Raw genomic sequence first — 144179 nt, forward strand, 5'->3', positions numbered from 1 at the left:
AGAAATGGTGGAGGAGAAAATAAACTCCTGATGAAGAAAAATTAGGGCTGATTGATTGAAAAATTTGTCAGAATTCTTTTTCTGGACAGAAGTCAGATGCTTGAGTAACTGCAATTTTTAGAGTACATGAAAATGTGCTTTCTGTAGAAAATAGAGTGTCTGTCATAACCTTTTGACTGAAAAGAAAGCGATTCTGCTAGATGATCCTGGCTAACTCTTTTTGGTTTATAGGTGAAAAGTTGCCTTGTTTCACAGAGAGATGCAAGAGGAAGAGGAAGGGTCAGGTAGGGAGGGGTCCAGTTACAGTTCTACAAGAAAAGATTTTAAAATAAACTAGAGAATGCCCCACTACAAATGAGAAAGAAAGAAAGATCCTGAAAAGGGGATGAGGCAAAAAAATGTAAAATTAAAGCATAGGTTCAGATTTAATTAGGTGCATAAGAATGACAAGGTCCATGCTCTTTTAATGTAGGAGTCAGAATAAGGTCTTTGGCCAAGACTAGGGCCTTTTCCACACATTCACTGCCTTAATGACAAGATCACAACCCATTTTTCCTACAGTGCTGTTCACTGCACATACCTTGTTATTATGCTCCAGCATATCAAACTACAATATGCGCATTTTTTATGATACGTAAAAGGTGCAAGCCTAGCTAACACAGATGGCTACATGACAGTCATGATGGGAAAAGGACAATATTTTCCATTAAACAAAGAGGCTTCAGTACATAAATATTGAAGTGTGACACAAGATCAAGCTGCAGCTCATCAGATTGGGTGCAGCTTTCCTTTAGAATCACTGAAATACAAAATTCTGCTGCTGACCCCATGTCAGCCTAGGTTTGTTTCTTCAAATGAAGGATGTGAATGCCATGGCTCCAAAGAAGGCATTATCTCTTCACTTGCTCTTTCCCCACATGATAAGATGGGGAGGTGGCTGTATTTCTGACATTTCCCATTTAAAGTTAAAATACTTCTACTGATGCTACCAGGACCTATACAGAGCAAACCACGTTAGCTCTACTGATGTCAACACAGTGGGGCAAATTTACACCAATGGAACTTGTGACCCAAACTGACTCAGACCTCAGCATTTTTTTCTATGAGATAGACCCCAGAAATGCCAGTTTTATCTCCCAAGCTTGACAAAAGCAGCTTAAAGGCTTTCCCATCACACTCAAAGTGAGAGCTGATAAGGCTCAAAATCCAGAAATTGCTTACTTTACAACTCTAAGTCCCTTTCAAGGTGACCTTCTGCCCTGAAAGCCTAAAACCCCTCACCAACAACTATATTTAGGCAACTAAAGAACTGGAACATCTGGGAATAATAACAGCAATCTCACTTGGAAATGGCATTTATATACCATTGTCTAGAAAGCATCACCATGCTGCAAAAGCTTTGCAAAATCCACTTTGTAGATTTCAGACTGGAAAATTACTTGCTAGACAATTTGTGCATCACCAGACGTGATGAGCGACAATCACATGTAGGAATAATCCAATTATTAAAAAAAAAAAAAAAAATCTTAAAACAAGGCTCAGCAATGTGATCTGGCAAAAAAAAAAAAAGACCCTTTAAAAAGCGTCCAAAACTTTCTTCAACCAGAATGTTTTTCATGATCTTTTGAAGGTGTATTTCAAGATTGCCCTTCCAGCACTGAAAATGCAAACCCATCAACAACTGACCAATGCTTGAGAAAGAGGAAAGCAAATTGATGGGTATTTTCACCTCCCAAGCTGAGCAGCATGTGAAAAAACAAACAAGCAGCCTTCAGGATCTCATAGCACTTTTTTTTGATTGCTTCCTTTTAAAGGGGGCTGCAAAGCTAAATGGAGCTCTGGGTCAATATTAGCAGCATTACTTGTTTGTCCAGCCTGCTCTTTATCACAGCTTGCCTAGGGCTATGCATGTTCAACACGGAAGTAAGCAAAATACCTAATCATCTCAGCTGAAAGTTCTTTGTAGATAGCCAGAATTCTGTTGGTCCACCCTCTGATTCCTTGAGAATCCCTAAATGCTTCAGTAGTGTTGAAGAATAACAACTAATAAGCCTACTTCATACAGCCAGGGGAGCAGAAGCAAATGTGCTAGCTTGACCTAACACTAGACTCTCAGGACTGCAAGCTGGGTGCAGACATTAGCTGTTGGACCTCTAGAGGTCCCCAGTAAAGACCTCTTTCCTAGACTGTGCTGTACCAGCAGTAGGTGATAATTTGCTGAAGCCAGTGGCTAAGCTTGCAGTGAAGTGCAAAAATAGCAGGTTACAGTTACACAGGACATCATATTCATTGGCTCTCTAATGTGAGGACATAATTCCTCAGATGGGGGCTAACAGCTGTACCTGGATAGGTTGCCAGGACAACCCAGGCAATTTCAGTATGATGGACCAACCCTAGCAAACATCTTCATGCTGTGGCCAAGAGTTGAGGTACAGACAGTCAAGAATTCATTTGCATCTGGACACATCAGTACACTGAGTATTTAAAAGCATTTGATGTATCATGCTGATACATGCAGAGATATCCAGGAGCAGAATCTGACCTCCGTTTGAGGCCAATAACCCACTGCCTGTGGCTGAGATACTCATTCAGATTTACATCTCTGGCTCTGCCTGCTTGCAGTCATAGCAGGTCCGTGTGATAATTAAATGCCTGTTACACTAGTACACTAGTACTAATTCCTGGACTAGTAGGAACATCGTAAATTTAGCAGCACAGCATCAACGCAGACAGCAAACAGTGTAAGACTGTGGGACTTGTTAGCATTTGCAAAAGTCAACACACAGGCACTTATATACCAACCTTTACCACAGCTGAAAGTAAAGGCTGGGCTCCGAAGTCCAACAGCATGTCCACACCAATTACTGGGATCAACATCAATGTCACTGTTAAGCTATGATCCAGTGACCACCTGAGCTGCAAACCTCCTTACTCTTTTTCACCATCATCCAATGCAGTCAAGGGAGTTTTGTTGAACCCCCACATGTGAAGTCAGCACCATCCCCAGTCTCTGTCCTCTCTAGTGAGTATTCCAAATTTAGTCAGGAATGCAGGACATCAGCCCAAGAAGATCCCCTGCAACTCCACCTCACTCCTGCTCCCCCTGCACCCCACTTCCTCTTCCACCTCCCCATAAGTAGCAGCAAGTCTGCGAGGGTAGGTAAAAGACTTTTTTAGATAAGATTGCTTCCTTGAGGGGAACTCTGAAAGGAATCTGAAATATGTATTTTGCATGGAGCTTAAAAAACTACGAAAAAGCAGCATCATCTGGACCGTGCTGGTGTGCACTGCAAGGTGCAAAGCCTGCAGAGGAAGGGCAGCTCACAAGATCCAGGTCCACTCAGCAACCCGTGCTCCATCTGCGAGTCACACTTCCTCCTCAGCTCACCTTGGTGACTGTGCAGCGTCTACGTGCTTGTTACATGCTTGGCAATTGCTGAGGTCAAACTGAATTCCCACTGCCTCTCTGATTTCAGCTCTAGGCTCACTTAAAAACCCAAAGCTGTATCATGTAGCATACATTCTTTAATTTTAAAATTAACTTCTGTGGGGACAAAAGGTGAAATAAAGTAGAGAAGTAGGACAGGGAAAGGCAAAGGAAATTGCTTTACTGGAACACATTTTATTAGTTTTGGTACTGTCTCTTTTTCAGCTGGCCAAATAATTGTCAGGGCTGTTTCAAATCCTGCAGAGGAGTTTGTGGAGACTCAAATGATATGTACTTGTCACGACTCAGCCAGTCAACTTAAGGTTCCCAAGCATCAGCCTCTGAGCCAACAGGACACTTCATGACTCCACTAACAAAACCAATAATTAGAATTACAGAGTGACAGCTATGAAAAATAAACAGCAACAAAGATTAAAGACTCCAAAGTCACCCAACCAATGGGAGCTGAAGTTTATGTACTCAATTTAAAAAAGACTTCTTAGAGTTCCCCTGTGGTCTTTTGGCAATTTGATTTAATTTAGTCTGTCCCTCCAAGAAATAATTTTTAAATTAAAAGAAAAGAAAAGGAAAAAAACCAACCCAAACACTGCAGTGCATTTGTCCAGTGCTCAGGCTTGGTTGATTACAGCTCTCTAGCTTCCAGGAAATCTTGGAAAGCTTTAAAAGCCAGATGACTGTTACTGGATCCATGAATTTTTCCCTTTGGCAGATGTTTCTCCCTTTACTTACACCCCAACAGGGCTCACCACTTCCAGTCACAGTCAGCTAGGAAGAAGGGAGTCCCCTGTCTCTGTAGCAACTGACCATAACCAGATACGGAGCCAACGTGTAGGTATACAGGGCTCCATACAGGTAGGGCAGGAGGAGCTATTCCTGGTCCTGCCCCCAGCACCACTAAAGAAGTAAGAGAAGGGCTTAAACACACACTTTGAACCCAAACAGTGGAGCCGTTATTGCTTTTAGCAGCTGTCACACACAGGTCAACTAATACCACTGTTTTCTTCTGGACCTCTACTTTGGGCACTTGGGCTTGCCTTCCTCTGTTCTATACACCCTCTGATCAGGCAAATCATCTGACAGTTCAAAGGACTTATTTTTCATTTTTGCCTGCCTTTTTCAGCCTGAAACTTTCACCTCCCTCCTCTGCAGAGCTCCCCCTGAGTCCCTCTTCAGTTCTGATCATGCTAAGGGGAATTTTCAAAGCCAGCCATGCAAACTTCAGCTTTCCTCTGCTGCCCTTCAGGATTACAGCCCTAACTTGCCTTTCTCCAGCCCCAGTCTGCACCAATTTTAGCATAGCACTGAAATCTGAAAGGCGATGAAAGTCAGAGATGATAGAAAGAGCCAGGAAAACAGATCCCATCTTGACAAGCATATGACTCTCTGCAGCTAAACATCACATGTCGCAGTATGAAATTAAGCTCTCCAGACATGTTCTCAAGCTGGAGGCTTACATTAGCCTCAACTCATACAGGCTGGGCTGCATGTGAGTGCTTGGTGCCTGCCAGAGCACTGAGGTTGTTCAGCACCATGGGGTGTGCTGGGCTGCACTTAATCACAGATGAGATCCATGAATGACATCTTTCAATCAACATTTCGTAAAGCTTTTGAGTTACTGAATTTTCTTCTCAGGTGCTTCCTTACAGACAGGTGTTTGCCAAAGACTCATCCCACACTCTCTGAAGTCAGCAGAAAGGTTAGCAGGCACAGGGCCAGACTCCAGTACCGCAGCACTAGCTTTAAATTTTCATGGAGCAAATTGCAGACTCACTTTCATCCTCCTCCCAGCTGTATTTTACAGACAAACACCCATCACTCAGAGCTGGATCAAAAAGTTTCATTTATCTGCACTCCCCCAGATACTCCTCCTTTAGCTTTTGAAACATCGACTGGTACACCATTGTCCACCAAATATCGAAAATTCCTGATCTATTTTGAGACCAATGTCAAAGGCTACTTTTACTATTAGCTTGACAGAAGGGACATTCAGTGCAATGAATCTGAGGAAGGAAATTTAAGATATGAAAACCCTGAATGATTTTTTATGTCCTGAATAGGAAAAAAACAGTATCTGTGTGACTTTCTAGAAAAATGGTGGTATTTAAATGATTCTTCATTTTATGCTGGAATATAGTTTTTATACTTTTCCTGACCCCTTCCTGCCAAGCAGGTTCTTCCCACTCCCTTTGTCTCTATTCCTTGTACCAATGGTGATTTCAGCAACTTGCTTGTGAGGATCTTAATTTTAGAGTCACCTTTTTTTCATATGAGACTTTTCTCTTCTTTGTATTCTTGTCACTTCCTTTCACTTAACACTGGGTTTTTACATGATGAAAGAACAACAAAACCAATTCAAAAAACATAAATGCTTTTGGCTATCTCTCTTGTAGAACACACACTCCTACTTTCTACATAACTTGGCAGTACTCAGAAGACCTATTGCTTACATGCCAGCACACACACATGACTACAAAAAACTACACTTTATATAATGGACCCAGCCTTTTTGTGTGGCCAGTTTGTGGCCAGCACAGACTCAGTGGTGGCTCTACGGATTCTCACCATCCCTTGATTCTTACCAATTTACCTTTCTGATCCATTTGGTCAATTTTTCATATAACCACATTTCAGCCTCTGATCTGTTTGTCTTCTGAATCACAGAGCATTATCACAGCTACGGAGTAGAGAAATCAAGAAGAAAGCTCATGAGAAAAGTTAGCAAAGCTTATTTGGCAAGGATGTCCAAGCAAACAAGGCTATGCTTTTAAAAAATATAGTTTCCTTTTACCAGAAAAACAGGACTGTGGTGTTTACATCACCACCAAAGCAACTTCAGGAGCACAGTGACTGTAGAACTTTGCTGGGACACTGATTTAATAAATAAAATATCTTAATAAACCAACACGATTTCCTGAAACACCTGTTCTTGTCTGCTTCCTATCCAAGTTTTGGCATGATTGACTCTTGCTTAGCATTAAGATCTGATGAGATCATAGCCCAAAGCAGTATGTTGTGAATTAAAGGGAGGAGTCAACCAACATCATCAGAAGCCCTAAATTCTCGTTCAAGTCAACGCTGGTGGGCTGCATGCCCTTTGGAAGTAATTACTGTATAGTTGTTGGCAAGGCACTTAAGAAATCACCTTTTGTCCTTCAGTTCATTTTTATCAGGAAAATAACCAGATGAGGAATGAGTTTCAGTTGTTCCAAGTCACTTATCTTTTTCTAGATTAAAATGGAATAAAAAGTGAAAGAGTCATTTTTGCAGTACTTCAAAGGCTGCTCCATGCAGCGAAAAACAATGCCAACATTTTGAGTCAATATTACAATGAAGTCCTTCGCTATACTAATGACCTGCAAGTAAGTATCACTTTACATCCTTCTTCATATATTATCTCCCTCACAGCTAATAAATCCCATTGTGATCTCAATGTAATTTGTAGAATCCCTTATTTGTCAGTGGGCAGGAAGGGCCATAGTCTTTGGGGACTGCTCCATAAGCCATGAGAATATGCATCAATTGGTAACATTTAGGGACTATTGCAATCATTCTTTAAAAATTCCTCTTTAATTGCTAGGCTGCCATTGACCATGCTGCATGCCAACAGTTCCCAGTAATAGGCTTCTTCACATGAGGAGTGAAAGAGATCTGGCAGTAAGTGGTAGGTAGTGTCAGTGGCTTTCCTGAGTAATTTCCTGAGTTCCTACAGAAAATGAACCTGTAAGACAGCTGCCTTAAAGTTCAAGAGGCATAATCAGACACAGATGTGAAACAAGGGCAGCTCTTTGGGCTCAGTGAGAGGAATACATCATTTTGAACACACTCATCCATTGGCAGCTAATTAGTTCCAATAAAATTGGGTGTGTGCTGTTTGTCAAGGCTCTGAAAAGTCACTCACTCCCAGAACACAGATAACAAAACACTCTGCCTGACCCACCTGTGCCGTCATCGAGGCGAAACTGCTCATGTTAAGATTATTTTTTTTAAAGGTGTCTTATCAAAACAACTATTTCATATTTATTAGAAGTATTTCCACCAGCCTTTCTAACTACATCAGTCCCCCTCTGTCCACTAGGTACAGCCCTGTCCTACTGCCGAGACCTGTTCGGATTTGCAAAGGCCAGTCATAGATGAGATATGCAAGCCTAGGTCCAGGTTTTCTGAAAAGCCATCTCCACCTCTTCCAGTGATGGAGCATTGCAAAGTCAAAAAGCCTTGGAAGATGGAGCACCCACTAGTGGGCACCACTGAAGGCCAGGCAGTATTAACCTTTATGCAGGTTGCCTGTTCTCCAGTGAAAGCCACCTGGAAGAGCAGTAGAGGAGAGGCTCAGACAGACAGAATATGCAGCATCACAACTGGAAGACTGCTGCTCTCAGAAAACACTGCTGATGACCTCAGATGGAGTCTCCGCAAGCAATTCAAGTGGCTGAGATGAGTACACCATAGTGCTGCAGTTTTGCACCAAGTGGTTTGTTTTCATTGGGGTGTTTCTTATTTTGCCTTTTTTTTTTGGTGCCTTTTTTTTTCCTTTTTTTTTTTTCCCTATCCTTAATTAAAAGGAGCTAAGATTTTGTCTAAGACTTGTTAAATCAAGAGGAAGAATGCCATTGACCACAAAGAATGGTGCATTAGTCTGTTTGCAAGGACACATTGTTGGTTTGACTCTAGTAGCATGAGCAGATTGAAGATGCTTACATAATATTTACAGACTGTTTACTCCTTGGAAAAATTCCTGAATTAATCCTGTAATGCTTTCCCTTTTTGTGAGTCTTAAAGATAATTGCTTTGACATAATGCAATAAAAATGGTTCTTCCTTACTAGAATAAACATATCCTTGAATGAGTATAGCAAATTTGTATTTGGAGAAGAGACGGATCTTACATGTTTTACTCTTGTTCAGTGAGCACATTTTTCTGCAGCATTCCTCCTCCCCTTCACAAGGAAGCCTGTAAGTGCAGGGTGGGATTTTTTTGCCAGGCTCTCTATTCACCAAGCCAAGGCACTGTTCAGGCCCAGTACCCTGACAGTCTGATCCTTTCACTGTAGAGATAAATAAGAACAGAAGCTGCTGGCTGCTCATGGCTTGGATAAGTGCACTATGCACTGGGTTAAAAACTGGCTAGACAGCCGATCCCAGAGAGTGGTGGTTAACAGAGTCAAATCCAGTTGGCGGCTGCTCACGAGTGGTGTTCCTCAGGGCTCAGTGTTGGGGCCGGTCCTGTTCAATATCTTCACTGATGATCTGGGTGAGGGGATTGAGTGCACTCTCAGTAAGTTTGCAGATGACACCAAGTTGGGTGGAAGTGTCGATCTGCTGAAGGGTAAGAAGGCCCTACAGAGGGACCTGGACAGGCTGGATCATTGGGCCGGGGCCAACTGTATGAGATTCAACAAGGCTAAGTGCTGGGTCCTGCACTTCGGTCACAACAACCCCACGCAATGTTACAGGCTTGGGGAGGAGTGGCTGGAGAGCTGTCTGCCGGAAAAGGACCTGTAGGCCTCAAGCTGCGCCAGGGGAAGTTTAGGTTGGATATTAGAAAAAACTTCTTCACCAGAAGGGTAGTCAGGCATTGGAACAGGCTGCCCAGGGAAGTGGTTGAGTCTCCATCCCTGGAGGTATTTAAAAGAAGGGTAGACGTGGTGCTCAAGGACATGGTTTAGTGGTGGACTTGGCAGTGCTAGGTTAACGGTTGGACTCGATGATCTTAAGGGTCTTTTCCAACCTTAATGATTCTGTGATTCTATGGCCTTCTCTTTCATCAGTACTGCACTTCCTGAGGAGGCTAGAAGCCAGCCAGGATCAGAAGAGAGAAGCCGTGGTCATTGCAGGTCATGGCTGTATTTGCTTTCTGGCTTCCTTCCAAAGTAATACCTTTTCTTGGACCAGAGTTTATTTTGCATTCTGAAAATATTCTGAACAACACCATTTCCTTTTTCAAGTTATTTTTTGCACAGCCCTTTGGGAAACACTGTAGCATGCCGGCCAGCATGTGTGCGTGAGCGTGTGCATGCCTGGATCTCACACCACCGCCCAGGACAGCCTCAGAGCTTTCTCAATGGCTTCTGACCTCTGCAACCTCTATTAAGTCTTGAGTGGCTGCTCAGTGCCTAGGCAGCTGCAAACTAGTGGCAACAGAAACAAGTACTAGTTCAGTAGACCTAGGCCTAAATTCTGTCTTGCCCTCTCACTCAAAACCGTATATTTTTTTTCAAACATCATATACAACTCAGCCATGGCAACATCACTTTATGAAGTTAAATCATGCAGGATACCTGTCCCAGTGATTGAAAGAGAAGCAAGCATGCTACCAACATTTAGGCCGGGCCTGCTTGGCCTTTCTGATATTGTCCTATGTTCACAGAAACTGCGTACACCTTAGCCAAGGTCCTCTCCCAGAGGCCAAACTGTAGATATCATGAAGGCAGCTGCAGAAAACAGGTACATTCCCATCTGGCATCCTCTGATCTAGGATCTCCAGTTCAGTTGTCGTAACTCTGCTCATGCTTAAGCCCAAAAAGATTCAGTTTGCATTGCATCCCTTTCACTTCCAGTTCAGACACCAGACTTAGTAAACAGTCTCAAATCTTCCAGATGACAATAACGCTGGGTCACAGCTGACCACCTCTCCATTTAGGAAATGGAAGACTAAACAGCACTCTGGTTCCCCCAGCAACAAAAACACAGGGCATTTCCTTCAGCCCCATGCTTTAGTTTCTCAGAGGATGTTTACCCACACGCTGCCAGAGCTAATGATGTACTGCAGGTTCAGGGACTTGTTGTGAACCAACCGTAGGATGAACTCGAGGAGCAGATTGCAACTGCATGGTGTTTCTGGAGGCGAAGAATGGTTCAGTGAGTAGGAGCAAAGGGCGTTGATTAATCTTACTTAAAAATTACATGGCTTACTTGTCCCTGCAGTGTATTTCTGTTGTACCAGAAAAATAGCAGTTTGAAACATATGAGACATCACATTCTGTATTTAAAAATGCCTCTCTATATTATTTCTCTCTCAGTCACCATGGGGCTAGATCAGGCAATGCTTTCCATGGGTGCTGGACTGAATGTAAGAAGTCAGGGCTGGTGACTTAGCCACTGCCTCCTGAACAATGACCTGTTTCCCTTTTAGAAAAGAAAGAGAAAAGCTGAGCTTGAGCCAAAAATGTCATAGTGATCCAACTCTGACTCTGGCTTTTGGGTCAAGCAGCAGGGTCAGGAGGGCCACCGTGGTACTGTATGGTACTGTTGGAAAATGTAGTTTTCTTGAACTTTAGGTTTTCTGTTGGAAAATATGTCAGTAGAACTGACCCTGGGGAGAGGAGGGAAGCATGGAGGGAGTCAAGAAGAAATATTTTACTTCAAAAAATTCCCTGTATCCACTCAGTTTCTCGTATCCCCATTTTCTCTAATGGAACACACTAACCTCCTAGCTGTCTCTTAATTTACTTGTAATCAGAGGCAGTGTGAGCTGCACCTTCCCTATTCTTCCCTATTGAAATGACCTCTTTAATGCAAAGCTAGGAAGTATGACTGAATATTTCTTTATACTTCTCTGGTGGTTATGTGTATAGCATTAGTCTGAGTCACTGTACTGAAGAAGAAGAAGTAGCTGTGCTAGCTTCCCCCATCAGTTCAGGACACTGCATGGTCTCTACGTCTGTGTCACAGATGTCAGCATTGGGGACCTTTCTTTGGACACAGCTCTTGTCCCAGTCCGCTCTCAACTGCAGCTCGCTTGTGTTTTTCTTCCGCTCTGAACTCTACCTTAAACGTGAACTCACATGCAGAATGATTTCCAAACAACTGTGAAGTGTAACTGCAGCAAACGCTACTGAGTGAATGAGCTTGGTTGGTTAGCTGCTCAGGGTGCCCCAGCTGGGCCAGACCAAAGGAAAAGAGAATAACAACTTCATCAAATGAGCCACACAGAATTACCACACCTCTTTGAGCGAGGCCATCCTTATCAGAATAGGCAAGTCCCACTAACAGATTTAATTTCCTATGTCCGTGGGAAGCTTCTCAACAGTATTAGAAACCTTTTGGTTTTCTTCCCAAAGAGTGTGTGGACAGAGTGGGGAAAATATAATTACAGGAAACAAATCTTCAGGACCAACACAGAATCTGTGATCCATTAAACTTTCTGAAATGAACCACTTCCACAGCACGTATCATTCACTAGCCATTACACACACTCTGCAGAAAAAGTCTCCTCCACCATGCAGAACCCCCATAGATAAATGCCATGCCTCCTTCACTTCCCACCCTTCCTGTCTCTGCATCCGCACTGTGCTGCACAGGGAGCAGGGGAAAGGGCCACTACACGAGTGAAAGGGTCACACTTCTACTCATGGCCTCGCCTGGAGCAGCTGGGGTTTCTCAGGATCTGAGGAACAGTCAATTCCTTCTGCTTGAAACCTATTTCTTGAGCCACTGCTTTACCCAAGTGTACAGTAGGTGGCCTTACTGTAAAAGTTGCTTTCCCACAGCACTCCTAAAGCTCCTCTGCCTAGATTTATGCTCCTTCTGTTAAATAAATATAATAGCCTGTACCTCTAATGGTGACTAAGCTATGGTTGGTTTGTGTTTCATTAAAGGTTTAGCTCTTAACAAACGGAGATGGTCAGATTATTATATATCTGATGTGAATGGGAGAGTAATGCAATGTTAAATGGCTTAATGAGCTGGAAGAAAGCAAGCTCTGCTTAACCACTGTTTTTGCAGGCCTGCTAATATCTATAATTCATCCAAATAATTGGCAGATAGATGATCTATAGCAGCCAAGTAATTCTGGACATTCCCACCTGGATAGTAAAAATCTTGATGATTAAACAAACAAAATGCCTGAAACTGTAGGTGGCAATAAATCCTTGTGTGTTGACACAGGATCTGAACTAGCAGAGTCCAAAGAGACCAGGGACACTCTATGCTGGCTAGATCCCACCAGGGCAAACTGTGGTTGGGCTGGCAAGACAAGTAGCTACAACATTACCCTTGATGAAGAAGAGGTGGCAGAAAATAAAATGCCAGTCTTAAAGCATCTGCTGATATTCCTTATACACAGCTTTTTGGAAAGTGGAGTTGTGTAGCTTCCTTGGCCTGACTGTGTCAGCCATCATGTGAAGTTCTGTCAAGACTGAGGTTTATGGAAAGATGGATGTGCTCCCATGCCTCACAACTACCTTCCAGTGAAAGGAGCTTTTAGACTCTGTTGAATAAGACATGAGAAAGAAGTATGTCAGAGAAAAAAAAAAACACCCTGATTTTAGTGAAGCCTCTTTCTTATGGCTACCACCCACTCAGCTTCAGAGAAATAAACACTGCCAAGTGGACACACAGCCTCCAGTACCCAGACACTAATGGGGCACTCTGGGATGTATTAAACTTTCTGACAAAGAACAGCAGCACCAGTGAACTTGTAAGGTAACAGCAAAAATACACAGAGTTTAGCGCTGGTTGTATGTGCTGCTAAGGGAGCCGGGGTTCCCTTTCTGGCACCAATCCAATACTTAGAAAAACGCTGCTGTTAGATGCAACTCCAAGTCAGCTGTCAACACCATCTAGCTTCTGGGCTACACACTGTTGCTAACATCTGCCTCTGAACGGATGATCTGAGCCTCCATAAACTCTGTCAAATCTAGATAGTGACCAACCTTGTGTCTCAGACCAATCCGCAGTTACAGTTAACAGAACCACCAACGTGCCAGTTGCGCTAAGAGCAGGGTTTGCCATTAGCAAGGCTCCATGCTTTAGATTCTTTCAGGACATGTGACTGATGCTCCCTCACATGGAAATCATAACACAAGCAAGACTTGACAGTGCAGAGAATTTCCCCTCTTCACCTCAATAAACTTGTATTCTTGGTCCCTGAATCATTCCAATTACTTCCAGGACATCACCAGGGAAACAGGTGGATATGAACCTTCTGGGCATGAAAACAAGTAGACAACATCTTGGAGAAAAAACAAGAGAAACAATTTGATTTCATTGTGATCTATCACTTCTGCAGAGAGATGGAAACTAAGGTATGAATCTACATGGCTCCTCTGAGTTTATCAGTTGACATAGGCTATAAGAACCAGAAACAAAGTCTTGCAAAACCCAAGATAGTCTTGATAAGAACTTTCATTATTGGCCATTGAGTTAAAAAAAAAAGCAACAGTCTGTGCTCATCTGGCAACCTCAAAACAGCCACTAGAGGAGCCGGTTCTAGAGTTACAATGGTGCAATACAACCATCTTCATTTGCTCCCACACATGCTGTTCAAAGCAAGGCTTTTCCCTGTTCTCAGCAGCACATAACTGTGTTTTCACAGTGGAAAGACAAAGCACCATGGATTTGACTTGCACTCTCAATATGTTATTATTTGTTTTGAAGAAAAATGTGCACAGAAACCTCAAGCACTTCTTCAATAGATGATTGCAATTCTGTTCTCTCTGCATCTGGTTTACACTAGCTTTCATTCCAACTTATTTCAAGTTAAGCCTCCTGGTTATTAACCAGAACAAATTGCTCTCATGTTCCCTTCAGCTCGGTAATCAGGGGAAGATTTCATACCCATAAAAAAGCATTAGATTGTTGTGATAACACTTTTGGGGGAAGGGGAGTTAATAAGAAACTCCTGCCAGCTTGAACACATTGGATACTTTCTCTTGAGCTAACGCAGGAGGATGTGTTCCACACCTCCAATAGAGTGACTCAAGCTAGTGCTGTCCACATAACCCACCAACAAAGCATAAAGAAACGTCCTGTTGTATTTCCTAGCTTTGCATTAAACAGGTCCTTTTGACAAGGAAGAGTAAAGGAAGGAAGTTGCAGCTCACATGCCCTTGATTATAAGTAAATCAAGAGACAGCTGGGAAGTTAATCTCAGATGTAGCATTTGCAGAGCATTGTCTTTGATGCAACACATCTCTCCCTTGTGATATACTGCCTTCCTGTAAGCGGCTGTGAGTCCTTTAAAATATTGCTTTCCTAAGGGTGACGTACACAGACAACAGGTAGCTATTTGAAGCACATATTGGTATGCTTAACTCCAAGGAGGCACAAAGCCTATGCCTGGGCGGTTCCATATAACCATGTGCAAGACTGGAGCCCAGAAACTGCTCCTGTGGCATCCACGTCAAGTGGAATTTTGCTGTCAACCTCAGTGAGAGGAAGATCAGGTTTCTGAAGGCTCTGGTTGTAGTTCCCTCAGCAAACTAAACTGATCTCCGGGCTCACTGTTGCTGAAAGAGTGAAAGGGTCTTGCTGACCCTCTCCAGTGATAATTTGCACCTACATTAGTGAACTTAATCAGGTCACAGATGGACCCAACAAACAACTGAGTTGGCAGAAGAAAGGGCAGAAGCCAGGAGCAAGAGCAGGGGACACACACACTACTTCTCAACAAAAGTGTGTTAACCAAAATACTGTCAGAGAAGACCTCATAAAATGTGGTAAAAATGAGGAGCAGTTGCATAATAGCAGTGTAAGCTCAGGCTGCTGATGGAGAAAACAGGAAAGTACAGTAGCAAAATACTCCTTTATTCCTTAGGCCAGGAAGCTGGGTGGCTGTGGGACAGACTGGACCAGGTTGCTGATCTACCAAGTCTGCATTCAACTGAGCCACACCATCCAATGGCCACAGCACCAGCACTGCTCACACAGGGAGTGTGCAAACCCCCAGTCAGCAGCAGCTTAAATCAGCTGTGAACCTGTATTTCCAATACAAGAGTCCCAGGTGCCAGGAAGGAACCATTCTGCACTGATTTCCCTACTACCTGGTGTTATTAGTTTGTCACAATCTGATTATTTAAGGCTTCAGGGATTTTAAGAACATGCTCTGTTCCTATTTGGTACTAGGTCATCATTGTGTAATTTAAGAGTTATAAGTTGTCGGGCTGCCAGCAGCACATTGTACATAGGGGACGATGTTTTTTGTTATTTAACCATTGTTTAAGTTTAAATAAAATCTTAATTGCAAATGGAAAAAAATCTGCCTAGTCAATCAGGCCATGTCTGCTCTGAAGAGAGTTTCCAAAGCCTGTTCTGAGTTTCACAATTGAGTAGTTCAACTTAGTCCAGAAAAGATTCACTGGAGTTAACAATATGAAAGGGCTTGCTTCAAACTGTTACCAAACTCCCACTCAAGACAGAAAATCAGCTGGAGAGCACCATCTATTGACCAGAAAAAATTGCTGTATTGCTCTCTTTTCGCTTTCTATAACTCAAAGCCAAACGCACCTCCACCACGGCTGAAAGCCGGATCTCCCACTGGCAGTTCCCCTAGCTATGTGCAGTAGGGTATGCCCAGCTGCAGTACAGCCCTGCAGGGAGCGGGAAGACATTCGAACCCATGGCACACCTATAGACCCCATGCAGGGGCAGGTCTTTTACACTTAGGGCAGAAATTTTGGCTTGAACATATGTGACCCAAGGGCCAGCTGCTGAGGGGAGGACAGTCCAGGCAGTCCCAGTGCTTTATTTCAATGTAATTTTCCTCCCTGCCAATGACCTCTAGGTTTGGTGACTTCATGGCACAACCAAGCTACTGGTGTTTTCTGACTCTGTCTTAAGAGAACCACAGACCCCTCATCCGACAGTCCATCCCACAGAACAGAAGCATCCCAGACCCGTGAAACTGATCTCAGACTGGCACCTGGCCATTGTCTCTGCATGGCGCTGAGCAAATTCATCAGCCCCTCGGCCTCTTTCTCCCCATGCACACAACAGCATTTTCCTGTGTGTCTCAATACAGAAGGGGCAGGAGAGGGCTAGCCTATATCAGCGCCTGCACTTTTGTGCCACTCCGTCAACAGCCCCATAGATGGCTGGCTTGTCCAGAAAGTGTATTTTCGACCGCAGAATTCTGTTTCTGAGGATTCCTGCTACAAGCTGGTCTTATCTTTAGACTATCTCTATTTAGACGCCTAAGTTTAGATTTCAAGGGTTGGCCTATGAATCCTACCTTAACTGCGAAACACAGCTCCCTGGGGAACATTTTTATTAGAGCTGGCTAACAGTTTTGGCCAGAGAAGGAGGAAAGAAATCTTAATTAGCTTTTCACTACTTTTTGCCTAATTGCCATTTGCATTTATTAGAAACACCATGAAGGCATAAAAATGAAGTTAATGCTGTCACTTGTGCCCAGGGAGGCTGGCCCAGGCTGGGTCCAACAATGCAGGTCACCACCATACTCTGTGGCACTGATGCTCTCCTGGAAGAGCTCCTTAGAAGTCAAATAGGTTGAAAGGTCTCACTCAGTGTCCACCTCCAGCAAGGTCAGAGGGACCTGACTGTGGCACAAATATAAGAGAGGAGCAGAGCCCCACAGCAAAGGCACTGCTGCAGGTAACCCGAGTTTGGTTTCCCAAAGCAACACCAGTGGTTCAGATCCTGACTGGCCGTGAGGACAGCTCTGAACTGCCCGAGCAGTGAGCCACAGAGGGACTATCTCCATCACATGCAGGTCTCTGGAGGACTTCCAGCTCCAGCGGTTTTCCAGAGACTTTTTGCGGAAGCTGTACAGCATGAAGTTGGATAAATAAAACTTATCAGCAATAACTGTGAACTAAACTATCACTGATATCAGTGAATTAAATAGCCAGTACAGGCTGTGTTTTCATTTGAACTGAAACGGAAGTTTTCTGAGAAATAGACTGTTCTGGTCAAACCTGAGTATTATTTAATACATATTTTTTCTAGAAAGAAATCTGTTAGTGGGTCTTTTGGGGGGGAAGGGGCAGTTCGTATAGCTAAATTCTGAGTGGATAAAAACATCAAACTTCAGAGCAACCAAAATCCAGATCCCAATCAGAACATCTCAGCTCAAATCAAACACTGGCTGAGAAAGTAAACTTAAAAGTGGCAACAACTGCAGCCCCACCATCGTCTACCCACGATAGCAAATTTCCTGACCTAAAAACGTGGGATGAAACAATACAAAACTAACTGGATTTCATGGTAGGGAGGGAGGTTTTCTTTTTTCAGAGCTCTTCCCCATGATGTCCATTCACACTGGCCCAGGATACAGTAAGGGATGTGGCAGCGCAGAAACAGAAAGGCAAGCCACGGTGAACTGCAGCAAGTGCTCAAATAAATCAGCGCTAATAAGCTAAGCTCTACGGCAAATTTCTGCTGTGGAGTAGAGAGGAGACAATTAAATCAGAAGCAAAAATTATGGCTGACAAAAAGCTTGATACAATTAGGAGAAAGATAAATCAGCCTGTTAGTTACTCCAAAGGAGGCAGGCAAGAGAATCTCCAGCAGACAGCACCCTGTCTGAGCTGCTTAAGTGGAATTCCCCTGGGAGTAGGCCGGCAGGTCTGAGGTCTCACAGCCCAGAGCACAAATTGGAAAATAATGAAGCTGGTCTGCTGCAATTGCTAGAGAGGTGACAGCGCTGCAAAACAAAGGGATTCTGGAGCCTGAATTAGGGCAGTGGGAGAGATCAGCTTGCACATACACCAAGGGGTTGGGTTACATGTAATTGCTCCTGTGAAGAGTGGGTGGTTTGGAAGTGTTATGACAGCTGCAGAGCAGAGGATGTCTCTGCTATGAGACAATACAAAGCTGGACCAGAAAACAGGGAGGCACAAGTCACCGAACTCTCTAACGCAGGGCAAGTACTTTGTCCCAAGGCACTTGCAGTATGCTGGCACTCCAGAAGCAGATAAGTTTATCAACACTTAGGCTCATCCATTCATTCCCTCCCTGCATCCAAGGAGCACACAGTGGCTCTACAGAGACAAAGAAATAAACTGCAGGGTAGCTAACAGGTCCATTCACTGCACAAATCCATGCATATGAGCAGGACTGTATCTTCTCACAACTCGCAGGGCAGGGCTGGGGGACAGTGATTTTTCAATCTAGGACTGTCATCTTTATTGGGTTTTCACCCTCATCACTTGAAGGCAAAAAAGCTTTAATTGCATGTTCTTAACATGACAGGTGGTCCTCCCAATATAATCTGTATTCAGAAGTTCCTGGAACTGCACAGTTAATTTCAACATGATTTTAATCTTTAAATGACTGATATGCAACCTCACCTTTAACTCCATCTTTACAACTTCTATCTAGCAATGCATCTGGCAACCAGTCCCTCTTGTCTGCACTTTCTCTTTAAGATATGTAATGTGAATGGGCCTGCAGCAGGACAGCTAGCACATTCCTGCACTAAAAGCTGCCATGCAGCTAGAGCTAGCCTTAAGTCTTGCTGCTTTTAAAAATCTCTATATCTGCGTGCCGGTTTGGGCACAGTACTCACAAAGCTTCCCCTTGCATCCCAACAAACTGGGCACTGGTGCCTTGCCAATGCACACGCGGGGAGCCCAGCACGCTGCCCACAGCCAAAACATGAGCATGCCCCAGGGCTCTGGCAGGCCAGCTGGCCGGGGAGGCTCAGCCTGCTGGCACTGCCACTACTGCTCATCAGGCAGCCCCGCGGCACCTCCGCCCCATTCCCCATCTAGCAGGACCCTATGCATGCTGGCTTCTTCCCTGCTGGCATCAGCATCCAAAATCCTTTGGAAATGCTTCACAATGGATGAGTTTGTGGTGCAAGCAGGGCACATTTTCCCCTTCTGATTTTATTCCACTGAGTCCTATTTTGCCTGTGCAGTGGTTGATCTCCTAAACTGTATTAAGGTACCACTTGGTTCTCCTGTTTTGAGGAGACTGGCAAGTGAAAACTGGACTTGAACAAAAGGGGAAAAAATTGCTCTGAAGAGCAGGACAGCTGTTAGCCTTCCCTCTACCAGAGGGGTGCAGGACAGCATTTTTAACACAGAGCAAGACGAAATTCCAGCTCAATGGCTTGGTTTTGACACTGCAGCAAATGTTCTTCCACAATGCTTTCCATACCAAGGGCTGGTAAGAGTCCTGCAATGGAAATGAAATGGAGACCCCTATCTACACACCTTCCTGCCCTGGTGCCCAGGATTCCCCACACTTGACACTTGTGTGGCTGTTCCCTACAGACCACTGTTTGGCCAGTCTTTGTTCAACCCCTCCCGAGCCCTGTGGTCATTTCCCCAAGGGTATAAGCCCATTACAAACCTTAATTACGGAGCCCTCTTTAGCTCAGTCTGGACAGACCCAGGTGTTTTCAGCACAGGAGGTCTCTCGTTTCAATCCTGAGGGAACCTGCCTAGACAACCACTGCCACAGCAGAGCCAGATTGTGCCTTGAAGGCTTGGGCCCATGTGGGAGCATCACTGAGCTGCATGTCCTGGGCAGAAGCTCAAAATGTGATTCTCCAAGAGGAGGTGCAGTCCTTCCATCGACTGAGAGTCATCTGCTATACTGAAAGCACTGCCCCCTTTCCTTGCTCACAGTGAGGGTGGCTTGTGCCTGACAGGTCCACTGAACTCTGAAGGTAAGACCCAGAAAACTGCTGGGTAAGGGACCAGCAAGAGCAGTAAAAAGATAAGAGTCTTTGTATGTGCCCCCTCAACACTTTTCATTAAAAAAGCAAGACCAAGTATCTCTGCCCCATGTCCTGAAAGAACACTGGTTCTGCTGATGTGCTTTCCCCTGGACCCTGCTGAAAGCTGTCTTTGAGGCAGAGCAAAACCATACCCAGAGCATCACAAACTTCAGCTGTGCCAGGAAATCTAGGAGTGAAACAGAGAATGATGCTGCAGAAACCCAGCATCTCTCCTTCCACACCTCTCTGTCCTTGCAGAAAGGGCAAACAGCTAGCACAGCAGTTTGCTGCAAAGGGAGACAAAGCAGCACACACCAAGCCATCACTGTTCAGAATGGAAGAGAAGAGGCACTTCTGCATCAAGCCACTTGGGCACACACTGCGTGGAAGGGGAGGTGAGCCGGGGACCTGCAGCCTGGGGGCCACAGCTGTACACTGGCAGCCACTTCTTTCCCCCTGCCCTCCCATTATTCAATCACGCTATAGCAGCTCACCAAAGGTGTAGGAAAAGCCTATTTGACCCTCACTGAAGAATAATTCCCTTGCCTCTGATGTAACAGAGCTAGCATTTTCAGCACAGAGAATCAGGCTCTTTGGCCAGTTTTCACTCCCACTTAGTCCTCTGAGAGTTTACCTGAGTAAAGGTTGAGAAACTCAGCCCTTCCACTGTAACCCAGTATATACAAACCACGGGCAGGACCTGGCCCTGCTAAGAGCCACAGGAGCATTGGCGCTGATTTTGCTTAGGCTGCAATTCCACACTTAGTTTTCTATTGAGAGACGAAAGAGAAAGCCCCCCTCCTTCTTCCCCTGCCCCCATTCTCACTAGTGCTTGCATGTTCTCCAAATCTACAGCACAATTTGCACAGGAGATTCTTTGTTATTTTTCCTTTCCTGTAGTAGCACAAATTTAACATGCAACAACCTTGGCCTTTTTGATGTCAGATATGACTCATGAGATAGACACTGGCTTTACTGATTAATCTTACTTATGCACATGTCTTATTTCTCCCCTATGACTTGCCAAGAGCATTTATTTCTGCTACACTAGGAACAAAATCTCAGCTATGTCTCCGGAGCATTACATATTGCAGACTCTGTCTCTTTGGCCCTCTGCATTAATTTTCTTCAAATGACACCAAGGGGCCAATATGTTAAGTTTGCACTATTGGTCTGACAAAATTTTGGCTTCTATTTATAATCATTTGTGTAAAAAGCATCAGTTTGGGTTAGCTTAGACCTATTGTGGAGGGAATTGCTCCAGCACAGATCATTCCAAAATTGCTTTCACTTTCTGTACTTGCTGAGGTTTGTGTTTTTGATGCAGTGTAAATTGTACCAGGGATACTGACAACTCTCTGACGTGCAATTGGAGGTGTACACTGGAAGGCTCTATTAATCCTAGCTTTGGTCTCCTGTCCTTTTTAAGAGGATTTCTTTATAGAATTAGGTATTGATCTTACCCTAGTTATTGGAGTTGATTCACAGCTGCATAACTCGATGGCCTGCTGGCATAAACAGTCTAAAATCAGATGAATACTATGAGCAGCAATACACAAGATGCAACAGAGGCAATTCCAATTACATACTAGGGATGGATTTCTGAGCCCCTCTGGACCCCTGCCCCAGTGTTTTACTTTCCTTACTGTTCTTTTTCTTCATCATCCAGGTACAAGAATCTAAGATTATTCCTTACACGGTATTCTCCCCAGTTTGGGTATATCATAGTTGTATGTGGCCCACGCTACAGGGCTTCTGACATTTCTTTAGGCTGACTTAACTGTAATAAATTTAGCTGTCATGAAGTTCTTTGATATTTAGTCTAAATTTTGTTTTTTAATGTTGTCATAATACTTCTGGTTATAAATGAATGCTGTCCCCAGCTGCTCTACAGGGAGAAGGACTGTAAAACAGTGTATTTTCATCCAAAATGTTCAGAGAACACAAAGGTTTCCCCAGTGAGAGGTCTAGGGTGGATCCCACTCAATCAAAGGAAAAATCCCTTCTTCCCTACATGTTTGTTCATGGGTATGTTGAAAAAATTCTTGCAACCTTCCTTTTGATGCAGGAGCTATGAGCTCCTAGATCTGCTAGATCAGCCTGCTCATCTTGTGGACTCTTCCAGGACAATTCACTAGGACCACTCCTGGGAGCAACTTGAAAGCACGCTGAATGCTGGCAAAGTCATACTGGTGTCAGCAGCCTACCCCCAGACATCTTTTCCCCAGCCCTTCCTTACAGTGCATGCATGGTGCTGCTGTCTACTCTCATCCAGCAGTTCTGGGAGCACTCTGTTCCCTATACGTGTCGAACAGCAGTGATACTGATCCGCAGTAAAAGACAGACGCTTCCAGAATTATCAACCAGCCTACCTGACGGTAAGGGAAAAGCTGCACCATGCCACTATTCCCTTACACAGAAAGGATGCAAATAACCCATCAGATACAAATCTTGGGCTCTGTAAACCAATCCTGGATCTACTTTATATTATTCTTGCAGCAAGACATAGGAATGGGGAAGAGGTGTGCCAATATCCTGAATGGACTGAGCAAAGACATATATTTTAATAAAGAGCTTACTGGCTCACAGTTCCTACTATGTGCCCTGAAGGAAAGCATAGCAATACCTTTTGTATATACCTAAACAAAGGTATTGCTCTGCTTTGCCATACCTAACCACATGGCAAAATACAAACGGTGTATAGAAGTATATACCGTATACCCTACCGTGTAGCAAGCATTAAACTCAATAAGTCTAAGTTAAAAACATGGGACTATTCACTGAGGAATCTTGATCTGAAGTTTTGGCTTTTGATCACTTCACAAATAACTAAGAAAATAAACTAATGAGGTAACTGATCCATGTTTGGAAAAAAATATTGTGTTGATATACACAGCAAAAGAATATAGCTAACCAGAACTGTCCCTTGCAAAAACAGACCAGCATGGACAGAGTCCCAAACACCTCATCTCTTCCTCTTTCTAGCTACATTGTAATCACATTTGGCAGCTTCTGGAATTTAGGAAATACAAGTTTTTATATGCGTGCTTATGAAAAGCCCAACAAATTTTTGCAACCTTAACTGCATCTTGCCGTAATGAAAAGTCTCTTAGCAGAGGCTCTGTAGAGCCTGGATCTGCTCCAGTGAAGTCTATGGAAGGTTGCTTATGGATTTCAACCTTTGAGGCTCAAATCTAAAAAGATTCATTCACACAAAGAGCCTCAGAGAAGCCGAATAACTAGGCTTAGCCTAGGCTGCCCTGAGATATTTTATTACAGATGAAACCAATTCCCTTTGAAGATAAGAGAATGCTTTAGTCGATGGACTCTATTTTGCTTTTGGCTAGATCTATGTAAATCTGGAGTAATGCCACTGACTTCATATGAACCTCACCCCAGATTTACAGTGATGTCACTAGGAGCAGCATACAAGCCCTGGTTGATTGAAAATGAGTACCAAACCCTTTAATTGAAACTGAATCATAAAGTAACTAGTGGGAAGATATTTTCTCAATTGCAGTTGTGATTATTTTTAATTTGTAGTTAATTATTAATGTAGCCATTAAAGTCTAAGAATTCACATAAATCATCATAATCTATGTGAGGAATTGACCATACCTAATTAACTCCAATTGTTGGTTATTAATTATTATTTTTTCTGGGTAACCAAGGCCCCTAATGCTATAGGGTGAGCCAGAAAGTCTAGTTTGCTTTGAGAATGTATAGATATTTGGGATTTGTAGCATATTGAAAGGCCCACATTTTCTTCAGTATAACTTCCCCCAACTCAAACACATTCCAAGTGAGGTGCAGGGAGAATTATATTTTTTCTTAGGTAGACTCTCAATGTTTTGCTTTCAAAATATTTGAATTTTGGACCAAAATAAGCCAAAAACATACATGGAAAGAGAAAACTTTAGGCATAAAACCTCCATATTCTTCAAAAGTCTTTTCTCCTGAGACAAATGCATTTTTGAGGTATCTTTTTTCCACACTATTCATAATGCCAAAGCATTAAGCCAATGGCGAATATGTTAGGGTTATGCCATACTTTTAAATGTTATTTAATGTAACATTAAGAAATCACTTGAGTTCCTGGCAAAGTCTACTCATTCCTTTATAAATGTTTAAGGCTCAGAGGGACCATTACCATAATCTAGTCTGATCTTCCGCTAGACAGCCAAGCATTGAGAGGGAATATATTGTGGATATCATTAGTAGTGAGGCTTTCTATACCCAGTCTGGACATGGAAGACTCCATGGTGCCACTTGGAAGTTGCACTGTTCTTCTAGTCTTAACCTACCAGGCTAAATTGGTGGAAATTCTCAAGGTAAATTTATTTACTCAGCCATCTTAAGAAATTACATGATACAGAGCTAGGATTATACAACAGCATAGCCACTTACCTCATAGATGATCTTCACCTTTTCACCCCACTCTAACTTGTATCCAATACTGCCTACCATTAGATCATGGCCTCTAGAGGCACTTGATGGAGGTATGGTACCTTTTAAACCTCCCAACACATGTAGTTAAATCCCTGCACTGAGTAAGGTCCCTCACTGACGCTCACCTTGGGTCATTATGACACAGTACGCAGGCTGCAGGGGCATTACTATTTCATCAGTGATGTCAGTAGCCAGCACACTTATCCAGATCCTATTTCATCCTCCAAAAGGCTCCTGGCCTCAGAAGATGTCATAGGGTCAGGAGATCTGGGGAAAAGTCCAGAGCTGAGGAGAAGGGGAACGCCAACCGCAGAACAGGTCACAGAGGGGTGGCATCAAACACATCGTACCACAGACAATAGCAAGCCACTGTGGAGCAGCAAGATGGAAGACGTTTTATTATTATTCCTAGAACTGATATTCTGGGTCTCATCTGTAATCCCAAGCTTTACAACAGTCTGATCAGCCTCTTGGCCTCATCTTTCTAACTCCCACCTCATGCCCCCTGGATCTATTTAAAACAGTCCAGCTAAAACGATTTTCTTGGCCTGTTATTTGACCATGTCACATAGAGTAAACCTGAGCCAAAGGCAGATCCAGTTCAGGCTGTGGTTCAGGTTTGGGTTTAAATCAAAAGAATGCTTGTGCTTTGCGTAGATAGAACATTAACAAGTAACAACAACGTAATAGCCTGTAATAACAAGTTCACTTTGCAAGAATACAGTCACAGATGAGTCAAAAGAAGAAACTAATCCCCTGGGTGACATGGTTTTAGGATTAATAGAGTAAGAAAACAGTTAGATCTTCAGAGACATGCAAACTGATCCAAAATGCAGTAGGGTTTGTTTGGCACCACGCTTCCAACTTTGACTCCATCCTAATAAAAATCAGAGTTGTATATATTTTTGTGTCTTTCCCCTAACTTAAGTAAACTGATTTCAACCAATTTAAAGAGCAAAATCTTCCCAAACTACCAAAGTTCAGGGGCCTCTATTTTTGCAGCTCCAACATTTTTACTAAGACATCTCCTACTTTGTGACATTTTAATTATTCACAGCACCAGCGCTCTGCAAGTGGAACATGCTGTGTATTCTCCATTCACTCATTCATTAGTTTTAATTAAACCCTTTAATTTTATTTATGCTGTCATGGACTGATTAACAATTTGCAGCACAAACCAGGAAGTCTTAAATAGCACCTTGAGAAATCTCCCTTGCTCTAAACAGAGATCTGTTATAATAACTACAGATCTGCAGGATTATGTTCTGAAAGGCAAAAGGAACCACATCAGCAGCTTTCCCAAAGCAATTTTCTTTTAGCTGTTTAACAAAACATATCTCAAGGCCTTTGGTGAGAATCACTGATGATGAGGTGTCCAAGGGATTCAACAGAATGAAACTGCGGACAGACACTGTGAAAGTTCCTTTATTAGAAGCAGTATATGGCTGAGCTGGAGCAGCATGATGCAATAGAAGAGTGGACCAAGTCCCACTTCAGCAGAGACTCGGGACGAAAAGGCACTGCCTGGAACTTGTTAAAGGATAAATTCATGGAACAGCTTAAGTGACTCTAAGCACAGTCTTGATAGCTGTAACTTACACATTTTATTATTCTTTTAAATTCCTGCCTTCCATTTAAAGTGTCTGTAACTTGCACCTTCTGACAACAGACCTTCTGTCGCTCAAGACCTTCATCACAGTGATCTTAGAGCACCTGGGCACATCAGCATATATGCTATACCTCACTTAAATTCAAAGATTTAAGTCCACTCATAACAGCCACCCATATAGCTCTGCACTGCCCTGCTCAGCAATTAATTCTGGTCCCCAGATTTCATAACAGCCCTTCCCTCACTCTTCACATCTGTTCTTTCCAGTCCCTCTCTACATAATTCCTTCTCACATCTGTTTCTGTCCCCATCTGCACATCCCAGCTCTGCCTCTCTTGCTCCCTCAGCAGTGTTTCATCCCTCCTACCTGACTGGAAAAGACTGCCTCAGAGCACTTTTTTCCCCCTTTCCCTACTAGGTGTAGCTGTGCTCACCAGCTGAGGCAAGGCAGATATAAGTCTAGGAGAAGAAGAAATAAGCATCTCCACTGAACAGAGCATATTGAAAGATTTGGGCAGGATACCCAGAGCTCCTGGGCCCTTTCTCCTACCCCACTTCCCTTCTCCGTGAACCACCTTTACTCCTGACAATAAGGAGTGGGGGGAAGAACAGGTAATCGTACTCCCTCTCCACCTTTGCTGGAATTAACTTGCAGGATCTTCAGCTACTTAGTCCCTACTTTAGAAATGTAACTTCCAACTCTCTGCTCAGTACAACATATGCTTTATAAAACTCCAGGTTACTGCCAACTGCTGTGGAGCCCTCAAATAACTATTCACATTTTTCTATAGTCTATTTGTGCAACCTAGCAAAATGCAATTCACAGACATGGAAGCAGTCTTACCATGAATGAGGGAGCTGTGCATTAGCTACCCCTTATATGGTACAGGATCCACGCTGCAACAGGAGGAGCTAATGGGGTAAAGGGGGAGAGGGAAAGCCTCCTCAGGGACCACAACCATCCCTACACAGCCTCCATCATTAAGTCAATCCCTATTATTTTGCTTATAGGCTTGCAATTACGGAGAAATAAATACAGAGTGAGGCACTGACATTTCATCTTCCTGGCCTCTGCTCTGAGTACAAACTGAGGCCAGACAGGGAAATCTGTTTGAGTGTGTCAGTCTAAAGTGAACTAAAACAACACAACTCTTTATCCTTTGGCACAGCCTTCAAAATCTGCTCACACAAGAATTCAGCAATGAGCTATTTATAGAGGCTGAACTACCTCCAGGCCCTGTGCATAAGGTTGTCCCAGGAGAGCCCAGCTAAGACAAAGCAGAGCAACGCAAGCTGAATCTGCCTGCCTCATCAGGAAGGTTGAATTTCACTCTGGCCAAGAGCATTATGGGCAACAAATGAGGCCTCCCATAATGTATTCCAATAAAAACAGAGGCTTTAAAAAGAAATCAGTGTTTTGTTCCCTTCCAAGACACATAAATCGTTTTAAATTGCGCTATTTTAGAAGCCTTTGTGATTTCTTTTAGGTGATGCCTCCCTCTAGTGTTAAAGCAGGCAGGTGGCCGCTACCCGGTCTGTCTCTGTCAGCCCACTTTTTGAGGAGGTGAAAGACTTTTCAGTACTTGAATATTCATATGTTTCTCTTCATGGCACCACCTGACAGTTCAAACACGGTCTTACCACGACTCTGCCAGCGAGCTTTAGGAATCATCATACCTGCCAGTCACTGCAAGGAGACCTAGCACAGGTCGTCAGCAGGTGAGAAAGCAGCAGCCTACGGCTGTGTGGATAAGATGGCAGCAGAAGATTCTTATTCTGGGATACAAGGGCCAGAGCCTCATTATAAGCTTCCTGCTGAACAGCTAGGAAGTACACAAAATGTGAAAGGCTGGTTTGCAAAGACTCAATAAACTTCCAGGTTCAACTTCCCTCTTTGCCTGCAGGAGATTGATGCAATTGCTCTGGCAACATCCTATTACATGCTTATTCAGTACTCAAAACTGATATATATTTGTTTGCTTTTTATACAGGGCCTTAAAAAGTGCTGTGTACACACAGCTATAAAAGATAGATAGCAGAGACACATGTGAAGTAATGATCTGGCTGAAAGCTCAGGAACAGTCCTCTATGAGCTGCAGCAGATTCAGCTAGAAAGTCACTTTTTTCTTCTTCTGGAGAAACATGCAGCCCAAATAAGCACAAACACGGAGCTTTCCTAAAAATTTGGTATTGTCAAGAACTTTCTTACATGTGAGCCTTAGTCCGGCAATATTTGTTGGAAATACAAAAGGTGAGCAATCTAACCACACTAAAGTAGTGGGAGAAACCTTCACTTCTGGAATTTGTTCCCATTTGCAGTCATGATTTTTCCAACCTAATAGTGCATTAGGAGTAGATTTCTGCATTTAATTTCTTAAATGCACCACAGCAGGGAGAGAGGGGGAGGAAAAAAAAAACAGTTTTATTTCTCTGCAATATAAAGAGTAAAAGCTATTGCTTGCCAACTACACAATTATTTTCAAAGAGCTTAGCATCTCTCTTAAGTTGATGTATTAGCTTTATTACACCAGCATGGCTCTGAGAGATACTTGCCACTCAACTCGCTGGTACAAAGAGATATAGATGCTTTATTACTGTGGATGGAATTCCCATTTCTGCCAATGCTGCCAGCAATTCTGTGCCCTCCTGAGAAGTAATGCAGCCCCTAAATCATTTATTATCTATTTTCATCACAGCTTCACACTTTTTGCATTTTGTTTTACAAGTGTCAGTGTGCCTCAGTGTATAGCATTTTCACCACCAACACAGAAATCTCCTAGGGTGTTGGCTCAGACCCACAGCCGATACTTCATCAGGAAAGGATTGAAAACTAGAGAAGCTAAACTGATATGCACTAAAATCTGCCACTGCCATCTGTTTTTTACCAGAACAGTGCTGCCTGTGGGCACTAGAACACTCCATACCTGACTATCTGACCCCTCTAGCTTACTGTTGGGATTTTCAGTTTCTAAGCTGACCTCAGGCAGGACAAGTGTACCCAGCTGATCAGCTTAGCCACAAAAGCAGCATTTCTAGGAACAGCCATAGCACAGGGAAGAACATAAGTGCTATGGGAAGTTTTAGGTGAAACCTGAGGTGTCCGTCCCATTGCAGACCTCTAAGCAGGTGAGGGAAAGTTTATTCTCCTGAAATTCACTCTCAAGATTTTACAAAGTTGTGTTTGAGGCTTCTTCCAAAATTCCATTGGAATCTTTCCCTCGACTATGTTTAACAGGCCAGCCCCTTATTTAAGCACCTGGCCTTTTTTTAAAGCTAGTGTGCTTCAGGCTACTTGAAACATGTTTTTTCATAGCAAGGGGAATTAGCCCCTAAAACAATCTACCAAGTCATGTAGTGGATTTTCTACTGTTCAATGTATTCAAATCAAAATGTGACATCTTGCTAAGCCATCTGTGCTACCTCAGCTCCAAGACACAGGCCTGATGTAGGAGTTACTGAGTGAGAATTTTTGCTGTGTGCCACACAGCAGGTCAGAAAAAAAATGATCTAATGGTCCCGTCTGGCCTTAAGCTCTGTGAATCTATGAATAAATGAAAATCTTAAGCCTAAGCACTCTGGGACAAGGACTGTCTTTAAATATTTAGCAAAGCACTGTGTCCACTGGGACTGCTCCATAAATATAAGCAGCAGTCACATGCCTGAGGCTCAGCCATCTCAGGTCACCTTAATGCATGTAAACACTTGTGTGATGAGAGCTCGAAGAAGATGTTCAACTCCTGGGGTCACTTAACTCTGAAAATGTAGTGGTTCAGATTACTTTTTTCTTAGCCGGTCAGTCTGAGGCTTTCTGTGCAGTTGCTCCATTGCAATCAGTCATAGTTCATGTACAGGATTTCCTCAGAACAAAATCCTTAAACACGTTCTGTCACAAAGTCCTTCCTTAGCCTTCAGTTTGGCAAAACACATACTAAAATCTGTGGAGGAAAGGCCTAATTGAAAAAGCAAGACTGAAGATTTGGCCAATTGTCAGCAGGGCACACCCTTAACAGCACAACCAGGCCACTAAATGGCTTGAGAGGGTCATCTCCTGCTAAACAGCCAGGGACTTACACACGGCAGATTATTACTGGATACACTGGGTACATCACTGGGATGTGTTTCTCATAGAATTCCCAGGCCATGACTCTTGGGATAACTTTTTAGAGTAGGAAACTGAATAAAAATGATGGAGTAAAAATTAAACCACTGCCCCTTTCCCCCTCTGACAATAATTTCAGAATAACCACTGACAATAATTTACAGAACCTGCTTTTTCACTATCCAAATCAGAGTCACAGAAACAAATTGCTTCCTTTCCAAGTTGTTATTCTATTTGAGCTACCTAGGAAGCCTGTTTGCATTTCCTCCCAACCCTCCAGAACTGACAGCTGAGCTCTGAGCTGCTGCTTTACACGGTCTGCCAGGATCTTTCCCAGTAATCCCGCAAGGCTGATAGAAAGGGAAGATGTCCACACAATTTAGTTTCCCAGTCTTGCTAGTTCAAGTAAAAGAGCATAATTACTGCATGTCAAAAGCTGCCAGAACCACCTCCAGCAAGGATTTAGTGTCATCACTAATGCTTGCATGCGGGGGGGTGAAGATTGTGGCTACATTAACATTAAAAAAACCCCTAACCGAACAAGCAGAACTAGTCCTGCACAGAAAACGACACTGCCAGTGATTTAGCAGAGTAGCTGCATTGCAGCTAGCAGTCATCTACATGTAGAAAAAAAAAATAAAGAAAATTAAGGTAAATGCAATGAAATACTGCAGTAAAATACTGAGAAACATGGATGCATGGGACTGTACCAGTGACTATGTGAGAGGATCAGAAGCCATGTGTGCATGTAGCTGAGAGCAGACTTGAACTTTTGGTTTATCAGAGTTTAATTTTCTCCATGAAAATGACTGCACTGAAAATATAACTTCAAAGTCATTCTGTTTATTAATATGGATTTTGTACTTTTACAGCCTTTGTAATGGACAGTGCCAGGCAACAGCTGAGGCTGGGAACAGATCGAAACCATAGATCTCACTTGCTTAAGCAAAACTATGTGTTGAGGTAGAAGAGGTAAAGAAAGGCATAGTGTTGGAAACGCATCAATGATGGACCACCACGGAACTAGCTTTAAAGGGCTACAGAATCTATCCCTCCTCTGACTTTAATGGAGCCACATTGATTTTCAGCTGCTGGGAGACCTGGCTTCAGTAGACTTCAGTCGAACAGCCTTCATTCACACCACCTGGGAGCCCGACCCAGTTTGCAACAGAATAATTGCACAATAGGCTTATTATTTATACATCATTCCCAGCGTATATGGTGTTTCACAGACAGATGACATTGATCAGTCTCTGCCTGAAGGGCCTCCCACATTTTTATATCATGGTTTCAGAACATTCCCACAAAGATGATCTCCAGTCCCATATATCCCCTCATATACAGAGCACAATAGGGATCTTTATGACCAAGCTCTACCAGGGACGTTTGGAGTCACGGCCAGAATACCAGTGTAACTGTTTTGTTCTGCGAGTACCTGCCTTGAAGCAATAGTATTTAAAGTCAGATTACAGCCTCTTTCTTCTGGAGTTAGTACTGACCGTCTCCCACATTAGTAAGCTGTTAACCCATAGAAGCCTGTTGACATATATGAAAATCTTCACTCATTTTCCTCTTGAGCTTGGGAAAGAAGCAGCCTTTCATTTGAAAACTCTTCTCCTAGCAAGTAATACAAAGCTCTTTTTTTCTTCTTCCAGGACAACTTATCTTTTCCCCCTCATTAATCAGTTTCTGGAAAACTGAGCCTACCCCTCAGTTTAGTTTTGACAACAGCTTGATATTGCTATGTCCTTAAATGCCCCCTGGTTGCTGCCTTTCTCACTCTGCTGAAAGACTTTGCACTCCACATTTTCAATTGTTTCAGCAATTACAAAGCATTGTTCCTTGTATTTAGAACACAGCAACAAAGGATAAAAATAAGCCTCTTCATCCTAGTCATTAAATACTAAGTAAAGGATTTGCAGTAATAGCATATTTCAGAGCAAAGGAGACAAAAAGGAGTGTATCAACTAAGCACTGTTTTATTTGCCTGCCGACCTTTTGGGTCTTGGCCTTACAGACCTTAGAGGACCAGTTCTGTGTTTTCTTGAGACTTCCCGACATTGGGGGCTGGAAGGAATAAGGGAATGGGAGGAAGGGAAAGGAACATCTTCAGTCAAGGACCTGTAATTGTAGTTCAGAATAAAGCCAGGCCACCAACAATTTTGAGAGTTATTCATTAACACTCACACCAGTGGGTATTAAAGGAAATGGTATAATGTGTCAGAGAGCTCCCAACATGGAGAGCTTGGTAGGACACAGTATTTTACTAAAACTGTCAGTGGTGGTGATTTATGAGAAAAAGTAACAGAACTCCTACTCTTGGAGCAAGTGTGTAGAGGCTCTGTGGGTGTGTTAGGTGTGCCACAAATTTGGCAAAAAAAAAGTTTCAGTGATGTTTGAAATGCTTGAATCGCTGGGTACTTCATTTATCAACCGTGTTTTACTACAGCAATGCAGGCTCCATCAATGCACTGTAGGAACACAGTTGAGAAAATTTCAGACAACCACTGTCTAGAAAGACTAGGACTTTCCTGGTACAAGAAAGATATGGGGCTGCTAGAGAGAGTCCAGCAAAGGACCACTAAGATGAGCAGGGACTGGACCATCTGTGCTGTGAGGAAAGGCTGAAAAGAGCTGGGACTGTGTAGCCTAAAGAAGGGAAGATCGCATCAACGTGTACAAATATATAAAGGCAGGGTGTAAAGAAGACAAAGCCCAAAATCTAATAAAAGTTATCTTCTCTCCCTATACACCCTAGCATACACCCTTAAACTTTCATGATTAAAACATTACATCTAGTAATACACAAACCACCTCTACTATTCCTCTGTTAAACAACTGCGACATTTCTGCATAGTTACAATCATAATCTTCTACATGCAGGGTGACTAATCAGTAGGACCTGGGATTTCTTTGGATCAAAGTGCACTACAAATGTATTATCATTACTGGACAAGCTTTCTTTCCCTCTTGGCCTCTAGCATTTTGTTGAAATTAAGTGTCAGAAGAATAAGGCATCATGACTGTCACTTACTTATATATGCCTTGTCTCCAGCCCTGAATAATTTACAAAATAATAATACATTTTTTTTAAATCTGCATCTTGTTTCAAGACATTTCACTGCAAAAAGATGACATTAAGAACACATAGAGCAGGACAACTAAAAAGCAGTTGAAGAAAGCAACTCTGTGGTCAAACTGAATCACGAATTGTCCCCTGAAGTCAACAGTTAAACTCTATCTGCCTCGGTATTTAATTAGGAAAACATTTCCATATGTATTCTGCTATGTATTTACCCTCTCACAGCTGGCCCAAGGCTGTTAGCCAATAAATTCAGTTCTGCTGCCCAAAAGAGGAGGAGCCGAGTCCAGGACTCTCATGCCACTGGAATGGGGAGCTAGAAAAAAGGGGAAAGAAGGTAGAGAAAGCGAAAGGAACCCTGGAGAAAACCTAGCTTTCTGCTTTTGTCACTACCAGAGAATTAGGGGGACAATAGAAAGGAATGCAGAAAACAGAAGAAACTGCTGCTAGAGAGCCCAGCAGGCAGGAGGACAGTAGCCCTTATGACTGCTCATCTTGCCAATTGCTTACTCAGCCTATAAGCAATCCTGCTGCTAAATCCCAAGCTGTGTAGCATCCTTCTTTTTTTCCTTTGGACAAACCTTGATGCAATCAAATTACACTATTTGCATGTTTGTTTTTCGAGTCCTGAGCTAATTTTGCATCCACTAGATCACGCTTCCTTTCCCCAGCCTTTCAAAGGACCATCAGCTGACGTTAGGGTATGTCAAGGGTGGAAACTGAACTTTTGAAGTGCTCCCTGTAAGCAGCTCCACTGCGGCTCTGGACTACAGGCACTTCTGCCACAAGCACCCATCCCCTGCAGGGCGGCCGGCCCCAGGCCGCCTGTGGGCCTGTGCGCAAGCGGCCCAAGCCGAGCCCATGCACTGTCAGGTGAAACCGCACGGACGAGGCAGCCTGGCGGTGAAGGCCAGCGGCCTGGGGGACCGCCGGCCCCGGCTGCTCACGCCACCGCCGGGCACCTCGCCACAGCCTGGCGCGAAGTTCCCTCCCCACCCTCTGCAACGCGACGCATGCGCAACTGTGACGGACGCCGACGTTGAGGAAGTGACGCATACGCGAGCGGTGAGTGGCAGTGCGCTGGTGCCGTGCGCCGCGCATGCGCCGTGGCGCTGAGGCGTCCCGGCTGCCGAGCAGCGAGGTGAGTCCCGCGCCGGGAGCGGGGGTGCCGTGCGCCGCCCCCGCGCCTCCGCCGCCTCCGCGCAGGGGCCGCCAGCGGCCTCTCCCGCCCGCCGTCCGGGGCCGCGGCCTGCCCGGCTCTGGCAGAGGCCGTGGGGAGGTGGCGTCCCACGAAGCCCCTCGCGTTTCCATCCCGGCCTTCCATCCTTGTCGCCAGCCGCGAGGGACAGCCTTCGGCCGGCGGTCCTGTCCCGGCCCCGGGCGTGCTCGCAGAGAGAGGTGGTGAAGCACGGGAACCTGGGGACCGGTGTAGGCGGGGGGGTGGATGGGGCCCGGGGTCCCTGGAGGGGAACTGGCCGGTGCGCGGGGTTGTCGTGGTAACTGTTGCTTGAACGCAGGGCCAAACCCCTTGCCTGCATCTTCGGAGCTGATGGAAGAAAACTGTGAGCTGCGACTGAGATGCATGGGCTGCCATGCTAGGAGAGGTTGCTGATGAAGGCCACCTGCCCTATTAGTGTCTTCCTGCAAGTTAATAACACTTGTTTCTCCCCGAAGTTGATAAAAAGTACATCCTTTCAGAAGACACTCTCACCCTGAAACCTCCAAACAATACCAGCTTCAGGCTTGCCTTGGTAAGTCAGTCCAGTGTTAATTTCCTATCAACTAAGATGCTTTGTGTTCTACTTCAAAGCTGAATTGTCAAACTGAAGCCTATAGCCAGCTGTTCTTATTAGTGCTTCCACTGGCACATCTCACCCTGTTTCAAAAACTTGTATTTTTTGGTTTGGGATATGTTAAGTTGCGTATGTTTTTGTTATGTCATAGTCTTGTGGAGCATGACCATTTGCACAGAAGATTGAGTTCACTCTCTGGCAAGGAGAGTAATTTTTATAGGTTGTTTTATTTGTTTTGATATCAGCGTCTTCCAGGAGTATTCCATAGATTTGTCTTTAAGAAGTTTTGGCTGCTTTTTCCTTTCGATAGTGGGAGAAGCCTTTGGGGGGAGGACTCATGGAGCAGTAGACTACTAGGTGTTTTGAAACAAGACTTTCTCGTAAAGAAACATGCTCATTGTTTTGCTTACTTTTGTTTGGGCACAATCTTCATGAGGAACTGTGTGTGTGTGAACGTTCGCGTGATGACGTGGTTCTTCTTTTTTGCCTTTGAGCAGAGGATGCCAACAGACAACAGCCAACCGCCAGGCAGTATCCAAGAACAAGACCCTGTTACTACTTCAAGCAATAATTGCCTGTATAATGCTGAGGAATTGGGAATTGAACAAGAAAATGGCATTTGTAACAGTGACCTGGGTGATAGTATTAGAGTTCCGAGCTCTGCCAGCCAGTCATCCACTTCCATGGCTGTTCCTTTGGAGGTGCCCAGAAGAGGACAACCCCTTTTGCAGATCAACAGGCAGCAGATTCAGTCCATCTCATATAGTGCACAGGCTGCTGAGCTCAAAGGTTTAGGAGTTGATGTCTATGACCAGGATGTATTGGAGCAAGGAGTTCTTCAGCAAGTAGATAATGCAATTAATGAAGCTAATAAAGCAACAAAAATAGCTGATGCGGAGAAAGAATATCGGTCAGTGCTGGATGACTTAAGGTAAATTGTGTCCTATCTTACTGTTCCTTTCTGTTACTGACTATCTAATGAGGCTCAGTGTCTCATGGTTTTAAAAGTTTGAAGATGAAAAGATGTTTTGAAAGCACTAGATCACATGTACTCTTCTGAGTCACCCACGTTTTAAAAAACGAGAAAATATTTTTCACGCCAGAGCAATGCTTCATTGCTCTTATTTGACTAATTCAGTCATGCATCAAGGCAGTAGAGGACAGCAATCTCCTTTTTCTGCTTTGTCTCCTACCTTACCAAGGTGCATGTCTGTTTTCTCAGTGGCAGAAAACTGCATTATATTCTATTATTCAAAGTTATGGTTAGAAAAAGTGCCACTTCTTCATTTCTGTATGCTTCATGGGGTTATCTGCTTCTGGGTATGTGGTTTCTGTAACTTGAATGACTCCATATCATAAGTGTACTACAATGAAAATAACCTTATCTCAAGTGCTTATATGAAGTACTTAAAACACCTTAAAAAAGTCAAATGCTCAATTAACATGGTCTATTGATAGTACAAGACTTTGAGGAATAGGAGCCACTAATCTTTTGAGCTTTGGTCTTAGATCTCCCTTTCTGTTTCTAGTCTCATTGTGGAGTTACTGTGTGAACTACTGCAGGTAAATAATTCTACCTGTGCAACTTTAATGTGTTGCATTAAAGTTGGTTTTTTAATGCTCAAGACTGCTGTAGGCCTCCATTACCTATGGGAACTGTCACATAGCTCTGTTGTTATGCATATGCTTAATTTTATGCACTTCATTAATTTTCCAGTTTGGGTGTGGAGATGTGAAATTAAGTAAGTTTGCAAAACTGGAACCTAATTTCAGATGTTATGTAGCAGAAGGACATGAGTAAGATGGTCACTCAGAGGAAGAATGGAGCAGTGTAACAATTGCAGTTAGATTATGTAGTTATTGAAAGAGTGGTGCATGGCACTGTCAATTAGTTGATGTTTTCTTGTTTTTCTTCAAGAAGCATCCTATGGTTTTTCTTAGTCTCTATTTTCACTTTCTACTTAAAGTTGTAAAATGAGATTTACATGAGGGGGATGCAAATGTTTTATGCAGACCTGTAGAACCTTGTCTGTATATGCTGTAATGTGCAAGTCTGAAAGTTGATTTTGGAGAAAATTAGCAGAGATATAGCTGGCTTGTTGAGCAGAGGGACTAACAAATTAAAGATGCATGAGTACAGCATGATAGAGTTGGTTTAAGTCCTGCAACATGGTGAATGCATGACTAGAGGTAAAAAAGAAGTGGTTTTTGAGTAGTTGGCACAGAGTTCATGGTAGAAGTTGCATAAGTCTACAATATACACACAAATTTAAGCAGAAGAAGGAGCATAAAAAATGGTTGAAGTTAAATCCTGTTTAAGTCGTGCAGTCCTGTTAAATAAAGCTTTGTGGAAGAGGACAGTAGCGGTATGTGTGAAGAGACCCTAGGGCCAGGGAAGCAAGAGCCAAAAGGTAGGAGACGTGGAAGACTTCAAAGCAACAAAACAGAAGTCTGAGAAAGGGGATGGGATGGTTCAAAAGTGTTGAAAGAGAATGGAGAAGTGAAGATGGCAGTGACAGCTGGGGAGCTGGTAGAATACGCCTCCTAGGAGAATAGTGGTAGAATCCAGATTGGAGCTGGAGAGAATTGTGGCCCAACAACTTCCTCCCTAACAATTGAGGAGCCTTATGTAGTGCTTTTCTTTGCACATGAGGGGAATAATGGCTGCTTTGCAGGTGTTGCAAAGAGTTTTCTTTGACATTTTTCATAATGCTTTGAGATGCTAATTTGTGTATCCTTATGAAATATTCTGCTATTGGAATCAAGAAACCTAGATTTGTTGCTTCTGATGGTGGGACACTGCCTCCTTTCTTGCAAACAAATTCCACAGCACAAACAGATGATATTAGGTTATAGTACGTGGTTCAACCTGAATTTCATATTGTATATGGAAACATGAAAAATGGTAGTGCATGACTAAGGAAAGTTTAATGTTGATATGCTGTTAATTCTTTGAGCTAGTCTGTCTTCCTGAAACTGTATTTGTGTCTTGTAATCTATTCTTTCTGTAAAGGAGACATTGTAAAGGTAAAAGAAATAGGCTTCCTTATATATTGGCATCAAACTATTAAAATAGTTTTAGAAAATGGAAACATGGGATTTCCCATTTAGATTTTGGTTTGCATTTTGTTTACCTTGAATAATAAAAGCAACCACTATTGCTTGCTTATTATCATCATCAGACTTGTAACTTTTGAGTACTAATATTGCAGTGGTTTGTTCAGTTTCCTTGCCTTTGGAATTTTAGTATTAGCAAAATTTTGTTTAAAAATATTTTACGATGTACAACTTTTTAAAGTGTTTAGTATTTCCAGTGTTGTTTAAATATAAAATGCTTATTTAGGAAATTACCTTTAGACCTTTTTAAATCTTACCATAAATCTCCTGAAATTTCTAAATTGTCTGAATCAAGAATGTGCTGTTTTTCTTTCTAGAGTTGACTAGTATATTGCAATCTTCTTGTTTTTTCAGATCATGTACAACATCTCTGAAACAAGTAAATAAAATTATTGAGCAACTTTCACCTCGAGCTGCTGACAACAAAGATATAAACAGAAAACTAGATTCTGTAAAACGGCAAAAATATAACAAGGTGATTGGATTACATTAATTTCCTGCTGACAATACTTAGCTTGTACTTTGGCTTAAGGTTTGGATTATGTGATATAATTCTTGTTTAATTACATAGTTCAGAGTCAGTCTACAATTGCTGTTCCTTCCCTTTTAAATGGTTTAATTTTCTACCAAAAAATGTATATAACTAATTTAAAGATGTGAAAGTGAGAGCTGATTTTTTTTTTTTTTAATTATTATAAGTTTCAAAACAAGCTGTAAAACTGAAGTTCCAGGACCAGCTTGGAAGACTGATTTGCATTAATTTAATTAAATCCCTACCAGTAGTATTTGGAGAATTAGCAAAGCATTGTTAGGGCATGATTCAATAGATTACTTAAATCTCAGCTCTCCTGGTCTTCATTCCCTACCTTCCTTTCCTTCATTCTCTTTCATTGCCTGTATGTTTCTTGTACCAGTACACATCATTCCTTTTTGTGAGCCATTTTAACTCATTGATTTGGCAGAAACTGCTCCAGCTTTTTTCTGCCAGAGGAGTAAATTAAAGGAGCTTGTAGGGCAATCTAGCATGCATCAGGGTAATGTAAGCAATAGACCTATACAGCTGTGAATACGAAGAAGGAGATTTGAGAAAAGGGAAACTTCTTCTGGTCAGGAATGTAGAGCTTTGATCAGCTCACCATCTGATGGAAATTCATCCTAATAATGATAAACCTGACTGAAAAACTTACTGTTCTTTGCCCTCAGACACTTCTTCCCAGTCTCAGGCCATTTGCCACTGACTCATTCAGTTGTTTGTTTTTTAACCTTGATCATCTCAGCAACTTGGATAACACTGTGCTCCCAATTTGGCCAATTAAGAGAGAGAGTGAGGGGGACAGTACTGAACAGTGGCACAGGACTAGGAGCAAGTAGCTGGAAGTAGTAGGAAGAAATGCATTAAACCAGACTTACCGCTGAAAAGTGATCATGTAATCGGACACTGTATTTTGCTTGTTTTGATATTACTTGAAGTAGTTTATGCAAGTGTTAGTTGCGGAGGAAGTTCAAACCTCATTGTGAGTTCATTGTTAGCCATCTCTAACAGTCCTTTAAGTGTAAGAATAAATCCCTGTATGAAAACTATAATCTGTAAAAGTGGTTAGTAACCTCAAGAGTGTTTTGGAGGCAGGCAGTGTATTTAAAGCTGGTCTTGAGCTACTTTTTGCATGGAGAAGTGCCTTTTAGTACTCTTCCTTTTGTTTTATTTAAAAAAAAAAAAAAAAAGTTAAAGAAGACCGAATTCTTCTGTTATTGAGACAAATGTGAAATTAATGACTGGTACAAGACAGCTATTTCCTTAGAGCTGTCATACAGGGAGTGTTTTATGATATAAAGTACTCTGGTAGCTAGGATAATCATGCATGCACAGGAGATAATATATTGTACCGTGCATGGATATACTTACCCTTTGTGGTTTGAAAAATGCTACATGACAACGTGGGCAGGGTAGTGAGCCATTCTTCACAAAAAAAAAAAAAAAAATTGGTTCATTTTGCCATGAACTTGATTTTTACTGAAGTATGTGCCTCTCTAGGTAAGGAAATCTTTCCAAAGAATGGAGTTACAAATGTTCAAAGTTACATTGCCTATGTCTTTGTTTTACTGGTTGGAATTTCTTGTTTCATAAATGAAAGTTAGCAACACCAAAGAATCACAACATCATCAGTAAATATACAGTTGAGGATACTACAGTCGGATAAAAGGTGTAACAGAAGAGCTAGCTATGAATTATTTTCATAGCAGTAATGAACTATACTTGTTACAGCATCTGTAATGTTGATTTTTTTCACTTATTTTTTTAAAGTCATTTCACTTGTAGTTTTTGCTGCTAAATTAGCTGTGGCCACTCCTAAACTAACTGTGTGCAAACATATATTAGGATGGTGAACTGATGTACAATTCCAGTTTCTTTCTAACAAAACATTCCAAAACTTCTGGGATGATAAATAAATCTCATTAAATCTTGTAGCTGTTTTTCGTGGCTTATTAACCATTAACCTAATCTTGCAAGTCATGAACAAGTCTTCTGGTGTTCTCTGTGCATCTCACTAATCCACTTGTGGGCTTCCTTCACTAGAATCAACACATTCATAAAATGACCTCAAAAGAGGTACATAAAAATGCATAATGTGCACGTGAAACTTGTGTGTATAAACAATCTGATCTTACTGTATGCATATTGTAAGATGGTCGTACACATGAAATTGTGTGTGTTCTGTGGGTTGGAGCCCTGCAGATACTGTGGTGACACTTTTGTGTTTCAAATGCAATGCTGTGAACATTTGAATATGAGATTCTGGTGGAAAATACTGCAAATGTAGTAATTTGAGCCTTTTTTAAAAGGATAGCAAGTTTATGAGCCAGATTAAAAATTAAATTGTGTATCTATCTACTTGTCATTCAAGGAGCAACAGCTAAAGAAGATCAAAGCAAAACAAAAGCGTCTCCAAGCAATTCTTGGTGGAACAGAGATTCTTGATAAAGTAAACGAGATTGAGTTCGAGGAAGATGAAGGTATGGGAGAAGGCTGAAAGTTCTGTTCTACTTTGATGTAATGCCTTTTTTTGTTTGAAGCTAGTTTGCAAGATCTTTGCCAATAAGGAAATAAATTTCAGTGGTTTGCTTTCAAAGAGAGAGTTAAGAACACTTATTCTCTGCACCTGCAGAATTGCAGATCTTGGCATATTCACGTGGGAAGTTTTAAAAAATGGATGTTAATCCGTGTTCAGCTCAGTAGGGATGGCTGAGGCACATTAGAGTGTTGGGCTTAATAAATTGGAAATCCTAACGTTTTTCACAGCTAATTTGATAAAGATGACTAACATCATGATTGAATTACATTTTATATGCTGGATGCTATCAGTCAGCGTTAACAAAATTGTTTTTTCTTACTGTTGGGAAGTATCACTAGAAGTGGAAGGGGGAAGTGCTTCTCTCTTTCAGGCTGCACTGTGATTTTAAAAAAAAAATAAAAATAAGGCTTCTTCCAAAGCAGGATATTTGTTCTCTGTGTTTCACTAGGTGTTCTTTCTCACTGCTGTCTTCAAACTGAGCTTGGATTTTGTAACTCCAGCTTGGCTGTATCTTGGCCACAATCACTAATTTGCAGTATTCTACAGGGCAAGTTTGGACCCCATTGACGTCTGCACATCATCTTTGTGTTACATTGTTTGCAGAGGTGTAAACTCTTTGTGCTATTTGTCCATTGCAGATGTGGCTGGAGTGGATTCCAGATTTCACAGAGCTCTCCTGATTCAACAAAACTTACAGGGAGTCAAAGCCTCAGTAAACTTTTCTTAGTAGAAAAGCATCTTTAATCCTTTCTTTTTTTTTTTTTTTTTTTTTTTTTTTTTTGAATGGGTTCATGCAGTAAAACTCAGTGTGATGAAATGGAGCTAGGAAGAGAACAGAGCCCAAAACAGAAGAAATGGAGTTCAGCAGTTCCAGTAGTTAGAGAAACTGAGGGGGTGGAGATGGAGGAGTTTCATGCCTGATGCATCATTGTTACGTGTTAAACATGTTTTGGTGATAAATACAGTGCTTTAAATGGGACTGTATAGAGTAGCATGCCGTGGTGGCAATTCTGGTACAGCTAGTTTGAAATTTTGGACCCTAATAATAGATTTCAGGCTGGAATTCCCCTTCAGCTTCCTGAATTCAAGAGCTTTTCCCTCTCTTTGGTTTCAAACACCAATTATAGTTTGTGTTAATATGTGTAGTAATTGTGTATGCAGTTTAATTGAAATGCTCAGTCAGCCAATCTGAATTTTAAAGTCATAATCCTAATATTAGTATTGTAGAGTAGGAAAATGTTTTCTTTTTTTGAAGCATGTGGGAAGACAGTCTTTTATGTGTTTTGTAAGATTTGTGTCTGTCCTGGTATGGTAATGGCAATGTCAAATTTCAAGCTTATAAGTAGGACTGAAAAATCAATAATAAAATAGAAATGGATGATGTTGCTGCATATGGGAATGCAGTGGTTTCTTGCACTGAACATGGTGACACAGGTTGAACTGACAACATAGGGAGCACATTAGAGTTCATGTGCCATGGAGGACTGTAATTTTATGGTAGTTCTTGCTGCTGTGTGTTGTTTCAGAAGTATTTGCATTTTGATAGTATGTGTAATGTTTCCTATATAAAGTTTGAGAAGTAATTTGAAGTAAAAGTTATAGTCTGACTTTTTTGGCCTTCTGTTTTGTTGTGTCTTGTCTTTTTTGAACTTCAAGTATTATGTGTGACAATAATTTGTACTTTTAATTTGTATATAAAAACTGAACTGAATGCATATAAAGCCGGCGGGGGGGGTGGGCAGGACGAGACCAAAACACCCTTGTTCCTGTGTTTGAGTTATTCAGAAGGTGTTAAAGGCATGATGCATGTTCTGATTCTTGTTGTAGAACCTGGTCCATCGTGTCTTGGCAGTATGCTTATGCCTGTTCAGGAAACAGAGTGGGAAGAGCTTATTCGTACTGGCCAGATGACTCCGTTTGGAACTAAAATACCTCAGAAGCCAGAGAGGAAGACACGACGGTTAATGCTAAATGAAACATCTGATTTTGAGAAGTACTTAGCAGACCAAGCTAAGCTGGCATCTGAAAGAAAGAAGTTATGCCTTCACAAAGGAGCAAAGAAGAAAGCACAGGCCAAAAACATTCAGTGCGTAGCTCCCACATCTACTACAAAGGAAAAAAGGGGTAAAGCCCTGTCAAAAACAGATAAGCGCTTAAAAAAACACATGAGAAAACTTCAGAAGCATGCCCTTCAGATTCAATCAAAGGCAGAGATTCCAAAAGAAAAGAAGTATCTTGAGGCCAAGAAGTTCAGGCGTGAACAGGAGGATGATAGTGGAGAGTCTGAGTATGTACCTGATGAGGAGCTCTTTGATCCAGAAGCAGCAGAAGAGGAGGAAGAGCAGGCATCTTCCCATGCTGAGAATGATTCTGATTATGAACTCAGGAATGTGTCAAGAAAAAGAAAAAACTTGGTTAAGAGAGATTTTAAAGAAGCTGAAGGTGATGCTGACTTCTTTCCAAGCTCTGAGGAAGAAGAGCATACACTGGGGAAGCGCAAAGTAAAGAGATGGAGAGATGATGGAGATGAAGATTATTATAAACAGAGACTAAGGTTAGTCCTAGACATTTTTATTAGTAACATTAAAAAATTATGTTGAACATGCAAAGGGCTATGTCTGTAATACACTGCTAGGAATTGAAGTAAGGAAAACGAGGCAGTCAGAATGATCATAGCCTTCCAAGAGGAATCAGACATACCTCTTAATTACAAGGACTTTGCTGTTAGATTTTTCTGATTGTATAGGTCCTTCAGTAATAAGCTATTTGTGTGTCAGTGTGTGTTGATTGTTTGCAGAACTGTGAATGTGCCCAAAATCAAGTATATATAAAACAATGTATTACTTGGCAGACAATGCCCTCCTCTCTTCACTTTTCCACTGAGAGAGAAATCTTTGGTTTGGGATGGGGTGAGATGCTTAGGTTTTGGCTTTAAATAATTAACTGCTAGTCAAGAAGAAATCATTTGAATAAAATATAGTTACATACTGTTTTTGTAGAATCTGTTAGTTTACTGAAATCTGAGGCAATTGCATATAATTTGTAGGCTAACAGGTTTATTTGAAAATGAATATTAAAAGGACCTTTTGAATTTAAACTTGTAAAATGTTTACACTGGAAAGGACAATATCTATATTATTTTATTATTAGCACATAATATCTCTTGCATAACTTATATTAGAAGACACAAGTAATGAAGACTGGACATTTATACTGCTGTTTAGTCAAGTCTAAAAAGAGTTGCTCTGTTTGACAGTGATTTTCCTCTCTTTGTTCTTGATGAGAGTGAGGGTAAAAACATCCTTATCTGAAGAGATAGTGACAATGGTGGTAGCAGTGGTGTTTTCTGTCGCTGTGATGACCTAAGGTTGTAAACTGAGTAAGGTTTCTAAGGAGAATCTAGTATGTTAGGTGAGGAAATACAGCTAAGAACATGGCATTTTTGAAAATGGCAGCTGAAACACCTTGTGCTATTCTGTGATTTATGAAATTTGTATAACCTGTGTGTTGATGATATCTCTGTAGCTACAGTGTGCTGTTGAGTTGTTTTCTCTACTGATAGCATAGCTGTTGAGCTTCTAAGGATAAGACGAGCAATGTTTCCATTTTCACAAGTGCCTGCAAAACATTTTGAAGGGGCAATGAAGTGACATGTAGTTTAAGTTGTTATAATGCTAACTAGGCATGCCAGTGAAGTTAAGAGACATTTCTGCACGTACTGGCAGTCAAAAGATCAAGATCACTAAAATGGTTGGTTTGTTTTAATTGTTCTCTGACCACTGGCATGTTGTCCCTTTTCTAGTGTAAGGGTTGAGCTTCATATAATGAACTTCAGCCTGATGATAGCATGCTTATTTTTAATTAATTACCTTTAGTGAATGTCCAAGTAGTTTTATAGTCCTCTAGAAAATCATGGATTCCAACTTGAAAACAGCTGCTCTAGAGTGAAAAGAAGAATATATGCTGTCAGTGAAAGGCGATTGATGTAGTGATAAGGCCTAGCATAGGAACTTGGTTAATGCTTGGGAAACTCAAATTTTACACTTATATGTAAATATAAAATTTTACGGATTTAAATGAAGTTGTATCAGAGAAGGGGTCAAGACGTAGAGGTATAAACACCATCTCTTCTTGTGGTGAAAGCCTGAGCTACTGTGGAGGAAGGGGTATCTTCTGATAGCAGAGATACTCACAGTTGTAGAATTACTGGTAACAAAGGTAGGAAGTGCCCAACTTCACTTTCACATCCGAGGTTACAAAGGCAGATCAGGAACTGATATGAGGCAATAGGTTTGCAATCCCAGGATGCTGCTTTTCAAAATTAAAGCATAGTTTATTGCTCTTGAATAGAAGATTGCAGCAAGAGGCTAATGTGAACAATGTCCAAAGGGTCAAAAAGAAATATGTTTTTTATTGGATGCATTAACAAAAATTAATTGTACTTAATTTGTAAAATATTTACTGTTTTATTGAATAAAACTGTACTCTTCACATTTAAATTAGACCAATATTAAATCATTTTTAATTCAGTGTTTTCATCAAGAGTAATTTATTTTGATTGAAAGTTTTAATATGACTCACAGTTTAAATTCATTCAAACACACTTTTTAATAACGTTAAGATTGTGACAATTTATCCTTAGCAAAGTCATATCATAGACTACATTTCTTTTGGTTACTAAAGTTACAATAAAAGCCTAAATGAATTTTAGAAATATCAATAACTGTAATTGCTACCAAAACACTACATCTCTTAAAAATTTCATAGCTACAGTTATTGTGGCTGTTAAGCTGCAGCTGTCCACATTGACGTTTTTATGCTGACACCCCCAGGTAATCTTCATTATGGGAAGTGCCATGAGAAAATAAAATGTAGTGAATTAAGAAACATATTAAGAATGCTGTAGAAATGCTGTCATTTGCTTACATTTATGTCCTGTTTCATGTCAGTTTTACTTTTGAATGCAAACAAATGGGTGAGATTATGGTATATTTTACCCCTGAGAGAGGCAGGGGAAAATCCTTTAGGATTACTTTAGTCTTCTGAACATCTAGTCTTGTGCTTGGTGCCGAATACAGTCCTACACTCTTAAAGATTGAAAATTAGTTTCCTTAACATTAAAACTTCTCAGAGATGGGACTTGAAGAGATTGGTCTGTGTCAAGGGGAAACTACGATGATGTTGTTAAAGCATGATAATTAGCTAACTGCGGGACTGCAAAGCATCTCTGAACAAGAGACTGTTTTCAGAATAGGAGCTGGTGTTATCTGCAGTAAACAGGGCAGGCAGGAGAGCACCCAGCTCTTTTCTTTCCATCTAAAGGCTACTTGCAGTGGTTGGCCTTGTCACTCAAAGCAAGATGTAATCAGTGGCATGTGAAAAAGTAAAAGTTAGCTATACAGAATTCAGCTCATGCTCTCAGTAATTTCAGTCCTTTTCCCTTGCATGGGTCTTACCTTTCTCTACTTACTGTTGGTGGAGCGATGTTGCTGTGCAGCCACGCAGGGGAAAAATCTTGTGTTCTGGAAAGGTTAATGTCTAATGTGAATCATAGTTTGCAAGAATAATGAACAGTGGCAAGGAACATCAGGGTTATGGAGAGTAAGGTAAATAAGTAGGATACTGTCAAGCAGCTAAAAGTTTAAGGTTCAGTAAAAAGTAGCATATCATCATTCCCAACTGTTGTTCATACTGGCTGTTACCAGCTGAACCCAGAGGATTAGGTAATCGGTCTCTAGGATGGTGCTGAAGGTCTCGGAGACTTGATCCCCACCAACAAGTATGTTATCGATGTATATTTTGTTATACTCAACAGTGACCATCTTGGTCTAGAAACGTTCAAAATTATTCTTAAGACTTTGCAGATGTGGAAACTTATCAAGTTTTTTTTTTTGCATATTCAAAATTTTCCTTTGCATGTATTAAAATGCAAAGCATAAGTATAACCAAGTAATTTTTGCTGCTTATAATATACGTAATTAATGTGTTACATTATTGACATCACTAATACAGTATCTGCATAAGATAATAGCTTGGAGTCAAAACAAAACAAAACATTAGCAGTCTTATGGTCACTATTCCCATAGCAGTTGTCAGTATCTATCTGCCTGCTGTTTTAAGGAAGGAATTACTTGTCATGTTATGAGAGATAAGTGCCGTATCTGTGTTTTGTTGTGTATTCTGTATAGTTTGTGGAGTACAGTTGTTTGAGTTCTTCAGTTGCTGTCAAGTGCTCAGAGGCAAGGCTAGGAAAGCTGCTTCTTCCATGTCTCCCAAGTGATATCCAAGCAGCTGAGTAGCTGGAAGTTGTGGCTATCAGCGCACAAAGCAGTTGATACAAAGAATAAAACCAAAAAATAAAAACCGCTTAAAAATAAGTTGTTTTTCTCAAATTAGATAAGTTTTCATGTACTAGCTCTCTTTGAAGTATTTGAGTCACTGAATCTCTTGATGTTTCAGAATTATAAATTAAAAAAGGATTAAGTATTACCTTTCCTGAAAGATACTTTCTTAGAGCATCCTAACTGCTCTTTAAAATGACAAAGCCAAGACACAAATGAAGATATATTTTGGCTCACTCGCTGAGTACACCTTTCATTCTAAGCTCAAGTGCGTAATTGTCTACATCAGTCTTAATTTACTTATGGAGACTTGTGGTACTAACTGCATGTATCTCATCTGTTAGGACGTACCAATTAAATCCACCCGTATAGACCATAAAAAGTTAGATCAGAAAAGTAATGCTGAATGCTTCAATTTAGCAAATTAGAATAATCTGTAAGGGATTCTTAGCTGTATAAAATAGAAAACATATTGTGCTTCACAAATGCAAACTATATTAAACCCTCAGCTTGGTTCCTGACTGTATTTTTTAAAAAAAAAATCAAATTGTTCTCATTACTGTTTTGGATGCAGAATTTCTTTCTTGGGTATTGCAATAAGTGGGAAATGGGCTTAGTATCTGAATACATTCTTATATTAAGAAAGATTTAATTGTGTGATATATGGCTTTCATACTGCACTTTCAGGATAAAATTGTATTTGTGTCAGTGACCATAGACAACATAAAAGAGATTTCTCAAAGGTCATGCTTTTATTTTCAAGAGACCTTGGTGATATAGTAAATCCTGTATTTTCTGATTGTTTAGACATTCTAATGATGTTTAACTGAGGTGCATAAGGAATATATTGACCAAATGGTCAATATGTTGCTATGTAGTTAAGTCAAATATGAGCTACTACTGTTTCTTCCTCCAAAGTTTGACTTCTGTGGAAAGGTACAAGACCAGACTGACTGACTGATCTGGTCTAGCAAACAGTGTTTGTCCTTCCATTGCTTCAACCATTTAGATATTTATGTTTTTTTAAAGAAAATAATGAAGTTTTAGTGTAGAATATCTTAATACAATATCTTACGTTAAGTTCTCAGCTTTTCAAAAACTGAATAGCTTCTTCAAACTTGGAAAGTTGTTAGTGGTAACAACAAATTGCTGCTTTTTCTTTAAACTGATAACTGAGGGGAAAAAAAACCTCCAGACCTTTGGAAGAGATGTAGTCCCGGAGCCTTCAGTACTACAGCTTGTGTAATTATACAGGTCAGTAAAGTAGCAGATACAGTGTGTACAAAATAAACTTTTCTTTAGGAAAATTAAGTATGGGATTTATTAGTTCAAATTCTAGACGTCTAGTATTTTCTAGGTATCTAATAATTTTAAGAGAAATCACAACATTGAGCAGACTTCTTGCAGAAAATATAGTAGTTATAGTAAGGTGAAGTGCCTAAATTCCTGAACAGCTACGAGCCAATCTCAGAAACGTTTCTTCTTCGTTGTTTCTGGATCACTTTTTCTAAAGTACACTAGAGGGCAATCTGTTTCTTCCCAGGGGAGACTGAAGTTCCAGTGTTGGCTAGTGGCGATTCATATTGAAATATAGAATTGGAAGCAAACTCTTGTACAAATTATTGCCCTGCTTGAGTTTAATATGGATTCTTTACCTAGCTGTCACTTCGGAAGCTTTGTAATCCACAATTGTTTTGATTTTAGTGTGCTAAGTAGAAGTTTTCTTCCTTGGTTTGAGTCTTGTCATAACCTAGTCAGATAAAATAATCAAGTTCTGACATGCCTCAGTTCCAGTAATGACATAGTCTGAAGCAATGACTGTCGGCATTTGTCAATTTGAATTGTTGATCTTTTTCTGGAACTCAGAAGAATAATTGACCAACTGTGCCTGATAGCACAACATTGTAGGACTGAACAAAAATAAATGCATTTTTATGCTGTGCGTCTAGAATGTATCATATCTGCCTGCTAGACTCCAGAGCATGAATGTTATTTTCCTAAATCAAACATTTAACACACTGCTAGTCTAAGAGATTTCAATTCCTGTATTAGGGTAGATATATAAAAGTATCTGTGGGGAAAACTTTGACACTTTATTTTTAGTATGGTTTTTTTACTGCTTAACTGGATACATGATTTCATATAATGAAATAAGAACAATCCGATAATAAACATTAGCAACTCATCAGCTTTTAATCAGAAAACTGAAGACTGTCTTTGTCCGTCTTGGTTTTTTCCCCTGCATATGTTGCTTTTTCTCTCCATCATGATTTTTCCTTCTGAAGACTTTCTGACTTAAGAGATCAAAATACATTCCAGTGAAGCTGGCTCTCTAAACCTGCCCGGCATTGTATTGTCTTAGCTAGTTTTTCAGTGCAATTGTTTTTGGCAGTTATTGTAACTTGTGTGTATTTGGAGATGGTGGTGTTTATTTTCACTTAATAAAGCAATACCACAGTTCCAAGTTTGTGACTGGTTCCATAAAGGTAGACTGTAACTATTTTCTCAAAAGATACTGGTGAAAAGCTGATCTAGAAACTTGCCATAATTAGCTTTCTTTTATGAGAAAGGGTATACGATTGTGTTGTTTGTATATGAAGTGTTGAACTTCTTCCCTGTTCTCCTGTTCCTAACCCTTTTTTTTTTTTTTTTTTAAAAAACAAATTTGCTAGAGACAGAGAAACCTTTAAATGGAAGTCCCAACAAGTTTAATTGAAGTAAGTGGTCAGGAAGACAAGAGAAACTGTTAATGCTGCCACTGGAGAAAACAGAGCTTGAGCTTAAGTCTTGTTATGAGTTTGCAGATCCTGTGGAAGGTGATTTTGAATGACCTAACAGCAAGAAGAGTCTCTTTTAGTGTTCTCACCTTATTTCATACCAGAGAATGCAGAGTAGTGTCCTTATGAAGACAGGCATCATTGGTTTAATTGTCCCCAGAACTGCTTATGTAGTCAAAAAATACAAGGGGAACACTAGACATTCACTGCCTGTTTGTTGGGTTTTTTTGTTTGGTTTTTTGATTTTTTTTAATTCACTGATGTGTTCAAGATAGAAAACTTGAATCAAATTTTATTTTAAACAGTTTTAGCTGACAGGATTTTTCTCTAGCGGAGAAGGCACTTCTCATATCAAGCTGGAAGGAGTTACGGTACTGTACATGACATTGGGCCAGTTGTGTCTGCTCTTAACATGACTGAGCTAGATAGCAGCATGGCTCGAGTCTTAAAGATTTGAAGCAATGCTCGCGGCGTTTTGTAGTATATTCTGGTTTGTTTGCCACGTTGGAAGTGCAAAATGTCAGGGATGGTAGCTGTCTTACGGGCAGTTGTTTGAGAAAAATTTTAACAGTGACTTCTATCTCCCTCGTTTTGGTTAGTTAGGTCACGATATAAACCAAAATAATTAAACTGTTTGTTATGTTTCCATAGCTGATGATATTGTCAACTTTGGGCCAGAAATTAACTAACATTTTTATGATTATGCTTCTTTTTCCTGACATGGATAAAATTGGGCTAGTAGCATTGAAAACATAAGGCACTCAGCCCATAAGCTTAAAGCACGCTGGATTGTGCATAGCAAGGCTGGAAATAAAATACAGTTTGCATGTCAACTTCTAGATGCAGTTTATCTTCAAATGCTTGAAAGCAATGCAGAGCTTTACAGAAAAATCAGGACAAATAACTTTAAAAATTTTTTAAAAAGAGGAAAATGTGAATTGCCTCATGTTTTTAAATAGTTCAGAAATCCTTTTTCCCAGAATAAGGAGTCTGTTTTGGGGAAGGAGGTTGGGGTTTTTGTTTTGTTTTTTAGAACTCTGTTAATCCATTATCCTGCCTTTTTTTTTTTTTTTTTTTTTTTGCTGCTGCTACAGAGGCAACCTAAGCTAACAAGAAGTCGTTTGTGTAATGGGTAAATGGTAACATGTTACCAGAAGGGAAATGGACTAGTCACTCACCTGTAATGTTTGTCATTCAGAAACTGGAGGTGTACTGGAAAGCTATTGCATCCTGTTAAGGCCTCCTCCACCCAGTTACTGCAGGACTGTTCTAGAGCGCATTCTCCAGGGTTTCTTCAATGTAGAGTTAAAAGACTGGACAGATGAGTTTTCCAGCGCCTCACTCAAGAGGCTGTTTGTTGCTTAATGCAGTAGGTTTCAGTGCTGGGCGGCTTATCTTACTTTTTTTGGCCTGAATTTTCCATTTGCTTCTTTTCATCCCATCACTACTATTTATAGTTCTTTGGGACCTGAACAATTTTAGTCTTCATATTTTATATTTCAGATACTTCTAGACTATCAGGTGGTCTTCTCCTTCAGCCTCTTTATGAGGTGAAATATGGCTGCTTTTGTGCGGCATCTAGAACAGTAACATAAGGATGTTTTTCATCTGTTCTATAGCTTGCCAATTTCTGTAGGGATTTTGTCAGTTCATACACCTGTTTATACACAAATTCAGTGTGCTTGCAGTGAATGGCACTTTCAAGGGAGAATTGCAGCAAAACCCAAATTGTCAGTGAAGTGCTGTTGATTGGTTAGTACATACCCAGCTAGCAGTAGCATACACTTACTATTACAGATAGATGTTTTTGGGTCACTAAAACACAAGTCCATAATTTCCTTGGATGTTGAAGATCCTTTGGTACTTTTTCAAAAGCAGAGGGAACAATGGGACAGGAAGGTAATTCTCTAACCTGCCTAGAGTCCAAATAAGATTAGGCTGCAGACCACAAATCACTTAGTAATTTCAAAACCTAAAAAAACTCATTCTCTTAATAATGACTGCTAAACAGATTTAGAGCACGTAACCCCAAAGATGGTGATGTTTCCAGCTGAGTCTTCTGTATAAGATTATGCACAGCTGCCCATTTCTCTAGGTTAAGGAAGTTATTTAAGTATTTGGTTAAATTAATAAAATAGCTTTGGAATACCTAAGCTTTACTGATATTTTTGTGGGTTTTTTTATGGAAGTTTAGGAATTTAAGGTAGCCAGATTTTTTTTGATGGTGTTAAGTGTTGATTCCATTATATTAGTACATCTGTCTATAGAAAATTGTAACTAGCTATAAAATTCTGAAGGCTTATAACTAAATAGTCAGGAGTGCATGCACCTTTTAATATGTCAGATATTTTGAGCATTTACTTGAATAATTCTCTCCTCCAAAGGATTACTGTTTAAATCATGACATCAGAGATCGCATTTTTGTTGGGTTTTTAGCTGATTGAAAATTCAGTCTAGTTTTCATATAGTATCTTTTCTATGCAATAATTGAATGTTAACTCCTTGTGTCACTCTAGGAGGTGGCAAAAAGAACGTTTGAAGGATAAAGAACATCAAACAGCTGAGGAACTTTCTGAAGAAAGTGACACTGAATTTGAAGAGGGTTTCAAAGTACCAGGATTTCTCTTCAAAAAGCTTTTTAAGTACGTATTGTGTACTTTATTTTAATATTATGCTGCTGTATGCTGTTAATAATATTAGTAGTAATAGTCATGATGATTTCTGGATGCCCTTTGCTGTAACTTTTACTTCAGTGAATGATGCTTCAACTTTTACTTCAGTTGTGTCTGTAGGATTATTTTTTTAAGAAAGGCTCCAGGATCAAACCTCAAAGAAACTAATTTATTACAAGCACAAAATGCAGTCACATGAAAATACAGGTGATAACTGGCTGATGTGAATATTGTGAATGCATATTAGCTAAACTACAAATTGAGAAGCTCTCCTTGTTTCTTTTTAGAAATGCTTTCTTTTATTGATAAGTGCTTGCTTTTAATTCAGGTGTGGAGTGGTAGAATAACTTTACTTTGAAGAATAAGGTGTTGGCAAGTTGTGATAAATGAAAACAAGAAATTTGGGTATTTCTGTGATTGGGTGGAGTGAGTGAAATTTTCTGCTAGTAAAAAACATAAGCAATTTTTTCTTTAAATAACTACTCAAAGTAACTACTTATAATTCATATTGTAAAATAGTCTTGAACATTTTGCCCAGTAAAATTTTAAAATATGGAGAGCACGTTCTTAATTCCTTTAGTAGACGGAAAGCACTCTACAACTCATTCTTTAGTTATTTAATGCTGGATTACAGATTTGCATGTGACTGCTTTCTGTTTCAGTTTTTTTGAGACCATGGTGTCCAGTGATACTTTGAAGTTCATCTCAACAAGCTATTTACAAAAGGCAGCCCAAACAAGATAGCAGCTGACAAGTTAACTTCATCTATAATGTGTCCCTTTACTTTCATGCATACTAGGCTTCAATTTGTTTTTGCTGGCAACATTTCACACAGCAGGGAAAAACATCTTCTCTTTCAAAAGCTAACTCTCTTTATAATTCTTATAATTAGCGTAGTAGAAAGCCCTGGTTTATAACAGGCATGTGTGGTATCCCTTCCAACAGGACCACTTAGTCTTAACCTCAAAGAAATTATTACTGTTGTCCTGCAGTTCCTCAGAAGGAGAGCACTAGCTCTGAAATGGAATTGAATTAATGACTTGGTTGCCAGGACCATACACAGCCAATATGTGGTCTCCAGTTGTTTATGCAAAGGTACTGCAGAAGTAATCATCCTGAGAACGGATGTGTGGTCTGAGCAACCCAAAGGGAATTGAAATAAAGCAGACAACTAAAAATTAATCTTAGAGATACCAGCCTCACTAATGAAGGGTATCCCTGCAAGCATGAGTCAGTTGGCAAAACTTCTTAAGTGGTTAGAAAGATCAATTGAGTTGAATGATTTGTCTGACTTGTAACTTAAATGCTGAAATCGCCAATGTAGGAAGGCCCATAGTCAATAGGCATTAAACTTTGAGTTCTGAGCAAGTTTAGTACAAAACATGGCAGTATATTGACCCAAGGAGGTGTATAGCAGTATATTGTAAGTGATCTTTCTGCATAGTTTAATTGAATTCCAAAGAAGTTAGCTCACACTAGAAATAGTGGATCCGTACATTTGTTCTTTGGTAAGCCTGTTAAAGTGGACAATCTGTTTCTTCCCTATATGCTTGTCTGCTTTGAGTAACATTCAGCAAGAATACCATTGGTCCTGCTGTGGAACAACATCAAACATAGTGAATAAGACTGACTTACAAACATTGCCTTATACTATTTGCACTTAGCCTGAAAGAATGCTGTCTGTATAAACAAGAAACCAGGTTCCTTCATTATTTGCTTTCAGTGTGTGATTTCCCTGATATGTCTGAAATGTAATTTTGTCTCAGCTGAAACAATGCAGCTGAACTCTGCTAGCTACTGTGGTGAATTTTGGGGGATGCATCACAGCATGATTGCTCATGCGAAATACAGTTCAAACATAACTAATTTGGAAGACCAGGCAACATTTTTATTTTACTTCTACAGTATTTTTGGAGTCAAAAAAAAAATGTAAAAATTAGTGCAATGAAAGCATAAGATTAAAGAGAATTTATTATCTCTCCATATAACCATAAAAAATTATTGGGGGGGATTTTTTTTACTTTAACTTTCATGTAGTTGCAATTATTGTATGTTTATATGATTATACAAAGAAAGCACCTGCATCTTTTCCATTTTTAGATAACCTTGGAGCAGAATTTTTCACAAACTTAATTCTCTACTGTGAAACTTTCTTAGGAGAAGGGGGGAGAGGGAGAAAGATGGTTATAAATGCAGCTAGCTTTTAAGCACTGGATGTAGTCCTAAGAAATAATACGAAATAATATTAGGAAGTTCTTGAATGATTGTCTTCTGAAGAGACATGCTGGACATTAGTCTGGGGGAGCAGCTTCTGACTGGAAGTAAGGCTCTCTCCAATTCTTTAATATTTCTGTCAGAAAATGTTTGTCTTCATAAAATGTAGTAACGGTAGCATCTTAACCCAATTATAGCTAATCCTGCAAGCCATTTCATAGTTGTTTTTAGATTGCTGCATTTCTAAGGCAAATTAATTTCTAATAAAAGAGGGTTGGTATAATGCGTTTGAGACACCAGCAGATAGTATGATGTCCGAACCATTAAATGTGTTCTTTGATCATCTTTTTCTAACTACTCAAGCCATTTGTTTGTCTCTGTTTAGCATTCTCTAAATCCATACAGAACTCATCATAAATTGATTTTAATAGTACTTTGTAGACACTAGTGTCATTAGCTGTCAGTAGTCCTAAATATTATGTGTTCAAAGAATGAAACAGGATTTTGAAATGCACACAAGACAATGCCCTAAAATGAACAATCCCTATTTTATGAAAAAAATGTGTTTTGCTCTTTGCTGTGCTCTGCACTCCAGGAATGCATGCCATCAAGAAAATGATACCAGTAACCTTGTTCTTCCTCTTAAGTTACAAGACACAGGAGTGCTGAAAGGTGGTTTTTGTTTTGTTTTGTTTTTTAATTGTAATGTAAATAAACTCTTTCTTCATTTCTTTCTGTTCTGTTTTCAATTTGTTATGTGGTTATTGGTTATTATAATGGTGTGTTATTCCTACTGGTCTCGCTATTTCATATCATTATAAAAAAGCCTGTCCTAAAGTGATTCTCAGTCCAGCATCTTATCTCCATCTTTTTAGCTTGCCATTGTAAATCTTGCTTTCTAGTCTACTTCTTTTAATTGGAATGTATTTTACATTGTTGCTTATGCAATTTCCAGTGAATGACTGGGAGTAGAAGCTACCCTGATACTCTCATGTAGTAATGCTCTGCTGCATCCCATTCACTGGAATAGTTTCTATTGTTTTGCCTTCCAAAACATTTTGCCTTGTTGGCTTTTTTCTTCATTGAAAGAAACTAAATGTTATTAAATGAATTTATGTAAAAAGAAAGCACGCTTTGACAGATGTGATCAGTTTCCACAGTGGGTCATAAAGTCTGTATGCCTTACAAGTCAAGCTTTTCCTTCAGTTCAAGGTATATGTTCCAAATAATATAATTTACTAGACCCGTACATGTTGTCTTTTCTGAAAAGATAATGCTTTGTTAGAGTAGCTTTCCAAGTTGCTTTTAACACTTAAAATATACATGAAATAAAATACCCTCTAATTACCATGACTATCAGTTTAATTAGAAATGTTTTAGTGTTGCATACAGAATGAAAGTCACATGCAATGTCTGAGTGCATCAAAAATGTATGACCTAGTAAATACAGCATTCATGTAAAACACACATCCAGCATGTTACTGTAACTAGTATAAGAACCTTGCCAAATGATTAATTCATGAGTACTTTCTGTTGTGATCTGTATTATCAAACATTTGCCATTTTCTTTTTCCTTGTTTTAGGTACCAGCAGACAGGTGTTAGGTGGCTCTGGGAATTGCACTGCCAGCAGGCAGGAGGCATTCTGGGAGATGAGATGGGATTGGGCAAGACCATCCAGATAATTGCCTTCTTGGCAGGTCTGAGCTACAGCAAGATCAGGACTCGTGGTTCAAATTACAGGCAAGTGCTCCTCTGCAGACTGTCAGTCTGTGGAGCTCAATTAATATTTCATCAGATGTATTGCTGCTGGAGGAGGGCCCTGTGAATTATTAATGACATTTCAATTACAATATTCCTTTAATTCTTTTAGTGGGGGACATCAAAGGAAAAATTTTACGAGACAATGGAGCTGTAGGGCAGGAAAAATTAAACATGTAACACTTTTAATGAATTCCAGGCATTGATGCTTCATTTTGCAGATGAGCCACACTAGATATTTTGGGTCAATACAGTGTCTAAGGTTAGCTTCCACAAATGGATTGTTTACAAACTCAATCACATTAATATCAATAGTTTACACAATATGGAATTTTAAATTAGATGTAATACCTTTAGTTCCATTTATTAAATTTTACATTAAAATATTTGTTCTGGCAAGCCACCAGGTAAATGCTTTACAGGAAGCAGAAAGATGATTTGCAATGAAAGTTAGAGTTTCTGATCGGCAGGGAATTATCCATGCCAAAAAAATAGTAGTAATAGTAAAAACAGTAACTTATACAGAGGAATTTCCATTTGCCTTTTTTTGCTGTTGCTGCTTTTCAAAACTATGTTAGTGACTGGCCTTTCTTACAAGATCTTTTATGCTTTTTTGTTACTGAGCAATGTTTTAAAATTCCTTCTTCGTAGGTGAAATTACTGGAGAAGATACTTGTTGGTGTCCTTGGATTTACAAATGCATACATGAATACTACTTGATTTTTCTAGTTCTGTTGGCCTGTTTACCTGATGTAAATTACTACATGCAATTAAGCAAATATCATAGTATATACTAAGCAAAAATAATTAACTTTATATAAAGGCATATTTAAATTATGTTCAGCATGTACATGAATTGTAAAATAATGCTTTAAAGAGAAAATATTACTGTCTTTTCTCCAGTTGCTTCCTACTGTAGCCTTTATGTAAAAAACTCCAGGTCCTCCATCACTCAGGTCAGTTGATTTACTTTAATACTGTACAGATTATTTTGTGTAGGTATGTTCCCTGCCCCAGCTGGAGGACCACTAAGTTGATGGAAATCCTTTGGGAATGTCTCTTGATATTGTTACACAGTTACAGCTTAAGACATAAGATACTGCAGTGAAACTACAATAAAAGTTTGAAAAGGCCAAAATATAAACACACACCTAAGTTGCGGTGTTCTTTCCGCATGTAAGATAATGCGTTCAGTTTCATTTTGGGGCTGGTGCATGTCATGAAGTCCATCATGATAGTAATTCCATGGGAGGAAACAAGGTTTAATTTTTTTGGTGAAACTTACTCTGATTTTGCTTGTGTGCTGTAAGGCAGAGGGTCTAAACAACTTGATCTTTGCATAGCCCAGTATTTTCCCCATCTGCACTCTGAACTAGGAAGGCAGTAATGCTGGCTAGCTAGCTTCTATCTGAAAGCCATGTAGCCTAGTAAGCAGAAGACCACCTGGTCAGTCTGGCTGAGAAGCAGGCATTAAGAGTGGACATAGTTGTGTTGTCAGCACGTTTAAATGTCTTCTAGCCTAGCTCGTATCTCATTACCTTGATGTGTAGATGGAGCTAGTGTATTACTGTATGAATCCGGCACTGCGGGCTTTCCTAGCCTCAACTGGCCTTCTGTAAAATGGAGATAATACTGTCATTCCTGTGCAGAATTGCAAAGACTGTTGTATTTGGAGGCACTTGAGCATTAAGGCAATAGGATCATTTTTGTTGATATTCAAAATATTCAGCTTTATTTTCTATCAGTGAAATTTTCTGCAAAAGTATTCTTTAAAATAAGGTGAATAGAAATTTCCTTTTGTAAATTGCTTCTGATTTTGAAGGAGCCTGAAGACTAGCTGAAGTAAGGAACTACTTGTTACATGGAGTATAACTATTACAAAAATTAAAATGTTGTCTCACTTCTAACAGTTACTGAGCCATACAGCTGGGGAAAGCCAAATGCCATGTGAGGTATCAGTACAAGTGTTGCAGCTATGGTGGTGTAAGGATATAAGGGAAGCAAGATTTATAGAGAGGGAAAGGTCTTTTGTTAGACAAGCTGAGATAGTTGGAAAAAGCAACAGCTTTCAGACCAATGGTCCCTTCACAAGAAAAAACAAAGCAGCAGCAAACTTCAAGTAACCCATCTCTAGCCTGTTAAAATCTGAATCTATCTAGGTTGAAATCTGTTACTGAAATCTGTTATTGAAACCTGTTGAAGGGTGTGGGGGTCCACAATTTTGCTTGTTTCCAAACATATTATTTTGTTTAACAAAGATGTTACCTTTCACTACAGACTTTGCTTCATTTATTTGAGAGATCAGATGAGAAACTCTGCCATAAAGTTTGTACACTGATTATTTACTCATCTGTGCTTTTCAAGATACTGAGATATAATCATACATATTAAACATTAAGGCTCAATCTCTACTATGAGTGGCAGAGAGATTAATTTCCGTGGTGCTTACATAAATAAAAATCCATTGCCTCAGAAAATTTGTATTGTTCTTGCTGCCCTGTTCTTTTTTCACTAGGATTGAGTTGTCATTTCAGTTTCATTTTGAAGGCATGATTTGCTAGTGCTCGGCCAATAGAGTTGGTTATAATGCAACATGTTTTCCTCTGCTAATTTTTTGAGTACTTAAATATTATAGTATGACTACAGCTTCCTTTTTCTTGGTAGTAAGTTGCAGGAATAGATCTTATTTGCAATTCCAATCACATCCAATTAAATAAGAACTAATAAAGGATACTTGCTGTGAATTTGGGTTTTATAAACCAGAAGCAACAGGAGAAGAAAGAGATTTGGGTATATTGATCATATGATATTGACCATAAGCAATTATTACAATGCAACTGTGAAAAAGGGACAGAATATGTTATGACAGTATATTTGGGGTAGGAACAGGGCAGTATTGGTATCCTGGTACGAGGCACCAGTAAGACTTCGGTTAGGAATGTTGTTAGTGTCACCTTTGTTCAAGGAAAACAAATACAAATTGGATGGGCAGCAGAGCAAATCTGTTGCAGTGATTAAGAGAATGAAGGATGCCTCCTAAGTGTAGCAAGCAGAAGTGCATGGTTTGTTTAGTTTTGTGAAACAGCACAGACTGGAAGAAGTTAGATGACTCTTTTTATATAAATAAATAAAAGTTCTCAAGAGAAGAATAAAATGTTGGCTAGTGGATAGTGGTTAGAGCCAGACTAGACACAGAAGAGGTTTCACACAACTGAATGGAGGGGGAGTGGATTTTCTGAAAATTGATCAAAAGAAGTGTGAACTCTTTGTGTAAGCTGGGGGGGGGGGGGGGGGGGACGGGACACCAAAACAGATAAACCCAGCATGTGAGCTGGTTTGATACAGACCAGGGGAATAAATACTACCCTTGAAGAATGAGAAACTAATATGTTCTGGGAAAGTTGTCTTTTTTGCTATAAATATACTTAAGAGCAGTTGGCAATGTCAGCAGTTTCTGAAGAAATTAACAGGTTTTTTTAAAGCAGGGTATTGCTGGTGTCTGGGAGATCCTTCTTTATTGCTATATGCATGTGATCTTGAATGTATACTGTGATCTTTTGAACGGTTTATTAGCACTTGAATAGCAGTACTAGTCAGCCAGACACAGATCAGTATGTGATAACTGTAGCTATTGCCTTTGTTTGCAAAGTCATTTTGTTCTGCTTTTTAAAGAGCAAATATATTTGAAAAATAAGTACTAGTAACCATTACTTAATGTATTTCCTATATGATTTTTGGTATTTGTGATGGTAATATTTCTTGTTTGGCTAATGTGCAAGAGATTTTTCTCTTCTTAACCTTAAGAGTAGCTCTGAACTTAATATACAGAAAGACTTTGTTTCAAATGTCCTCAGTAATTCTCACAAATGATCATATTATTATGAATAAGAAACTTCTGAAACAGTTTAAGCCCAGCTCAGACCTCAACTTCCATGGATGATATATTCTACTGCTTTAGAGTCCTTGTCTTATCTGTAAACTATGGTGATAATAGTACAGTATATTACCAACATGAAGCAGAACACCCGTGTGTAAGTCCATTTGTGAGACTCAAGCTACACATTCTTTTTAATAGAAGCAATAAAATATTTGTTTGTTAATTATTTCTTTTCTCTTATAGAAACAGCAGTCACCCAAACCTGATATGTGTTACCACAGGAGGAAGTTCCCTTATGCCTTATTGTTTGGAGCTTTTCTGTTTCTGTGTTTATCTTGATAGATGCATCCATTAACTGTTTGGTGTATAGGTTCTTATAGCAGTACCCCTTTCATCTTCCTTTAAAAAACGGACTTCCAGAAGAACAAAATGCCAATTAATTTCCATAGTTCTCATATTCCACTTGAACTCTAAAGTGTGTCATTTTAATATGTGTGTATTTTAATGAGCCACTTAATACAGAGTATTTATTTCATATTAAAGGTTTTTCTTGCATGAATATTTTACTTCAGGTACCAGGGATTGGGTCCAACAGTGATTGTTTGTCCAGCTACTGTGATGCATCAGTGGGTAAAAGAATTCCACACTTGGTGGCCTCCATTTAGAGTCGCCATTCTCCATGAAACTGGTTCTTATACTGACAAAAAGGTAATGGTTGACATCCATTTTGTAATTCCGGAAGCTTCTCTCTTTTTTTCTTTTTTTTTCTTTTTTTTTTTTTTTTTTGTGCTAGCCAAAAAAAAAATCCTCTGTTTCTGAATGTTTCTGTGCAAGCTTGTTCTCTTTCTCTGATTGTTGTGAAAGAACAAAAAGTTCACTGTCATGTACAGATTTGTTAGGAAACTGAACAAAAAGGGGATCACACAGAGGACATTTATATTATGATATAGACTAGCATTGCCTGAACAAATTAAACATAGTAACAGGTTTCTTGCTTGAGCTTTGCTGGTACTGTAGTCCATGCTAGAAGTTCATGACTAGACTGCTTGTACACCAGATTCATGCTTCTAGTACTGGTGAATTCTTCCCTTGCGCTTTTGTGCATCAGTATGTCTTTGATCTAATATTTAATACGTTTTGCTTGCACAGGCAATTTCTCTTCAGTTGGTCAGTATGTCAGTTGATATCACCTGGTTTCGTTTTCTTTAATGACACTGTTACTTTGTTGGTGGTCTTTTTTTTTTTTTTTTTTTTTTAAAAGCAGTGCCTTTTCTGTCTTTTAATTTTCTTGGCCAGTCTCTTAATATGCATGTTCTTATTCCATTTCTTAAGTTGACAAGCCTGACTTGTCTGAAGTTTCAGTCCTTGGTACCTTGCAGGAACAAAAGAAGGAAAACGTAGATTTTTGTTTTCCCTTGGCCTCATATTTCAGATTCTTAAATGGATTTTCAGGATTCAGCAAAGCATTTTTAAATTTATCTTTAAATATTTATTGAATTTCTTGTAATAATATTAAAATGATATGGTGCTTAATTGCACTTGATTAAACGTATTCTGAGGTAATTGATGCAGTTACAGTACATGGCAAAAAAGGAATAGCACGCTCAAATGTGCTAATAGCTTCCTGTTGTTCAATTAACTTGGTATGTTTTCAAGCCCTGAAAGTCTGTTGACCTCAATAACATGCTCGCATATCTTCCTAAATTAAATCATGTGTGCTTATTTGGGGGTATTTGTTAATTAATGCACTTGACAGACTGGCTCAAATTTTTCCATCTGCAGGAATAGGCAGGTTTTCAGGACTTCACCTTCCTGTTATCCTCCCACAAATGCCTACTCAATAACTTAAAATTAAGGAATTTGGATACCATATGATCACTTCAGATACGTTCAGTTCTCTAATTCTGCCTAAATGCCTCATCTACTGAGCTGCAACAGTATGCTTTAAACAGGCGTCACTGCTGATGTGGTCTTCACCTCATGCAGATTTTTTTCCTAGATGCCTCTTAATCAGAGAAGAGCAAGCTTAAGACTACAGTAAAGTTAAAAAGCCGACAAAACTTTCCCATTCTAGTTGTCCTTATACCTGCAAGAGAAGTTTACTACTAATTTATTAGCATAAATAACGCTTGTACACTGAAAATATATCACATAAAATACAGGCCAGGTGATTTACTACTGCCTAGAATTTCTTTTCAATATACATTCTTTCTATGAATTAGTTCTGATCTGGTGACAATTCCATCTTCTGATAACCTATGGCATTACAGGAGTCTGCTTTTGCATAAGTTAACTTTATAATACTCATCCAGGGACCGTTCTGCCCTTGTGCTCTGGCATAAGGCATAAACCTAAATAAGTTGAAGAAATAAGAAAATTGTGGTTAGACTGCATAAGAACATATGTTTGTTCTTTGAGATTAATTTTTACATGGCTAAAAGCCAAGCCGCTGTGTACCTGTGGACTCAGTGTTGCACAGACCTGTTTGGAATTAAACTGACAATTCCAGGATTCACCTGTTGTTCTGTTAGTATATCATGGTTTATCACAAAGTAAATGAGAAGAGTTTTGTGCTGAACAGCTAACTTCCCAAGAGATGGGATTGGGGAACTGAGGTTAGAATGGTCTGGACCAGTGGAAGAACATAATTGTCCCCCAAATTAACTGGACATCAGACAGTGAAGATCTTAATGGATTTTGAGGAATATATTATCCTGTAGTAGTTGGCCAGCAGGTTGTTCATGGTAAAATACAGTATTGCAGCTTGTTCTGTACAGGCCTGTGAAAGAGGGACAAATGATTTCTAAGGAACAGAGAAAGATCAATCTTAAAACTAATGAAGGAGAATTTTGGAGGAAAGGAGTTAAGCAATGACAGGTGTCCTATAAGGTAAGACAGCATTTCATAGCAGAAAGAGACAACAGCTGAAGTTTCAGTTGATAAAACTTAAGTTGATCTTTTAGGTGAGATGGATCTATGTAATTATTACCATAACATTGTCAGGAATCCTGAAATATTAGCAAATACTAAATCTTTCAACACTGGTGAAATTATATGCTTTTATGAATAGGTATTTTCTGTTGCACCTTCTACAGTACCCAAGCATCAATGCAAGATCCTGTCTCCCAGTTCTTTAGACTTGTGCACAGAAGTATTTGCTTGGCAGTGAAGAGTGAGGAAGACATCTGTTTGGATTTTTTTATCATAAATTGATAGTAGGCAATACCTTGCACATCTTTTCAGTTAGTGAAACTTTTTTAGTGTTACAAAAGGACTTCTGAGCAGTGTGGTAAGTGAAAGGCTCACTGATCGTTACGTTGGCATAGCCTCTCTTCCCAGTCCATTTTGGTTTTCTTTGCAAGCAACTTCAGGATTTTCCACAATAATTGTATGAAATAACAGCTTGAATTGTGAGCACCAGATCGGCTGCAAATCTGGTCAGCCTGTTTCAGATGAGCCACTGAGACACCCTGCTTAGGTATCTCTGCTGATACAGTATTTGTGTAGGGTTTTAGCATATGTGATGCTTCAAAAGAGAGACTACTTAATTCCTTTGCTAAAATAACAACGGTAGACAATTTTTGGCAGTAAGGGAGAGAAGTGTAAAGTTCCAGTTTCACCCCTTGAAATATGACTAATAGTTTAAAGGCCTTCAGCTGTCCACAAGGGAAGGCAGATTGGTATTTTAGATGATTGAAGGAAGACACAATAGGAAGTTGGATAGGTTTCTGAGACTTTAGAGCTAGTTTAAGGCATTTGGATGAAATATAAAACTGGTGCTTTTTTTTATTGTTATCAGTGCTCACAGAAGATCATTTGGTTGTTCTATGATGATAAATGTGCTTAAGTTGGAAACAGTAGGAAGAACCAAATTTAAGTAGTAGTCTTCCCCTGTGAAGTCAGCTTTCAGTTTGAACAAGGTACAGCGTTTGTGGCTAAGTATGTCCTGTGGTGCTGTCTTATGCTATTAACCTCCTACTATGGTTTACACTCAAATCTGATGTAGCTTAAAGTAACTTGTAAATATGAGGTGCTCCGAGACCTCTAAGGATGAGAGAACATAAAGAAGTAAATCTAATGTAGTCTATCATAAATACTGTTTTATTTATGGTATAGAACAGAAGGTAAGGGGAAGAAAGCTCTGTAAGTGTAGGAAAAAAAGCCTTCTGTACAAAGAGCGTGTCCTGTTGTTTCGAAAACTTCTGATGGCGCATGAGCATTTCTGAATCATAGCATGTAGGAGGCAACATGAACTTTGGTTATCTTGGGTTAACATATCGCATATGGAAGTAGGCTGTGTTTTTTTAAGATCAAGGCTGAACTCTTAATTTCTTGATCTTTAGAACAGGTATCACTGAGCTTAACGCTTCTTTCTGATGGTAATCATATACCATTTGTAAAGCCATAACTTTACATTTCCTTATTCTGGTCAAATGCTGGACACACAATGCAGCCCTCGAAAGCAGTTTTATGATGCTTGCACATGTGGAACCATCTATTTGACGATGACTTTGCACACTGAAGATTTTAGACCTTCTACCCTCACAGTAGAGTACATGTAAAGAAAATAAGCTGCAGAGGTTACAGTTGTTGGCATGACTGCATATGGAACCTTTATTTTAGTCAAAGGCTCTATTTCTGAGTTAAGGACCAAACTCAGATAAACTTAGTATCATGCCACAAGAAGTAGCATTCTTTTTAAATATGTACTAAGTGCTTTAGCTCTTATTATTTCAACTTTTACATTATTAAACATTGTAATGCATTCTTTTGAAGCCTCTTCATGGTGCCATTTAGATTGTTTTATTGGGGGCAGGGAAATAATAAAGAGGTTTTATAGGTTGAATTTATGGATCTCTGGGCTTAATGGTTGGTTATGAGATAGTGACAAGCCTGCTGAAGAACACATTTTTGATTCACAAGTGGTATATGGTTGTATAAGTGACTAATATTATCTCTGTAAGTTCACACTTGCCTTAAAGGTATCTGAACGTTTAGAGAATTTTGTAGTTATCGCTAGTCTAGTTCTTTAAGTTCAATTTTAACATACGCATTTCTGTTTAAGAAAATTAACATTTTTAATACATAATATTATAGAAGAGTTCAGATCCTCTTAAATATTTTCTACAAGACTACTTTATGCTAAAAAAAGATAAACCTTATTTCCGTAAGCATCAGTCAAAAAAAAAATATCCTGTTTTTGCAGCTTCAGAAACAAACTTGTAGCTACAACGAGGTACCAACAGGAAAAAAAAAATGTGCTTAGAGGTGCGTCCTCAGAATAAATCATAAACATGCTTTATGAATAAATCATAAATGATGCTTGCCAAAAATCTTCCAGTCTTTGTACATTGCATGTGTCCCAGTGAAGACAAGGCAACACAATCAAATTATCACTTTAAGTTAGGAGAAAATAATGTCCTTGAATTGTAAAGGCCTGAAATACTGTGCTGAACAGAACTACAAGATCAGAATTACTTGAGCTACTCGCATGTTCCTCTATACATTAGCATCTTTTAAAGGCCTGAGTTCAGAATTTCAAAGCTAGATAACTGCTGTGTAATCTTTTGGCATTAGTAGGATTTCTCTCTCTTAAGCTGATTTTTTTTTTTTTTTAAGTTTAACAGTGCATGCCCTGAAATATTTCATTGAAGTGTATTTCCTGAGGAAAAAAAAAAAAATTAAACATGCCTGAATCTAACCAAACAGCAATTGTGAATTAAAGAATAAATGATACAATAGCATAAATTCTGAAATGCCACAGCCTCAAAGCAGTGTGTATCCAATATTAAATCTGTTACCATATTTTAAAATATTTGGAATTATTCCAAGAGCTGCAACTAAAGCGAGGGTAACCTCTGAGAAAGTTCCCAATGCAGTAAAATGAGAGTTAATAAGTGTTGTAGTGTGAGTTGATAAAATTGTGTTGTTGTATTTCTTCATTGTCAGCACAAATCCTTGTTTATTAAAAATTTAGCTTGAAGGAAACTTTAATTAATTACAAGTTCAGTAAATCCTGACTAGGATTCTGCTCTGGTGTGTTTACAGTGAATGGCCTTCATGTGCCTGTGTTTCACTTCTGTTCTCTCTGCTACCTGACAATGTGATTTATGGCTGTTGTTTTCTACTAGTCCACTGTTTGCCCTCTAGGAGGGATTGGTCTCTTGAGCCTCCATAATAACAGCAGCACTTTCACAAAACATCTTTTAATGACAACAGTGTAGCATTCTGTAAGTCAGGCTAATTGCAGACATACCCTATTAATTGCAAAAACTAGGAGAGGTTACATATTTTACAAGCTTTTAATTTGAAATCGCCCGAGATGATTTGTCTTAAGTGTTTGGGTAGAGATGTCTACAATATTCTATGATAGGCCATTGCTGAGACTCTAGGACACGGTTGCAGACTATGGGCAATGTACCAGGTAGAATTAAGCTTTGGATGTCCACATGTGCGTAGAAATCCTACTCTGTCTGTAATACAGATTGTTCTAAATATTACATATTCTCTCGAGAATCATGATGTCAACATTAAATTATGTGTCATGGTTTTATCAGGAGGTGATAATCAAAAAGTAGAAATTCTTGAACAGCTAAACACAGAAGAGCTTTTTGGGTCTTGGGGTATGTCTGAGCAAGAAATTTTACTATAATAGTAAGAGATCATGGACTTTACGTTGGCTATGTTTGTTTCATCCAGAATTGCCTCCCAGCCCATCATCTTCTGTTTAAGTCTTGTAGATTTATATGTGGAGGATACATGCAAGAAAGATGAGTCTTGAATACTATGAATGCTGTGGAAGATGATATAGACTGTCCCAGCCCTACATAATTTACAGCTATAAAGGCTAGTAAAAACTTGGGGAAAGGATATAGCTTACAAGAGAAGCACAAAATTTGCAGATTAATAAGAAATATTAATCCTATTAATGAAAAGGTTGGACAAAATTTAGGACTAACCAAATAGATTTTTGTGATTGTTTTTCAGTTTTTCACTTGTTTTATTTTCCTCTGATGTTCTAGAGCTTGCATGCACTACCCAAAGCTGGGGTTGTGAGGTGAATGACAAGAACTTGAAGAAACTGGTTACTTAAATTTAATGTTTGTTTTTTCAGACATTGCCTTAAAAAAACCCCAACCAAACAAACAAAAAAACAACACCAACAAAAAAAACCCACTGTTTCCTTCTGACCAGGCTTCAGGTCAAATTCTGATCTAGTATGACACAATATTGAAGTGCTTCATTCTTTTACAGATGAGCTAAGAATCATATAATCAAAATCTTGCCTATACTTATTTTCTTTGCAAAGTAAATTATATATCTGCTTTTTCAAAACTTTTTGTATGTACCTTGGACAGCAAACCCGTAGTTCAGTAGGTCTGAGTTTTCTGTCTCACTGTTACTGACAACGTGCACCTTTTGCTTTTAGGTGAAACTAATTCGTGAAATTGCTTCATGCCATGGAATTTTAATTACATCTTATTCATACATTCGACTGATGCAGGATAACATCCACAGCTATGACTGGCATTATGTGATTCTGGATGAGGGTCACAAAATCCGAAACCCAAATGCCGCAGTCACGCTTGCATGCAAGCAGGTACTTTATGAAAAATAAATGAAGATTCTAAGTGCTCTGGGGGGGAGGTTCCAAAATCTAATAGCCTGTATTACTTTATTATAAAAATACATGTTTGACCATTAATAAAGCATAAAAACATAAATCACAATGGACTATTTCATTTACTTAACATTTTTAATGAGTTTACATCAGTAAGTTTACAGAAATATGGTAGAGAAAAAAAAATCAGAAATTTTAAATTGTGTAGTAATTTACCATTAGGGGTAAATGTCAGATTGCTGGTGTTCATTTTCTGCTAACAGTTTATGGACAACATATTGCAGAAAGCTGTTTATTTCAGGAATATGAGGCCACATATTTTAAAACGAGAATTCATTGATGAATTGAATATCCTCTGAGGCAGGTTACACCATGAACCATGAAAATAACTTTCTTTTGGTTTTGTGTTCTTTATTAATAGTTCCGCACACCCCATCGAATCATCTTGTCTGGCTCCCCTATGCAAAATAACTTAAAGGAGCTCTGGTCCCTCTTTGACTTTGTATTCCCAGGGAAATTGGGAACGCTACCTGTGTTCATGGAGCAATTTTCTGTTCCAATAACCATGGGAGGATATTCCAATGCCTCTCCTGTCCAGGTAAATGCTTTAAAAATACCACTTTCCTTGAGGGAAAGTGTTATGTTGTTTCTAAACTGACTTTTAAATGTACTTCATGCTGTATGTTCTAGACAGTAACCCAAAATAGAGTTGCATGTGTGTTTTACTGCTGCGTTTGTGAATAGAACTGTTCAACTAAATGAGACTATTTCATTTATACAGGGGTATAGCTTATACACAAGGTTTTCTTGTCAAAAGCCCTAACATTTAAATCATTAGAAGTATTCTTTGATATAAAATAAAGATAAGCAAATTGGGGTGGGAGGTGACTGATCTCATAGTTTGATGTCTTTAAATAGAACTTTTCTGTTTGATATCAAGCTTTGACAAATTATGCAATAGAGGAATCCTTAAATCCAAACTGAAAACTGTTTTAATTTTAAAAAAGCTAAAGTAGGTATTGGAAGTCTGAAAGTAGATAAACTGTTTAATTTTGAAAGCAAAAATCATTTGGAATATTATTTCGAGTAAGTATGTCTATTAATCTTTGTAGTTATGGCTCTCGGTATTTATGACTTCTTCAACATTTTTCAAATCAGCTGATAGATAAATTGCCTGCATAATAATGTGCAGATTATTAATTTTCATGTAAATGCTAATAAACTTGTATCCCTTCAAATATTCTTTGTAATGTTTTGCACACATACATTTCTAAAGTTTTATTTTCTTTTTGAGTTTAAGTACTTCTCCTGTCTAAAGCTTAGTAATTTACTAAATTGGATAGCCAATTTGTTTTTTACATATCAATAATTTATTATATTCTTTGTTTTGCTTTAAGAGAAATGAAGGTATTTTTAGCCATTATGTACAGTTAATACCCATCTCACACATCCATTACCCGTTATAGAACCATATGCTCCATTTAAGGCCAGAGTGACCTTTAGTTTCTGTGATCATGAGGATTTTCTTGTACCGATTTTTTTAATAGTCTCAAGCGGGCACTAATCTTCACGTATTGTCTAGTAACCACCCTTGCTGCAGGCTTCGTTTTTGATCTTCAGTATATGTATTAGCAGTTTTTCATGAGGATTTTGGTTCTGTGCAAGTTTATACTCACTTCTTGGATTGGTTTCTAAAATAAATATCTAATTTCTGGTCTCTTTTAAAGTCCACTAAATTAGGAAGGATAAATTAGTGGTGTCTGAGGAAGACTGACTTATTCAATGTTATTGTTGCTAACATTAATTTTATTGCAATTCTTGTTGTGTTGAATATGTAAGTGTAGCTCCACATAAATCATAAACCATCTCATTTTGTTAGGATTTTCCTATTACTCATTATGGAATTTTGCTTGTTGTTAAAATTAGTATCAATAACCCAAACAGAACTTTTGCTTTTTCTTTCTTTTTCAGGTAAAAACTGCATACAAATGTGCCTGTGTGTTACGGGACACCATAAACCCCTACTTGCTGCGAAGAATGAAGGCTGATGTAAAAATGAGCCTTTCACTTCCAGATAAAAATGAACAGGTTTGCTTATTTTTACTATTAGATCTGAGCCCTCTCCCTCCCCAAAATCCCATCTTTCATGGATGTTTGAAAATAATTTGTGCTAATAGCAGATTAAATGTTGTTTTAACTAAAGATAAGACGTAGAGCTTTCAAGTTGCATATTCTTTTCACCTGTGTTGTGAGTATTAAATGATCATGGTCTTGGAGGGTCTATACAAGTAAACTCTCATCTGAAAAACAAAGGATATATGAAGTGTAGTCAGGTCTGCTTAATACTGTCCTGTTAGGTCACAGGTGCATACAAATGAGCTATCTGTGGGGTGTTTCCCGTGGTGCATCTATTGGACACTTTAACATTGTTTCCTGCTGTAAAAAGCTTAATTTGGGCAGCAAATAGCAGAGGAATACTTGATGGCATTTGTTCATATTGCAAGCTAGCTGGGCCTGTACATTCTAATAAATTTCCAAATAGTAGCTTTTTGATCTAAAACTTCTTTGCTCTACAAAGAGGTGGAATATTTTTTAGGAAACATTTTGATTCAAAGTAGAGGAGGTTGAAAGGATTATTTAAACAACTGAAATTCCTACAAATACTCATTTGTAGGAATTATTAGATCCTTCTGCCACCCAGGTTTCAGTGCTTCAGGTTTTCTTGTCCTCTCCTTACTCTTTTCCTTCCTGTCTCCTCCCTCTAAAAGATAAGTAGATGTGCTAGTCTTTGTAAGACAGTCCTGAAAGGTACGTAATAAATGAGTAGGCCATACTCAGTTTCTGCTGTTCAGTCTAATGATCTTTTTTTTTCATTAGCTTTTGAATTTATATATATACTTTAAAGAGTCTGGACTACTTACTCTAAAGAATGCAATCATAAACAGATTAAAAAAATTTGATTTTTGTTCTTTTCAGTCATAGGGCGCTACATAAGTTTGACTTATGGCATAATGTTGGGTGCCTAGCAGGATGCGACGAAGTGATTTTGTTCTGTTTTAGCCCATCAGACCATCTGAAAAATCATTACATGCTCACACTCAAAGGCTAATGACAGAACAGATTATGTGTGCTAACCTTCCCATGAGGTACTAAGGATTTGCAAGTTGTAAGGAACCTAACAGACACACAATGGAAAGTGTTTCCTACAAACGTAGCTTTGAGAGAATGCTAACATTGAACAGTTACCTCATTAAAACTGGAAAATAGCAGCGCTTCCAAAACTGAAGCAGTTTGAGGGGAAAAAATAACTGGGAAAGGGCACAGAAAAACTCATTAAACCCATCTTAATGATCATGTTCATTCTCTAAAATTTTTTTTTTTTTATTTCTAATGATTTCTATGCAGCATCTTTTTAACTTAGTATTTCAGTATGTCAGACATCTGTGAAGCTTCATTGTAGCACATTGTAAAACTTTAAAATTCACTCTATTTGGAGTTTACAGATTGGGCTTGAGTGGTTCGTTTGTTTGTTTTGGTAGGTCCTCTTTTGCCGTTTGACAGATGAGCAGCGTCAAGTTTATCAAAATTTCATCAACTCTAAAGAAGTTTACGAGATTCTCAATGGAGACATGCAGGTTGGCATTAATTAAGGTTAATGACGGGTAGAGTTTGATGGATAAAGTCATGGACTGACCTTCGCATTCTAGCTGGATTCTGCGCAGAAAGGGAAGCAAACACACTGATCTCAGTTCTGCTTTTGTGGATGTCTCCTTTTTTTTTTTTTCTCAGAAATGTTCCATGGAATATGTAGAGTTAGTGATCCATACATAGTGGCATGCCAAGGTAAAAGTAGGAATGGAACGGGCTTCACAATCTTTGTGATCTTGGGAACAAATTATGGCTTGTTGGATGACCTGCTTTAGGTAACTGTATGTGTGCTTTTAACCAATTGCAAAAGCGAAGCAAAGAAAAAGAGTACTTTGTCCTGAGAGTACGGTTCAGGTATGATAACTTTGTGAGGCAACAGTTGATGATTTCATAGTTTTAACATACAGCAGAGCAAATAGCAAGCATCCTTGTTATTGTCTCACTAGTCACTTCAACATCTTTTGCCTCCATCCTCATGACATAAGTGTTGAAATTGCTGTGGCCAGGGTGACAGCAGTAATTGAAATACAGTTTCAAATGCCTGCTGTTGCCTGTGTAAAAAGTCTGCTATTCCCTGTGACTCCTACGTTGCACACATCTGGTCCGTTTGACTTTTGTATGCATGCAGCGGACGTTTTTCAGTCCCATTTTAGCTGCAGGATACAGATCTATTGTTCGTAAGAGAAGTAGTAATATGTCTTGGCTATAATGTGTAATTTACCACATGTTTTCTTGTCTTGCAAAGTGTGAAATTCCTTCTCCCCTCACCCCCAGTGGCTCCCATTAGTTGTATGGTCAGTACAGCCATGTATATTGCAGTGCCATACAAAGCAGATGTTGACCTTATCACTGTTTTGACTTCTTTATTTTTCTAGATCTCACAAAGGTATAGTGGCCAAGTTTTTTCAAGTGCCTAGCCTTTTTAGTTATCCCAGTGAAATTAATTTTAAGGATCTTGTACAAGACTATCTGCAGAAATTTCTCAAAGATGTTACAGAATGGGCTATCATATTTGCTAGAGTTCTGAAAATTTTGAACAGTAAATGTCAGTGCTTTTACTAGATGTTTTGTGATGACAGCTGTGAATCCCAGCTGAAAAACAAAAACCCCATTGTACAAACAAACCATAAATTATGAGCAGGCTCATCCAACTTGTGGTGACAGAAGATTGAGGGATTTGCTGTTTCAAGCTAGTTCATTTTTACGAGTGCCCATTATATCAGAAGAATAAATAACACTTGTAACATTATTGAATGAATAACTAAACAGAATCCTTCTAACATAGCATCAAAAATTCTAATTTTCAGCTTCATATGTTTGCTCAAATATGTTTGCTCATCTGTTCTTTGCTACCATGCATTCTGGTGGGTATACTTGCTATCCTCAAGGTCTGTCAAGTTACCTGCTAGCATGGCGGGGGTTGGAAGGAAGGACACAATAATTAAAGTAAAAAACTTGGTGGAATTTTTCCTTTTGAGTAGGAAAAATTTGACTGTGAGTTACAGCTACAGACTGCTTTTGCTAATGTGGAAATTGTTGGAGAATTGTCTTAAAATTGTCACCAGAATAGGCTCACAAGAACATAAAATTTCATTTATTCATTGACCTTCTCTTGTACTGATTTTTCCAAAAACTTTCCATGAAACAAGTATTAGTGTCCATTGGCTTCTCTAAAGAGCAAACCACTATTAAAAACAAACTTCTTGATGATGACTGGATTAATCCATTGGTGTTTATTTTTCTCAGCCACAACCTATATAGATACAAGTATTTGTCAAGAAAATAAAAATATTTTTCTCCTGTATTCTTTAGATTTTCTCAGGACTAGTAGCTTTGAGAAAGATCTGCAACCATCCTGACCTCTTCTCTGGTGGTCCCAGGATTTTGAAGGATGTACCTGATGCTGAAGTGGAGGAAGCAGATCAGTTTGGATATTGGAAACGTTCTGGAAAAATGATAGTGGTAGAATCCTTGCTGAAAATATGGCACAAGCAGGGTCACAGAGTGTTGTTTTTTACTCAGTCAAGACAGGTAAGATGAGCTAATCGGTTTTAGTTTTAGTTATTACTAAAACTAAAAAAGTGCATGTGTGTGTCCCAACAAGGCTTGTAATTAAAACCACCTTTTGCAGTGCCCTTCTCAGAAAATTAACAACTTGTTGAAAACAAATACTAAAATGACTAATGTCTTTGGAATAATTGGAGACCAGTTCCCAAGCTCAGTAAGCTTTACTGGAATGACACAGTGTTGTGGCAGTGTTGCCCAAATTAAATATACTGCGTCAAAGCTTGTATCAGTTGTACCCATATAATACCAGGCTGAAGCAGTGGTGATGTATTTATTGTCCCTGCTGTGTAGTTTTGGGATAGAATTTGTAGTCAGTTTGCTTGCTCTGTTTAGTGCATGTGCACATCTAATCCTCAGAATTGTGTGCTACAGTGACCTTCATTTGTTTTACCTATGTGTTCACGATTTTGTCTTGCTTCTGTGGATTCCCTTGGAATGCTGCTCCATTTACCTCATTAACTGTCTTGGGACTATGGCTCTGGACTTCCCAAACCAAGCACAAACATTCCACTCGTGAATTCAGCAGTGAAATAACTACTCCCCTCCTCCCCCCAGTTATGTAAGATAATGAATTTTCTGCTCATTTAAGGTTCACAAGTTTTTGGTTGTCATCTTGTTTGTTTGATTGGCACTGCAGTTAGTACCAGAAATTCTTATGACTTGATGAGACAGTTGCTCAGTCTTCACATCTGGATTTCATTAAAATTTTTCCATCACAACAGATGCTGCAGATACTTGAAGTCTTTGTGAGAGACAGAAACTATTCCTACCTCAGGATGGATGGCACCACAACAATAGCTTCCAGACAGCCCCTTATAACAAGATATAATGAGGTGAGATGTTGCGTCCCACGCACTGATGCCTATTAGTGAGTATGGTTGAGTTCTTACATTCCTTTTTGGTCTGTTTTTAAATACGCTGCTTCAGGTTTGAGACACAAAACTGGGGAGTTCAGTCAAATGAAACCTCTTTCTTTGTGAGAGCAGAAAAAAAGTCATCACTTTTTTCACACTTAAGTTGGGTTTTCTGCTAAGGAAAAAAACACAGTTGAAAAGGGGGAAAAGAAATTTTATCGGACAACAGTAAATGAAATTTAGATCAAACTACTTTTATTTGTCAAAAGAGATATTAGGCAAAGAAATGTATTCCTTCTCTTGGCTCCCTTTGCATCTTTCCAAATAATGCTGATAATAAAAGAATCCAGGAAATTAAAAAAAATTATCTTGTACTGTGGTAATTCTTGCTTTAATAAATTCTCTCTTGTGTTACAGGACAAATCTATATTTATTTTTCTTCTAACAACTCGTGTTGGTGGCATTGGAGTTAACTTGACTGGTGCTGACCGGGTTATTATTTACGATCCTGACTGGAATCCCAGTACAGACACACAGGTGAGTTTAGTTCATTACATTCCACTTACCAGCTAAGCTGAAATAAAACTCAAGATGGAATGACATTTATCTCCTCAAATAGTGTTAAAGCACTATGTTGCTCTTCCCTAAGTTGCTGTTCCCAGCAATGGTCGCTTAGGGTGCAGTTCCACATTATGATTACTCTTGTGGCAAAGCCAATTTAAGTGGTTCCCACCACATCCCCTTTATGCTGTTATACCTTACCACTCTTCAATATTGTGGATTCATATAGTCTGTTTAGTGTAGCCAAACAAACAGTTGAAATGCTCTGGGTTTTTTTTAAATAAATAAACAAACAAACTAGATGTTTCTGAAGGGAGAGTACAGCTGTGCAAGCTCTTGAACAGGCATGACTGTTCATGGTGGCAATGCAGGGTAAGAAAAGGAGAACAAGTGTTGCTTAAATTGGCTTTGTCACTAAATAATGATATATAGCTATGCCATTAGAAGTTGCTGTTAAGCCAATACCATAAAGAAGTTGTTCTTTATCTGGTGGTGTGATGAGACTCTGGTTTATCAGATCCCTTAACAGTATATGGGGCTTACATGTTTGAGAGGAAAAAACAATTTTTGATGGCAATCCTGTGCAGCTCTGAGATCTGCAGGTGTGTAGTCTGACCTAGAGTGGTCTGTTTTAGTGGTTGGTTCATTTGTAGGAAAGCTTTCAGTTAAGAAAAAGAAGAAAAGCTCAAAGGAAATGTGTATATTAAAGCTCTATTGTGAAACAGATCCCTTTTGGAATAAGTCTATATAAAGTACATATCCTAGATAGGAGCTCTAATTTTTATGTAATTTATTTTTTGCATAGATTTCTTGGTACAATTGAAGACTTGTCTTTTTACATGTGTAAACATTCTAAATTGTTTTCCTCTCCTGCTGAGTTAGTTGTCCTAATGCAGTAGAAATACCACAGCTATGTAACTTCGCAAACTATTTGTTAAATGTCCAAACTAGGTTTGAAACAGTGGTATCAATAGCTCTCTGTCAAACACATGTCTAACAGGTTAATGTCTGGTAACCAAATCTTTTGTGTTTCAGGCTCGGGAACGTGCTTGGAGAATAGGCCAAAAGAGACAGGTGACTGTGTATAGGCTTCTCACTGCAGGTACTATTGAAGAGAAGATATACCACAGGTCAGTCAGAACAATTCCTTGGATACAGCTGTATGCTCAAGAAAATGTTTGTAGCGAATCTGAGGTGGTGTAACGGTGATGTACCTTTGCATGTGCACACATGGCTTGTAACCCCCAACCTTGGTCATGATGGGCATGTCATGGAAAACTTTTAAAAATTTCTGCTGAGAAATGGGCCGCCTTCTAATATTAGACTCCCAGCTGCAGGGCTGTGCTGCTGCCTCTCTAGCTCCAAGACCCACGTGCTAAATATACCTCATCAATCTGTTCCAGCAGCTGTGTCCAGCACATCCAGAATTCACTGTAAATGAGAAAGTATGAGGCATAAACAGGAAAAAATGAGCCCCTTACTCAGAACATGAGACTCAACAAGTCTGAAATGCAAATTGAAATCAACAAGTTCTTTATATTGTCCTTAGGATATATAAAGATATATGTGGGATATACATCCATTTACTAATCTGCAAACCCAATTTGATTTTATTCCCAAATCATTCCAAAGTGAGAGAATTAAATCCCAAGAACCACCAGTCATATTCACATTATTTATTCCAAAATGTAGGTAAAGGCTTAAAGTGCTTGTATTTTGAAGTCAATGAAATCTTTTTGGTTCGCTTTCCCATTCAGCTTTCTCAGTAGTTAGCTTTACTCACGTGAATTCCAAATGAACGTACATGGGAATCCTCTGTCTAGGCATTACACTTTGGAACTGGAATATCCTCTTTGAAAATGCAGATGAATGAAAAGCTCTAAATAATGAAATAGCCGCACTTATTGAGTGCCTTTTTTAATCTGTTTTACCACACGGACACAAAGCATCCGCTGTTGGTTGGCTTGCGTCCCTCTGGCATACTTCTGTTTGAACAACACTGACCACATCAAGGAAGTGGGCTCTAAGGGTCAGGACAGCCATCAGAGGTTAATTTATTTCCAGAACAGTGCAATGGACTTCGAACTTTAAACAAGTTGTCTTTTCTCTTTGCCTGTGTTTTCTTCCCTGCAAATATGTGATCATCCTTGCAGGAAGCTATGAAGCTCAGTTAATTCTTAAAAACTTTGAAGTCTTCTGGTGAGTGTACTACAGTAGCTGGCACCTGTGTTTAGACTTAATTTTTGCCAGTTGGATTTAAAAATAGTTTCCCTGCTTAATGCCAGCGGAGCCAAAACCATGATAAAAAACACTTCTTGAGAACTGATTTCCAGCTTTATTTAGGGATATATTTTTTTTGTACTGGGAAATAGTGCTTAGAACTTCCAATCAAAAGCTATGTAATACAAACATGGCATAGAAGTAGATTTACCAATACTAGACTTTTTGCAGCTTAGTTCTCGCCCAAATTTGTTCCTTTGAGTCCTCTGCAAGTGGGGTCTTTTTATGCTTCCTCTCAACCACAAGTCTGATTTACCTTTTCAGTGATTGTCATCCAGTCATCACCATCAGACTGAGCTACTCTGCTGCTTTTGATTCCTCCAACCAATCGAACCATTAAAATGTTGTCATTTTAACAAGATCTTGTTTTTCTTTCAGGAGCTTTCTGATAGTTTTATTGTAATATATGCAAGTTTTTCAATTTTAATGGACGAAAAAAATTCTAGCTGTAAAGTTATTTATTGCTTAGTTAAGAGATGCCTCATAGGACATTTCAGGATGGTGGTTACCTGTTGTGTTATGGGGTTGTTGCAAAACAATAAATCCCTGTGTTTAACAATTTAGTTGATTGTTTGAAAGTTACTAACTCAAGATTGTCTTTTGAAAACTAACATCATCTTCCCACTGCTTAATTGTTCTGCAGGGTAACGTTTGTGCTTATACAGTTTTCTCTTTAAGTACTTTATTCAGTACTTAAACATAGCTAGACATTGTTTCATGCACAAAGTACTTTTTTTTTTTATTATTTTTTAGACAAATCTTCAAGCAGTTTTTAACAAACAGAGTGCTGAAAGACCCTAAACAGAGGCGCTTTTTCAAATCCAATGACCTTTGTGAACTTTTTACTCTGAGCAGCCCAGATGTGTCTCAGGGGACAGAAACAAGTGCAATTTTTGCAGGTACACATTTTTTAATACTTGTTTAAAAGAAAAAGTGTTTGAAGTGTTTGATAAATGGATCCTAATTTCATTCATCCTTCAGGTACTGGTTCAGATGTTCAAGTCCCAAAACACCAATTGAAACGGAAACTTGAAAAGCCTCCTGATGACATATCTAAAGGTGATCTCCATCATACAGAAAGCAGCTCACCAAAGTACAGCAAGTCATCGAATTCCTACTCAACCACCCACATGACAAATTCTTCTTCTAAAACAACAGAGACAAGTGAGGAAACCAAAGGAAATTTGGAAGCCTTTGACCAAAATAGCTATGCAAAAGAGAATGCACAAGCTGCTACTAATATAAATTCATTAAATAAAAGCAAGGAGGAAAGCTTGGAAAGAGCTGACAAATCTATGTCCCAGTCATTGCCAGGTGATGCAGGGTCTTCAGAGAATGCCAGATGTCTGAACGCCATGGTGGCTGATGAAGTACATGGAGCTGCTAATGCAAACGTCAAGGGAGATTTTAGCCTTACATGTGGTGCGGCTGGCTCTTGGGAAAAGCAAGTTGCTAAAACTGAAGATGAGCACTTAGATAATAATCATTATAAATGTACTTCAAAAACAAAGCACAGGGTGGATGTGCTGTCACATGAAAGCCACAAGGATAAGTCTAAGAAGAAACATCACAAAGACGCCAAATTTGAAGGAGAGCGCATTCCTCATCTCGTAAAACAAAAGCGATACAGAAGGGAGAATAGTGAAGAGAAGGAGGAAGACTCAAAGAAAAATGATGATTATGTCTTGGAGAAACTTTTCAAAAAATCAGGTAACAGTTGCTATTTGGCTGCTCAACAGTGTCAGATTATTTAAAGAGAGGTATGTAAAACTTAGGCAAGTGAGGGAAGGAGCAGTTCTGTTACTCTGATGGTTAGAGCTACAATACAAAACATGTTTTATCTATTCTGTTGCTGTAGTGAAACATTAAAGTGTTCATTGTTGAAATGCTCCGGTTATGAATGTGCTAATTACCTTGGCACAACCATTTCAGAGAGATCTGCAGCCTTCCAGAAACACTTCTGGATATAGAAGTAATGCAGTGTTTATTCTGGAAATAAGGATGTAACCAACCTTCATTTACACAAGGGTTTCACTTCTGTCTGTCCTGTCCGTAACAATAGAAATGATCGATTTACCCACATAATTGCCAAGTCTGTTGTGAATAATGACCTCATCAGCACACCAGAAGTGGTTTGCTGTCAAATTGATTGCTTAACTGATAGAAGGGGGATTCTCTTATTAGAAATGACTGTACTGAAGTGCTGAATATAATCAACCTGAAAAAGGAAAAATGTGATTGTGGCATTCACTTAAATGGTGAATATTTAATTTTACAGATAACATGTAAATTAACAGATGTCCTCCTTTTCTTGGTATCTTCTGGTTTTTAGGGGTACACAGTGTTATGAAGCATGATGCCATTATGGAAGCTTCCAGTGCAGATCACGTGCTGGTAGAAGCAGAAGCAAACAGAGTGGCCCAGGATGCCTTAAGAGCCCTAAAAGTCTCTCGACAGCGATGTTTAGGAGCTGCTTCTGGTGTGCCAACCTGGACAGGCATGAGTGGTCTTTCAGGTGCACCATCAGGAATAAAGTAAGTTCAGTTCTCATACTGCTTTTCCAAAAATAGAAGAGTTCCTTAGGATGCTATGTATTTATCTTTTTTTGCACTTGGTATTTGCAGTAACGCGTCAAAGTGAGCTTTCGTGTTTTATATTTAATAAAGACATGAAGGCGTATTACAAGCCTAGGAAGTCCATTCTGAAGTACAAAGAAGGCATTTCTGTTGCACAGTAGAGGAGAGAGTTTGGCAGAGGGCTCTTGAGAACCCTAAAATGCAAACCCAGTCAGTGTCTTTGGCAAAACTATCCTAATCATTTTGAAAAGGATGTTTTATGGAGTTAATTCTTTTATGGGTTTTTAGGAGTCGGTTTGGTCAAAAAAGAAACCCCATGCTGCTTTCTTCACATTCCACTTGTGCATCACCTGCGAAGAAGTGCAAGGTAAGAGACACAAGCTAACATTTCTCTTTTAATAGCTGATATATGTGAAATATTCTGATTTATGCAACAAATCTGATTTATACTGTAGATGTGTCTCATACCCATTTATTGTATGATTATGTAGAATTCTAGAATTTTTAGTCGCCCATGAATTTGATTTTTCATGTTTTGATATAGCATCTTGATGAAGTTTAATTAGATACATCAGTCACAAATTGCAACATGGTCTGGTTATCTTTCTCAAGACCAGCAATGCTTTTCTTCCGCTTACTGAGTTCTAAAGTTGAGACCAGAATATATTGCCTCTTTATTGTGTATTTCAGATGACTAGCTTCTGAGTGTTTGTGTTTAAGTTAAATCAGCAGGCAGATTTTGTTTAATGGATTCTGTGGATCTCAAAATGCAACTTTCTCCATAGTCTGTATGTTTATTTGCAGGATGCAGATACAATAAAGAAAGAAAACTTAAAGAAGTGTAGTTCCAACGGGCACTTTGATGGAAAATCTGGAGAATCATCATCCAGTGCACTAGACTCTTCATCTTTATTAGCTAAGATGAGGGCAAGAAACCACCTTATTTTACCGCAACAGACAGGGAATGAGGGAGATGAGAATCATCAGCAAGCACCTGCCCCAGCACCGGGTCCAACAGAATACGATGAACTGCTTGTGGATGTGCGTAACTTCATAGCGTTTCAGGCCCGCATGGACGGCGAAGCTAGCACTCAGGAAATACTGCAAGAATTTGAGTCCAAACTGCCTGTGGCTCAGTCCTGCGTCTTTAGAGAACTTCTCCGCAATCTCTGCACCTTCCATAGGAGCCCAAATGGTGAAGGTGTCTGGAGGCTAAAGCCAGAATTCCGCTGACCTTTGTCAAGGGAAGGCACCTGTCTGTGTGCTCAGCCACCACTCTTCTTTCAAAGACTTACTGTTTGTCATTTTAAATCAGGAATTATTTCATATTCATGATTTAATAATTGACTTGAGCAGTCAGTGGTGCAGCACTTGTTGCAGGCTCAGAGCTAACTTAATTTCTGATTTACACTATTTATATGAAAGTGCCATCTACCTCATAGATGAAACAATACAGAATATCAGCACCTTTTCTTCAAAAGAAATCTTAATATAAATGGGATAAAGAACATGTACTGACTTTTTATTGCAATAAGAACCATGGATGTTGCCATGGGTTGTAAGACTTTTATTTGATTTCTGTGAAATTCCAAGAACTCTTCCTCAGTTTTCTGTATGTTACTTGAATGGTCATGGGGCACACAGTGTACCATCCAAAAAAAAAAAAATAGTGGTCAGCATGAGAGATTCAGTTGTACCAACAAGTGCATCAAAATCATTGTATGACACTTTCATCAGTAGTGAGAATTTTGTTTTAATGTTGGTGCTTTCATAGTTGCCAGCATCTAGCATATGCAGTGTAACTTACACCACTAATTAAATTGGGAAATAATTCTGCTGCCACAGAGGTTTAATCACAAAAAATGGAAAGCCTGGCAGGATCTTGAGATGACTGACAGTTGATAATTATGGAAAACTTACTATATTACAGAAAACCCATTTACACCATAATCATCAATTCGGTTACAGTCCCATACACCACTGGCAATTGCTTGGTACAATATTTCTTACCGCTGAGGTGACAGTAACCATTATGTTCGTCACAGGTTGTGGACTGATAATTGAAATCCCATGAAATGTTCATGGGTCTCACTGTAATTTATATCAAAAACTTTCCAGTTCCCTGTTAGCACTTGGAATTTTATACCTTGACAAAGACTGAGGTGTTAGTTGGTCAGAGGGGGAATGGTTTCGCTGTATTTTACTAAACATAATCACTTTTTGCCAGAGACATAATTGGAGCATGTACAGAAGTTACAGGTCATACCTGTTCTGTAGATAAGGAAAATCTCAGTCTTCCTGACAGTCAGACAAGTTCTAATACCCATTTTCTTCCAAGGAAGGAAGGATTGGATTATTTGTAGCAAACCTGAGTACTACATTGGGTCTGTCTTCAAGGTACTAGTGTGCTATGTAAGGAAGTCTTAAGGGGGGGGAAATGGATAGATTTTGAGAAGAAAACCACGTTCTTGCAGCAACATTAAATTACTGTATGGCTTAAACTGTATGGAACAGTTAAATATGCCTAATGTCCTTCCTATCCCTAAGCTATTAAGAAAAGGGAAAGCTGAGCTACTTCTAGTGTTTTGTTCAGTGTGAAAATATCTATCTTGTTTACTTCAAGTGAAAGTACAAATATTGAAAGATGAATGGTGAAGCAAGAATACAAACTGTTACTTTGTTCTTGTAAAGAAAGTCCTTATGATACTTCCAATGGCTTTTCCTCTTGTTTTTGCTCAGTGCTAAAGGATCTGTAGAGTTTTGCAAAAAGTGGTGCCATGCTGTCTCAATAACTGGTCAGTTGGCTTTTTACAGGCTGGAGTTGGAGAGGGCGGACAGTCCAAGAATCTGTTGCTTTTTGTCGTGGCATTTGAAGGTGGGACTGTTGCACCTTTTCATGGCATCTCTCTTTCTGATCCCATTTATATTCACTTACATTCCCTCTTTCAGGAGAAAGATGAATCCAAGAATCTAGGCTGCAGTGACAAAACACTTCAAATATTATAGATCTGTTGATATGACTTAAAAGGGTCAGTAAAAGAGTAAAAAAAACAAAAAACAAAACAAACAACAAAAAAAAAACACCAAACAATTTTGCTATTCTCTCCAAAGCTGTAGGGAATTTTATTTGGGCTTGGGTGTCATGCCCCCACACATCCCTGTGCCCCAAGAACAAACCAGGAATTCAGCTGTCAGCAAAGCGGCTGTTGACACCTTAGCTGTCGGTTCTGGTGTCCTGTTTTATTTACTACTTCCAATCTTAAAGACATAGTTCCTGTACTAAGGAAAGTTTGCAGCGTCTCACTGATCTGTTAATGTAAATGGACTTGCATGTGCTTTTTGTAAATCCTTGGCTTTTATGGACTTATTAAAAAAGAGAACCAAAAGTCTGTTCTAGAAGTCTTCTTTGGGGGCGGGGGGAAGAGTGGGGTGGGGGAGCCATCTTTTCTGGTATAGTGTGGCTCTGACTAAATGATTCACATTAAGTACATTTCCATTTTTCGTACAACTTCAAATTATGCATCCTAGCAACTAGATTTTTTTGCAGTGCTAGCTTTTGTTTAAAATGTTTAAAAGACTGAATGAATATTAGTATAATACTCCAAAAAATATTTTTAAGTATTTCATCTCAAAAGTGTATGTGATTAAAGGTTTCCAGGCTGATTTATAGGTAAAAGTTGTTCTGGAATATAATATAGCTGCTATACATTTTAAAGTAGAGGAGTTATTTCAGAATAATCCTACTTTTATTCTATAAAGCATTACCTGATTTTTTGTTTCTTTATCTTTACCTGTGTAAAGTGAATTCCTTTCACCACTTCAAGGAATATCTGAAACAATTCCTGACTAATGATATCGCATAGTCAAACATGTTTACCATTAAATAGCTTATAGGTACACAATATTTTTAAAAGCTTGTATTTTAGCCTTGTATACAGTTTCCAGGTATTCAGTGCTGCAGTTGGTACCTGCTACTTTTATTTGTGCATGATTCCAAAAATCACTCATGTGGAATGCTTGTGGTTTTATAATTTGTTTTCTTACCTCAGTAAAAAGGGGATAAAGAATGATAAAATACAAATGTTAATTTAGGAATCAAGTTGAAAAAAATCATTAAATCTCGTTAAGGAAAGACATTTCAGCATGAAACAATGAGTATAATCTTTAATTTTTTTTTTTTAAAAAAAAGGTATACCACAAGGAACCACTGAAAATTTCTTTCCTGTAAAGATGCTAAAAGCTGAGCACCATGCTACTCCAAAGATGTCACGCCAATGTAGATGATGTGACCTACTACCCATACAGCTCAGCAGACAAATGCAGTTGAACAAAAATCTAGAACACTAAATAGCAAAAACTTGGATTGTTCTGTAAGTGGTTGTGGGGCTTGTGCACACTGTTTGGGTAAAATGTGCTGTACTGGTATTTTAACAGCAGAAGTTAAAACTCTTACTATAATTGCTCCTTCTGGTTTCAAAACATTTGTAAAGGGGGAGGTAAAAAAACCTCTTTGTTTTTTTAAGATGTTTCCCCCATCCCGTCCTCCTTTTACATTCTCCCAGGTGTTTATTCTCCTGTGTTCATCCTTTTGCTGGACACTTAAGTCTTGTATAGCCAACCCACTCATCTCTGGTATAAGAACTAAATTCTGATCTGGAGAAAAGAGATTCTGCTCAAGGTTGTAGGCGTTTGACTCTTCTGAACAGTAATGACCTGCCACAAAACAGATGTTAGCAAGGTGCTGAATGGATAGATTGATAGAAACGGTGATTAAAAATGGAGAGGAGTATTTTTAAATCCATTACTTCATACTGTGGCTCAGCCTTTTCTCAAAGGGCTACACCACGTGGAGAATTAAGTTTACTGCAGCTAATAAATGTTATCCTCCCACATAAAGCTGTAGAGAATTGGGCTTTTATATCTTTAAGTTTTGGCTTCAGATGATGGTCACCTATAGACAGTTGTACTCAAGTCACAAGATCAACTTAGCTTTTGATTCCAAGATTGCTGAACTTGGCTAATTTTGACTGTCTTCTAGTAGTGCAATTCTCTGCCTTTCAAGAAGCCACAACAGAAGGGACAAGACTTTCAAAAGGACTTAATGGGATTTTTGTTGTTCATAAGATCCTGCAGCACTTCCCTTCTTTGAGCTACGGAGCCACTAGCCTTCATCAGAGCCAAAAAGTGTGTTATCTGGGATGCTGCACGTACGTGATTGAAACAGCCACAGAATATTAGCCTTTCTCCAGTTTCTGTGTGCTTATTGATACTGCTGTATGGAAAGGACAATTAGATGTGAGTTGTGTTTCTGAAAAGGGTTAGTATGTTGCACAGGTTTTTGGTTGATTTTCACAAAGAATGATCTTGTGGGCTCCATTTTTGGCTGAACTCCAGATACAGTTTGAGATGTGCTTTTCAAAAATCATTCTGATAGGTGGTGGCAATGATTTTAGTAGCCATCTGAAGAGACCTTTGTGTCTTGACTCCCCAGTTAAGGTTATGTATGAAGTGCACTTGGTTATACTGATGTTAGTCTGCAATTCAATCAGGGCTTTTTTCCTCATCTACCAATTAACTCAGTTTGGTAGTGAATGAATACTGCCAGGACCTGTAATGCCCCTTCACTAGTAAGTAAGGAAAAAGCTCTTCACAGAGGGAGAGTGTTTTGCATTTGCTAAGGCTGAGCAGATACACAAAATCTGTTCAATAAACAATACTACTGTGTAACAGTGTGAAAATGAGAGGGGAATCCTTATAACAGTGTTGGTGGGGAGGGAGGGAATTTTCCAATAGATTTTCAAATGTTACACATTGAGATTTATAAAAAAAAAAAAAAAAATCCAAATATAATGATATACCATACTTTCTCAGTGACAAAGATATCCAGGCAGGCATCACTTAACTAGAAAAAGCAGTGTGAAAATTATTGTTGCAGGATGTATCCTTCAGGGAAAGCTGTCACAAGAAGCAGTAATTTAAGCAATTAATTTGACAAAACAGTCTTAGAGAAAACAGTAACTTGGCTAATGTTCTTTCAAAAGGGTAACACTTTTCACCAACATAAAATAATTTTATTTTTAAAAGAAGGAACTGGGTAGATGAATAATTAAATTGGTGGGATAATACCTGACTTTGCATTGTTTTTGCATACTGTGTCAAATCTAGTAATAACAGTTTAAGCAGTTGTTGCTCTTGGAGGGAGGAGGTGCTGAGGAACAGCTGTATCTCAGTGGTTCAGCAAGGAAGGACGATGCAGTGTTTCTTGTGCTGGTGGTGGTTGTGCTTTCTCAAATGATACATAAAGATGATTAAAAGATTAGATGTGAAGAGACCCTGTAGCAGCTTTATCCAAACTTGGCTTACTCCCAACATATGGGCCAAGAAATTACTTAAAGCATGAGGAAAAATTAGGAAGGAATTAAGTTAGGTAGCATAGTCACTGAGGTGGTTTAAAATGTGGAGTAATCTACCTGTTTGGTCTTCTAGGAGCAGGGAGATCTGGATTCTTCTGCTATAAACCTCTGGGTGACTTTGGATGCAGTACTATACTGCCTGCTGCATTGGTTTCCCCATCGGACGGATGCAGCCTTTCAGGGAAGGCAAGGAATCTTTCAAATCCTTTGGAAATGCTTCAGGAAATGATAGCACAGTACAAAGAAGTCCTGGTTGGAAAAATAGAGGTAATATGGCATCTTATTGTCTAGATCATTAATTCAGAAACTGTAGTTTACACAAAACTATCATACAAAATTGCTGAGAGTCCAGTTTTGAAGGGCTTGAGTAGGGCACGTGTCTTGGAGTCAGGATGTGCTGGCAAGTCTGCACTTGGGAGTTTATCTCCTCTGGGAGAGGTATTTATATATTAGATACATGGTAAAAACACTCTCTGCTACTTAGGGCCATTTATAATTTCCCCGTTCCAACATTCAAGCTAAATGCTGAATATACGCTTACTAACTCAGTGGCTCTCTCCATCTACCCAGCCCTCAAGGGATTGCTATTCCAGGCTCTGGGGTGACGTCAACACTCCTCCTTCACATGATATCGCTGATGTGGTACAGTCCTGTTCCTTCCGCTGAGACTTCGAAGATGAAGCTTTCCTTGGTAATTCTTAACTTTTGTTGGTGACCCTGGTTTTGCTGCCTCTACTATCATTAAAAGTAAAGAGAAGTCTGACATCTTTCATGCAAGGGTCATTCCTCTTTTCTTTTTTAAATGGGTCTAAGACAGCTGCTATGAAGTGAGTGAAATACCTTGTGTTCTTGCTCCCTGCCTGCAAAAGCCACAGTGAAGACTGCAGTGCATCATTGCTGTGTTCAGGGAGCAGAAAACTACTCTTCCCCCCCCCCCCCCCCCCCCGAAATAAGAGATTTGTTGAGTCACTAAACTAGGAACTACAGAACCTGCACAGAGCGTGTACAGAGAAGTGTCAGGCAGCTGTGTCGAGAAAGCAGCAACTTCCAGCCTGCGCTGTCCACTAGTTTCTTATTGTTTGTGCTAACATGAAATTAATGGGAGAAGGGAGAAAATATTCTGAGCTGAACTCTTCATTTCTGAATGGCAGAGTTGGACTTGCATTCAAGTCCAAACTTGCTAAGGTTCTGCAATACACAATGAAGGCTCTCAAGTAAATTTTGCTCTGCCCACTATTGATACATGTGACAACCATGCTTTTTCAATATTGCTGTCCCATATTAATTATAATGGCATCAAAGATGATGCGGCAGGCCACATAATAAATTCCACTGTTCTTACCAATAAGCTATACCTGAAAGCCAGATGATTTTGAACTCTTCAGACCCTTCAAGCTGTTTATCCAGTCATTTGAGAGAGGGAGAAGGAAAAGCAATGCCAATGCTGAACTCTTTAGAGAATCCACCTAAAATTTTAAGTTGTTAACTATCTATCATAGTTCCCTACAGATTCTCTGCTTTTCCTCGGCTCCCAAAGCCACACTGCTCACAACATGTAAGTTGAGAGAACCTATTTTTATTGTACAGAACCGGGAGGTTGAAGCCTTGCACTAATTGCAAACCAGTACGTAGTATCATCAGTGGAGCCATGACCAACTCCTGCATAAGGCTTACATAAGTGGTGAGTCATACAGTCTTACGAAAGAATAGGGAGCGAGGCTTTCATTATGTTGTTTGCCTAATCAGAAATATGAAAATAAAAGAACACAGCACTCGGTGGGTTACGTTTGGCTAACTGTAGGCTGGAATTTCTGCAGTTGCACTACTATGATTGAGGCATTTCGTTGTTTGTGGTCCCAGCTTATATTAAACAGAGAGGATTTTGTCATAAATCTTTGCCTCTGGGGCAGAGTTAAGGTTGTTTGGGAACCCTAGCTATGTGTTTCCAGACATTAATGTCTGGAAGCAGCACCATGAGAGTAAAAATGAAGGTATATGCCTAGGGAGGATACTAGGAGTAAATGAAGAGGCCCAAGGGCAGGGTAGGGTTTGTGAGGATAAGCATGTGAAGAAGCACTGGAGTGGAAGCAAAGCTTTTAGAATGACTGAAAAACAGTCTAGTGATGATTTCTCACATCTTACTAGTCTCTTTCCATGCTCTCAGGCAGGTAGTTGAATGGGTATTACTTTATGCAGCACTGCTATTAGCCATGAGCTGAGATACCTACAGCCCTTAGAAGACAACCGGAGAGTTTTGAGGATCAAAGTTGGCTGTAGCTTTATGTGCAGCAACAGTGCTCTTTACACGGGTCTGATTAACCTATCACTGCTTCTCATTTTCCTCCATCAGTCCTCTGCACCTCATGTGGCAAAGTGGACCAGCAAGCTTGTGTCCTGGTGAAAAAAACACAGCAATAATAACTACCCAAACTTTTTTCCAAACATGTGGCTCCAATAGCTGAAGGCTGGAATGAGTGACAGTAGGAGGGAATCTGGAGCTGAAGAGCTGCATGGCCAAGTGCCCTAGGAACTTCAGCTTTAGAGCAGCAAAAGGTGAGTGCTTTCTGTATCAGAGCTGTTTGAACAATCCAGATTAAACCTTTTTTCTTCAAATGGCTAATTTGGGAGTGTGTGGAGCTGTAGCCTCTTTGTCACCACCTCATTCCACTATAGGCCCACATACTTGCTCAGTGGAAGTACTCCTGTCTAACATAGCATGCCTAAGCAGAGGAGCCAGAGAACATTTCTTTCTGCCCCATAACCTACCTCCCTTTGCTTTCCTGCCTGGAAAGGGACCACGGGGCCGTGTGGCACAAGCAGAACAGGGAGTGCTGCATGAACCCTCAGGAACGTATAACTGCTTCTCAGTAAGTTGCCAGGCTGCCTTAAAAAGGGCTAGTATGCAGGATGCTTAGCATTTGCGGTTTTTTGGTGGGGTGGGGAGGTGGAACTCCATCAACCAAAGTGGGGAAAAAAGGCAAATTACTGAAAGCTGGTTCAGTTTGGGAATTATTTAAGCCTTAAAATAGCTTTTCAGTATGTGTATGCCTCCCCCCACCCCTAATTACTTTGAAGCTTGGCTGCTCTTGCTCCACTGCAATAGCAGAAACGCGGACTCTGCCCCTAAACCCCACCCCGGGCAGCTGCACAGCCCGAGTTAGAGACTTGGGCCAGCGCTGGCTCCCTGCTGCCGCCCGGCCGAGCCCGCCCGGGTACCCGGGCCCGCACCCGGGGGAGCTCTGCGGGCTGCGAAGCCGGGAGAGGCAGAGGCTCACGCCCATTTTCACGTCTACGTTTTATTGCTGTGGCAATGGCAGGCAACAGCACCTGGCATCAGCAATGCACAAATCAAAGCCTTTTACAAAACAAAACAAAACAAAAAGTAAATTTAGAGAATAAGATTTTCACAAGTGCGGTTTTCTTTGCAGCACCCTGAAAGCAACAGCCGTGCCCCCGAGCCCCGGCCGGCAGCTCTCTGATGTTAACGAGCGAGCGGCGATGCCCCATTGAGCCCTTAAGGGGCCTTAATGGCCCGGGCGAGGCGCGGCCGCCCAGCCCCGGGGCAGGCGGCCATCAGGGCTGAGCACCCGGCCCCGCGCACTCGCCTCGCCCCCTCAGCCTCGGCGGGCCGGGGCCCGCGGAAGGGCCGCTGCCCCCTCACCCCAGCGCGGTCATAGCCGCGACGGGGCACCGGGCACCCCAGGCGGCCTTCCCGAGCCAGCGCCGCCGGCCATGGCGGCCCGCCGGCTGTGCCTGGGCCTGGGCCTGGCCTGGCTGCTGAGCCTGCCGGCGGCGAGCGGCCTGCCCCTGGCCCCCGGCCCGCGGGACGAGGTGCTGGCGGCGGCCTTACAGCGGCTGCGGGAGGTCTTCGACATCGAGGAGCTGCCGCCCGACGTCCTGCCCCGCAAGAAGCCGCCCCAGTTCATGGTCGATCTCTTCAACAAGGTGGCCGACGCCAACGGCATCACCCGCGCCCCGGGGCTGCTGGAGGGCGACGTGGTGCGCAGCTTCGAGGACCGAGGTGGGCCGGGGGCCGGGCCGGGGGCCGGGCCGGGGGCGGCGGGGGCCGGGCGGCGAGGTGGGTTCCCCGCAGCAGAGCAGCGCCGTGCCCGCTGCGGGGCCCCGTCGCCCCCCGCGTCGCGTCCCCCCTGCAGATTTGAGCAGACCCGGCAGCTGCTGTGCAGACGCGGGGTGCAGCTTGTTTTGCGGGGCCTTGCGTTGTTCCTGAAGAAGGCTCTTTTCCAGTGCACGTGGACCAGTACCACTTCTACTTCGACATCAGCGCCATGGAGAAGGGCGAGCAGATGCTGAAAGCCGAGTTCAGGGTGTTCAAGCTGAAGAGGACACATGTGTCTCGAAGGTCTGACGTGAAACACTTTTGCAAAGTAAGTACGGAAATAATATGTCAGTTAAACACTTACTTGTGCTTTCATTGTTAATAATACTGAAAACGAGGAGTGCAACCACTTACCGCGTAAACCTGCTTTATTTTTATTTTTATTTGATTGTCGTCCTCACTTGTTCTTTGCCTCCAGTATGCGGAGAAGTAGACGCAAGGTTTTGGCTTTGGCAGTATGCTGTCCTGTGCGCACGATGGCAGTGAACTATCCCTAAAGATACCTATGTCAGACCTATCTCAAACCATACCGTACTTCTCTGGCTTTTGAGATGTTTTAAAATTCGAAGCGAAATTTTGTCTGCTTAAGCCGCTCTAAAAGATAACGATAGCAATCAGGGATTCATAGGAAAATAGGGCAGGTGAGGACTCTGACCTTGACTGTATCTGTTTCTTTGGGAAAAGGCAGGACTGGACTTTTTGCAAACCTGAAGACAAAGATGTGGAAGAACAGAAGACTTTCACAGTATCGGATGTTAAAAATAGAAAGAAAAGGGATGGTCAGGATATTTTTCTATACTGTCAAATAGTCCTGTATCTTGCCTCTGAACACACCTAGAAGTAGATGTATATAGTGATACCTGTTTTTCTCTGTTAAACTGCCTAAAAACTACTTTTTGCCTGGTTTGGAATGATAGTACGATTTTACAGCTATGATGAGGCAGAAGTGTGCATAATCTTCATCCTCCTTGTTTTGTTGGAAGAACAATTGGTTTCTTATTGTTTTGTTGTATTGCTTTCATCAAGGTGGAAGTGTATGAGCTCTTGGAGAGTGGAAGTAAGCCACAAAAAAACCATCTAATTGCATCAAGATTATTGTCCCTGTATACAGAAGGCTGGGAAGTATTCAACGTCACGCAGACAGTAAGCAGAGAATTCTGTCTTAATTTTAATTCTAAATCTCTTAAGATGACAGTCAGCTTGTAACTCCAGCATTGCCCTTATGCTGGGTTATGTGGTCAATTCAAACCGAAGGACAGCAGCAGAGGAAGAAGCTCTATCTCTACGCTTAAAAGTACACCTGATGCTACCTGAATTAAAGGAGAAGTGTTAATATGCTGCTAGCAGCGCAGGCATGATGAGAATTGACTAACCCAAACCTAGGCCATAGGAGGGACATCAGGCCAAGTATGTCATTGTGATTAAACATGTTACCCCTTCGGCTGCCAAAGGAGATGGCATTGATTGTGTGCTAAGGGTAGATTTTCATTTCTCCTTTTTATTCTGGTGACATTACTACAGAGCAGATGTGCGGTGTGCTTCAACGTTGTGTTTCTGGAATTGATCGTGGTTGGATTGTTTTTCATTTAACTTCCTCTGTAGACTTATTTATTTGTTAGTTTCAAGATTTGTTTTGTAGATATCCTTAAACTATAACAGTATGTGAATGCTTTTCCACAGCAAACAAACAAACAAGATTTAAAACATACAGTTTTGTAGGTTTAAATCTGTACTCTTGGACAGTGTTTTTCCTTGCCTAAGCTTTATGGTCAGACTGAACAGCATGCTTGGATGATTAGTTGAGTTGTATCTTAAGTCATGATAGCCCTGCTTGAGAATGGCCTGGCCTTATCTATTAGTCTGTAATTATAACAGTTAGATAAAGTAAATTTGCTTGATGGTGATCTAATTTCTTCAAATGCCATGTTTGTTAGATTTAAATGAGTTTTAACGGTATGGAAAGTCTGGAGAGTTCATATTATTGTGAAAAATAAATTCCTGGCTAACGTCAGAGAGGATTTATTTTAGTGTTAATTTAAACTCTTAGTCTCATCTATTCACTAGTAAATTCTCTGAAATTAATTATCTTCCTGTAAATGTAGCTTTAGGGAATGCATATGGTATTTTGTATTTTTAAATGTTGAATTACTGGTTTAAATATTAAACTCCATTGAGTCTCAGCTCTACAGTTACCTCACTTCTGTGATACTGTGTGTTCTTACACTCTCATAGTTTGTTGCCTGTTCCCTTTCCCTAATATAAACATTGCTTCATCGTAATGCTGTAATAAGAATATTGAAACGTTAATTTTTCATTTCCCTTTCATTATCAGGTTTCCAAGTGGGTTGGAAACAGCAGCTCCAACCATGGCTTTTTGATAACTACAACACATGTATTCAGCAATAGAATTGAGCACAACCTGGTTAAGTTTGCTAAGAGCCAGGGCGCTTTGCAGGAGAGTAGAAATGCTCTCCTTGTCCTCTTCACCAACAGTAACAAACGGAGGTCTTCCAGCTTTGTACCCTCTTCCACAAGTAAGTTCACATGACAGCAGCAGCTGTTTTAGAATATGAACTCCCTGTTCATCTTCTGTTACCTTCTGCTGCCTCATGTATACCTAATCTTAGTATTTACTTGCAGCGTTGAACAGGTTTGAAGTTCAGCTTTGTCACTGATCAGAGAGTTTGGTTTGATAGTTCTGCTAGTAGATCACCCAGCCTTTTAAGTTGCCTTTCCCCTCAGAAAAACTGTGTTTGCAGGAAATATTCAGAAAGGCTAGGGGGAGTCTGATTTATTTTGTTTGTAAAGGGGTGGGAGTTCTGTTTTTTTAAATTACTATTTATATTATTTCTTCGGTGGTGAAGTTTGCATGAAAATTGTGGATTAGGTTTAGGCTAAAAAAACTCAGTTACCTGCAAAACTTTGTGAAAATGCCAGTAAAGCAACTGTAAGTAGAGTTATTAAGTGCAGTTTTCAAGAGAGGAAGAGGTTGTTAAAGAAGCAATTTAAACCTCTCTGTCCTTGGCTTGGTTTTTAAGCACCTATTTAACTTCAGTGACTAATTAGCATTGTGACTAAAGGCTGCTTTCATCAAAGACAACGCCCTCATCCCTTAAATTACAAAACACCGTGTCTTACCTCTCCCACTGGTCTTCCAGTAAAACCAACTAAGGCTGGATTTTAGAGCCTGATAAATGCAGAGAGCAAAAGCTGGGAGGAGCAGCAAAAATCCTTCTGTTTTTCAGGGTTTTCTGGTACACGGTTGCATTTGCACATTAGAAAAAACCGAGGTAGGAATTGCATCAATATTAAGAACTAGGTGGTGAAATTGAATAAAAATAAAAATGGGGCTGGCCTGTTTATTTTTGCTTTCCAAAGAAAATTTTTATAGTGAAATCTTAGATCACAATTTAACGAGCATCAAGCTCTGTATGGGATACTGTGTTGGGATTGAGAAATAGATACCCATTTCTCAATGAAGAAACTCCCTAGACCTGCCTGTTGTTTGTGGTCAGTGAATCTGTGCAGATTGTTCTTCTACCAGAAGAAAGTCAACCTATTGTCAGTAAGCTTCATTCTCTAGCACTGTTCCATAAAACTGGTGGTAATTTTTTCAGATCCAAAAGTTGAAAAATATTTTTTAAAATATTACTCTACAGGAACACACTCTGTTTTGCAAGTGTTTGGGTAGAGCCCCTGGGAGGAGAATACTGGAGAGAGAAAAAGGCTCTGATCTCCACCCTCTGTTAGCACTGCTCAGTGTAATGTGTGTTGTAGGAGTGGCCATATAAAGGCCGTTGATACCATTCTGACCAGATTCATCCTTGAAGAGGACCTGTGGAGTTCACAGAATGTATTTAGTATGTCATTGAGCTTTTCCTTTATATTTCTGCTGAATTGGGGCCTTTCAGGCCACAAAGTGCAACACAAGATTTGGCGGTTGTTGAAATATGGCTGAAATGGCAATTGAATACACACCCCTTCAGGTACTTTCACAGTTAAATGTCATTTTAAAATCTACTCTGAAGACTTTTGATGTAGATTCATGGAATAGACTTTCATGCAGAATACCGTACTTAGGAAATTAATTTCTTTTGAGAAAGATTAACACACAACTTCATTTCAGAACCAGAGTTGAACGCTGCCAAAAATGATGCTTCACGTGTGCCTCGTGAAACTCGGATCATGGAAAGCAGCAATGCAAGCATGAGCAGGAGACCTCGAGCTGCTGCAAACCCTTCTGCCAAAAGCCAGGTAACAGCATGTCATCGAAGGGAACTCTACGTTGACTTCCGTGCTATTGGCTGGTCAGGATGGATTATTTACCCAAGTGGGTACAATGCATTTTATTGCAGAGGATCCTGTCTCTTCCCCTTGGGGGAAAGTCTAAATGCAACAAACCACGCTACGGTTCAGTCCATAGTCCATACACTTAAACTGTCTGAAGATGTCAGCACACCCTGCTGTGTGCCAGATGAATTGAAGTCCCTCAATCTTCTTTACTTTGATGACAAAGAGAATGTGGTCCTTAAAAATTATAAAGACATGGTGGCAACAAGGTGTGGTTGTCATTAGCAGGACCTTTGTCTGTCTGCATTTGGTGTGCACCTGGATTCGGTTCCCCATTTGCCACTGAAGATACCAAGGGAGATGGCATTTCAGTTTACAGGGCAGGAGAGCCAGAAACTCAGCTGTGCTTCAAATCCTTCTCCCCTCACCATGGCTGTGTGGAAAGGTGTTTAAGGCTGGCTTTTGAAGAGCTGTGGGCTTCTGGAGGGTGTGTTGACCTGCATGGAGAGCTCTTCGAGTGCCTGTACACCAGAGGAAACCATTAAAAACAGGAACTTGCTATGTGAAGGAGTTGAAACAGATTGAGTGTTCAAATTAAGGTCTTGTTCTGTATATTGAGGCTCAGAATTTCCTATGATTTAACAGGCCTGGTATCCTGCCTCAATCCAGGATGGGGTGCAGGTCTCTTAGTAACACAACCTTACTCAGTTTTGACTGCATGATCCAGTGGGGATGTACGCTCTTACATAGAGCTTTCAGGATACGTGTTTGCCCAGAGCTAATCTCGGAGGCCTCTACCATCTGCAGCTTATGCATTACCCGGAAATGCACTTCTTCCCCCTGCTCTTTATGCAGCTCTGCCAAACACAGAGACCTCCTTCTAAGTCCCCCTGGGACTTGCTAGCCAGTCCGAGGGAACACACAGGTCAGCATTTCTCTGGGAATCAGCAAACTTGGCTTCTGACTCAGGGCCACACCTCTGCATGGTGAAGGCTCAGCCAGTCTTTGTAAAGTCATTCTCTTCTGCTGTGGTCTGCTGTGGCTGTTAGGCTGTGTGGCAGCAGAGATTGCTTTTGTGTTTATACAGTGGCTGTGCAATGGGATCCTAAGCTTGGGTCAGAATCCCCATAGTTTAGCAGGAGGAAAGAAGACCACTAAGCTTTGGAGGTCTGTGAGAACATGCTGGATGCTGGCCTGGTCCTGTATCTGAGGCAAGTTTGATAGAAGGTACTCGCTGATTGCCTTCCATTCTTCCTTGAAGCATAGCACATGGACTTCGAAGAGGCCCCCTGAGGTCTTTCAGTCTTGCTACAATTTAATGCAGGTAACCAGCCCATTGCAGTTCCTCAGTCAACCATTGAGTTGTAACTGCAGCCTGGTTAGGTTTCTTGTCTCCATTAATCCTTGAAGGAGGCTGACTTCTCACACAACATGACATCTCCCGTGGGTAGAAACTTCATGGAGAATTTTTTTACTCCAATGAGATTTAAAAAAAAATATTTATGTAAATGTTTTTCTTTCTGTAAATACTGATGTCTGTAATAAATTTATTTTATTTAAAACCCAAACATTTGGAGTATATTAACTTAATCTGTAATATAAAATGTTAATTTTCAAATAAATGTAATGTAACATCAGTCTGTGGGTTTGTATTGTATTTGAACCTCCTTCCTGGAGTCATGAATCAACTACTTTTCCAGAAGAGAGGACATTCCCAATGGCTTCAGTGGGCACTGTAAAGTTCTCTGACCCCATGTCAAGAAGTGTAATGGTTAAGCAAAATAGGTGTGTTTTCCTTCAAGGAGGATCCAGTAATTATTCCTGAAGTGAAACTCGCATTGAAGCTTCTTGTAACTCTCACTTGAGTGAGGTGTAGAGATTAAAGCCCTTGAAGTTGCTCACATGTGGTGCTTGTAACAGAGCCTGCCTCATGGAGGTCCTGAACTTAACATACCTGAAATGGCTTCAATTTTCTTGGTGTGTAAGGCCTTATTTTCATGTATGTTGTAATGTCTTGGGATGCCTTCATTAAAATTGCACTAAGTTAGAAAGCCAGGGCAAAAGAAATACTGTTATTCACAGATGAAATATATGTATGAGAAGGCTGTGCCCCATATGCGTAGGCCAGGCATGTGCTTACTGGAATTACAGCCTGGAATGGGTGGAGTAGAGGAGCCTGAGCAAGACAAGGAGTTAACAAGAAAGGATGGCATGCATGGGTCAGTTCGGAGAGGAGGGTTTTCTCCTGCCTAGTTTTTTCCCTGGAAGGCTGCAGGGGCTGTTTTAAGTATCAGCAGAGCTGAGGCACTCCGATGTCAGAACAGCTCCAAGAGCAGGTCTTGCTGCTGGGAGCAGTAGTTAGGCAAAGGACTTGGTGCTCAGTCCAGGCTGGAACAGGCAGTGGAGCATTTAGGAAGCTTGTTTCTGTTAAGGACAAAAGGCTCAATTCCCCCAAGCCAGGGAAACAGGCTGTGATAGGGCTGCTGTATTTCCATCCAGCAGCCTGCGTGTTGGACTGCTGGTGTGTGAGCTATACAGCGCAGGCACAGGGACTCCAGTACGACTGAACGTTTCAAAGCTGCTGTATGTGCCCAGCAAGGCAGAACAAAAGTGTTCGTCCTTTCGGCAGAACAGCCCATCATCGTCGTGCTGGCCACGCTGCCTTGTGCTCAGAATTCCCAGACAAATGGCCAAAATCTTCCTCTGCCGATGTAAAACTTCGAGGGGGTGGGGGGGAGGAGGGGAGGGCGTTTTGATCTTGGTATATGGTCACCCTGGTAAAGTGACATATAAATATGGTAACAGGATGGTGCTAACTGCTGCATCAGCCACGCCCAGCCATTGGTTTCAGTGCTGTTGGCAAAGGGACCTTGGAAAGCGTAAAGGGTCGTACTCTCACTTTAGTGGTTTATTTCCCAGGCTGCTGTTTTGCTCTTTTCCCTTTTCACGGCAGAAGTATCTGTGGTGTTTTAAGTCTGTAGGAACCATACCTTGGGAGTGGGAAAATGTATCTGCACTGAAAGTCTAGACAAGGTCATTTCTGAATGGTGACTTCAGCTGATGTTATCTATGCTTCTTTTGGTAGGGACCCTAAGAACTGAAGCCAGAAGTTTTCACTGCCAAATAGCGCTGGGAGAAGGACTGCATTTGGAATGGACTGGCTGAGGCAGGTTCTGCGTCCAACGCGCTCCAGTCTTCTGTCCGTGACATGACAAATGCTTCTAGCACCATCAGCAGTCTATCAGCTGCATCCTTCACTGCTCAACTCAGAGAATTGTCCATTTTTTCCAGGATATCTTAATGGGTTTCTTCTTGTTTCAGATGCCAGGAAAAAAAAGGAAAATTTTCTATTGAAAAGCAAGTATAATTAATAAATAAATGATGGGCACACTGAATACTAGCTAACGTAGTGCTGCCCTATAATAGGTGAAATATGCACAGTCAAGCTATGAGCACTCAGTAGTTTTGCGCACATTAAATTATTTTTTTCTGCGCCACTCAACATAGTCTCATTATGCCCCATTAAACCCTGATAATTAAAACAAAATATATTGGAATTGTTTATCCTGGACTTTGTAAGGAAATGAGGTTCATAATAATGCCAAGGGAAAAAATTTACACTACACCAGAACTTGTAATTAGAATAACAATTAAGCACAAGTATCCTCCTTTTTTTTTTTTTTTTTTTTTTTTAGAGCAAAGGTACATTTTCTTGTTATTCATTAACTGAAATAAGTAAGAATTCCAAAATAAGAAATGCTACACTTTGGAGTCTTGTTTTAATCAGAACATCATATGTTTAGGTGGCATGCCAAAAAGCAGCAGCTAGGGTTTTGGAGGGAATAGGGGTAGTCTTCAACATGGACAGTCTGGAAAAGGATTGGCAATGCAGATTGTATGTTGTTATACCACGTTGCGTCACGACAGCAGCAAGAGAAAGCAAGGCTGGTAGCAAACCCCGTTGTGATAAACACTATACCAAGACCAATGAGGAGCACACCTGGCCCTGAAGAGCTCTGAAGAGCTCTCCTTGTAAAGAGCAGGAACAAAAAGAAATGACTGCACGTTTTGTGTGCTGGATGCCACCAAGAGCATTGACACCCCGGCAACTGAAATTCGGAGGTATGTAGAGGAAGAGCCCCATGTTAAAGAACTGAGAGCCCTGCAGCATCGCTCCCCTGCCTCCAGCTCCCAGCCTCACCGAGGGCACAGCTACAGCAGGCGTGGGGCTGTCTGAGCAGCCTCAGCTGGTGGCTGGAAGCAGAGTGCCGTATTAGCCGTGCACGGTGGTGCATCTGTACAGCCCTCAGCTCTGCAACTCAGGGTCTGCTGGCTTGGATCTCTGACAGCTCATGGGTCTCTGCATCTTCTCCACAGCATGGCATCAGTGTGATTCTTCTCTGGTAAATAACATACCTTGTATTTTATACCCACAGGCACATGGAAAGCAGGATTTCAGAGGCGGAAAGACTCAGACAATGTCTAGGAAGAGAATCCAACCCCATGGTAAAGCTATAGGGTTATGTTCAACCCCATGATAAAGAGTTTGGCCCGGGTTTGGAACCAAAGATGTCCAGGTACGTGAGGTGTGTGCAGTCACACTCATTATTGCGTAAGGTGGGGAGAGTACTAAACCTGGCCCCGACAACACTGCAGTGGGATGGTAGTGGGATCTAAGTATGATGTGGGGAGGGCTAATGGAAAAGAGCACAAATCCACCAGCGATTAGACTTCCATGGTCTCCTGTTTGTAGACATGTTTGTTTTAAGGGATTTCTGTGGTGCTCCTGTCACGAGGTGTAGATGAGGGGAAGGTGCTTCTTGGCACTGAAGCAGGGGGAGGGATGTGCTGGGGATGTCCTGGGGCAGGTAAGGCAGAAGGGATGGGCTTGGGGAAATTGGTCTGGGATGGTTTCCTGTGTGAGGAGGGAGATAACTTAAATGTGCCCACCCTGAGGAAGCTGGAGCACAGCAGTGCTGTAAGTAGCTGAAAAGCCTCTGCTCTATTCTGTCTGCTCTGCAAGCTTGGAAATGATGTTCAGTATGAGACATCCAGTTAGGAATGCTCTGAATTGTTTGCAGACTGCCTGGGGTAGTTACTGTGGTTCCTGTTCTCCGTGTAGGAAATGGGGCATTTATGTGCTTTACTTGAAAGACCCATGGAGGATAGTATTTGATTGATAGCGCTGGAGCTAGTCTCCTGAAAAGAGAGGAGAGAAGCTGGGTGCCTATCATAAGTTCCAGGGCTTTCCCACAGATACTGAATCCTCCAGATTGTCTCTGGTCCCTTTAAGATCACACATGCAAATATATCCACGCAAATGCACGTATGCATGCAGGGTTTTGATTACGTACACCCATGGGCGCATGCATTCATGTTCAGAGGCAGAGCCTCCCTCCTGCTTCATCCCAAACTACCTGTCCGTAATTGAGGGAGAGCACTCGGGGCTAACTTGAGAACATTGCCACATCCAGAGGGTGCATTTCATGGCTTTGTGCAAAAGTATGTCACACCTAGGGCATTTCTCCCCTTCTGGCATTGAGTGTAGCTCGCCTCCAAGGAGAGTAGTTAGTAGGTGTGAGTTGACCTTTGGTGAATGAGACAATTGTGCCTTAAAGCAGCTAATTAAATGTTTTCTTTCTTCCTACTGGGTTTATTGCTAGAAGTCATTCACAGAATAAGAGGGACTGCTAACTTTCTGTTGTCACAAGGATGTGTGCTGCTATAGATTCATGCAGATACTAACTGCCCTAATTCAGAGCTAGATCACAGCCTGTCTTGGTTCTGGAAAACAAAAGCTGTAAGTTTTGCCTGTACGTGGGAAAATGACCTGTTACTGAGAAGTGATTGGCCTTTAACTGAAACCATGATTTGGTGATGCCGTAAATCCAGGCCTCATGACATGAAGCGGCCTTACGGCATAAATCCCGGTACACTGGTTCAGATCTGCTCACAAAAATCCTGCTTAGTTAACTATCAGGTTAAGCAGAGTTGTCAGGCAGCATAAAACCGGAGTGTGTACTTAAAAATCAGTATAGACTCTATATCGTGATCCACGTAGGAATCAATTGTTTGTCCATGTTAAATTTTCTGCTGAATGTGCTGAGCCAGCGTTGGTGGCCCGGCAACTGTGTCCTCAAAAGCCATAGATAAAAAAATAAGTATAATTTCACCCAAACATGTCTTAAATTCCCTGGGGTTAAATCAAGGTAAGCATTGGGACAGCTTTCCTGGCAGGAAAAGCCCTACAGGCCAAAGTGCTGCTGGGAATAAATGATCACAGTTTTCAGAATAAGCAGTGAATTCTGGGTCTCCACTGCTACTCCCAGGATTCCTATTTTACTGCTGGAGTCTGGGCCATAAGTGGAAGGTGTCAAGGTTTTAGTGGCTCGAAATCAGAATTAGAACAGTTGATGTTGCAAGAAAAAGACTTGAGCAACAGGAGTTAAAACTCTGATTTATTGACTGGAGAGACAGATATTTTCTGTTAGAGCTAAGACATTATCTCTGTTTAAAAAAAATAACCAAACTTAAGCATGTTAGATACTCCACTCAATATCTAACTTAACTAGATCAACCAATACCTTCTGAGAATTGTTTCAGTTTATTTAGTAAGATTTATGCTTTCTGTACCACAAAAAGAAGAGGACTATGCACCATGTTGGGGGAATGGAAGAAGTGATTTAGTTTGCCATTTGTAAAATACTCCTGTGCTTGATTTATCAAAACTACTCAAGAATAAAATCACAGAAAAAATTAGGCCGGAAAGGGCCTCTGGATATCATCTTTGTCCAACTTTCTGGTTGTATATCTCAGAAGATGGAGATCTGACAATGTCTCTTGGCCCCTGTCCCAGGACACACCCACTCTCAGCATGAGCATTTCCCTTGACCTCGTGACTATGCTCTTGCTAATGCAACCCAAAAGGGGGTTAGGGGTTAGCATTCAGCACTGCATAGGTGTACCAAGGGCATATGATCAAGTCCTTATCCACAAGGATCCCCGGATAACCTAAGGAGTCAGCCCCTGACCTGTGCCAATATGTGGGGTTGTTCCCTCCCAGGACCAAGACTTTGCATTTGATGAACTCCATGTGGTTCTTGTTGCTTCCTATCCTGAATAACTCTCTGTTTCCTAAATGTGGTATTTAGTTTTAGCACTGGGTTTTGACACAGTTTTTCAGCTTCCTTTGTCACAAAGATTTTGTCTTAATAAAAAAAAATTTTAAAACCTCACATTTATTTTAAGGATATGACACTGCAAAAGCATTTCTAAATTCTCTAATGTTTCTCTGGAAATTCACAGTTCCCAAGTGAACCTGTTTACATTTACATATAACCCTGGAAAGTTCACGCAGGTTGGCTCAATAACTGCATACATTACAAAATGAAAGTAGTTGATTTATTTTCGTATGGTATTGTAAAACTATGCAAAACTTTGCTTTCTAGTTTTCTGGCAGAAAATGGGTCAGCAGGTAACTAACATATAATTTCTGAGATGTCTTGACAATTCCTAGGATTACTTCTCCTAGATTATAATAAGCTCCTGTTTCCAAATATAATTTATAATTATTATTTCAGTGACAGTCTTTCTGGTTCACAAGGGTACGTTGTCACAGGTGCTGCATTTTCAGCCCTTGTTTTACAGGCTCAAGTCCTGTTACTAACTGTAGCTAGTGACTTCTAACAAGATTAAATTTTGACGTGGACATTGGACTGCTTCTCACGTGCACAGGCTGGCCAGTGGCTGAGACCTAGAGAAAAAGGGGCTGGGATTCACTTCACCCGACTTCAGATACCGACAACAGAGACACCAACATGTGATCAAATTAATTCCACCCTGAGTGGCTTACCTGGAGTCCTACAAGAGCCTGACAGTCTTAGAGATGGATCACAAGACTAACAAACATCCCGCTGGCAGAACAGTGAGAGGCGGTCACCAAGTGACATTTTCAAACTGGCCTGAGAGTTTTGGGAGCCAAAAATTGCTCTGCAGGTGGGTGGGAGTCAGAGGCTGCAGCGCACTGCATTTTCAGCTGCCCACCAGCTCCCTCCCCTGGAGGCTGCTGCCACGGCTGGTGTGCTGAGCTTGAGGTGGGCCCACGGCCACTAAAGTCACCATCTGGCTTCTTGTATTGGCTTATAAATGCGACAGCTCAGAAGCTGTTTCAAAGGCAGCAGTCTTTGGTAAATTGACAGGACAGACCATGGTCACACACCAGGACACCAACTGCCTCTGTGGGCCAACACCTTTCAGCCTCACTGCTTTCCTGCAGCAGGTACTGCGCAGGGGTGGGCAGAAATATTTTTCCCCATTGCATGAAAATTTTCAGAGTCAATCAGCTTTCAAATTTTTGCATGCCAAAAAGCTAAAAGAAAAATTTTACTAAAAAAAAAAAATTCAGAATTCCGTAATCTTTTATTCTGATTTCAACAACAGAATTTTACATTTGTACTTTGAAGTTATTTTAGGGTTTTCTTCATTACAAGTGCCTTTTGAACATTTTGGGAAAAAAATGTCAAAAGGGCAGGTTTTTTTTCTGTGAACAGCTTCAGTATTCAAAGCTCAACATTTAATTTTTTTAAAAGAAAAATGTTAAAATATTCCGAAGAGGTTCATTCTCATTCTGGGCAGCAAGAGATATGTGTTCTGAGACTTGTGATTGCAACTCAAATGCGCGTATAAAATGTGAATGTAAACTTCAAAAGTGTAGATGTAACTTGCCTAAGGACAGGCTAAGAAAATAAACCTAATTAAAAAAATACTAAAATGAAGGTTTGAACATTGCAAACCCTAAATAAACTCCAGAGAATGCCAGCAGGGTTCTCTGCTCCCATCCAGCCAGGCAGCATAAACAAACTGATTAACAGCATGACCATGGCCATTCCACTTCTCCTGTTGTTTCTTGGATGACAGTTCATGAATATATCACTTGCTTCTCAAGCAAGGCCAGCCTTAGGTACAAGAAGTCCCTCAGCTGCCCAGAGCTCTGTGCTCCTCAAGGCCACCCAACCTTTCCTTCTTCACCACACACTGTCATGAGATCAGCACTTTGTGGTAACTCCTGCGTGCTGACTGTCTCTCTGTACAGAAGCCCCCAGGGTAGTTTATGCCTCTTTCATTGATAGGTAAGTGACCTTGCAAGTTCCATGGGTGATGATAACCTGTTCCTGTTCAAAGTCCTGTCTCAAGCCTTCCCGACTTATTTCACCAAATGCTCCAAGGTGCCTGAGACAGGCATAGGACCTGCATTTTAAGGTAAGAAAATGGTACCGAGGGCACAGGAAAGGGTGGAGGAAGGGCTTTGTGGTCCTGGTTTAAGAAAATATGTTGGGAAAGATAAGATTCATGAAGCTGGAAGTGAAAGGCTGAAAGGCAATACGGATGGTCCCTCAAGTTGAATTTTTTTTAGAATGCTTTAGGACCCTGCCCTAAATTTTGCATGACCCTGTACTGCCTTGTTCTTAAGCCCAAAGAATGAATTACAATTTCCTCCTTTCCTTCATTCATGTTTAAATTGTTCCATCTCATTCTCTGAATCAACAAGTCTCTGAACATCAGTGAACGCCGTTTTCAGTGTTTCATTAGAAATACTCTTGGCACAGAGCATCCAGATCCTTGGAAATAACTCCAGAGGGATTTGGATGGAGAAAGGCCTAGTCCTACGTTCCCATTGAATCAAACATTAAGAGGTGGAGCAGGAATGAGCTTGAATGTAAGCATGGTTAGGAGGGTGCGCTGAAGGACTGAGGAGGTGTTACACATAAACTATGTCATCCACCCATCATGAGAAGAAGAAAAAGGGGGAAAGGAGGGTTTTAATCCTTTCTTTGTGTTATTTCACAGAATGAGCAGAAGGATTTACCTTCTTGATACTGAGATGAAGACTTGGCTTTATCCTACTTGGCGATGAACAAGACCATGACAACATCAAAATACCTAACCAGCTAGCATAAACATGGTGTTGGACCACCTCTGTGCTCAGCTAGAGATCTGAGACAAGTTTATTCTGCCAGAAAGCCAATTACCCTGTCTTGTTAACACAAGGAGTTGTGAAGAAGAGACCATGTCTCTGGAAAAAGTGAACTGTTTTCAGGATTTCTAAAGTCCCAGACAATAGTCAACTTCTTTGAAAAGAAGATCATTGTTTTAGGGGCTCCACATGGATCAGGAACCTAAAACTGGGCAGCTATATTTGAGAATATTATATTGTTCCCAAATATGCTCTGTCAGAACAAAGGAGGAATAAACAGTAGTACAGCTGATGTATATTTCAAGGACCAGTTCCTGCAGACTTCCAAGCACCTGAAAAATTCCAAATAAACTGGTAAATCCATGGGAGAATAAGGACCACCCAAAGAAACCACAAACCTAAATCTCAGATATAATGTGTCTTTCAAATTTTAACTTTGACCTCCACAGGTCTCAATCTTCTAGTAGCTCTGGGTACCTTTTAGGCAATAGGAAATCACTTTGACCAGGGTAAATAATATCAATAATGACATAATCCACATTTATGTGAGATCTGTTCAATTTTCAAAACCATCGGATTCTGGTAAGCCAAAGCAGCTGCTTCTGGAAAAAACTTTTCTCCAAAGGCAAGGTCAAATGGGATAGGTTGGGTAAAGGCATAGATAGAGGTAGAGAAGTGTTGCTGCTGCATAAGCCTCCTGGCAGGTTCATCCACTGTGCCACTGGAGATGCCACAGGGTACCTTCTTGTGCTCCATGGAGAGGGAAGGCAAAGTATGGTTTATGGGCTGTCTTCTGCATGTTCATACAGTTCTGGCCATAGGACTATAGTCCTGGTCAGCTCTGAAAGGAAACACGTAGTTCTCTTAGACACAATACTGTATGGCACAGGGGGGAGAAGATGTGTGTCTGTCTACTTGAAGCTTGGTGTGACCTGGCTTAAATGAGTATAATACTTGTGGGGACATAAACCTAAGGGGTCATGGGATCAGGCCTGGCTCACTGCATGACTTCTCAGTGGCATCTAATTTAAGATAATATCCTTCCCTTCCCAAACATTTTCTCTGCCACGTCCTGAAATTTCTGTCCAAATCCATTGGTTGCTCAGGCTTTGATTAGAGACTTTCCTCTTCTGTGTTGCATGTTCCCATATCTAAAGATCACGTAATTTCAGTCCAGACAGCAGCTCTCAAATGAGAAAAAATATGTCCAGTATATGCAGTCCCCATTAGAGGGAAAAAAAAAAAAAAAGAAAAAAAGGAAGGCTTACTTTCATTGTAAGTGGGACCAGGAACGTAAAAGTTCAATTACCAGAATGCATTTGCTTTGTACATTTTAAACCTGCTATAGCTAGTATAACCGGCACATGCAGTTGGGTCTAATTGCTGCTTTCCAGCTTGGCCTAATTGATGCTCTGATTTGCAGTCACCTACCTCTACAAGCCCATGTTTCATTACGTTTTACCCTTGCTCCCGAAATCCTAAAATCCCCATGGGGAGAAATAGATTACAGTAATCCAGAGCTTTTGTGTGTGAACTGACAATTCTTTCTCCCCTATACTTTTCTTAGTCTACACGTGAACAATGAAAACACAGTAGGTTGACAAAGACATGTATTAGTTACCCCAAAATACTCCTTATTGAGGCAGACATAACTCCTTTTGAACTCACTAGGAGTTTTAATTAAGCTCTGAATGAAAACTGCAGTGGTGTAAAATCAGCTCAGAGAGATTTTCATAATCTAATTGGGATGTTTATATTACACAACTGTGTTACTCTCAGTCTGTGCTCACAATTACAAAGAAAAAGTTCTTTGCTGAAGAATGTGTCAGTATTTTCCATGGAAAAATGATTTAAAGAAAAGCTTTTGAAATATGGAAACCTCATGGTTTTATCTTTAAATAAGCATTTCAGTCATCATAAAAAAACCCTCTAATGTCTCCTGCAGCTTTGATTTCAAACACATCACATTCTTCATTAAAGCAATCATTGTTAAAACAGAGGGACATAAAGCAACATAGGATTTATTCCTTCATTAAACTGATGATCCGTATATGAAGCCAATTAACATTATGAGTCTGGTGAACATCAAGTGTAAAGAGGTTACAGAAAATTAAAAGCAGTCACCTTGGTCTTTAGATAAAGAAAGAACACTTTTACATTATAAATTATAAGAGTGTCCAAGCGGGACGAATCGGCAAATTTGGTTAATTGGAAAATACATTTTACTGCACATGAATTAGGGTAAAATAACCTTTTAGCTGCTAGTCTTTTTTTGTGGTCAGGTATTGGGAATCATGGGAAAGGAAGTGTTTGGACATGGGAAGGCAAGAGAGCCATTTCATCAAACTCAAACCATTCAGACTTTCTTGAGTTTTACAAATGATCCCCTCAAAGCTGAGCGCTCTCAAGGAAAATGTCCATTCAGTGATTTTCCTCGTCAGTTCAGTCCTAGGTTTTATTGTCATGGGAGAAAAATGAGAAGAGGCGTGTTTGTGTGTGCAGCACAGGAACAGTTCTGCTTTAAGACAGACGCAATCAGCAAAACGTCTGTCCAGAATTATATTTACTTGGACTTTTCCTTGCAGACCTAGTAACTGATATTGATGTAATGATAGTAACATTAGTAATAATTATTATTAATAAAAAAGTGTGTGTGGGAGAGACTTTAAGGACTTTGCATAAAAAGAGATTTTTTTCTGAAATATTGTAGCTCACCTCTATATGTTATTTCATGCTACATCTTGTTTTTAGTGCTTGCCTTTGGTAGCTAGATGAGAGGAACTGCCAGAAAAATACTAGCCACGATCCAAAGCAATTTACTGTTTTGTTTTGGTTTGATTTTTTTTCCTCTGTGGTCCCAGCTTCTCACGAAAGCGCCTACAGAAGGGGGACACGGAGATCCCCAGGAACAGCCCTGACCACAGCCTTCCCGCGGGGAAGGGACTGACCCGGCGCTAGCCCCCAGCGGGGCGGCGCGGGGCCGGCGGCGCGGCGCGGAGCGGAGCGGAGCGGCGGGCGCTCTCCGTGGTGCTGAACCGCGCCGCGCTGCCGCCGCCGCCGCCGCCGGCCCTGGGCTCCGGCCGCCGGAGAACGGCACCCAAGACTCCGAAGTGCTAACTTTTAATTATGTCAGCCCCACGTTTCGTGCATTAAAATTAAACAGGCACCGAACTGGCGAGGGGTGGGGGATTATATATTGCTTAGTTATCTCCTTGTTTTGCAGCTGCTGCTCCTTGGGAGAAAGTTCAGCCTCTCCCAGCTCAGGGTCCTTCTGCTTCTATTTAAAAAGCAGTGACTTGGAGCACTTCCCCGTGCTCCATTTCACCCTCTCTGCCTCCTGTAATACGCTGAACTTGCAGGCTTCAAACTGCTGGGGAAAGTGAGTCTTGGAGCCAAAACAGCAATGCAGCCCCCTGACTAGAGCAAGGCCTGAGAGCGCCATAATGAAGTTATTATTATTTTATTAGGGGTTCTTATGATAAAACACTCTCTCTCACTCTCTTCCCGACGTCAGAGAAAAAGGAAAAGGCACATCTGTCTCTGTGCAAAGGGATCCTGCAGTACTGGCCCTGCGTGGATTTTAAAGCTCGGGATGGAGAGACTGGCAGGGGAGATCCAGACAGCACCTCTGGGTTATGCTCTTCTTTTTAAGGTTAATTGACCTAAAGCTTGTGCTCTTATTTTAAGGAGTGCAGTCGGATTCAGAACATTGGTCTTGCATCTTGCACGGTGCTGTAAAAGCCGTTTCAATTCGTAGTATACGTTGCTGTTCAGAGACTTGCCTGGATGGTAAGTCAATATCTGTTGTCAAACAGAGATATCCCTAGAAGTGTTTATGTATGTGTATGCATGTAAATATATATATGTGTGTGTATATACACATGTAGATATATATATATAAACTTGTTCGAATGCAACTTTCTAAAGCTATCACTAGTATGCTAAAATTATAGGTGAGTGGCTAAGATCAGATCAAATCAATTTGGATCTCAGGTACAACTAATTTTTGCCTTGCTTTGCTGAAATAATGCTTTGCAGGACTGAAACATAACTTCAGCTTGAATATACATTAGGGGAATTTCCACATCTATGCCTAGTGTGAAAGGCAGATAGAGCAGGTGATATTTCTAAGGCTTATTAGTGTTTATTTAATGAGCCCGTATATGCAGAATAACTTTCCAAAGACATTGTCTCTTCAAAATCTCTATTTCTGCACCTGTATTGTCTGTATCCATCTCCTTTGCTCTGGTATGAACGTGCTATGTCTTTAAATTCCCATCAGATCTAGGAGAGCCTGTGTAGATTTGCTCGCCCTTCCTGCACAGAACATTACAATGTTTATAAAATATTAAATTTGTGTAGTCTGCCGAAGAAGCAATTGTTCCAAAATAAAATCAGCAGTCTAGACGAAACATAGACACCAGAACTTATCAACAGTTGTCTGACTTACATCTTCTGATGCATCTTGAGTGGGTCATAATACCAACTTTATTTTCAGTGGTGCATAAATTAATTACACGCATTTAATAACCAAAATATCATTATATTCCCCCTTTAATATCATAAAGGCTTTACGCCAGGGAAGCACTTAATGTGCAGGGGGCCATAACAGGCTATTATCCTTGTGTAATGCTATTACAGAACCAATTATGCGCCATTATACTTGCTTTTTTTGCAGTTTATGTGATTTGATCCAATCCCGCGTCCCTGACTTGAAAATTTCATCTGGGTACTTTAAAGTCTAATTTTCACCCGGGCTGAGGCAAGGGCCATCTCTCTCCGCTGAGCCTGTCTCTCGGATGCATTTTAAAAGTAATTGCAAAGGGTCCCGCCGCATATCATTTGCAGACGGGAAGCGAGCATAAATCCAGAGACCCCTCGCTGTGAACAAAATCAAACTTTGCCGTGGTACGATCGCTTGGAAAGGCAAGGCGTGTGCAGAGCGGCCCCCCAAAACCCATCCGGCGGCAATTAGCCGGCGCTTTGTCAGCGCCGGGGTCCAGGCGGGGCAGGGCTCTCCCGGCACGGCGGGGCTCGGCACGGCGGGGCACGGCACGGCCCCCCCGGCCCCGCAGCCCGGGGCACCCCGGGGCGGGGGGCCGGGGGCCGCCGAGCCCCGGAGCGCCAACGCTCGGAAAATAATGGGATTTTGTTGCTGCTGTTCACATTCCTGGTGTTTGCTGAGAAATGACGGGGTTTTTCTTTTCATCTCCCCCCCCCCCCCCGATCTGCACACCACGTGGGCCATTTGTAGGGCCCAATAGACCTATCCAAGTTACTCACTGTAGACAGCGCTGGAAATAATCAGATTAAGGCCAATTATGCGTGAGATTATAAAGGCAAGTGCTGAGAGGCAGAGCATGCTGTAGACAGATATAAAGACATCTGGCCACTTCCAGAACTCCACAGAGCCCTTCTGTCTCTCTGCAGCCAACAACTCACAGCTCCTTATTCCAGTGCAAAATACCCCCAAACCTTACTGGTGATTTTTACTTCTGTTCGGTTTAGGTATGGATTATTATTTCTATTTGCCTTCTGGATTTTTTTTATGTGATTGCATATAATTTGAATTTTTTTTTTTCTTGCCGAGGACTTTGGTTTCCAACCTGAACACAGCTCTCAGTGTGCTGGATGCTTTAAAAAGAAGAAAGCTTTTAGGTTTTATTGCCATTTCATTTAGGCAGAATAATTTAATTTTTTTTTTAAATGGCTCATTCTTAGCTATAAACATTTTTTTTCTTTATGTAATTATTTGCTCTGGAAGGGAATATCTGAGATAACTAGATAGATAGATAGATGGATGAACGAATGACTGAATGAACGTATAGATGGATAGATAGATAGACAGAAGAACAAGAGGCAGATAATCTGCTATTCGTGAAAAAAAAAAAAAAAAAAAAAAAAGAGAGAGAAGCAACAAAGTTTTACTGATTCTGATTACTGTGCACCTACCATGGAGTTTTCTGCCTTTGGCTTTTTCAGTTCGTTGCACAGAGCGTCAGACACTACTTTCTCTGCTTCCTCTGGGATGGGATCTAGGATTGTCATTGAGTTTCTCTGGGTGCTTTCTCCCGGTTATTCACCTATTCCGTTCTTTCCCTCTCTCTCTGTCTTCAGGTCGGCAGCAGACACCTCGGCGGTGCGTGGCGGTGCCCGGCGGGGGAGCTGGTGCCGGTGTGTCGGTGCGGGGGGTGCGCGGAAGCCCCGCGCCCCGCGGGCTGGCCCCGGCCCCGGCCCCGGCCCCGGCCCCGGCCGCCGTCGGCCTCGCAGCGGCGGGCAGCGGGCGCCCGCCCAGCCGCAGGGCCATGTTCTACTTCCACTGCCCCCCGCAGCTAGAGGGTGAGTGTTGTCGCACAGAGACGTGTAAGTACGAGAGCTGAAGTTCGAGGTGGTGGTGGGGTGTGCGCTGGGGGACGGAGGGAGAAACTGTGGTCCGACTTGCTCCAAGGGCCCGCACTTTTGACTGTCGGGGTATAGATACGTGCTGAGATAAGATGCAGATCTATAGAGGCAGCTAAATATAAAAGCGCATCATCTTTTTGCTTGAGAAAACACAACCTTATCCCCCCTCCCTGCGCCCAGCTTTCCCCTCTTGTCACAGGATGGAAAGAAGGATTGCATGATTTTTTTTTTTTTTTAATTTGATTCCTATTGGAAAGGCCTTGTTTTTACACCCCCACCCCCGTCATTTTGCCACCTGCCTCCCCTCTGTGGATAGCCATCCCGCAGTTGAGCCTCAGGCTACGAAAGAGATGCTTTTCTCCCCTCCCAGCACAGATGTTGGTGTCATGGCTGTAATCGGGACACTTTCAGGACGTGGTCACGCCTCCTCCCTCCAGCCAAAGGGACCGCATAAATCTTTAATGCTATTTTACAAACATTCTGCGGGAGGATGGGGAAAGATGGGGCACGACTGAAAAAAAAAAAAAGGCTTAAAATAAATATTTGGGAGGATTTTTTTTCTTTGTGTTATTGATCAGAGGGGTTTGTTTATTTATTCTGTTTGTTTCCTTTAAAAAAAAATAAATAAATGGCAGCCTTCGGGATTTCCCCACATAAGCCCAGGGCCCTGGGCACCCGCTCCCTCCGGCCAGCGCTCGTAGTGCGGGGAGCAGCCCCGGCCGCCCAACTTCAGCCCCGGGCGGGCTGCCCTGCCCTGCCCGGGCCGGGCCGGCGCTCCCCGCGGCTGCACGGCGGGGGAAGCGGCCCGTCCCCGCCAAATGCCCCTGCCCGCCCGCCCCGGCGCCTTGCACGGGCATCGCCCGGCGAGCGAGGGGCTTTCCCCGCTGCAGCGCTGCCAGGAAGCGGTGGTCCCGCGTTTCATCCTCCTCCGGGGAAGGGTCATCCCCGCCTGTAAGCTCGGCTGCCCCAGGACCAGCGGCCCCAAGCCGGTCTGAGCATCGCCGGCTGGAAAATTGTCTCCCCAAAGTTGTCCCCGGCCCGGGCAGGGCAGCGCCGGGGTCCCCTCCGCGCCCCGCCAGCCCGCCCTGCCGCCCCCGCCTGTGCCACCGAGCGCTGGGGCGGCTTTGTTCGTTAGTTTTTGGCAGACAGCTTTGGAAACGTGCTCTTGTTTGTTTGTTTGCTTGTTTGTTTGTTTGTTTCTCCGGTGGCGGTTTGGGGCTGGTGCCTGGTTTGGGCGGCCCGAGCCGGGGAGCGCTCCCCGCGGGCTGCCGCCTCTGCCGGCGGCGGGGGCTGCGGGCGGAGCAGCGAGGGCAGCAGCGGGGCGGGGGGCGGCCGGTCCGCCCTGCTAAAGGGTGAAACCACCCAGCGTAGAGCATCCCAAGTAAAAAACAAAACAAAACAAAAATATACCCCTCCTCAATGAAAAACGCCACCCACCCATCGCCAAACCGAAGAAGCGGCACCAGAAAAGCCCTTTTCGGTCAGCGTTTTCGGTGGGTTTGGTCACCGGGGGAGCCCCGGCGGTGCTGGAGGGAAGTGACCGGGCTCTTGGGGTCACCGGGACAATATTTTATTCTCTGATGAGCATCTCCCAGGGCCGCGGCGAGCCGTCCGTCTGTGCAAGAAGGGAGTTGGGGGCCGTGTTTATCTTCCAAATGATGCTGCAAGATGAGTGGCGACCTCCAGCCCCTGCGCCCCGAGGCAGGGCCGGCCCGGCCCGGGGTGCTCCACCGGGCAGGTGTGCGAGTGGGGTCCTGGAGACACTCAGCAACGCTTTTGTGGGTTTGGGTACTTTTATGTTCCGTGGCTTTTTGTTGTTTTGGGTTTGGTTTAGGGTTTTTTGTTGTTGTTGTTTTTGGTTTGGTGTTTTTTTTTTACTGTGTTTTGTCAGCGAATATAAAGGGAGTGAAGTATTTCAGCCAGGGCACTGGTGATGTATAACTGGGGGAGCCGCGAAGGCCGGGGTCTGCTCCACGGAAGGCGGTTTGCATCCCGGCGGGCTGTCTGTCCTCTCCCAGCCTCCGACCAGGGGCAAACCCCAGTTTCCCAGTCTCCCGCTCGGGCCTCTCGACGCCCCCGTCGGGGAAGGACAGGGGCTCCCTCCTCCAGCCCCGCTGCCGAGTCGCGGCGGTTCAGCCGTGGCCGAGCCCCACGAGGGCTCCGGCCGCCCCCGGCGCTCGGCACTGTACGAAGCCCAGTGGCCGTGTTCGCCGTTCGCCTCCAGGGATGAGGACGAGCACACGGGGGCGGCTCGGCCGCTGCTCGGAGGGTGCGTGGGTGTGCGGGGAAAAAACTGCCAACGGCCCCGGTCCTGCTCCTTCCAGGCACGGGGGCTTCCCCTTGCTCCCCCGGCAGACAGGCAGGGCTTTTACGAGCTCGACCTGCCGCCACCACACCTGAGTCAAAGCCTTCGTCCTGTTAAAACACAATTGGCCCGAAAACGACCCTCGGCGGGGTGAGCTCAGGTCGGCAGGACCCCCAGGTGCCGGCAGGACCCCCCAGCCCGGCGGGGCTCCCGCTGCCCGGCGGGGCTCCTGCAGTGCCCCCCGGCCCGGCCGAGCTGCTCGGGGCTCCGCGCCCCGCGGCAGCGCTCCCCGCCCGCTCCGTCCCGCTCCCGAACGGCTCCGAGCCGGGGTGGCTCCCGCTCCCGGCCCTTTCCCCCTCCCGGGGCGCGGCGTGGGCTGCGGCTCCGCGCCCCGCGGCCCTTAACGCGGCTCTCCGCCCGCAGGCGCGGCCCCCTTCGGAGGTCACTCCGCCGGCGACTTCGACGACGGGTTCCTGCGAAGGAAGCAGCGCCGCAACCGCACCACCTTCACCCTGCAGCAGGTACGAACCTGCTCCTCGCTGCCCCCTCACCTGCACCCCGATCGCCCCTTGCCTGCTCCCTGCCCACCTGCCTGCCCTCTGCCCGCCGCGCCCCGCCCGGCTCCCCGCCCGGCCCGCAGCCCCCAGCCTCGGGCGGCCCCGCTTTCCCCATCCCTGGCAGAAACCTCCCCGGGGCAGCTGGACGGGAGCCCCCCGGGCCGGCAGCGGCAGCTCCCCGGCCCGCACCGCGCTCCGAGCTGTGCCCTGGCCCTGACAGATGTTCCCTCTCCTTCCCTCCACCAGCTCGAGGCACTGGAAGCCGTTTTTGCTCAAACCCACTACCCCGATGTGTTCACTAGGGAAGAGCTGGCTATGAAAATCAACCTCACGGAAGCCAGGGTGCAGGTAAACATTCTGGGGAATTATTTAACTCTCGGGTATTCAAACTGGCAAACTTTTTTTTTTTTTTTTTTTTTTGACATCATGACTGCAGAGTGCACATTTGGCCAAAGAACGCAAATGAAGACGATCTGTCATTTTCATGATGCACTTTAATAACATCAACATAATGTGGAATATTAGATTAGGTTGATTAATCGGTCATTCATAATTAACTAGTGATAATGTTCTACACTAATTTGTCCGCGTCTCCAAGGTACTAAATTACATCAATGCACATCCATTTCCTTGCTTTTGGAGGGGGTGTGTGTGGAGAAAAGAGCTGAGACGTGATTCTCCAAAGCAACTATGACCACTGTCAAGCAATGGGGTTAGTCAACTGCAGGGAGCCCAGCTGCCAGGAAGAAATCTTCTGCACCTCTTCAACTTTTCTCCCTTTCACCTTCTTTCTAAACACTTAATTTAGACAGCTAAAGAGCCTGCAGAGCAATTCCCACACCTTTAATATGATCCAATAAACACCATTGGCCACAATCGCTCTCTTTCCACCCCCACTCTTTCCCACCCCTTCCTTCCTTCCTTCCTTCCTTCCTTCCTTCCTTCCTTCCTTCCTTCCTTCCTTCCTTCCTTCCTTCCTTCCTTCCTTCCTTCCTTCCTTCTTTTCTTCCTTCCTTCCTTCCTTCCTTCTCCCCACTTTTTTCCCCCTTTTGTTTTGACCCAGGTGTTTGTTTTTCCATATCCAGGGATTAACTTTGTGTGTGCGTAAGCTCTGCTAAGAACAGCAGCCCTGCAGTTGTCAGAGATGGATCCCCATAACTCTGCAGGCATCCACCACAGAGTTGCAAGCCATTTTTTGAACATGATTATGTATTCATTTTATTTATGGGGCTTTTCTGCATGCTGCTTTTGTATTTTTTTTATTTAGGTGCTCGGGGTTAAGACTATGCAAAGATCTAATTGTAGGAAATATAATAGCTTGCCTTTTGTTCCCTAGGGTCATGTCAGTATCTCTTAAAACCCAATGGCTGAAGAGAGATAATGGAATTCACTGCAGTAAATTGGGGATTGTAAACAAATTATTTCTCCTATAATCAGATTATGCGATCCTGATTATTAAATCTGAACATGAATCATTGGTCATATGCGGGCAAATTAAACTGATTATTATTTGGAAATGAAAATCTCCTTTTGCCACTGCATTGTAGGTACTGGCTTAAAAAAATAATAAAAAATGCCATTTTGGCTATTGGTGCCTAAAGACTGAACTGCAAATTGAGATAAATGGCACAATTATTGAGCATTCAGAAGTGGAAGATCATAACTTCTTCCTGAAAGGTGCAAGGGTGAGATAGGGGTGGTGACAATTAGATTGCTGAGGACTGGTGTTTAGCTTTGTTGTTGGCTATTATGCAAACAGACAATAGATGCAAGCATTTGTTTAGCCTGCTTTCATGCAGGGACATGGGGAAACACAGAGGATGGGAGATATGTTTACATTTATACCCCTTGCTCATTCAAATATGATTAATGTGCTATAAAGCAGAGTCTTAATCGAAGATGATGTTGTCAAACAATAACTAAATAGGGAAATAAACGACTTCATCATGCTCTTTCCTCAGAAGCAGGCGAACTGTCAGTGCAAAGTCATTAAAATATGATAATGAAAAATAGCTCAATTAAATGTTGTTATAGCTGTGACCTTCATTCAATTAAGACGCAAGAAAGTGTCTGCATTTTGCTTTGCATTTAACTGCTCTAAATTTAGAATATAGATAAAATCATTATTCAACGTTTGCTGATACATGCAATTAAAAGGCAGCTAACTAAAATGGAGTTGTAGGAGGAGAATAATAATAATAAAATCTCGCTTATACTTGAAGTCATGTATTAAAATGTGGATTCCTGACCTCAAGAGAGGCTTGGCATTTTCCACCTCAAATAAGGTGCTTTCAGAGCATCAGCTCCAAGGTAAATGGAAAAAAAAAAGTGTTTGGACTAGAAGTCGGGGGATAAAATCAAGAACATGAATATTTGTATTGCGTTACAGGAAAAAAAAAAGTTTTGGAAACTGGTGTGTAGTAAACTGCAGAATGATCTTCCAAAATTAGTATCTACCACCTTTTGAGTCCTCTAAATGCAGACTGGACAAATATATCAGAGGAATAACAGAAAGTATCAGTCCTCTCCGGGAAATGGGCTGGATAAGACGGCCTAATACACACCTTTTCATTTCTGACCTCTCTGATTCTAGCAGCAGCTCATTTGAAGACTTACATACAGTTTCATCAGGGTGCTTAGGTACATATTGAAGTCCATCCCTATACAAAAGGCTTTTAGATGTGTTAATACATAGAAATCAGTGAGAATTAAATGTGTCCATAAAGGCAAGCACATGTTTAAATGTTTTGCTAACTGGCACAGTAGCATCAAAACTCGTTTTTATTTTTTTTATTTTTAACATGCCTTTTGAATGTCTTTAGACATTCCTGGCTTGTTTTCCAGACACAGAAATATTCCAGATACAAATGTAATCTTAAGGCTCAACTAGAATAACAATGGGGACACAAAATAAGAGGAAGTTTTAGCCAAGCTTCTAAATGACTGATTTCACTAGAGTAACAATTTACAATTTCCTTGCTTTGCATTCGGCTAAACACTGTATTCAGCCTGGATTGCTCTCCTGCTCCAGGTGTGGTTCCAAAACCGAAGAGCTAAATGGAGGAAAACAGAGAGAGGTTCTTCTGACCAAGAGGGCTCTAAGGAAACAATGGCTGAGGTGGCACCTCCTGCGAGGAATTTAAATTCCCCTTCTCCAGCAGATCAAACCAGGAATAAAAAAGAGAGTCTGGAGATCCAGCAGAGGTAAGAGTAATACGTGTTAGCAGCTGCCTTTCTTTGAGGCAAGTATGCATCATACATATGTACATACATACAGACTTTCCTGCTGCTAAGCCTTGACCTACATGGTACCATCTTCAGGTACAGCTCAAATCATTAGAAGATGAGCTGTCTCTCTTGCAGCTCACTGCTCCCCATGGAGATGTTGAGAAGCTGTTGGCTACGGGAGGCTTGTGTTATCCAGGCTTGGTCCCATCTAGTTGGACTCTGAGAAACCAACATGTTTGCGTGCATACGCTGTCTTTGGAATCAGCTAGTTCTGGTTTTGTAAGGTGTTTTCTCTTCTCCATCAGCCTGAGTCGAGCAGTGGGTCCTACAGGACCTTTCTTCCCTTCCTGCCTGCCGGGGACTCTTCTCAACACAGCCACCTACGCACAAGCTTTATCCCATGTCGCCTCTCTAAAAGGTAAGTGACTTTGTTTAACTTCAGGGATGAGCTCAAAGAGCAGCTCTTTTGAGCTAAGCAGCATGCTCCCACTTGAGCCAGTGGAGAAGCCTTTGGGAAATGATGGATCCTTCTTTCTGTTATGATTGGCAGGACTTGCACTGACCGATGCTGCAGGTACAGGAGTGAGTCTCCTGTTGTAAATTATAGCATCATTTGTGGCGAAGCTCCTTGAGTTTACTCAGACAGGTAGTTTTAGTGAGGTCAGGGTTTGTCTCAAGGAGCAAGGCAGGTAGGGTTTGCTTCTTCAGAGTTTTCTTTGCATATGCTTTTTTTTTTTTAAAGTCAAATTTATACTAATAAATTAGTTATGCATATCCTTTTGCATTATACATTACCTGGCACCGTTACTGATGCCTCATCCGCTCTTTGCATGCGGTTTCCTTTGCAGTACATCTCTGCACAATGCCAGCCCTTTCTCTTCTTGAGCAGTAGGTCCCCTCTGAGAACTTGAATAAAGCGTGTGCATGGGGACAGGGGAGGATATAAAGTAATTCCTCATTACCTGGAACCCAGGCTTCAGGAAGGGAACATCCAGTGTCCATATCCTTTTCAGCTCCCAAAAAGTAGCAGTATGCATCTTTTAAAAATAAATCACCAGCTGATCCATTAGCTGTTCCTAGTCTAAAAATTTATAAGACTAAGGGTGTAAGCAGGATGAATTCAATTTATAGATTTATAGGATGTAAAGCCTCATAGCACTGCCAAGCACAAAGTGGCACATACATTTATTCTATGCCCCAGTGTGGTGCAATAATTTGTGAGGAAAGTTTCCCAGTTTAAGACCCTCCACAACGAACACAAATGTCCTCCAATACCTCTCACTATGTTCTCTGGCATACCTCGTGGTTTGTGTGAGTATTTCCAGTTAAATCAGCATTGCCAAGATATATTTCTGAAGCAAATGCTTGGAACTGCTGAGGTTCGCATTAAGTCCAGTGTCCTGCTCCTTGTTCCCCCTTCCCTTCTCTCTTCCCAAAATAGCTGAAGCCAAACACACCATACAGCTACTGCTATTTTGATAGGTGTGGGACCTGTGATTTTGAATCAAGAAAAGCCATACAGGTGTGACCCGAACCCTAAAACTTAAACGATGACTGTCAACCTAAAGCCTGTAAGCAGGCAGTGGCTGCTGGATGGCCCAAGTCCTCTTGATCTCTGCTCTGTGACTGCAAGGTCTTGGGGCAGAGACTTTCGGCTCCTTCCATTGGGCAGGAACAGCCTCCCTGGAGTAGATACAGGTGAAACTCTTCAGGCAAAAAGATTGTTTGTTGATAAATGTAGTCCTGGGCAGGTTGAAAGGTGTGGAAATGTGTTCAGTGAATAATTTTGGATAGACATAAGGGATGTTTTTTTCTTAAAATTTACATTTAAGCATTTTCAAAATTAAATGCATCAATACGTTGTTCTCACTTGCTTCATCTTTAAATGTATCTAAATTTTAAGAAAAATAACCCCAATAAACAAAAGCCAAAGAAAATGAAATAAAAGTGAATGAAAAAAAAATTGTCATGAGGGTTTTTTTTTCAGTTTTACTTATTTGGAAGACTTCCAGATATTCTTTTCTGTGATTTTACAGCTCAGCCACTAAACTGAGAAATTAATAATTTGCTCCTTTTTGCTTGATAGCAGTTTCACAACCTAGGGGCAGGAAAAATCCTATTCCTGAATCTCTTGTGGAGATACTTATTAGATAGTCAGTTGCCCAGGCTAGGAGGCAGTGTCCCTGAAAAATTTGTCCTAAATGTAAATATAGATTTTTTATAATTTGTATAGTGTTGGTCAGTTATCAGATGCATGCACATTCTCTTGATGAATGTTGTCAGCTACATGTGCAGCTCGTTACTGAGATGCCCGGTTTATATTTCCTGCCTGGCACTAGAAATCTCCAGCTACGTGCAAAGGACTGGGTAACATAGTATATTTTGATTTTAAGAAATCCAGTTACAGATTTGCACATCTGCATGTCCACCTACCGGGAGCTTTGTGGAGCTGCCTATGCCTGTCAACATATTGTTATGCTTGCACGGAACTGATAGACTGAGCTGCTGCTTTGGGGGAAGATCTTTTTCTTCTGCAGCTAGGTCTCAGTAATGTCAAATTTTGGCTTTGAGGTTAAGGGGGAAGAATTTCTTGTTCTATAAGCTGGCAAATTTGATTTATACAAGCAGCGAATAATTGTAGCATCTTTCTTGTGGTATTTATATATGGAGTATTGTCTCCTCTTTCCTTGGCTCATCTCCACAAGTTCCTCTTTCCCTGTTTCTCCAAGAGAAATTCACTTGGACTGGGGCAGGGACTGTGCACAGCAGACCTTGAGCTTCAGTCTCGTTAACTGGCGATGATGAACGGGACGATCTCTAGAGGTTCTGAGTGGACCAAAAGTATCACAGGCCTGATTAGCATTTTGTTTTTCTTTGGTATAGAAACACCAGGTGAATGATGGTTCATCTAAACCAATGTATTTGAGAGCACAACCAAGCTCACGTGTCAGTCTGGAGGAAGAGATAATGGTTATGGGAAGGAAGGAAAGGACAGGGAGAGACACAGTGTTCACAAAACCTTTATATGATCTTGTCGTCTTGCTCAATTCAGTTTGTTTGACTCTCCCTTCTCATTTCCCGCTTTGAGCTAGGAGCTGATTTGTACACTTCAGGCCTGCCAAAGGAGAATTAACCCTACATTTAGATGGACATTAGTCTGTGTCCTTATGTGTCTTAATGAAGTGACCTAAGCCTCTCCCTTGAGAATCTAGCCACATTTTGGAGCAGAAATGCAGACAGAACTCTGCCACGGTGATTCTGAGGGCATAGGACTTTACGCCACACAAAATCCTATCAAACTCAACACAGGGCATAAAATTCTGAGCTGTTTGGTTTTTGAATTGCTTGGATAAGGAGAAATTTAGCAAGTAGTAAGGTTTTTCCAAGATTTTGCAAGTTTTATTGAAGACTGAAATGACCAAGAGCTGTTTCTGGTGTCTCTCTTGTGCCATCCATGCTTTGAAACTACCAGGAATTCTTTGTGCTTTTGAAAACAAAATAGTTGCTCCAGAATCAAACCACCATTTCACTACCAATCATATTCTTCAGTAAGCCTGTAAAAGCTGCCTGCAGACAAATGGGCACTCTCAGTACATCAGATACTACTGGGAAGCCTAGGTTGTTTTGTTATTCTTTTGAGAAGACAAGACGTGCTTTGTTGGGCTTGTGAGCCAACACTTCATTGGTGTCAGTGAGTAATATTTGACTGATGCCTTAGAAGGAGACAAGACGTGCTTTCTTGGGCTTGTGAGCCAACACTTCATTGGTGTCAGTGAGTAATATTTGACTGATGCTTTAGAAGGAGACAAGACGTGCTTTGTTGGGCTTGTGAGCCAACACTTCATTGGTGTCAGTGAGTAATATTTGACTGATGCTTTAGAAGGAGACAATTAAAATCAATACAGTGAATAACAAGTGATGATGGTGATGTAACTAATTAACAATTATTTTATGCTCTCAGGGACCATTTTCATTCTGCCACCTGAGAGTTCTCTGTCTTCTGTAAAGAAACTAATACCTCTCTTTCTCCTTCTCTGATTTTGATTGCTTGGCTCCAGACCCAGATTTCCAAGGCTGCATAAAGTGTCTAGGGCACATAGTTCCTGGTTCTAATTTGTAGTATAAGGATACAATAGTTGATGATGAAGTTGGTCTAGTAGAGACAAGAAATCTCAGGGCAGCCTAGCATGGGGCAGGGACTGAGCCTGCAACTTTGCTTTTAGAAAGATTGTGCAGTGCATTGTAGGCTTGCCTTATGCTTTGTGTGGCTCTGCAACTCTTCAACAGGCAGCTCTCATCTGAACCCCACATGTGCCACTTCTAGGTAAATGGGGGGTATTGCTAGAGTATGAGACTAGGTCTGCTCTGATGAATGAGAAGAAAGCTATTCTTCTCCCTGAGCAACATGCCCCATGAACTCTGCTGTCTCTGAAACTGAGATTTTTTTTTTTCTCCTCAAAGGGATGGTACTGCCACCTCAGGATGTGCTGTGAAGGAAGCAGGCCAGCTATACAATAGTGATCAGAACTGTAATTTAGAGCATAGACTGTTCCAGAGAAGAGTACATTACCACTGGACAGTTTTTCTCTGTTTCTATCCAATATTCTCTATTCAGTAATACAACAGACATTTTCCTTGTCTTAGGTGAGTCCCCTTCCTCTTTGAAGCTTAGCACATTGGAGGCTGTACTTAGTAGCACGCATCTGTTAACTAACGTATTACCTCACTAGGTACTATTCTTTCAGGAAATGCAATTTCTCATTTGAAAAATTAGCATAAGATCATAACTTCTGTGGTATACAGGGTTTCCTACTTCAGGGTTTTAAGTTCTTCACCACTGGCCATAATGAGGAAGGTTGGTTTGCATAGATGAAATTTCTGGTGTTTGTTACTCTCTGAAATTGTCCTAATTTGACAACTATGCTACTTCATTGTGGTGACTTCAACATTTCCATGATCTTCCAAGATGAATCACTTACTGTAAACTGTGCATCTGCAGTCCATTTAGTAGATTTAATTGCAGACCTCAAATATGAAGGGAAAACACTTGTTTTATTTATGGGCTGTATAACAATAGAGTCACCAGGAGAAGCTAGTGTTTTGTGCAGAGAGAGACCTCAAAGTACCTTCTTAATGGATGACAGCATGAATGCAATTCATTAATGTAGAAGATGTTATTAATGGGTGTAAACAAGAATCTCCGGTTTTTAGCGGAAGTGTTCTACCATTCTGGTGGCTGAGGCCAAGAGTGTGTCTGTTATATTCCACTGAAATTTCCCCAGACCCCGTGATGAGTGGAGTGTATGAGGAGAGAAATAATTACACTTGCCAGGGAATTACTTTCATAATTCACCCACAGCTCTGTTCTGTGCAAGTTATAGCTCAGTTGGTTTTCACGGCACCTCCACACTACTGATAGAGAAGCAGGATTGCATTATGCACATCAAAGTGGATATTCCAGGGCACCATTGATTAGGCTCTTTTATGGTTTGTTGCTGCTGTGGTTGCTGTTGTTCATATTAGGGAGGCTTAATTGCAGTATCCAGGAAAAAAACCACAACAACTAGAACTGCCCATCCATTACATTTCAATTTCTATTATGGAAAGATGAAGAGAATTTGCCAGATTCCATCGGACAATTCCTATTGCCAAGGCTGAGAAAGAAGCGCTCAAGGACCTAACTTGCCCTTGAACTGGTGTTTACTGAATTGAAGCACCACTGCTTACCATAAGACTGGGGAACGGGAATCAAAACTCTTGGGGTCCTTTATTTTGTCTGTCATTCTTGATTATGGACTTACTGACTTTTCTCATGTAATACAGAAAACATATCAAGTGGGTTCTGTTTGGCATTTTCCCTAATTTACCTGCCACTGTGACTTTAAAGAATTTAAAATATTTCTTTAGTTTGCTGCAGATGCACAGACCTTGAGCAAATTACTTTGATTCCCGTACCACGGCTCCCCAACTCTGACACTGCCTTACTTCACAGGTAGATTTTTTTGGTCTTTATCACAAATATTAGGGAATATGCAGATACTAGGAGCCCTAAGAGCCATGGGAAGGAAATGGCTGCTGTCTTGTTCCTCCAGGACACATCTTGATTATGTTAGTGGACCATAGCTGGGCAGGGGTTCCTATTGGCCCCTCTTGGAGTGAAACATGTCAGCAGGATTTAGAGTCAGATCATGGTTTTGACATGGAAGGTTGCTGATGTGGAAACGGTTGCTGAGCTGACAGTATTCAAGGAATGGTTCTGTTCTTCCAGCTCTTGTGGGCTTTGCTGCCAGCTTTCCTGTCCAAACAGGCAAGGTCCTGGCTTCTGAATTATTTTTTGGAACAGTACTAATGGCACAAATAAAGGAGGATGAAATCCTCCAGTTCCAGTGTCAAGTTATTTACACAAAAATGCTCCTGTTAGAGCAACTTAGCCAGATCATGAGCTCTTTGTTGTTTGCGTTGGGCATATAGGGTTCACAAGCCAAGGAGATAAGAAATTATAACATTTGGACTCTGCTGTCAGCTCTGAAGTGCTCTTCCAGCCTCTGGGCAGCACAGGGTGCCCTCCACACTTAACCAGCTTAGGCACTAGAAGAAGGAACCATCTAGCACAACTTTAGCAGCCTTGAGGCTACCCTAAATTATACTGGGAGTGTCTAGTGCCTCTCTGTTTCAGGCTTTAAGTTCATGCTTGTCTTGTTCTTCTGAACCTCCTGATTCAGAGCTCAAGAAGGTTTGGATAAAGCCATTTTTGTTTTTCCTGCTTGTGCCTCAGGCTTTAATAGGCAGTGTTGGCGTCATGTATGAAGAGTGAGAGGGAGCTGTCTTTGAATCAGCTCTCACTGGTAAATGACACTATGAACTCGAGGTTGTTGTTGACCTTCCAACCCTTGTGGAAGTGATTTCAGAGTTTATGAGGATTTAGAGCTCAAGCAAACCAATGTGACTACTACCAGAAGAAAACAATACTTAAATCAAGCATAATATTTCCTCTGAAAACTAGACAGCATGCATTGACAAGTGAGGATTTTAAATGGGAATGTTTCCTCACTTCCCTCCATGTCAGGTTGCTGTTCAGCTGTCCACATCAAATGATGATATGCACAAGTACTGAAAGGGGAAGGGAACTGGGGTTTTTCCTTTTGGAAAGGCTATCTATTAAATTCTTTAAACTGTTGAGTTGAAAAACAAAATATATATTTTAAATACTTATATATCAATATGGGCCCTGCTCCCACCCCACTCTTTTCAGCTGAAGCTGAATCTTGGAACTGCACAAAAGGGTCCACAACCAAAATTGTAGATCAAATATTGTTACAATTGAAATGTGATGTTGGCAGAGACAAGACAGAACTAATTTAATTTTTCCTGTCAGTCTCTGTAGTAGATCAATTAAACTGCCAAGTGGATCAAATATTTCAGACTGTATTTATTACATTAAGTATTTATGTTCAGGCTGAGCATTTAAAGTATGATCTCATATAGGAATACAAGTAGGTTCAGATCAATTCAGCAGAATTTGCTGTAAGTTAATGGAAATCTAATTGTGTATTTTAATTTTGTGTACAGGAGGCAGTAAGTTCCTGAAAGAAAGAAAACGGTACCCTGTCCGTATTGTAGCAACTTGATCCAAATCCCACTAAAGTAATAGCAGACTGTCATAGATGTTATTGGAAGCTGGATCAAGATCTAGGGCTAACGGCTTAACCCTCACTGATTTTTATGGGAGCTAGGTGCCTAAACTCCTCTGAGGATCCAAAATAATAGGAAAGATTCCTTCCTTCCCCACTGTGGACTCGGGGTTACCACAATAAGATGTAAAAAAACCACTGATGTCTGCTATATGTGGATGCCTCTTTCTTGGTGAAAGTCAGATCCCTGTCCATTGTAGGCTGACTGACGGGCAGGTGGAGACCTTGAGCTCCTGGTTCTCCCATTGTTCGTCTTGGCTTTTGTGCCAGCAAAGTCTGACAGGTTTCACTGGACTTACTACCCACAGGCACAGGCAATTGTAAAGTAGATTCAACCTTCCTTTTACATTAAAAAGAAATACGGCTAAATCTTACTCTGCTGTATTCTAGCTGGACCCTGGAGCAAATGACATTTGTTACTTTACATTTTTTTCAGATGTGAGCTGTTTGCAAGTGTTTTAACCTCAGTGAAAATGAAAGGAATGGTTTATGGGTGAATTATTGCTAGAGATAGCCTAGTTTCCACCACAGGTAACTCTGCACCCACATGTTGCAGAGCCACTGGGTAATATCAGGTCTAATTATTAAGCAAAGAGCTTAGATTGGTACTGAAAACTGATAAATATTTTATCCCTCTCTAACAATGGAATGAAAATTATTCTTAGGGGATGGAGCCGATTCCTGCTCTTCTGAAAAGTGGAAGACTCTTTTCCACTTCTCCCCACCTCTCACTGAGCAGACAATGTGCTCGGTCCTGTGTTAGGTACTGCAGACGGGCAAGCCCTCAGCCTGGGAGCTGAACAGCCACGTTTGAAAATCTCACTCAGTTTGTGTTAGAAAGCAGCTGTGTAAAGACAGCTGATGCACCGGCAGGCCTCCGTGCTCCCCCATTTCACAGCTGAACCTTAAGGTAGTGGGGCTAATGGTAGTGAAAAAAACAGACTTCTGTATGGCTTCTGCAGCTAAAGACCTGCTGCAGACTGTAGGGACTCTGAAGTGCCGATCTTCCTCTCCTCCCTCTTGTTAAAACTGTGGCCATCCAGCACCCCTGAAGTGTCTGCAATTCAACAGGGCAAAAAATTACTTTATGACCATGTCTGGTGGTGGCAAAAACTGTAAGCTTCCTAGTGCTAAAAGCAAAAAAGTGAGGGCTTTAGTCAAGTGCTGAAACTTGCTTGTGCAATTCATTTGAATCCCTGGACCCATGGAAATGTTGGTCTGATGATCATATGCTTTATCAGAACAGTATTACAAGAGAAAAGACGACTTTCCAGTTACATTAATAACTTGTCCCTTGTAGGTTGTGTTTTTTAAAATGTAAAGAGTATTTTTTCCTGAACATTACCTGCAAGCTGCTGATCTCTGACAGTTGCTGCAGAGAAGTCTTGCCAATATCCTAAAAACAAACAACTGTCTGCCTTCATCCCTAGCAGATGGGTGCTGACCCGTTGCTACCGAGAGCAGAAGTGTAAAAGAAAGACTACCTGCTCCCTGCAGGTTATTAGTTCCATCACTTAGTCATGAGCCATTTAACTCAAATATTAACTGCAGAAATTAAAGCAAGTCCTTGGCTTGGAAAGATCAGAGGAAGACATTGCACCGTGTTAGAATGTGCACGGCTGAGCTGTTTCTTGTTGGGAGGCAGCGTATCAGCAAAGGACAGGCTTTTGCCAGGGGTGCCAAAGAGGATGCAGAGTTTGTGTGGCCTCTGAGACCCCTGGAAAAATGGTGTAACTCAACGTTTCTCACCAGAGAGAAAATTAAAGTCGTAACTCAGCCATCTCACCTTGTCTCCCAACCTTACTCCTCTGACAGATTCTCCTTCATTCAATAGATACATCTAAGCTAGGTACTAGGGTAGCTTTTTGGAGGGACTGCATGTCCTGCCCAGTGATCAACCTACACTTCCAGGTGTGCTTCTTTGGGAACTGGCCCAAGTCCCAGCATTATCAAAGATAAGCCAGAGGAAGAGCATGCAGTCGTCCAGCTTAGGAAGGCAGCTGGTGGAGTGAGGACTGCCTCTGGTGGTGGGTTGCAGGGTAGCCTTTTGGCTTAAAGGGAGAGGAATACCCATTTCACCCTCTCTCCAGTGTTTTATTGCCTGCTTGGGACAGCCCATGTGTCTCAGATGACACGGTAGAGATGGTCTGGCCCGTCTCTCCTGATGGGACTCTTAAGCCATGTTGGCAGCAGCATCTTTAGGTGGCCTTGGGTCACTTCTGGAGGCCATTCTCTTTGAGGCGTCATCCTTAAGCAGCATAGACATTGGGTGGGTGAAGGTAAACAGACTCCCATGGGTAGACATGATGCCAAGAGTTGGCAGGGGCCTGGCCAAGGAAAAGCCTATCTCATCCTACAGTGAGATAGGAGAAGGTCATTACTTCCTGCATAATAACCAGGATATTTTCACCTTTCTCTCTGCAGTAATCTTTCAGGTGTAGATAAGTGATGGGTCCCCCACACTCACCTAACAAATGCAGCTGCCCAAATTGATCAGGCTTCAGTGTCCAGGCGGAGGGCAGGGGACACTTCCAGCATGGGGCTGATGGTAGCCACAGAGCAGCAGCTTGGTATGAGAACTGGGGACAAGCTCAGCCTCTCTTATGGGGAAATCTCATGTGTGATCTAAACTTCACTGCTTGCTTCTGAGTCTTCACCGCTTGCTTCTGAGTCTGCTTGCCCTCATTCACTCTGTCACCCTGGATGATTCACAGTGTTAAGATCCTTCATAGTGGGCCTCAGCAGAACAGGATCTGGCTTTTCTAGCGCTGATCCAGAGAACATCTATGTACCCACTAAACGTCACTAGGGGAGGGTGATGTTGCCATTCAAGACCCCAACCCCATCTCTGCTCTCTCCAGATTGACCATGGAGGGAACAGTCAGACAGTGCCCATGACCTTCCCCATCAGTGATGGTGCTTTGTCTCCTTCCTTCCCAGGGAGCCCGCTGTGCTCGTGCTGCGTTCCAGACCCCATGGGCCTCTCCTTCCTGCCCACCTACGGCTGCCAAAGCAACCGCACTGCCAGCGTGGCTGCGCTGCGCATGAAGGCCCGGGAGCACTCGGAGGCTGTGCTCCAGTCTGCCAACCTCCTGCCTGCCGCCAGCAGCAGCCCCACTCCTCCTGCCAAACCCGGCCCCGAGGGCAGCCAGGACAAGCAGCCCTCTCCAGCCAAGGAGCACATGGAAGGAGAGAAGAGTGTATGAGGCCGGACTGGCGCCGACCTCTCGGCTCAGGGCAGGGACCCACCGCGGGGTGAACTGCAGTGTGGCCGTGCCTTGGCAGGACGTCACGGGGCCACCAGGGACCCAGCAAGTCTGAGTGGCCTCTTCAGCTGCCTTTCATGCACCCTTGCTTTTCTTGCGCTGCTGTAAGTTCATTCCCCTGATTTATCGGCACTATCTGTGTTTGGAAACATTCGTGAAACTGTTTTTAGCCCCCCCTCCACATCCCAGGGACACCGAAATGCCCAGGATCCTGGCATGCTCCTGCACATCTCAGCTCCCCATCCTGTGTGTGAGATGGAGGGCTGGCAGAAGGGCAGCGCTTCCAGACGTGACGTCCAGGGCAGGAGAGGCATCATTTACCCCACCGTGCACAACAGAGGTAAAGGAACATGCAGGTATATACCAGTCTGGCTTGCTGTTTTCTGATGGCATTTGACTTTAACCAAATCTATCCCAGGCAAGCCAGGTGTAAGAGAAGCAGAAAATAGAACGAAACTCTTCATAATTTTTTCCTTCTCCTTTCTTTTCCCAAAAAGTGAAACTTGCCATGGAGTAGATCACTGGGAAATTGCTGAGATCAGTTTACCTGTGAATAAAATCCTTGCACTAGTCTCTATGTGATCATTAGTCTGTTACTCTTGCCATTCCCTGTGTTAGACATAAAAGACACATGACTGCAGAGCAGCATTCATAGCTTCAAACAGGAATGCTGGTATTTAATGGAGAGTGCAGGTGTGTCTAGATCTGCACAAAGCTGGGGGTATATTAGCATCATTCTCTTGGAAGGAAAGACTGGAAAACAAAATAATCCTGCATTGCAACACTGCAAATATGTCCTTGCATGTTTTGTTTTTAATAAAGAAGAAATAAAGCTTGGAAGGATATTTCTTTATGCCAGCCAAAATCAGACTATTCCATTCACTGAAGGCTTGTTGTAATGAATCTAGAGATGAAAATGTCTTAATTATTACAGAGTGGGCACAGTGCAAAGGAGAAATTGATGCCTCAGGAAATATAGTCTTATCTCTGACCCAAAACTCCCTAAAGAAAAGCAGACTGAGATTTGATGCTCTAGAGCAGGCATTTTAATCTGGGGTGCCCCACATTTTTGCCATGGGAAATGCAGATGCAGAGTTAAACTTAGTGACATGGACTTGCTTTTCTCAGGTGCCTTTTGCAGCCTCCTTAGGCTTGTCCACAGATGTCCCTGGAGAACAAGGTGAAACCACTGCTCTGAGACTTGACCAAGTAATGTGGAGGCTAGTGGAAGGATTCCTGTCAGCTCTGATCCTGCGCATTGTGCTGAGGGCCTCCTGCAATGCGTTGAGCACACACTTTTACACTGGGTTGTGTTTGGCTTCTTACTGGATCTGAGCTTGGGGATGTGCTTGGAAAGGCAGTCCCAAGTAAGGCTGGCAGTAAAAATTTCTCTTCCCTACCCAAGCGATCTCAGCCCACAAATTTCACAGAACCTGAGACTTCTTTGGTGCTCACAAGACCCTCCCATAGCCCCTGGTGCACACCTTCCTTTCCCTGAGGCCAGGCTTGGCATCAGCACCCATTCAAAGGGTGGAAGCCCTGGTCTTCAGGGGTTGGCTTGGCAACACTAAGCACCTTCTTTGCTCTAGGAGTGAAGGGTGCTGGGCATTCCCCCAGGGTGGGGTTTGTGTCTTCTGGACACAAGCCATCGGGGAGGGCAGTGCTGGGTCTGTCCTTGGATCCAAGTACAAACAAAAGTCTGACAGGGCCCACATTCATCAAATGGAGTCATTTTGCTCTACTTTTGCCACACCATGTGTTTCTTTTGGCAATCCCAAACTGTCCTAACTGCTGGGGGAACATGCAGTAGTCTGTGGTCCATCTTTGTGCTCCAGCTTCAGGAGCTGCTCTGCTGAACTGTAGGTGGAGGGGGCTTCCCTGGCTGCAAATTATGGCTTGGTTTAAAAAACAGCAACAGCCCTTTTCTTCCACCAGAATAAAGTAGGTCACTGTGTGCTTTGTTGTGGGGAGCAGCTGGAGAAGAGAGAATCACTGTTTTCTTAGAGATCTTCCCAATCATAATTTTTTTGTGGACCCTCCCTGAAAAAAAGACTAAAAAAAAATTCCATTCCAAAGAGGCAGGCCCAACTTCATTTCAACATAATTACCTTGCATTCAGTTGAACTTCAGCCCTTCTGTACACTAACTCTTCAATCTAATAGTTTGATTAAACTCGTATTTCCTCCAGAAAGGTACATAAATAAGTGAATTGTTGAGCAAATTAAGAATACTTAACAGCATTGCATCTGAAAAGTAGTTACGCTGATTAAATTTTCTGTCCTTGAGGATTTTCAGGAAATTACTTTTGATCGTCAATAACACAATTAAGTAAACTACACGCACATTAGCATGAATAATTGATAAGAAATTATGTATTACCACGAAGCACTGATTTAATAATTCATGATGCGACACTCTAGTGACTGTGCAAAACTGGATAACATCGACAAGTCTGCCTGATGTTGCTGGAAATGCTGCAATTACAAACAAGTCCATAGTTTTGTTGTACAATAAAGAAAAGTATCATCTGATGCATGCTGTAGTTTCTGTTTGTTTAATACTTGAATAAATTTAGAAAGAAGACCCTGAAAAGTTCCTGTACTGTTTTCATTCAGATCAATTTCTCTGTCCAAGCACCTGCTCTCATGTTGATGACCGTCCAGTTCTGCTTTGACCACAAAGATGTTGCAGCATTGGGGAGGCTCTCGGATTCACAGCTAGAACCTGCTGGATGTCTCACAACTTGCAAAATTGTGGTGGGATCAACGTTTTGCACAGCCTCCTGTTAGGAGCAAAGTGGCATTAGTGCCCCAGAAGCTTAAGCCCAAAGTCTTTTAGATTCTTTTGTGTCTCGTGTGTCTCTGATTATAATTATTCAATATGATTTTCTGGGTGATTGCTCTAAGTCAGCCATAAATGAAGCATTTGGATTGGTATGTTTTCAGTCTGCGCAACGCCATGTTAAATCCTAGGCCAATTCACCAACAATTCTCGCAACGTCCCTAGGGGAGGCAGATACATATTTGCATTTTCATGAGCATGTTGTGGAAACCAGGGCATGGTGAGCCACGCTTTCCTCTCAAGTTTTGGTCTGAGACGTGTCTGCTCAGGGCAGTGCAGCCCAAGGGAACATGCTCGAGGTCACCGAGCAGCAGCACAAGGGCAAGAGCAAAAGTCAAGAGATCTGTGTCTCAGTTGTGCCTGCTTCTAGCCACCAGACCCTGCTCCCTTCCAGATAGACTGCCTACTGCAGATGAGCCACCTACCTTCTTTCTGTGCTCTCATATATCAGGGCCATGCCACTTAAACCACTCCTGTAATGGCCATCTCAGTAGCTCTGATTAAGTCTGGCATTTAAAAGTTTATAACTTGGCTATAAAAAGTCACTCAGGCTGAACCCCAGTGTGAGAAGCCCAAGCCCAAGGGGATGATTTATATGCGAGCTATTCCAAAATCAGCCTGTGTGATATTTTTTTCAATTCCGTGAAGGAAAAATGGAAGCCCAAGGTTTGAGGGACAGATGTAAGACAAAGATGTTTTGTTTAATGGCTTACTGCATTGTCACTAGATCCCATGCAGTAATTCTCTGTGAATTTCCATACTCGCATGAGCCAGGCATAGCATGAATGGCCTCTGTGAAAATGTCACTTGCACGATTTTGGTAAAGCACCTCCAGTCCTGGACTCTTTTCTCAAGAAATCACAGCCAGACACAATGCCAAGATTTCCCCTCATCCCCCACCTTCCCTGCACAGGCCATCTCCCAACATCCTTACTCACCACTCTGCAGAAAGACTGTGGTCCTGCCTCCAGCTCTGGTGCTGACTCTCAGCTTGTGCCATCCCCATGCCACAGTTCTTCAACCCCGTGCAGAGCCATCCGGGAGAATCGGTGCTCAGGGCTTGTGTGCAGGGCTATTACAGCGCATTGGTCTGCGTTTTGTTAATGGGTGTTGATACAAAACACCAGGCTGTGGGACCTTCTTTATCAGGTTGCTTGCCATCCTCTCAGCCCTCCATGCTTTTTCTCTCTTGTACTTCTATTTAGGCCTCCTTATGCCTACACACATTATAGCAGGAAATGTGAAGCAGAGAATGCACCTTTGCTCAGTTACGCCATAGGCTAGTCCTTCCTACACTGCATGCTGGATAGTAATGAGATGGTTAGGCTAATTGGCTCTTTATTAAGAGTATTATTTACAATATGATGCTGAAGGCCGTATGCATGCAGAAAAAGATCTCGGTATACCGTTAAACTCTTCCCTCTTGCAGTCGGTGCCCTCCCCACTGTGTTCCCCACAGGTTGCTGCCCTTGGCAAGTTTGGGCTGACCTTCTCTGCACCTCCCAGACTACCCCCATCCCGTGTCAGGGCCAGGCAGAAAAGCCTACTGGTAGGGCTGTATCTCTGGGAAGTTTGCACTTCCGCTGCGCGTTTAAGCTTTCTGCTTCCCTGCAGCAGAAAGAAGCCAGCGCCGTGTGGGAGGAAGTCGTTTGCTGCCGGGCGGCCCACGAGGGAGCAGGGGATGGAGATAAAATGCTTGTGGTGCACTGCTGTGGCACATTCTCCCTCTAAAAGAGCAGTAATTCGATAAAGATCCTGTTGTGCCTGGCTGTTTGTGCGGTGGAAGAAATGTGTGAAGCAAGGGAAGTGAGAAGCCCTGAATTGATACCCGAGCTCCAAGTACATAATTCAGACCTCTCCACTGAAGAGTTTGACACCCCTGCCATAAATAAAAGAGCAGTAGAGTACAATAAACAATGCTTTATTCTTTCCAGTTAAAAACTTCCTTTGCGCTGTAGTAAAATATTGACTTCAGGTGACCATATTACCACAAAATATGATCTTTTCCTGATACCAACCAAAGAAGCCTTTACATAGATCTGGCCCATGAGAATGAGAATTTCATTGGCATATAGCAAATCCAGCCTTATTTGATAGTCATGTGTCGATAATATTTTAATAATCCAACCACAATGTCCTTATTGCCTGCCTTAAGCTCTCTGCCACCAGACAAGTAGGTGCTGTTCTGCTGTCTCAGAAGACTGAACACCATTTTTTGGAGCTGTGACAAGTCTCCTGTGGTAAAGTCATAATAGTTAAAACTCACCAGGATTTAAAGTACTGGCCTGCACAACTCTTCCAGTATTTAACCTTAATGGCTTCTTCTGTAGTCAGTGCTTTTGCAATACTGTCGTGACACCTATGACACAAAACAGAGAAGGAAAAAAACATGACCATTTTAGCCAAGAAGAGCTCTAGGTGCAGAGCAACAAAAGGCAGGTCTTTTCTGCAGGCTGTATAGCTTCCAGATCTAATGCCCACCCCTAACTCTGTTCTGATGGGCCTGGAAGTTACCTTGCATCTATATTTTCTCATAAAAGGTGACAGCAGCATTGAAGATGTTTCAGGTCTTGGACAGTTAACAGTTTAGCTAAATTGCCCTCCGGTCTCCTGGAGCACTGGAGACTGCGGCAGCTCTGTTTGTACAGAGGAAATACCTGCTTCTCTGGGCTGGTCTAATGGCAGGGTGGTTGTTACTGCCCCGCTTTCTAAGCCCAGCACAAGCCAGAGTACTGTGACATTAAAGCTGTATACAGGTGGACACCTGGAAGTATGTCATCTTTCACAACTTGCCCAACTTCTGCCCAAAGGATGGCCTGGACAAATATAGCTCATTATCTGCCAAGGTCTATTCTGGCATACATGTTCCTGTGTACTCTGAGCAGTGCCCTTCAGCCCAGGTTGGGAGACCTCTGATAGTATGGTCAGAAAGTGCACCCCAAGAGCAGCCATCAGAAGGCAGCCCAGACACAACCAGTCTGAGATGCTGTTCCTTGCGACTGGTCAAGGCCAGGAGAAAACTTTTAATTTCTAATTAAATTGTGTTTGCTTTGTCAGCTGAACTGGTTTACCTTTTGATTCTCCTGCTTCAGAATTTTTGTTTATTAAACTCCAGCATTCAGTATTGGCCCTAGACACTAACACTTGCTATAGTGGCAAATTTATTAGGATTCCCCTAGGTGTTGAATAGGCTGAGGTTTTTTATTATAGGCACACAGCTTCTTTACATCCACACTGTACATGAGCCGATGTGTTAAATAAGATCCAAGGCCCATTAAATGAAGAAGCCCATCTTTGCAAAGAAGACTCCCCAGGAACCTAAACTCTGCCTGTTATATCACAGCTGGCTCACCCTTGCTCTGTCATGCTGGCTGAAGCCATCAGGTTTTGGCAGATGCTTGAGAACCAAGATGCTGATGTGATCACCAGTCCTTGGCACAACAAGGATAGGAGCATCCCTGGGAGTTGTTCATTTTTATTAGAAATATTTCTGTAGCAATGCACAAGAAATTGGCTGCTGGCAGGGAAGGAAGATGTACAGGAGAAAAGAGCTGATTCTATTTCTGCTCTGAACCATTACTTGTGTTTAGAGCTAAACCTAACTGGGACTGAGCCAGAAGATCTCCAGGGAGGATTTCACAATCACAGTCCAATAGGGGTCAGAAAGGAGAATTTCAAAATCCCACTCAGAAAGCCAAATACCTGAATACTTCTCCCATGGGGCTGAACACGGGAGTAATCCAGATCGATGTTGCAGCTTGTTGTTCAGACAAATAACACAGATAACAAGCAGCAGCCAGGCATTTGTGTGTGTGTGTGTGTGTGTGCTAGCAAATCCCAGCTTCATTTCTTTTTGATGGGGTTTCCCTCCATAGGACTCAGGACCTGCATTTAGGTGAGTCAGCTTCAGATATCCCACAGAGCCATTTCTCTGTCAGCAACGCCCAGGACTCACTGCACAACATGTTATCCCTACCTCCACTACAAGGCTGTGGGACAGAGCTCACAACCTGGGTCCAAGCTGGAAGGAAAGGAAGGAGGATGGTTTCTCACTCAGTGCTTTCTTACAAGTGATCCCTTTGCACCGTGCCCAGTCTTCCTGAGCCCTACGCAATTGTTTTTTTCAGTGCAGACACACCAAAAAGGGAGGTATTTCTTGCTAATGGGTTCCCTTCTTTAGTAACTGAACCAGCCTCCATAGCTTGGGAGTCTTGCTGTCCCCTCAGTGAGGGCTCACGAGCCATCTGGGACCCCTCAGTGCTTCTGTGCCACCCTGCTGCTCAATGCCACGCTGCCTTGGCTGCATCACACTGTCACCAGGGATGAGGAGCACTACAGTTGAAGATACAGGTGATACTCTTTGCCCCACACAAAGGGATCACTAGATCTGGGCTGAAATTTTCTTTTGAGATAGCATTGGTTCAATTCAATTTGTTTTGTTAAAATGTCATAGGTCTGCTGCTCTGTACAAATGTCAAGCATCTAGAGAGCTGCTGAGGCTGGGAAGCCTCTTGTTTATGGGAAACTCTGGAAACCTTCCAATTTCTACCCAGTTCAGATCAAATCAAACTTTTTAACCAATAATCCAGTGAGTTAAGAGCTATACCTTTGCACCAGCTCAATGAATCAGATATATATTAAAATCACTTTAGTGACACTGGTGCTCTTCTGTTCTGCAACACACTGTTTGCCAGACCCTGTGAAAACAGGAAAGGAGCAAATAAATGAGAGTCATTGTTATTAACTACATTTCAGAACTACATTAATTAGCCAGGAAAGGAGGAGCCAAGGTACTGGAGACACCTTGTTCCTACTGCCACTGCATGGGCAGGTGATTTGGCCTTGATTTCATAGTCTCTATCTCTGGGACTTACATGTGCCCAACTGAAATAGCTCCTGCATGTCCGGGTAGATATATCTGAGCCACAGTTTAACAAGGCCCATAGGAAAGCAAGCCTTAGCACCTGCCACAGAAGGGAGTTGCACTGGCCAGACGTTTCTTTTGTAAATGATGACACCTGTTAAGCACATTGCTCTTCCTTCACCCTTTCCCCTGCCCTCTGCCTGGGACCCTTTCTCTTCCTAAGCTCAGCTCCTTGCATTTCTATCAGCAGGAGGGAGCATTCTGGGCTCGCTACAGGTGGATCAGGAAACCCTTGTGAAGCGCTTCTGCTGGCAGAGACAGCAATAAGCAGTGAGGGGCAGAAAAGTCTTCAAACAGCCCAGCATAGTACGGGAGATGATGCCTACTGTATGCTAGTTAGTTAATGGCGTATACACAGCAATGTGAGTATTAATTTGGGGGAAGTAGGAGTGAGTGGGGGTTTAGTTTGATTTGGGCTGGATTTAGGATTAGCTGGAACAAAAAGCATGTATTGGGATCTGCGTGGTTTTACCTATGGCCCCTGAGCATCACAGCCTTCCTCCTGCTCAGCCCTATCAGGCATATGCGACCTTGACTGACAATGCTGTTCCAGCAAAAGCCCATAGTACAGATGCAGTCACACGTATAAAACCTTTGTTCTATCACTTGGATCAGATTTATTTACAGGGTGGTCTTACTGCCATGGTATAAAGCTCAGTTTTACTGACAAAGCTGTGCCCCCTGAAGGAGAGCTTCAAGTGCAATATGAATATACCATTGCTCTTACATTAGTGACACTCTCACAGCGTGAATGTGGCTGGAAGCTTTTCAAGGACCAGGCTGTTGTTTGGGTTTTTCAGATGAGAAGCGTAAAAATTGACAAGTGTAAACCACGAGGTTATTATCCCACTGAGCACGATCAGATAACCTCTTTTAGTATACTCCAGGGATGCAGATACTGCACACCATTAAACATGTCTTGGATGCCCAGAAGGATATAAAAGTACAACCAGGTTCCTCTACCACTTGAAAACAAAGTTAGTTAGCAGCGGGGATAGCCCCCCTCAGTGTTAATAACAAGACCCTGAGCGTGGAGCTGGTCGCGTGGCAGTTGTATCCAGAGATACGGACAGTCCAGCACAAGAGGGAGCTCTGCAGTGGTTCATCGGTGGCAGCCAGTGCTAGGAGCACTTGTCTGTGACTGGACCAGAAACTTTTCCCCTCACATAGCTATTTTGGTGATGGTGATATCTCTTCCTCATTCCAAAGTGGATAAAACAAAGAGCCGAAAAAAATAACACTAAAAAAACCCAAAGCCAAACCAATGTTCAGCCCAACAAACCACAAAGTAATAAAACAACTTGGACTATTGGAAACATTTTGAGATATTTGAAAACTTTTGCTTTAGTTTCAACTTCTTAATACATATTTTTAAATGAATGATTTATTTAAAAAGTTGTTTCACGCAAAAGAAAAGGTCTAGGACTGTTTACTTATACATACATGTAAGCGAATGAGACTTCTCAATAATTTTTCAGCAAACTTCCCAGCTCAGAGGATAGTGGTTGAAAAAAAACATCGCAAATGTGCTTTTTTTACCAGCAGTTTCAGCGTTGTCAAATCAGCCTTTTTTTTTTTCTTTAGCAGAGAAGCTGTTTTATTGGAAAATTCCTGCTAAGGTGCAGTCAAGTGACTTGGCTGTGTCAGTAGGTTTTTGGGCCAATACTCCAGCTGGTATTTGATCCTGCTTGGTTTATGTAATGGCTCATCTGGTTGCTAAGGTAAGAAAGAAGTTTACTGTTAGTGGAATCAGTGCTAGGGCCAGTTATGCTGCTGGGTTGGACTGTTGGGGCTGATTCCGTTGCCAGGAGAAGTGTTTGTTGTCTCAGGCTGATAATGCAGTGGTTTCATGAAGGGGGGGTATTAAGCAAAAGGGCTTTTCCATCTCCCTTTACAGTCCCATCTGGCCCAGCTGGGGGATTGCTCAGGACTCACCAACTGCACCTCCTTAAGCAAGAGGAGTCTGTGTGAGGGTGACCACTCGCTCCTCCAGCAGGAGAGATGGAGGTATGGGGGCATTCCAGGTACACCCCCTAGTCCTGGAAAGAATATGGAAAGAGGTGAACATTCGCCTCCTCGGGGTAGTGGAACACACCAGAGTACAGGGGAAGCCCAGGGGAAAATGGAGCTCCCTTGGGAGACCCTGCAAGTAACAGGACATGTGGACTGACAGGTGGGAGATGCAAAGAACAGTTCAAGGGCACTGTTTAGATCACTTCCAGACACTTTAGTAGAACATGAATTTTATATCTATAATTTTATATAGACATGTAGACATACCTAGAGACATCTCTATATAGGCATACGTCCATGTATGGATGTATTATCTACAATAACATTGTCTTATATTATAATGCAATATGACATTCTCCTTTCATTTCTTTCTGAATTTTCCTATTGGAAAGTTCACAAGGCCACAGCCAGTTTTGGCATGAAATAATTCTGAAATGTTTCCATCCACATTCCTTGGGAAGGGACGCAGTCTCAGGAGACCTGATCCAGGCAATAAGCACTAGCCAGCAGAAGCCGATTCTGCCAACAGACTTTCAGGAATCTCAGTGCAATCAAAGATAGGGTCTCTCTTGGGCCAGATCCAGTTTGCATCCTCTGCAGCTTATCAGCGCTGGGAATAGAAAGAAGGATCGCTGTTTATCTCAGAGTCTGTCTGCCATCTGTGGCCTGTCAATGTAAGGAAGATCCTGAAGAAAGCCACCTTAGCTCGCCTGAAATGCTTCATGTTGTTGGTGACAACACTGGCATTTCTGGCATAGCAAAAAAGCAAGGGGACCTTTTTTGTGTGCCCTGAATACTGTCATTCCCTATGCCAGTTTTAAGCAACTGGAGAAGCAGTTGTGAGAAGATGAGGCTCTGACACTGAATGCCAGTGGCAGGAGTGTGAACACACTGGGGAGCTCCAGGACAAGGGAGTTCAAGCCAGCATAGGGAAGAGTTAGCCTGTCAGGCAGCTTGACTTTGACAAGCCCTGGCTTTTCAAAGTATATCTCCAGCTTTGAAAATTTTTTACTTTTTGCTGGAGTTCAACTTCTTTCCATTGCTAGGATTTCAAAGATTGTCCCTGCTTCTCACAGAGTCTTCCCCCTCTCCTTCTTTCAAAGTAGCCCAGGTCTCAATTTATTCAATATGGACTTTGACGTGGGAAAGTGCTTATCTTTCAGCACTGCAAGCTGCTTCCCCAAAGACTTGAGTTAAATCTGCTTTAATAAAAACACAGAGCTTTAGGCAATTGGGACATAAATGATTTCTCTTCTGCACTATTGAAATGCTGCTTTCTAAGTATGTTCAATAGCATATTAGAAACAATTCTCTAATTGGCCATAGACTACCGAAGACCTGACAATCTAATGTAAAAAATCAACATCATGAAAACTTTGAGAATATCAAAAAGAAGCAGGGGAAGACCACAGGTCATTTTCAGCCATTCCCTACCCATTTAAACCCCATAATTACAATATTATCTTTAATATCGGGGGACAGTGTTGAATGTAACATCATCATAAGACCAGAATAATCATTCTAAAGACAAAATAAATTAATCCTTGACCTCTGTTGTTATAATGAGCATTTCACAAAAAAAAAAAACACATTGAAGTTCAATTTACTCAAGTGTTCTGTGTTCTTTTTATCTCCTATAAGGCTCTGAAGCAGAGTTTCCTTAATAAAAATGACTGATGTACATCAGTTGCTCCAAATTACACATTTGTATGTATTCACTAGAGCCCATGTAACCCATCATGTATAATATCACCAACTTCTGATGCTGCTTTTGAGTGAGACAGAGGATCAAACTTAGAGCTCTTTATTTACACAGGAAAGAAACAGAGTATATCCCCCAAATACAGATATGCAAATCTGTCAATGTATTTCTGGTCAAAACATAACTAACTAGCCAACTTTTCTGTTTATGCTCTGCTATATTCAAACCACAGTAACACTTTCACTGTCTCAAGGACTGCTTGGCTAGTCAGGGATCAAAGCAGAGCACATCTAAATAGAATTGTCAGTCTGGACAAGGACTGAGCCAAAATCACTTTGAGAAGAGTCTCTGCTGTGTTTCATAATGCAATTGACAGTAAGAGGAATGGAGGAGAAATGTAAAACCATCACTGACAAGACTTCGGAGACTCCATACAATCTGCAGGACTGGTGAGCAAGGAAAAAGACAACTTACATCAAGTTACATGGCTGGTAACTTCCCCCAGGCAGATGAGGCACAGGGAATGTGAAAGCCCTGATGTCCTCTGGGTGGTGGCAAGAAGGTGATCCTCTTCCAGTTCTGCTGGACTGGGTTCTGGCACCACATCCCCAGGGTCCTCTGGCCAGACCACTGCCCCCGCACAGCAGGGAGGGGTGGGAATGGTTGCAGGAGTCCTGGGCTAAAGGTGTTTCTGCCCAGGCTCCTGCTCCCTCTCTTGAGGAGGGGGAGGAATGGGGTGGATGCCCTGCATCCAGTCATCTCCTAGATCTTTTAATTGTGTACCACACACATGCACACACAAACACACACGTCCACGTTGTTGACTTTTTCTGCTGGCATAACTGGAGATAAAATTAGAATGAGACATAATTACAGTGAAAAAGCTGGCTAGAAGTCATTCCAGTATTGTAAAACAAGTCCAATTTATTTTGTTTATTAATTAATAAGTAATTACTTATTTGCAAATACAGTTGCATTGATGGAACGTGCCGATGACACACATTTTCTTGGAGAGATGACTTAGGAAGGCACTGAACACCCAAGGAGGAGTTGATAAAAATCCATGCATGTAGGCCATTTCAATTAAACTGCACTCTCTAAAACAAATCCAGCATTTTGCATGAGGAAATTTGAGCTCTTGGGACAGAGCCATGGCTGCGGGATGGCATTCCAAGTCTGCCGTGTGACAACTGGACTGGAAGGCTTAACAGTTGCCCCAGAAGGAGAAGGAGGTTCAAAGGGAGATGGTTCTGGCCCAAGAGCCAAAGACTAGGTAAATCAGGTTTGTTCTCAGTCACATTTGCCAAGGAAGAACCACCACTGTAAATGAGCCTCAGGGCACCCAGAAATGCAACATGCAAAAAAAGGCCACGTGCAGAAGGGAGCAGTGAAAGCAATGGCCCTCTGTTCCCTTCAGCCTGTTGTGATTCTGTGCATGCAAAGAGCCTGCTGTGTTCTTTAGTCCTAACCACTGGCTCCTGGCAAGGCAGAATTCAACTTAGTTTGTCTCAACACCTCTTTAACCTATGATTTAATGTCACTATCGTTTGCATCATCAAATAGTGCTTTCCTACAACTGCTTTCATAACTATTGCACATTTCCCATAGCTCCCTCCCCCAAAGGAAGAGATCAATTCACAGCTGTCATTTTGCCTAGTAATGACCTCTTCCATCCTAGTTTCCCACAGCAGCAATGGAAAAAAAAAAAAACCACCAACAAACACAAACAGAAAAGGGCAAGGAAAGAAAAATATTTGTTATTTGAAAAGGTGTCATTTGGCTTCCTTTTAATGTACAAACATTTTGTGTTCACCATCACAGGCATTACTGCTGCCTTGTACTGATATGCAAATGGAAGGTTTATAGGCAGATTATATATATATAATACTTTTTTATATATATATATATAGTTGTTTATGTGTGTGCATGTGTGTGTTTACACACACACAGACTCCCATGGCCTAGCAAGAAGTTGGCCAACAGTGTCGTCTAGGCCAGAGACAGGTTTGCTGATGAGTTCATAGTCAAGTGGAGTCAATACCAGGCTGGGACCTGGAGCAACATTTTTATAATATCATTCACTCCCTGTGACAAAGTGCTCTAGAGAAAGCTCTGGATACATGATGAGAACCACTTTCATACTTGTTTTCAAAACTCTCCAGTTCTGTTTGTTCCGTTTAGCTACAAATTCTCTAGGTCAAAACTCCATCTGGGACATATGCATGTTTAGAGACACAGTCTGCCATGAATGCAGCTCCCTTAAGCTAGCAGAACATATTGGCCAATATAAAGAAGTCCTACTTGAAATATATTAGGCATCCAAGTTAGAACTGACTCCTTTTTAGATGCCCACATTTCAGTTTGCCCTCACAGTAGTGTAAAAAATACACTTTGCTTTCCATGCATACCTAGAAGTAGTATATGGGAGGATCCCATTCTCCACGGTAAGAGTTTAAGAAAGCCCTCGAAAAAAGGATGTAGAAGTATGCACATCTACAAAACAAATGACAGTTAACCAAGAAAAAGGGATTTTTTTTTTTAAATGCAGTTGTATATTTTGCTTATAAAATTACCATTTCTTTTATATCTGTGCACAGGTATTCTGTATCCATAGTCTCCCCTTGGAAAGCATGCTTTTATCCTGTCCTCTGAGAGCCTGCCTACTTCTTGACTTGTGGCTGTTAAGGGCATTTAAATTGGTAATATTAAACCAAAAAAAATGGCTTGTGCATTCTGCTAGGCTTTCAAATTACATAGGTTCTGTCTAAACATACCATGGAAAACTTTAATAGATCTATTTTAACATGTAGATGACATTCTGCTCTACACTGGATAGGCATTATGCTGTATACAGCGACAGCAACAGAGAAGTGCAACATCAATGGCACCATGTCAGTTTAGCAAAATATTTGTGACCAAAAAAAAGGAAAAATATTCATAATAAGAGTAATTTCCCTTAATTTAACAACTTGAAAATTGATCCTTGTTCCTGAAACACTCTTGATTTTCAAATTCTTTTTTATTTCTTTCAAAATGAACCCTTTCCCCAGGGAGACTGCATTTTCTGAGTTCCAAGTCAAAGCTGGTTTAAAAATGTTAATGTCTGCAGAATAGGATCATAGGATAATTCAGGCTGCAAGAGACCTCAGGAGATCTCTGGATGAACCTCCTGCTCAAAGAGGGTCAGCTCTGAGGCCAGCCCAGGTTGTTCAGGGCTTTATCCAGTCATGTGTTGAAAAACTTCGAGGGTGGAGACTGAACAATAAATATTTACTCAAATATGAGCATTTGGCTGAATGTGCTCAAAACCCAAACCAAACCAGTACAAGCTTCTCCATTTCCACCCAACACCTCTGCTGCAACCCTCCCTGCCAAATCACAAAGTGGCAAACTTGACACAGCTCTGCATAACAGGTAAAACAAACTTTAGAAAATCATGAAAGGCCAAATCCAAAGCCCACTGAAATCAATGCCCTTAGTGTTTGTCGGGCCCCTCTGTGGAAAATGTTTTAGCAAATAGCACTGACAAAAGGAAGTGTCTGGTGGGATCAGGACAGGTTCTGGACGCACTGCTCTTGTCAGGGATGGAGGAAGGCTGGGAGTTGAGTTCAGGTTAGGGAAGGAGCAAAACCACCAAGTGTTTGTCCTGAACACTGTGTCCTGAAAGCATCCTCAGTCCTGAGAAATAAAGAACTTACTGAAGAAAATATATCTATCTTAAATATTAAAATGGGGAGAGTGGGGCAGTGCCTGTGTCCCATCTCCAAGTTGTACTTATTAGTAAAAGGCCCAATTCTTCCCTTTGTTTTCAGAAAGTCAAGAGTCACTTCACTGAAAACAATCCTGTAAAAACAGCCTAAGATGTGAAACAGGCTGAAAGTCACTGGTATAATTCTTCCTAGAGCTCCTGCAATTCAGTTTTAATTGGGGAAAACAGTATGAAAATGAGACAGAGAAAAAGGAAACCAATACTCCAAATATAGATATTTATAAGCAGGCATATTACATTCAATTTTTCCATCTTTTCACCAAGGTTCTCTCATTATCTAAGAGCTTACGCAAGGATGAGTGATATTTTGATGCAGATGTTTCAAAGAAAAGTGGTAATCCAAAGAAGCACTTTTCTAGAAATTA

At 41.5% G+C, this 144179-nt stretch overlaps 4 protein-coding genes across 6 annotated transcripts in view; 3 read left to right on the plus strand and 1 right to left on the minus strand.

The window, feature by feature from the left end:
* Positions 1-34174: 34174 nt before the first annotated feature.
* On the plus strand, positions 34175-83693 carry ERCC6 (ERCC excision repair 6, chromatin remodeling factor). 3 transcript variants are annotated; one of them, XM_082309383.1, is made up of 22 exons: positions 34175-34235; positions 34612-34845; positions 35385-35818; positions 38359-38479; positions 40908-41016; positions 42903-43629; positions 52710-52835; positions 56663-56821; positions 61289-61424; positions 68146-68316; positions 68759-68935; positions 70282-70425; positions 71877-71972; positions 73798-74016; positions 74775-74885; positions 75324-75443; positions 76503-76597; positions 78501-78646; positions 78729-79457; positions 80080-80281; positions 80612-80690; positions 81128-83693. In XM_082309383.1, the coding sequence occupies exons 3-22, from the start codon at positions 35388-35390 to the stop codon at positions 81554-81556; spliced, it is 4527 nt and encodes a 1508-aa protein (XP_082165509.1). In that variant the 5' UTR covers positions 34175-34235; positions 34612-34845; positions 35385-35387; the 3' UTR covers positions 81557-83693. The 3 variants fall into 3 exon arrangements, with proteins under 3 accessions (XP_082165509.1, XP_082165511.1, XP_082165510.1); XM_082309385.1 differs by having other exon boundaries at positions 70309-70425; XM_082309384.1 differs by lacking the exon at positions 34175-34235 and adding an exon at positions 34310-34492.
* A 6570-nt stretch (positions 83694-90263) lies between these two features.
* LOC309589930 (bone morphogenetic protein 2-like) lies at positions 90264-95428 on the plus strand (the record flags this gene model as incomplete). The annotated part of the gene is given in 6 exon segments (XM_082310650.1): positions 90264-90346; positions 90348-90757; positions 90982-91121; positions 91880-91996; positions 93186-93387; positions 94980-95428. Coding segments are annotated over 6 exon segments (1401 nt in total).
* Positions 95429-111421: 15993 nt separating this feature from the next.
* Positions 111422-128505, plus strand: DRGX (dorsal root ganglia homeobox; the record flags this gene model as incomplete). Its single annotated transcript, XM_082311294.1, has 6 exons — positions 111422-111455; positions 114247-114344; positions 114627-114728; positions 117412-117584; positions 117914-118026; positions 128240-128505. The coding sequence occupies 6 exons, from the start codon at positions 111422-111424 to the stop codon at positions 128503-128505; spliced, it is 786 nt and encodes a 261-aa protein (XP_082167420.1).
* Positions 128506-144035: 15530 nt separating this feature from the next.
* The window catches only part of LOC309588611 (cardiac-enriched FHL2-interacting protein), a gene marked incomplete at its 5' end in the record, with an annotated part of 5793 nt that continues 5649 nt past the window's right edge, over positions 144036-144179 (minus strand). The window contains one exon of the mRNA XM_082308096.1: positions 144036-144179. This exon is cut by the window's right edge and continues 5649 nt beyond it.

This window comes from Platalea leucorodia, assembly GCF_965183815.1.
Source record: "Platalea leucorodia genome assembly, chromosome: 4".
NCBI lineage: Eukaryota > Metazoa > Chordata > Aves > Pelecaniformes > Threskiornithidae > Platalea > Platalea leucorodia.

Bases quoted from the DNA above. Each gene is read 5' to 3' on its own strand.
- ERCC6 (XM_082309383.1), top strand. From the start codon at position 35,388: ATGCCAACAGACAACAGCCAACCGCCAGGCAGTATCCAAGAACAAGAC. The intron at 74,017-74,774 runs GTAAGATGAGCT...CCATCACAACAG, and splicing joins TTTTTACTCAGTCAAGACAG to ATGCTGCAGATACTTGAAGT. The intron at 79,458-80,079 runs GTAACAGTTGCT...TCTGGTTTTTAG, and splicing joins GAAACTTTTCAAAAAATCAG to GGGTACACAGTGTTATGAAG.